Source organism: Giraffa tippelskirchi, chromosome 12, assembly GCF_054371585.1.
Source record: "Giraffa tippelskirchi isolate mGirTip1 chromosome 12, T2T-mGirTip1v1.2.pri, whole genome shotgun sequence".
NCBI lineage: Eukaryota > Metazoa > Chordata > Mammalia > Artiodactyla > Giraffidae > Giraffa > Giraffa tippelskirchi.
In genome coordinates this window covers 10,971,046-11,095,890 of record NC_137286.1, presented here as the reverse complement: position 1 = coordinate 11,095,890, position 124,845 = coordinate 10,971,046, and the positions used below count along the sequence as shown (strand labels likewise).

Genomic DNA, 124,845 nt, shown 5'->3' with positions numbered 1-124,845 from the left:
ACTACATGCAAATCCCTACCTGTCCCCTTTAGGCAAAGATGAACAAGACTCAGGCCCCAGTAAACACCAGGCAAAGCCCATGTATATGGGGCACTTACTAGATTTCAAGTGCAGTGTCAAGTACTTTTCATGATCATCTCATTTAGTCTTCCTGACTGCCCTTTGAGATGGGTATGGATACCCTCACTTTACAGATGAGGAAACAGAGGCATGCCTTCCTCAAGGAGTGATGCTGTGGCAGTCATGACACAAATATACTTGATGCCATTGCTCACACTTATAATTACCATGTCCTACTGTTCCCTCCGATCCACGGCTGGAAAGGATGAGAACATAGCAGGACAGAGGCGATGTGGTGGAAATTCAGAGGAATTCATGACCAGCCTGGAAATCTGGGAAGCCTTCGTGGAGAAAGAGCCAGAATCTGAAGGATGGAGGTGGGGATGGGGGACTGTGAGAGAGGGAGCCTGTGAAAAGGACGTCCCAGGAGGAGCAGAGGCTTAGAGGTGGGGGAAATGGGGAGGGTTGTGAGTACTTGAAACCAGCCTCTTAAGCTCATGTATTGAGGACGTGGGGAAGTGAGGGAGAGAGGCGATCAGGCAGAAGTGGAGAAAGTTCATTCCAGAAAGGACACAGGGCAGCCCCTAGAAGGACCGTTCACGATTTCAACTCAAACCCAGACTGAAAACTGGCTAGGGACTTCCCTGGTGGTCCAGTGGTTAAGACTCTACACTCTCAATGCGGGGAGCCCAGATTTAATCCCTGGTCGAAAAGTTGGCATGCCTCAACTGAAGATCCTGCAATTAACATCGAAGAATAAGTAAGTATATATTTGAAAAAAAAAGAAAGAAAATTGCTGAACTATTTGGAAGCTTTTTTTCCCCCTGCTTTTGACCACATTTTGTTGTCGTTGTTCAGTCGCTAAGTTGTGTCCGACTCTGCGACCCCATGGGCTGCAGCACAACAGGCTTCCCTGTCTATCACCAACTCCTGGAGCTTACTCAAACTCATGTCCATTGAGTCAGTGATGCCATCCAACCATCTCATTCTCTATCATCCCCTTCTCCTGCCTTCAATCTTTCCCAGCATCAGGGTCTTTTCCAATGAGTTGGTTCTTCGCATCAAGCGGTCCAAGTATTGGAGTTTCAGCTTCAGCATCAGTTCTTTCAATGAATATTCAAGGTTGATCTCCTTTAGGATCGACTGATTTGATCTCCTTGCTGTCCAAGGGACTCTTAAGAGAGAAGTCTGATTACTTACAGACTAAAGAGATTACATTTTCTCTGCTCATTCAAGACCCAGTTGAGGAAAGTTTCTATTATACATAGTACTGAGATTCTGTGTAAAATTGTATTTTTGTTTAAGAGCTTCACTATTAAAAATATTTTTTCATCTATTTCTAATGGGTTAAATTGTTCAACTCCTTCACCGAGTGAGGAGTCAGTGGCCTAGAGAGGCCCTGGAAGTAACCTGAGGCTACACAGGCGTGAGTGGCAGGGTCTAGAGCCAGCCTGGGCCAAGGGTTGCCTTGGGTGCTCCTTCCACAGGCCAGTGCCGGCTTGGTTTGGAGCTGCTGTGGTCTGGGGAGAGAAGGAGATGGGCCAAAGGCTCAGGGCTTATTATGACCCAGCATGAGGGCTCCTAGAAGCCCTTCTGGAAGCCCCAAATGATTCTGATGTGGGCTTGACCAGGGTTAAGCCTGAGACCAGGACCTAGGCAATACCCTCACAGACCCTTCCCCGCTCTTCTCAGCAAAGTCTCCTCTCCTACATCCCCAGGAGCCACACCTGGCTCAATCATTTCTCCACCAAGTGAAGCCTGCCTAACACAGTCTCCACTGAGCACTGGATATGGAGTCAGAATCTGGGCTTCATCCCAGTTGAGCATCTTCCTAGATGAGCAGCCCTGCACTGAGCCTGTCACCTCTCTGGCTTCCTTAGATGTAAAAAAAAAAAAAAGAGTGGAAACTCTCTACATGCAAGAAAAGGCATGGGAAGTACACAGCCCCTGCAAGCACGTGCGTTGCTCCTCAGAACAAATTTAAACCCAGCTCTGGAGTCAGGCTGCCCGGGATTGAATCCTTCCATGTGTTGGGTAAATTTGGGCAAGTAGCTTAATTTCTCTATGCCTCAGTTTCCTCACCTGTAAAACAGGGATAATAGAACCTACCACCGTAGGCTAGTTGTGAGAAAATTAAGATAATATAGGCTGAGAGTTTAGGATGGTGCTTAACACATAGTAAGTGCTCAATAAAAATTAGCTTTTATTGTTATTTCTCCTTTAGTCTTGATTGATCCCAAACTCCCCACAGAGTAAGTGATACACACTTGGAAGATATAGATGTTATCTACTTAAGAGCCTAGTCTGGTACCAAGGGGGCAGATGTGTAAGAGTGGGATGGTGGAATTAATACATGATCCAGGAAATATTAATGCTTATAAAAGGGGCACATACAATTCATTGGAGCCCCTTCCCCCCCACCCCCAAAGCACTGTCTTCCAGCAGTCAGGGACTGGTGAATGAATCTCTGAATGATACATATTCGTCTGTTTGATGTTCAACAATAATAAGCTTGTATACAGGGTGAGTCAATCAAGCCTGGTTCATGGTCTGTGCCTCATATATAGCTATACAATTCCAGAGGCACAGAATCAACGATCATAGAAATTCAGTCATTCAACAAACATTCATTGGGTGCCTGGCAACCTACTGATTCATGAGTTGGAAGTGGGTAAAATATTATTTAGAAGCTACACGTGCAGGCAGGTAACTTAATATTATTGAACACATGTTCCCTAAGCACCTGTCCTCTGACCTTAAGCAAACTACGCTTCTGTGACCTTATTATGAATTAACGAGGGCCAACAAAGAATCTGACTGCCAATGCAGGAGACCTGCGTTCGATCCCTGGGTCAGGAAGATCCCCTGGAGAAGGGAATGGCAACCCACTCCAATATTCTTGCCTGGAGAATCCCATGGACAGAGGAGCCTGGCGGGCTACAGTCCCATATGGTCGCAAAGAGTCAGACACGACTGAAGTGACTTGGCACATAGCACAGCTAATGTTTCAGAAGACTTCAATTTGCAGTTTTGGTCAAAAGTCCTTCAGCCTTCACAAACGAAGACTTACCGTTCTGGGTTGGGCTAACTCCTTTGCTAGTTAGGAGGTCTCTGTGTCTTTAAAAGGAGGCGGTACTCTGTCAAATGGACCCTAAAGCATAGGCTGAAGGCGCGTGAAGTCCCACCCACTTTCTGTGACGTCCTGTGGCCCAGCTTCTGATTGCTCGCTTCAGACGTCAATCGCTGGGCGTGTGTCTTGCTGGGACACAGTGGAGGTCCAACCTCTGGTTTGAGGAGCGGTCGGGTGTATTCTCCGCTCGTCCCGACGCCCTCGAGGCCCCCGCCGCCCGACCCAACGGCGGAGCCAGCCAGTGGCTCCCGCGGCGCCCTCCCGCACCGGATCGCTCCTCGCTGGGGCGGGACCTGGCCCGACGGCTCCGGTCACTATGGTCAGTGGTCTAAGGGGGAAGCGGGGAAGGAGGGGTGGGAAGGGGGCGCGGTAGGCGGGGTCGCCCCCCGGGGCTCAGGTGTACTCGCGGGACTGGGGATCGGGTGCGAGGCTCAGCCCCCAGTGTCAAATCCGCTGCGTTCGGGCCCCCCAGGAATACCGGGGGGTCCCGGTCCTTTCTTGGAAGGCTCCCGTGGACGGCCAGCGACGGGGATCCAACCCAGCCCCCAGGATCCCCGCCCTCGGCGCGTTCGTCCCTCGGGTCCCATGTGCAGCTTCGACGACGGCAGGGACAGGGAGGCTCCAGGGCTAAGGGTCGCCTCCTTTATGTTAAGTAGCCCCCCCAGTTCTCAGCTCATGGCCGCACCCACCCAAGGGCTCAGCCATTAGAAACCTCCCCACTCCCAAGCCCCGCGAGTGGACCGGGGGTTGCCACAAGTGGCCCAGCATCCTCTCCGTCCTGCTTGTTAACAGAAGGTCTTTGCAGTTAGGACCCACGTGGAGAGACTGTCTCAAGTTGTGAGGCACGTGAATTAGGGGTCAGAAAGGGCCCCGGAGACCTTCTGAGCCAGGCCAAACTCAGGGCTTGGGCAGCTGGGGACCCTGAGGCCCAGACAGGGAGGGGCTGGGACTGCTCATGGTGGACTTGGATTCCCAGTCCAGGGCTCTTTGTATTACTGTGTGTGTGTTAGTTGCTCAGTCGTGTCCGACTCTTTGCAACCCCATGGACTGCAGCACGCCAAGCTCCTCTGTTCATGGAATTCTCCCGGCAAGAATACTGGAGTGGGTTGCCATTCCCTTCTCCAGGGGATCTTCCCTGCCCAGGGATCGAATCTGGGTCTCCAGCATTGCAGGCAGATTCTTTACCATCTGAGCCACCAGGAATTATTCCTTTGTATTACTACATCAGTCCATCTTGCGGGTGAGGGGAGACGGGCACAGGCAATCTGCAGAGGACTAGGTGTGATGAATGCCTAAAACTGATCAACTCTGACCTCTCTGCTCCAGGGAGCCTGGAGAGTGTAAGGACTGGTGGCTTGGCTTGTGGTCACAGCCCTGAGGGGTGATCTCAACTTCACCCCCTGAAAACCCAAGAGGTGTTGGTTGGTTGCTCCCCTCCTCAGCACTATTTTGCACATCTGTATAATGGGCTGCTGTGAGGATCACATGAGGTGATGCGCATGGAGCGCTTGGTTCAGATAATTGGCCATGGCTTTCCCTCTGACAACACAATCCTGGAAATGGGTGTGCACAGGGGCCTAGTCCTTAGTGCTCAGCCTCCTCCCTCCTAGGTCTGAGTAAGGAAATGGGTCACCGATCGCTGTGGGCTGCCGCTGGCTTGGGGCACGGGTCAAAGCCTGGTCATGGTCTGACACGTTCCAAGTGTGGCGTGGGTGGCCCAGTCATCTGAGCCAGCCTGTCCTGGACAAACCAGCTGGGTGTGGATGAGGGCTTCTGGAGCACCTGGAAACACCCACTTCCTGTTTCCAGGCAGGGCCTAAGGGTTTACCTGGCTCTGCTACTCCTGGAAGGGCACTGAGGTGTTTCTGCATTACCCACAAGGAAGTGGCCAGAGCTGGGGGAATAATGGGTTTAACCACCTGGAGCCGAGGCTGGCTTGCCTTCCAGTCACCATTGGGCAGCTGAGAGCATGGTGGGGTGGTGGGGCTGGGGCCTGATCTTCTGGCCTTCGTGGTGCACAGTGAGGCCTCTGACTCCATCCTCCCGTCTGCCCTGGACTCAGGAGAACAGAAGTTAGAGGGCAGGTGGAGCCCGAGCACCAGCCCTCGCCCTGTGACAGGCAGCGTAAGTGCCTTGGAGAGGAATGAAGTGGTTAACTCACCAAACAAGACGTCTGTCTGGGAATCATGGGGAGGGGGTGGGGGCAGAGGCAGTGCAGGGTGTGTTCTCGTCTGTTCATTCAGCATTTAATGAGCACCTACTCTTTGCCAGGCACCGTGCTGGGCCCACTGGTGATGTTTTTGAGTCTGTGTGTTGTGGATGGTGGTGAGTGTGTGTGTGGTGGGCAGAGGAGAATGCCCTTGGAACATATAGTGTTTTCTTTCTGTATCCATTTCAAAGTCACTGAGCTAGGGAAGGGTCCCAGGCAGAAGACATAGAAGCCCTTGGGAAGGCAGTGGCCTGAGTGAGGACAAGGCTTTTGGGGGCTGCCACTGATGGAGGTTGTAGGTAGTGAGGGGTCTCATGCTCACTCAAAGGGCATTTAACATTCAGTGAAGAGTGAGGGTCAGATGTGAATAGCAAACCCACAGGGCTCTTCTGTGCTTTGTTCTTTGGTTTTTCAAACAAGCCCCCAGTAGGATCCCTAGTCCAGCCCCATGCTGGGCTGGGCATTGATGAGAACGACAAGGGCCTGCCCTCTTTCAGGAACTCACTGCCTGAGACAAGACAGAACTGGACACAAGCAATTCCTGAACTACCAGTCATGACCTAAGAGGCCTAAGGGCTTGGGGAGCACAGCAGGAACCTGTGCACTCTGAGGGAGCAGTGAGTGTCAAGGAAGGCTTCACAAAGGGGTTTTTTGAATGGGGTATTGAAGGATGTGTAGGAGTTTTCAGGAAGAATTTGGGGAAGAGTGTATTCCAGTCAGGGTGGGACAGGCCTGGAAATATGTGCTTACGTGCCTGGAAACATAGTTAAGAGTGGGATATTCTGGGGATGGTGAGTGGTCTGTATGGAGGGAGGAGAGATGAATCTAGAAAAGCTGGTGGGGTCAGAATGTACTGTAAAGGGCTTTACATGCTGTGCCATGGGATTGGGTTTTATTCTGCAAATGTGGTGGTGGTAGGGGGGACCATAACATATTTTTGACAAATAAGAGATGGTTGATTTGGATGGTCTCTCTAGCAGTGGAGTGGACAGAGGGCCAGAAGTGGCCAGGCTAGAGTCAGAAACCAGCTTATCCATCAATCACTCATCCACTCATTCTGCATTTTGCGGGCATTACTACGTGGCAGGCACTGGGGAATCTGGTCATGACAGGCAAGCAAAGTCCCTACCCTCATGCAGTTGACATTTTTGTGGAGGGAGATAGACAGAAAGCAAGTCAACAAGTGAACGTATATGTCAGAGAACCCACTGAAGACATAAAACAAGTTAAGGCAGTAGGGGTTGGGGGGAAGGCAAACTTTAGACAAGATGGTCAAGGAAGGTGGTTACACATGTGAAGAGGCAGAGAATCAGCCCATGCTCAGGAACAGCATGTGCAAAGGCCCTGGGGTAGAAATGGGTGTGTCTTGTTGGAGGAACACAAGGAGGGTCACCAGGGCTGGAGTTCAGTAGAGTGAGGGGAGCAAGGCTGGATGACGGTTGTCATCCAAAGGTTGAGTCTTTTCCCAAGTGAAGGAAGCCACTGGAGGGAACTGGGGAAGGGCACGCCCTCATCTGGTTTGCTTGGTGGGAGCCTGTGCTCGATGCTGTGGATGACGGTGGGGATGGGAGCGGTCCATTGGGCAGACTATGGTGCCACCTCCCTGGGGGCAGATGGTGGCAGCTCTGGCCAGACACAAGAGCAGAGCTGAAATGGGAAGAGAGGAGGGGAAGAGTCCTCCTGCATCTTTGGTGTTTCTGTCTGGATGGAGGGGCTTTCGAGGACCTGGTGACACCTGGAGGGGATGCAGGGATGGAAGGAGAAGGCAGTTAGGGGTGCAGAAATTTGGGGATCGTGGTCAGACATCCTGGTGGCTGGTGGTATTTGAGGCTGGATCTCTAGGGAGAGGTCGGGACGGGAGATGAAGATCTGAGTGTCGGTTAGGAGGATGCTGAGAGTCCAGGTGTCAGATGAGAGAGGACCAGCATCTGAATCCAGGCTGTCTGCAAGGCCAGCCAATAACTGTGACCTGAGGCAATAGGGTCTCAGCTGTAGGATCTTCCCTATTTCCTGCGCTGAACTGCAGAAATGGGGCATGTGAGTGGTAGGCTGAGTAATAGCACCCTGGAGACACCCACATCCTAATCCCAGAACCCATGAATAGGGTACCTCACATGGCAGCAAGGGCTTTGCAGGTATGGTGAATTAAGGGTCCTGAAATGGGGAGAGCACCCTGGGTTACCCAGGTAGGTCCAGTGATGTGATCACAAGGATCCTTATAAGGAAGAGGCAGGAAGCTCAGAGTGAGAAGGAGACGTAACAGTGGGCAGAAGGGATCATAAGCCAAGAAATGCAGGCAGCTTCTAGAAACTGACAAAGGTAAGGGAGTGGGTTCTCCCCTGAGCCTCCAGAAATGTAAGATATAAATCCTGTTGCTTTAAATCGCTGTGTTTATACTAACTGGTTACAGCAGCAGTAGGAAGCCACTTCAGAGCGCTAGGACTAGCATTCCCCTAAATCTTTGGCCTCCAAATGTTTTTGATCACTCATCAGTAAAAGTGTTTGATTATTCCACATGTTGGTACATTGTACATTATACCCTAAAGTCGACATTTAAAGCGGCATTCTCTGGAATATTACTCAGCCATAAAAAAGAATGAAATTGGGTCATTTGCAGTGATGTGAATAGACCTAGAGTCTGTCATACAGAGTGAAGTAAGTCAGAAAGAGGAAAACAAATATTGTGTATTAATGCATATATATGGAATCTAGAAAAATGGTACTGATGAACTACTTGCACGGCAGGGGTAGAAACACAGACATAGAAAATGAACATGTGGACATGGGGTGGGGTTGGGGGGGCATGGGAAGGTGGAGCAAATTGGGAGAATAGAAATGACATATATACACTACCATATGTAAAACAGCTAGCTAGTGGGAAGCTGCTCTTTAACACAGGGAGCTCCGCTTGGTGCTCTGTGATACTTGGGGGTGGGTGGGTGGATGGGGGGTGTAGGAGGGAGGCTCAAGAGGGAGGGGATATATGTATACATATGGCTGATTCACTTTGTTGTACAGCAGAAACTAACACAACATTGTAAAGCAACCATACTCCAATAAAAATCAAATTAAAAAGGCATTTCCTTCCAGCCCCTGCAAACAGCCCACTATGGAGACCACTGCCCTAGGCAGGCAAGGCCAGGTTTGGAGCCATGGGGAGCCTCTAGAAATGACAGAGACCTTTTGAGAGGGACAGCTGACTGCATTCTGGGTCCTGCCCCCCCCAGTGATGAGGCTGCAGGCGCTGGCCCCTGCTGTGGAGGAGTTGGTAGCTTGAGGTCAGACCACGCACTGAGTTCTGGCTTCTGGGAGGCTGGGCCTAGTTAACAAGGCTGACTCATGGCCCGGGGTCAGCCCTGCCAGCAGAGCAGCCTCAGAGGGAGGTCGGGCAGGCCAAGGGCTGGCCTTGCCCACCAGGCCTCAGGGTGGACCCAGGAGAGGCCCACCAGCACCTCCGAGCCTGGGCCGCGGGTGCCCACAGGGCACCGCGGGGTACATCATGGGGGCGGCGTTGTAGGTAGAGGCGTGAGCCTGAGGCCTGGATATTGAGGAGCCATCAGGAAGTGATGATAAGAGCACAGCGGAGGGCCAGGTGGGCTCTCTTCGTGGAGGGGAAGAGGGCCAGAAAGGCACCAGGTCTGTGGAACACCTTTAATGTGCTGGGGGACCAGGGTCCCTGTTTCTTCCTGGATCGCTTCACTGTGTGACTTGGGGCCAACAGCTTGACCTCTCTGGGCTTCGGTTTCCACATGTAAAACAGAGCTACTGTGAGGCTTAAATGAGATCATCCCCAGCACCTGGCATACGGTGACCTCCCAGCAAAGGTAACGCATCAACCAGCGGGTACTTCGTGCCTGCTGGGGACCAGCGGCTGTTCCAGGAGTATGGTGACAAAAGTGACAAAGGACCCCGTCCCAGTGGAGCTTCGTATGACCTCTCCTGAAAGCTCACCGGGGCTGGCTTCCAACCCTGAGCTGTACCTGTTCCAGGAGGGAACTCACCGAAGGGGCAGGGAGTGGGCGTGGGTCACACGTTAGTGTTGTGGGTCAGAGCCTTAAGGCCTACAGGACCGAGCTGCCAGAGTCCAGTCTTTTCAGCCTGGCCCCTCCCTGCCCTGTAGCTCCTTGTCACCCCATTATCTCCTGGGGGTCCCTGGAGGTGCTGGCACAGTACTGGGCGCATGGGGTTCCCATGGGCCGGGAGGGGGCAGGCAGCAGCTGTGGGGTGCGAGTTCCAACATCACCCTGGCAATGGGCCCTCCCTCGGGCCGTGGCGGGTCACATCTTTACCGGAAGCCTTTGGGACTTCAAATGCCGCCCCCGTGGGGCAGGATCCGTGGATGGGGGAAGAGGTGGAGGGCTGGGGTCAACCTGGTTTTTTGTTGGTCTCAGGCTGGTTGAGGAACTCCTGGGGCTATGGGGACAGGTTCTAGATGTATAGAGGCTTTGGTGACAAAACCAAGGGAAGTGGAGGGAACTTGCCTTCCCTCCATTTGGAGGTGGGCGGTGTCTGGACGTGGGGTGGGGATCAAGGGCAGGGTCAGCAGGACCCCAGTAGGTGGTGATGCGGTGGGTCTGTAGTCTCCGAAGGTAGAGGGAGAGAGGACCCCCACAAGGACTCAGATCTGGTCTGAACACCAAGCCCCTGTTCTAGTGCATCTGGTTAGTTCCGGGGGTCTCTGGGGAGGAGGCAGTGATTAGAGAAACATCCTTCTCCACTTTGAAATATATTTTTCCACTCGGCAGCTCAAAACTGTTTCAGAGTAGAGGTGCTATCTGCCTGAGCTAATTCATTAGCATCTGTTTGCAAACCAGCAGTTAAAGGCTAAAATCCTTTTAAGTGACCTGATGAGGTCTGACATGACATTGTCAGGCGAGGCCAGTCCCTGTTCCGTAACACCCCGGAAATTTTCGGCCATGATTTAAAAAACCACCAATTACAGTCAGCCAAGGTCAAATCCAGAGTATTGCACCTGGTTTATGCGCCAGTGAGCTGAGGCTGTTCTTCCAACCATGTGAGCAGGGCCATGCTTATGGGAAGTGGGGCAGGGGCCACCTGGGCTGACTTGAGTCACTCTGGACGTGCCAGGCGGGGACTCCAAAAGTGCCAAAGTAGAAACTCACTCACCCCTCCCAGTGGCCCTGTAATCACGCCTGTGACCACGAGGGGGCGCTGGAGCCAACTCAAGGCTCCACTGCTGGGCAGGGCAACCAACCTGAGAGCCATTTGTCAAAAAGGGTGGATCTTAACTTAAATAGTATTGAGTGAAGAGGAAAGGCCACGATATCTATAGAATAATTTGTCTGCACATTTAAAACGCATGCATACATAAAACAACTTGGCATTTTTAAAAAGACATACATTCCACTTCGGTGAGGTCCCTAGAATAGACACATTAATAGAGAAAAAGCAGAATGGGGGTTGCCAGGGTTTGGGGGTGGGGTGGAGGGAAGGAGATGGGGGGTTATGGTTTATGTGTGTGTGCTCAGTCTTGTCTGACTCTTTGCGACCCCGTGGACTGTAGCCCTCCAGGACCCTCTATCCATGGAATTTTCCAGGCAAGAATACTGGAGTGCCATTTCCTCCTCCAAGGGGTTTTCCCTACCCAGGGATCGAACCCAAGTCTCTTGTGTCTCCTGCACTGGCAGGTGAATTTTCTACCACTAGCACTACCTGGGTAGAGTTTGGCTTTGAGAAGATGTAACACCACTGAATTGCACGTTCAAAAATGGTTATAGTGGCATAGTTTGTGATATGTATGTTTTACTACAATTTTAAAAAGACATACATATTGAAAGACATAGGGAATACCTATAAAGGGTGGGGGATGGCAGGATGGGAACAGGGATGAGGGATAAAGGGGGAAAGTTGACAAAATACCTGGTGCTGATGGTGGGTCTCTTGAACCCCAAGTGTGAGCCCCTCCCCACCCCCAAGCTGCTGCTTAAAGTTTTCCTTTTAAATTGACTGTTTTAAATAGCCTAAGTAAATTTGCTATTTACTTTGCAAAAATGACACGACTGTGGCAAGTGGGAAACCTAGGTAGGCTTCCCTGGTGTGAGGCTTGTTTCCCCTTCCTGACGCACCTTTCACGTTCTCATTTTGACTGGTGCTGGCAGTTTTCTACCATCTGAAATACTGGGCTGGCCAAAAAGTTCGTTCAAGTGTTTCTATATGATGTTACAAAAACCTGAATGAAGTTTTTGGCCAGCCCAGTACTTGTCGCTCCATATTCAGGATTCATTCTTTATACTGCTTTCCACTCTGCCAGTGACTTCATCTCAGAAACTGCTCATCAAATAGAACTGAGTTTGTGCCTCTTCCCTCACCATTTGTTGGGTTGTATTTGGGGCAGTCCAAGTGCGAGCGGTGTTCAGTACAGCTGTGCTACTCTGTCATCATCCATCATTTAAGAAGACCCAAGCCATCATTTCAAGTCAGCTGTATGTAAAAACAAGACTTTTCTTTTTACTGAGGTAGGTAGGTAAATAATGGGACTTATTCTTTGGCAGTGCCAAAGAATGTCCAAGCTACTGTACAAGCTGTACTCATTTCACATGCTAGTAAGGTTATGCTCAAAATCCTTCAAGCTAGGCTTCAGCGGTACGTGAGCTTCCAGATGTACAAGCTGGGTTTAGAAAAGGCGGAGGAACCAGAGATCAAATTGTCAACTAACTGGGCCATGGAGAAAGCAAGGGAATTCCAGAAAAAAAACATCTACTTCTGTTTCATGAGTATACATATATTCCCCCACCCCCTTTTTAAAAAAATTTCCTTCCCTTTTAGGCCACCACAGATCATTGAGTAGAGTTCCCTGAGCCATACAGTAGGTTCTCATCAAGCCTACTTATTTTAACTACAAACTACAAGTGGCTTTCACATTATATTTTAACATTATTTTCCTGCTGAAATCAGAGCCTTTCCCGGGAGGGGGTGGTGGTGGGGGGTGGAGGCAGAGGTGCAGCTCCTACTGCCCTGAACCCTCGTCTGAGCAGGAAAAACACGAGGCAGAGACAAGCCTGTGGGAGATTAGCTGTTAGAACAGATGTGTCCCGCCCTTCCCCTGGCCCTGGGTCTTCCTTCGGCCGTTAGATGTCTTCTCCGCCCTCTAGAGGCCCTGATTTCTCTGTCTGGGTGGAAACTGACCTCAGAGCTGGGCTGCAATATGAACTTTAACCAGCAGGTGGCGCGAGATGGCCTACCCTCTGTGTTTCCAGCTCCCGCGCCACTGAGCCACTGAACAACACAGTGCTTGGTGCAGACGGGTTGGGTATTGTTGGATGAATCAAAGAAGGAATGAATGAGTGAGACAGGAAGGTCAGAAGAAGACAAAGGGATTATGGAGCCTCCTTACAGTATGGAGGCTCAGTAGACTTGAGTTATTGTATTCTTTTTTCTTCCAGTGTTACAGACATCCAGCACTGTGTAAGTTTAAGGTATACAGCATAGAGATTTGATTGATGTTTATCATGAAACGATTACAAGTTTAGTGAGCATCCATCTTTGTAAAGACACAAAATTTAAAAAATAGAAACGATTTTTCTTCTGATGAGAACGCTTAGGACTTACTCTCTTGTGTTAGTCGCTCAGTCCGTGTCTGACTCTGTGACCCCATGGACTGCAGGCTCCTCTGTCCATGGAGTTCTCTCGGCAAGAGTACTGGAGTGGGGTGCCATTATACTCTCTTAACAACGTTCATATACAACTGTTAATTATATTTATCATGTTGTACATTACGTCCCTAGTACTTATTTATCTTACAACTGGAAGTTTGTAACTGGAACCTTTTGACCACCTTCCTCCAGTTCCCTGTGACCTCACCTCTGCCTCAGGTAACCACAAATCTGCTCTCTGTTGCTATGAGTTTGTTTTTGGAGTATCATTGACCTACAGCTCTGTTACTTCCTGTTACCCTACACAGTGATTCACTAGTTCTCTCTACTTCAAGATGATCACCATGGTAAGTTTCGTTATTGTCACCAAAGATACTATATAATTATTGGGTATATTCCCCTCGCTGTACACTTCATACGCATGACTCATCTCTTCTGTTTTGTGCCTCTTAATCTCGCTCACCTGTTTCTCTCCTCCCCCCAGCCCCCTCCCCTCTGGCAACCACCTGTTTGTTCTCTTATCTGTGACCCTGTTTCTGTTTTGTTATGTTTGCTCATTTCTTTAGATTCCACGTTGCAAGTGATATCATGTAGTATTTGCCTTTCACTATTTTAACTTAGTATGATAATCTCTAGGTCCATCCAAGTTGGTGCAAAGGGCAATATTTCATTCTTTTTTACGACTGAATAATTTTCCATTGCCTCTTATACACCACATCTGTATCCATTCATCTATTGATGGAAACTTAGGTTGCTTCCGTATCTTGGCTATTGTAAATAGTGCTTCAATGAAACTAGTGATGCCTGTATCTTTTCTGATGAGTGCTTTTGTTTTCTTTGGATGCATACCCAGAAGTGGAATAACATGGTAGTTCTGTTTTAATTTGTTTGAGGAATCTCCACACTGTTTTCCTTAATGACTATACCAATTTATATTTCCATCAGCAGTACACCAGGGTTCCCTTTTCCCCACATTCTCACCAACCTTGTTAGAAAGTGAAAGTTGCTCAGTTGTGTCCAACTCTTTGCGACCCTATGGACTATACAGTCCATGGAATTCTCCAGGCCAGAATACTGGAGTGGGTAGCCATTCCCTTCTTCAGGGGATCTTCTCAACCCAGGGATCAAACTCAGGTCTCCTGCATTGCAGGCGGATTCTTTACCAGCTGAGCCACAAGGGAAGCCCTACTAACCTTGTCATTTGTTGTCTTTTTGATAACAGCCATTCTAACAGAGGTGAGGTGATATCTCATTGTGGTTTTGATTCTCATTTCCCTGATGGTTAACAGTGTTGAAAATCTTCTCATGGACCTGTTGGCCATCCGTATGTCTTCTTTGGAAAAATGTCTGTGCAGATCCTCTGCCCATTTTTTAATTGGGTTGTTTGTGTCTTTGATGTTGAGTTGTATGAATTCTTTATATATTTTGGATATTAACTCCTTATTCAGATATATCATTTGCAAATATCTTCTCTCCTTTAGTAAGTGGACTTTTCCTTTTGTTGAAAGTTTCTTTGCTGTGCAAAAGCTTTTTTTCTAAACAGGAATATCCATAGTAACTTTATTCATAATAGCCCCAAAGTAGAAACAACCCTAAAATCCATCAACTGACAAATGTAACAAAATATGGTATACTCATACAATAGAATATTATCTGACAACAAAAAGGAATAAAGTACTGATGTGTGCTACAACATGGATGCATCTTAAATACATTATGTTAAGTGAAAGAAATCTGTCATAAAAAACCAATCATATGATTCCATTTGTATGAAATGTTCAGAAGAGGCAAATTTACACAGACAGAAAATAGATTCCTGGATGAAAAGCTTTTTGTTTTAATGTAGTTCCATTTGTTTGTTTCTGTTTGTGTTTTCCTTGCCTGAGGAGACAGATCCAAAAAAAATGGTACTAAGACCAATGTCAAACAGCATACTGCCTATGTTTTCCTCTAGAAGTTTAATGGTTTGGGGTGTTACATTTAAGTCTTTAAACCATTTTGCATTTATTTTTGTGCACGGATGTATTACAGTCTATAAAATGGGTCAGTTCAGAAATTACAAGATGAGAGACTTCCCCAGTGGTCCAGGGGCTAAGACTCTGCACTGCCAACGCCAGGGTTCCAGGTTCGATCCCTGGTCAGGGACTAGAGCCCACATGCCACAGTTGAGAGTTCGCATGTTGCAACTAAGACCCGGCACAGCCACCTAAATAAATATTTCCAAAATATTTAAATAAAACAAGTTACAATGTGATACCCCTTTCACGATGGAGCTGACCCTGACTCCTGCCGGGGACCCTGGCATCTGAGCTGCTGGTCACATGCTCGCTGGTGCTTCTGTCTGGGGAAGATAACATTCACTGTGTCCTGCAACCAGCAGGCCGTGGGCTTTCTATTGGTGAAAGTCCTGTGCTGCTTTTGAAATTGTCACAGCTTTGCTCCTTTTTCTGTCTTTCAGAGTGAAACATCTTTCAACCTAATATCAGAAAAATGTGACATTCTATCAATTCTTCGGGATCATCCTGAAAACAGGATCTACCAGAGGAAAATCCAGGTAAGGCAGAGGGTCAGGAGGAGGGGAGCCTAGATGAAATGGGCTGGAGTTGGGAGCAGAGACAAAGGTACCACTTTGAAGGTAAAAAGGCTTTGCATTTGGACCAGGTTCCTGGACAAATTAAAGGGCTCCCAGAATATTGAACATCTTGGACATATTTACCCTTAGTGAGAAAGCCTTTAGTTGCAAAAAAAAAAAAAGCCAGCAGTTTTTGACCTCATTACAGCATTGCAAGGTCAGGACTTTTATTACCCACATTTCACAGCTGAGGGAACTGAGTTACAGAAATTAAATGGCTGGCCCACGATTCTGCGCGGGAGCTGGCATTTGGGCCGGGCAGCCTGACCTCATAAAAGTAGTATTTTTAACCACTCTGTGAGCAGCTCTCTGGTGAGAAGGCCCACTCCAGCCGGGCTCTGACAAAGGGGAAAATGACTGAAGGATGCAGGAATGGTCACGGGACTAGGAGGAACCTGGGTGTCCCCCTGCTGCCCTCTGGCCGCCTGCACTTGGGCAGGACTGTCTCCTGTGGCCGCCGGGAGCCCTTCCTGGGGCAGGAGTGAGAGCTGGGCCGCACATCTCATCCGTTGGGAGATGAGCTGGCTTTCCAGGGAGCACACCCTTCCCTACGGCCTGCCTCTGGGGGGCCGTCAGCTCCACTCTGGTGGGAGCAGGGACTCCCTCACACCTTGGAAACCATGCTGGGCCATCAGAATCCTGACTGTAGGCAGGCCCCAGAGGCAGCTGGGGCAGAAGCTGACAGCTAGGAGCAGAACTGGAGGGGGGTGCCATGGGGACGCCACACCTCTTACGAAACTCTTGGAGGACTGGCCAGACTGCTTGGTGATGTCCGAGGAGGCCTTTCCTACTGCCTGTGCAGCCTCCTGGCCCACCTCACAGCCACGTGCAGCCTCGCTGCCCCCACTAGGCACACCACTTCTCTCGGTGCCATTCCTCCGGGAAGTCTTCCTGGACTGCTGAAGTCTGGTGTAGATGCCACTGCTCCGTGGCACCCCAGTACGTCCCCTGTCCTCCTGTGACAGTCATCCAACTGTCCATCATCCCCCTAGCCTGTAGGCTCCTCAGAGCGGGGCACAGCTCCCCATTCACAGTGCCTCACGCAGGTCGCACGCCATGTATTTTTATTTTTGTGGGATGAGAGCTGGGACACCCGTGGAGGGCTTCCAGTCTGAGAGGAGCAAGCAGATGTTGCCCGGGGGAGGTGGGACCCCACCTCTGACAGGACTCGATGGGGGTGCTGTTGGTACAGATGGCCACATTTCCTCTGTCCCCCGCAGGAACTCAGCAAAAGGTTCACCGCCATCCGCAAGACCAAGGGGGATGGGAACTGCTTCTACCGGGCCTTGGGGTACTCCTACCTGGAGTCTCTGCTGGGGAAGAGCAGGGAGATTCTCAAGTGAGTGCCGCGTGAGGGATGCTGGGCGGGCTATATTTTCTGCTGCATCGATCGGCCCTGAACCTCCCTGAGGGTTTGCCCTCAGCGCTGCCTGCTTAACCCAGGGAGTGAGTGGCAGCGTTGACATTGAGGGGACGCCCAGTGGCCCTCGTGATGGAAAGGAGGGCAGTCAAGGGGCCAGCTAGGGATGGGACAAATGACCTAGTGGGCACTTTCAACTCTCTGATCTGAGTGTGCCTAGGTGAGGTGAGTTGCCTTGGGTGTGTTCTTGCAGCCTCACTCCAAGGAGAAAACAAAGAAGCATTGCCTGTTCTGGATTGCTTCAGCTGATCTTGGAAGTGAGTGTGTGTAACCCAGGTGTCTACCTGGTCAGCCTGGATCTGGAGTTGATGCCCTCCGAGGTCCCTCTGTCCTGCAGCTGGGACATGATCCTCCCTTCGACCCCCGGGGTTCGGCTTAGTTCGGGGCTTCTCAGACGTCATCATTTGTGCAGACCCTCTGGGATCTTCTTCAGATGCAGATTCCAGTTCTGTAGGGCCAGGGCTGGGGACTCAGCATTTCTCACAAGCTCCCAGAGAAGCTGGGACTGTTGCTAGGTAGCAAGGAGTAGTAGTGAGGTGCTGAGACCCACTTCCTTAACCTTGGAGGTCTCACAGCCCTTATAGGGTCAATGAAGATCCCAGGCTTCCTCATCAGACGCCCTCCCGCTCACACACCAGGGAAGAGTGCAGAGTGGCTGCGGGTCACAGAGCACATGGGGTTATCCATGGACTCTGGTGCCAGAACTCCTCTGCTGAGACAGGTTTCTACAATACCCTCCTTCTGGGGCACCCTTGCTCCTTGCAGCATCACTCAAGTGGGTGCCACATGCCGACTGTCGTGGGCCCTGGGGAGCAGCAGCAAAGAGGAGAGACAAAGGGCTCTGCCTGTTGAGCGTGCATCCTAACCAGGAAAGAGGAACAGTGGATATGGACGGTGCTTGATGTGTCAGATGGCGGGAAGTGTTGCAGGGGGAAAAAAATCAAGCAGGAAAGGCAGCCAGGTTGTCCAGGGCTAGGGGCTGCAGTTTTAAGTAGGGGTTGGAGACATAGTGGGGGCAGGTGGGGTAGGACCTCATGGGCCTTCAGAAGGACCTCGAATGTTGGCCTGAATGAGATAGAGCCACAGAGGGTTTGGCAGAGCAAAGGGCCTGACGTGCAGGCTGCTGTGTGCAGGAAAAACCAGGCACATGCAGAAATGATGGCGTCTGAGAGCAGCAGGGGGTGTGATCTCGGAGCGCCCAGAGGAGCCGTGGTAGAGGTGGCTAAGCAGGTGGAGGTGGCACCACAGGATCCACTTGTGGCTGGAGTGGGGCATGTGAGCGGAGAGTCGAGGCTGAGTGCTGGGAGTTTTGACTTGAGTTATCGGGACTGAGAAGCCCTTGCCGCATAGAGAGGCTGGGGGAGATCAGGAGCTCCACGTTGCCAAGTCCGAAATGCCTGGGAGCCATCCAGGTGGGGTCCAGTGGGAAGTACCAGGCTGGTGTCACCCCATTTTACAGATGAGTAAACCAAGCCTTGGATAGGTTACATAACTTGCACAAGGCAAGTGTGCAGTCAAGAGGGGGCCCTCGCTCCAAGTCCAGACACCGTCCTCCTGCCCGTCCCTCACCTCGTCGGGGCGGGAGTCCTGCCCTGAGTGTTTGTCCCCCACTAGACTGGGCCCATGTGTCTCTGTGACAACCAGGGCTGGCACTGTGAGGCCCGCAGCCACTGGTGAGGAATGAGCATGGGGATGCCATGGGAGCTTGGGCACATGGCCGGGGATGGGAGGGTGTGCGGGCAGGAGAGCAGGGAGCCGAGCTATGCACGTCAGCCTCATGGGGACAGTGGCCAGAGGCCCTCACAGCCCACCGTGGAGACCTGTCCCCATCACCCACACTGCCCAGAAGGGGAGCCTTAGAAAGCCAGAGAGCGACTTAGCTGCAGGGCTGCAGCCCCCGCACTGTGCGCCTTCCCACACCTGCCCTGGCCAAAATTGTCTCAGAGATGCCGGCCCAGCCTGGGGCAGGCTGCCTTTCAGCAAAAGTAAAAGTGCCTCACCTTCCAGATTACGAGAGGATTCCGCTTTAGACCGGCCTCTCCTCCCCGCGCCCTCCCACCAGGCACCTACACCTCCCAGGCCTTTCTCCTTGTGCCTGGAGTCCCTCATGGGGGCTGCGTCCTCACTGGAGCCTGGTCTCCCCTCCCAGAGGCTGGGCTGCAGTTAGGCCCGAGCCAGCTGGTCCCCCCGAGCCTCTCCACGCGGCCCTTCTTGTGTGGCAGGCGTCCCTCCTGTGGACCAGTCCCTTGGACTGTGTCTGTCTTTGCTGCTGAACTCCATGTCCTGAGGCAGCTCCTCACTGTCCCCAGGGGTCAGGACAGGTCCCAGACGGGGCTGTGCCAGCAGGCGGCCTGCAGTGGGAGCAGTGACAAGAGGGAGGGGTCCCTGGACCAGATCTTGAGGGGAAGTCAGTGCTGGCAAAGGTTTAATGGCCTTTTGACCGGGAGGCCTGATCTGTCGTGTGAGTTGATTTCTGTGGTCTAAATCCTCTTGTCATGATTTTTCTTTCAAGCTACCATCATGGGTTCACTCAACAGGGAATTAGGAAGAGATATGCAACATACAGTATAGTCCAGATCGTATTTCCACCATCCATACACCAGAGACAACGATAACCTCACGAGCATAGATTATACTCGTTTTTTTTAAAAAACAATATTTTCTACATTTAGCCCATCTCTGAGAAGAGGATGCCTGGCTGAGGAGACAGTGGATGTTAAGGGGTGAAGATGCGAAGGGGGAGTGGCTGTAGGGCATGAGGGAGGCTGGGGACTGGAGGTGCGGCTGGTGAGCTCGGCATGGGCCCTTCCGGGACCCCGGCGCTGAGAAGCTGTGACCTGAGGGAGAAGGCTGCGGCAGGTCACTCTTACAGTCCCTGTGGAGTGGGGACCCAGGAGGGAGGGAAGGCTGGGCGTCGCCAGGCCAGAGATGGTATCGATGCCCCAGGAACCATGGGATGGTCGAGACCTTTGGAAGATAAAATCAATACATTTTGGGATGGTTGGTACCTCAATTTCCTCATCTGCGAAATAGGTGTATGACCCACCTCCGGTGACTCTCAGTGTGTGGGGGCAGAGGGGGGAGTGAGATGACAGCTGACGGTCACAGCGGCGCCCCCTGCCTTTCCTTGTAAGCGCTGGCTTCCCCCTTCAGGTTCAAAGAGCGTGTACTGCAGACGCCCAACGACCTCCTGGTGGCTGGCTTTGAGGAGCACAAATTCCGAAACTTCTTCAACGCTGTGAGTTAACCCCGGAGATGATGGCTAAGGGGCCTGGCCTTCCTCAGGGCTGGCAGAGCAGACCAAAGACTGAGGGTTGCTTCCTGCTTGTGGGGACATCGAGGGGACAGGGAGCCCAGGGCCCTGCCCTTCCTCTGGGAGGAGGCACCTCCTTTGGAACGGAAGCTGTCAGGCTGCAAACTTTCCCCAGCCTCCTTCAGCCTTTTCCCTCCCCACCTCACCCCCCTGACCCCACGAGTGAGGGTGGTGTGGGGCTGGAGGACTCTCACGTCTGAATCTGTAAGAATCGCAATCACGGCAGTGAGGAGGGAGACTCCGGGCCAAGGGACTCACTACAGAGTATCTTTAACCCTGTCACTTAGCTTTGGCGGGATCTCTGATGGATTGATTCTGGTGCCTCAGCTTGAGGATTTCAAGGTGGAAATTTCAAGGAGGGAGGCTCATGGAGGGAGGGGCAGGGCCTGCCTGGCCCCCCACTGAGGGCCCTGGGGTGCAGTTTTACAGCGTGGTAGAACTGGTGGAGAAGGACGGCTCGGTGTCCAGCCTCCTGAAGGTGTTCAACGACCAGAGCTTCTCAGACCGAATCGTGCAGTTCCTGCGCCTGCTCACCTCCGCCTTCATCAGGAACCGTGCAGACTTCTTCCGACATTTCATCGACGAGGAGATGGACATCAAAGACTTCTGCACTCATGTAGGTCCTCGGGGCCCCGGCTTGGGATGTGGCCTCCAGCCCTGGGCTCTGCTCTCAGCCCTCTCTCCTTAGGAGACCTTAACACCGACATTCCCTAACCAGGGGGCTGGGGTGTCACGTCTACATTGCAATTCAGAGCATTAGATTAGACTAGCAAACTGAATAGGTCCTCCTTGAGCTGCCTGAGCTGTGTGGCTTTGGGCAAGTCACTTTCCCTCTCTGAGCCTTAGACTGTCTCATCAAAGGGTCTTTGGACTGGACTATTTACAAAATGACAGAGTAGCAACCCCAGAGTCATCTTTGCTCCAGGACATATTTTATGATGTGTGGTGTTTACCTGGAAGGACTGCCAACATTTAAACGTTGGGCAGTTTTTCTATGGATGTCTGGATTTCTCTGGAAAAATCAGAAGATCCGGCTCCCCAGGCCTTATTCTTGCCTGGCAACCATCAGCAGGAGCTAAGTGGCAGCTGCCTGAGTTACTGGGACTCACTAGCCAGCTTGTCACCATCTCTGCCTGTCTCCGCTGACTCACTCACTTGCTCGCCCAGCCCTCTGTAAGCACTTAAGCTTGAAATCCATTTACGATGGAGTCCCCTTCTGCTCTGAGGTTCCTTATGCATTAGAAAGCCCAAGCTGAAAAACTGCTCTCCCCTCAAGATTCTTCAAAGTAGTGTGTTCTTCTGACACACAACGAGGGAACCAGAATCAAAAATATCTAGGTTCAAGCCTTTTAATTCTGGTGATTTCTATCTGTTCCTTCCTCACTGAACCTGTTTCCTTCTCTAGAAAATGCGTTATGTCGACATCTGCCTCAAGGTGTGTTATGGAGACCATTGCCCAGTTGCAGAGGTTTTGAGCTCTGCAACTGGGCGTAAAGCCAGGATGGGACCTCTCACCTGTCCTCTGCTGGGCCTCCATCCTCAACTGGGTTGTTTTCTCCCTGTGGCTTTTGCAGGAAGTGGAGCCCATGGCCATGGAGTGTGACCACATCCAGATCACAGCCCTGTCCCAGGCCCTGAACATCGCCCTGCAGGTGGAGTACGTGGACGAGATGGACACGGCTCTGAACCACCACGTGTTCCCCGAGGCCGCCACCCCCTCCGTGTACCTGCTCTATAAAACATCCCACTACAACATCCTTTACGCAGCCGATAAACACTGATTAATTTTAGGCCATGCAGTGGAGCCTGTCACCTAACGGGACTGCATTCTGAATGGAACATTACGGCTTTTCAATTTTTTAAGCGATTTAGACTATAGTTAGAGAACGTTGCAGCCTTTGGAGCAAAGGCACTGGGAATAAGGCCTACTCACTATGGACTGTTGGTAACTTGGCGATATTTTTAATATTTATTTTCATGGAGGATCAAATGTTTTCTAACTCTGGGCAAGGACGCCAGAACCCCTGGCTCCGCCCCTAGTTCCGAGACCTTACATAGGTAACTGCCCCTCTCTGGGTCCAATTCTTCATCTGGAGGAGGTTCCTGCCAGTGTTGACATTCTGTTGTTGTTTAAAAAATGTCCTTTGGTTTATTTTCACTGGGGGCAGTGCCTCTCTGCAGGGGCGGAAAAGCTCAAGCTCAAGGTCTTACCAGTTCTATAAAAAATCAAGTCCAGTCAGCTGCTGGACTGGACTTGGGATGGTGATCTGAGGCCAACTTGAAAGGAAGATCTCCAGCATACTTCCAAACATTCACGATGGAGTGTTTTCTCACCCCAAACTTGAGGAACAAGACTTTAATGCCAAAGTCTAGAAAGGAGCCTGTAGCCATCAGCATGAAGCCCAAGTTGTCAAGCTCCTTACCTCCCTCAGGGCCAGGACTGCCTGCCTTCTAGGGGGCAGCCCTGGTTCTGCCACCAGCCCCACCTGGACGACAATGAGAAAGACGAAGGTCTGGGAGGACCAAGAAGCTGTCTCGTCATCCCTAACACACCCTAAAGTAGGATCTAGCGATGCAGCCAGGTGGAGACACTGACCAGCACATGCAACCAGACGCCAAAGCTGAGCAGAGCAGACAAGTGTTTTGAGGCTGTCTTTGGCTCCTTTCTCCCTTCCGTCTTATGGGCTAGCTAGAGGTTAGGTGGGAAAGACCAGAGATGAGCAAATGGTAGTGGGTGAGACCACCACTGTGGAAGCTGCCAGGTAGCCAAGAGCCCTGGCTCCTGCCAGCCTCCTCATCCATCCATCTGGATGTAGACCTTAATAACCTGCTCATCTTGCTGCCTCAGGATCTCAAGGAGCCCTGACTGGGCTGCGGCACTGCCAGCAAGCTATCTTCCCCTCTGGGAAGAGAGAGAGAATGCAGGGGTGTGGAACTGTCTTCCTTAATCGAAGGCCTTCAAAGGTTCCAATCTGCAGGGATTTATTCGACTCTACTGGTGCTTCAGCGTCAGACTGCGGTGTCTGCCGACAGCCAGACGGCACCAGGACTGGGTAACAGACTGCTCCCAGTCCCTATATACAAAGGGCACTCTTGGGTCCATTTTCTGCCTTTGTGAAGACCCATGTCAGGGTGCTTTTAATCTTAGGCAGGGACCCAGGTTCCCGTACTGCCCTGGGCTGGAATGTGGACCCATGGGCTCAAGCTAAGTGATGTCCCTTCTTCACAGGAATGTAAATCTGACCCTGATCCCTGAAGTGTTCACTGGTTCCCTCCCCCGGGCCCCCCACCTTGGCCTGGGGAGGAGTACTCTGTGACAAGTACACTATCAGGGTGGGGTAACACGTTACATGGTTTGTGAATAGTATGATCCGTTTCCAAACTGAAGGACACCGAGCTCAATCTCGGCCGCTCTGAGCCGTTGTGAGCGGCGTCCTGGGCCTCCGGCCAGGCTGTCAGGCACCGTATAATCGGCACTGGCTGCCCCCAACTGCATCTGTAGTTTGTGCAGCATTCACAAAAGCAAAACTTTGTCTTTGGCAGAAAGCTGGAGAAGTTCCCTCCGGGGTGTGCCTCTGCTGCCTTTCCAGGCCGGAGAACCTGCCAGGGCTCTTGGCGGGGAGGGGGGGGCCCTCTTCCCAGGAGAATCAGAACACCCCAGAGAGGCAGGCTGTTTTCATGACCTTGCCCTCCACTCTCCCATTTTTCCCAAAGCCACTGGCCAAACCCAAAGCCCTGCTCTCTTCCCTTCACATCCACCCTCAGATCTTGCTTCTGAAGGGAAAGCACCGTGGCGGAAAGCAGTGGCAGAATTCACAAGAACACTAAGTAACACAAAGTTAAAAAATCCAGTCATCCACGGACATTACCCTGCTCGTCTACTGCAGCCAGTCATGCCAGCAATCCCACTTCCTGGGTAATGCACCCACCCCACGATGCCTTCTCTTTGCAGACCAAAAGCTGGAAAGAAAGTTGCTTTGAGAGTTTGTCTTTACAACTGTGTGTTACTTTCCTTCCAAAGGGAACTTTATAAATCAGTGTGACTATTTAGCAACAGAAGAACTGTCCTTACTTTTGGTTCCCACTTTAAACACAAAGTGGCTCTGGAGCCAAATTGCCTGAGTTTGAAATCTCGACTTTGTCACTAACTAGTTATATGACCTTAGCCAAGTCACTTCACTCCCCGAGTTCCAATTCCCACACTAGTGAAATGAAGACAATTACCAACACATCATGGAATTATTGGTTCAAGTGCAACAAGATTATATGTGAAAATAACCACACGACCTGACGTGTAGTGAGTGCCCTACAAGTGGGTTGCTTCCCCTGCTGACCCTTCCCAATGGGACGTGGCAGAACACCCCGAGATGGGGAAAAGGCACCTTGGCGGTGGCTCTGCAGTTTCCAAGGGAGAGGGAAGAAATCAAAGGACCAAACACACTCCCATGCTGAGCAGGGGAACGGGCTGTGGCTCTCTGTGAATGGGTCCGCAGGGGCCCCTGGTCCTGTGGGAGGTAGGCCAGACCCCACAGCTTCCTCAGGCAATTGGTTAAAAACATTTTCCTAGTATTAAAATGGTTTCCATAACAACTTTTGGTCCTGGCTTCTTAATAGTCGGTACCTGGCCTGCACTAGAGATAACACTGCCATCCTATGGAGCTTGTCTGTGTGAGTGGATCAGCAGGGGCAGGAGTGTCTTCCTTTAGTGAAAGGTCCAGCCACTCAGGAAATTCTGTCCTTGGGCTGGGCTGGAAGTGCCAAAGGAACCACAGGCCTCGCCAGAGCTTCACCTCATTGGGTCAGAGAGCAAAACTACCTTGGAGGCCGGTCCTACCTTTTAAAACCCAGCTCTTCAACATGTTACCCCACCACAAAAGAATCTGCTGTTACGGGGCAAGGACAGGATGTTAACGGACATTAGGGGGTCTGTCTGGCCTGTGACAAGTGTCCTCAGGCTTCTCAAGGCTCAGGTGCTGCTGAGGGACCTTGAGTCTGCTTGTACGTCCACTGCTGTCATCAGGAAAATGGGAGAGCCCCTGCCATCCTCTGATAGCTGTCACTCAGAAGCTGACTTCACAGATGAGGGCTGTTTTCTTCGGCATTCTCCTCCACGTCACTGGTGATGCTGGGGAGACATCCTTTAAAGCAGGGGATTCCCGGTGGTTCAGTGGTGAAGAATCTGCCTGCCAATGCAGGAGACGTGGGTCCCATCCCCAGTCCAGGAAAATCTCACATGCCGCGGGGCAACCAAGCCCATGCCTGTGCTCCAGAGCCTGGGAACCACAACTACCAAAGCCCCTCGGCTTAGACCTGGGCTCTGCAACAAGAGAACAAGAGAAGCCACCACAAGAAGCCTGTGCACTGCAACTAGAGAGGAGACCCTGCTCACTGCAAACTAGAGAAAGCCTGCGCACAGCAATAAAACCCAGCACAGCCAAAAACAAACAAAACACTAAAGAAAAAGAAAAAAAGCATATAAAAAAAAATTTAAAAACCAAAGCAGTTTTCTAAACTTGCCTTTGACCTACAAGGAAATGCTCAGTGTTCTAATCCCAGCTCTGAGCAAGTCTCAACCACTCAGCATGAGCTTTCTCAACTACAACAAAGGGTACTAAGACTTAGGTCCCAGGGTCTTGACGGAAACTAAATGATAATTAAAGTAGATAAAAAGTACTGAAGCAACACCCAGTGATACCTGAATCTGAGTTCAGGCCAACACCCTGTTGCAGTTACCTACAGCGGCTGTGGGGATACAGCTGCCAACCACGAGGCCAAGGGAACACGTTTCGAAGCCCAGACTTAGCTGTGCAGAAATGTGTACTTCACCCATGCCTATGGCTACTCACCCAGACTGACCGGTGAAAGCTGTGGTGGTGCCAGGAGGTCACGTGTTCCCTCAGCTCCTATTTACACCAGGTCCAGATCTAAGCACAAGGGCTGCAAGGGGTAACAAAGCAGCTTCCGCTCTCAGGGAGCTCAGCAAGATACCCGATCCCAGTGTGGCCAGGGCTGTGGGAGTCCACAGGAGGAACACCTCACCTCCTGGGGCTCAGAGGCCAGCACTGCTCAGGGTTGGGAAAAGGCAAACAGGCCAAGGGAAATGCTGGGACAAAGGCTTGGGCAAAGGAATGGGGGTGTGAGAGCGTGGGCAGCAACCATTCTGTCATACAGAGGAGGGAAGCTGACAGACCAGGCTTGAGAGACTGGCCAGAGCCAGAGCCTGCACGCCTCACGGTCAGACTCCGCATACTGCTCCTGGCTTCCCCACGAGGGGCTCTGTGAGGTTAAGGAAGCTGTGTCCTCTAGGAACCTGAGAGCAGCAATCTCTTCCCTGCCCACCTCCCAGGGAGGCTCAGACAAGACAAGAGCTGTGAGGCAGAAAGAGCGAAGGAGCTGCTAGGATTCTGCTACGGAGAAAAGCAGGAACACATGTTGGGGACCCAGGCAGAAATGACTTCATCGTCATCGGCGAAACTCACCGCCTCTGCTCCATCCACACTGTGAGCAGGCTGCAGCCCAAGGACCGGACGGCGACCCTCCACTTTGGCAGAAACTCAAGGTGATGCATTGCTTCTGATTTTTTAATTGAGAAAATCAAGTTACACATACAAGAAGCCTGTAAGCACTGAAATGCAAAAATATATAAGCTGGTACACAGAATTCTTACTCTGAAACAACACAAATCTGCATGAGGTCCGTCCTGCTGTGAGGGGTGGTGTGGAAGAGAGGGAGATTTTTGGAACCAGAGCTGACAGTGGTGTGAGATCAAAGGCAGGAAGGTTTCCACACAACTGGAGAACACAGACACAGCACGGTCACCAGCGGACTCTGACCTGGGGGCGGTTAGTCGGCACTTGTGCTCGGCCGTGGCTGCTCCTGCGGCTGCTCCTTGGGCTGCTGCTGCTTCTTCTTCTTCTTCTTCTTCTGTTTGGAAAGGCAGCTCAGCGCGGACTCGCCCTTTCTTGGGGCAGACGTGAGCATGGGCAGCTTGCCTGACTGAGTCGGATACTTGGTTTTCAGGTCATCTTTAAACAGTGGCTGCGAGAGTAAATGGCGCAGCTCTTTCTTCAGGATCTTCATCCGCTTTTGTCTCCGACGCTCTTCCTGCTCGTCAACTTTTCCTCCTTGAAACGCAATTCAAAATAGATCGTATTTTACTATGACTGGTAGGAGCATTTTGTTTCCCTTGATGGATAATACTTGTGATGAAAAAAATGTTTTGGAAGTCTTGGGGAGACAGGGCTCCTAAGTTCTCCGCAGAGGCCAGTGCTGGCTAACTTCCAACACAGTTTAGGAGAACCACGCAGGGCCACCCTGCCCTTTACTCACCAAAGCCCCTTCCAATTATCTTTATTTTACAGTTGAGGAAACTCAGGTCACTTGCCAAAGGTCACAGAGCTAGCTGTCAAACTGAAATTAGTACCCCACTCTCCTGACCTAAAGATCAGTTTTCTTCCTACAACCTGCTGCCTGGAATTTGGCGACTGGACAGTTACACACACCACAGGTGACAGCGACACCCACCTATGGAGCCCGGCTCCTCACACCCCCCAGCGGCACTGTGGCTGCACCTGCAGAGGTGGACACGGCCAACGGGTCCCACACCAGGAAGTGAATCCAGGGTCTCGGCATCCCAGTCCAAGCCCGAGCCTGAGCTCCCAGGAGGAGCTGCCCATCATCAAGCCTTGTGATTTGGCTCCTGGCTTCCATGCTGAGCAGACAGCAGTGAGTATGCCTCTGAATTTGTTGGCTTTGGCACCGAGGTGCCAACCCCTCAGCTGAGTTGCCCATTTGTGGGGTGGAAAGAGCACTGGACCTAATTCTGATGTCAGTTATAGATGTGGTCCTATCACCTCTTAGAGATCAATGCTCTTCCAGAGCAAGGATCACACAGACTCATCCCTGAATCCTTAGTCTCCGGCCCAGGCTCAGAGCTTAGCCTGGTGCTGGAGCTGCTTTCCTGAACAACCAGTTCCCAAATGTACTAACAATTCCTGCTCCATTTACACCATGAGACTGGAGAAGATCAAATGAGATTATGACAGAAGTGCTTTGTCAGCTTGGGAGACAGGTGACAATAAGTAACCTGAAAGGTAGCGAGTACTTTCAGTTTGCCAGGGATTATCATAAGCACTTCAGACTCATGAACTCAAGCCATCTTCACAACCCCATGAGGAAGGTACTTTATGCCCCGGCTTTATAAGAGCCTGCTCTGACCTCCAACGTCTCTCCACACAAGGGACGGAACTACAGCCTCCAGATAGATGATGACAAGAGCTGAGGGCTTTAGGCTCATCTGAGATTAGGGCTTCTCACAAAGAAGGAGGAGGCATCCTGCTGGTTTTGAGGGGATCCACTGCAGTGGGGGAGGCTCCAACAGACAGAAGTTGAAGGGAAAAACCAAAGCCAAAAGTTGAATGAACTCTTCCTCAAGTCCATCCGGCTCCTTACCCTTGTACATTTCTTCTTCCAGCTCAATCTCAAGGGCAGCAGCGGCCTGCTCAATCCAAGAGTTGTGCAGACAAGCCTGGAAGTTCCGATACTCAGCTTTTTCAATCTGTCGAGCTAAACGGATTCGCTCCTAGGGGCAAGGTAGAGAAAGTAATCATCCGACAGAGGGTTCAGGCCTCTGGGGAAAAAAGTCTCATTTAAGTTGTGTTTTTAAAAAAGCTCTTGACATTAGTGCTCAGAGAGAGGCACCTCAGCTCCCATCAAAAAGCATTTGCTTTGGTACCTGGTTAAAGTAATCACTACTGGTGAGTGTGTACACACGAACCTCAAAAGCCGGCTTTCCAAGCCAACTTGAACAGCCCCTCTTCCTGGCAGCCCACCTTGGTCAGACTCCCAATCTACACATGTTCAAAGGGGAAACGTGTTCCCCAGACACCACAGCTAACCTCCACAGCTGAGCTGAGACCTGGAAACACCCCAACAGCCGAGTCAGGGCCCAGCTTTCACTTCATAGACCTGTCACAGGACTGCCTCCCCACTCTTGTCGTCCTCCTCCCAAAACACTTGACTCTCCTTCTTATGCATACTGGGTTCAGACCGCAGTGACAGGAAATACCAAAAAAAAAATGGGAAAGATTTTGTGAGGCGGGGAAAAGAGCCATGGGAAGCCTGGTGGCTCCTAAGCCTCTCTGCAATTTCCACCTGTCCGTCTCATCTCCCACCTCATTTTCCCACACAACTGACACTCCTTTTGAACCAGAGGAGCCAACTGAACTGGAACCATTCCTTGCTTTTTGCTCTCCCAATTCCTGGATCCATTCCTTCTTCATCTCTTCACATCTCTGCCTGCAGGAGGCTTGGAGGAAACTAAATCCCCTACCTGTGTTACTATACGCCCACCCGCCCACAGTGCTCCATCTGTACCTGAACTTCAACCTAGCTCACGAGCCGGTGGACTCCTATGGAAAAGAAGCCACCTTGGTTTGGTGCCTGACACGCTATAGCCCATAGTAAGTAGCACTCACTCAAGTGAATGTTTACTGAGTTAAGTAAAACCCCAAAGGTAAGAATTATAGGCATCTGCTTCAGGGATGTGACAGACCTTTAGTTTCTGCCTCAGCGAGACACACTGACCCCACTTCCCTACAAAAATCCATCCATCCGAGATGTCCAGACAGCTATGCTCACTGCACTGGCCAGTGGTGGTGGTGGTGGTGGGGCTCATGGTGAAAGTTTTGGGGGCACAGTAAAGGAAGGGCTCATGAAAGAAACTCCTCACTCTTTGGCCATTCACCCTTTCCTCCCTTCTTTGAGGAACGGTGCCCTCCATTGCTTTTTTTACACAAATCTCCCTCCTGAGCTACTGGCAGAACTACGAACTAGTTTCCAAGAGTGGTACTGCAAGTGGAATGGCGAGAATCCCACGGCAAAGTGAGGGAGCAGCACAAGCCCTCCCCTCGTCAGCACTGGGCTTCTAGTTTTCCTTTTTACCTTGACTGCATCCATGTACTTTGTCTGCACAGGGAACAGTGGGATGTCCTCATCTTTCTTGAGGGTTTTGTAAATCTTCTTAAAGTTGATCACATCCTCAGGCCCAACCAACATCAGGCTGAGGCCTTCACTGGTGGCACGGGCAGTCCGACCACTTCGGTGGACGTAAATCTCCGAGGTGCGAGGGACCTACCAAAGAAGGAACTGGGAGGTCAACACGTGGCTGTCACCAAACACCACTCGTCCCAAGGCCAACAACCCAAGGCAGGACCCTCCTCCCTCCCAGCCAGGCAGCTAGAAACCTCACCAGCCCTGTGGAGAGATTAAGCCCTTCTCCCCAAGTCCCACATCCAAACTGTCCCCAGGTTTAGCCCATTCATTGTGCAGGCCCTGCCCCCTGCCCTGGTTCAGGTTCTCATGACCACTCCAATAAAAAGCAGAAAAAGCGGATACATCATCCACAGCTAAAGTGGCACGGGAGCTGACGATCCCTCGATCCCTCGCTCCCCCACACCGTGGCACATGCCACTAATCAAGAACAGTCTTCTCCACTGAGCCCAGGGAATGCTCAGTGTCTCTGCCAAAGCAGTGCTCTATGCAGACCTAGTAGATGGTGGAGTGGAAGGATGTGTGCTCATCTTCTCCTGCGAGAACTCCAAAATTGCAACTAACCGCTGAAAAACCATCAACAGGAGAATGTTGGATCCCACCGAAAAAAGATACCCCACATCCAAGGGCAAAGGAAAAAGCCCCAACAAAATGGTAGGAGGGGGCAAAACTGTGTTTAGAATCAAATCCCATGCCCGCCAGAGATGCTCGGAGGGCTCAAACAAAACTGTGTGCACACCAGGACCCAGAGACCCCACAGAGACTGAGCCAGACCTGCCTTTGAGGGTTTGAGTGTCTCCTGCAGAGGCACGGCTCAGCAGTGGTCTGCCGCAGGGACAGGGGCTCTGGCTGCAGCAGACTTGGGAGGTGTGGCGTGTGGCCTAGGTCCTCTTAGAGGAGGTCACCATTAGCCCCACCACAGAGCCACTGAGCAGATGACCCACAGACTAGAGAACAATTACACCAAAGAAGTTCTCGCACTGTTGCAAAAGTTTTAGGGCCCACAACAGATTTCCCAACCTGGGGATCTGACAAAAGGACTGAAAACCCCCAGGGAATTTGACTTTGAAGGTCAGTGTAATTTGATTACGGAACTTCCACAGGACTGGGGAAACAGACTCTCAGAGGGCACAAACAAAACCTTGTGTGCCCCAGGACCCAGGAGAAAGGAGACGTGACCTCACAAGAGACTGAGCCAGACTTGCCTGTGAACGTCCAGGAGCCTCCGGTGGAGGCGTGGGTCAGCAGTGGCCTGCCGGGGGGTCAGGGGCACTGACTGCAATGGTCCTGGGAGCTGCAGCATGCTGGCATGAGTCCTTTTGAAGGAAGTCTCCATTACCCCTACCATATCTGGCCTCAGGCCAAACCACATGGAGAGAACACAGCCCCACCCATCAATAAAAAATTGGATTAATGATTTCCTGAGCTTGGTCCTGCCCTTCAGAGCAAGACCCAGATTTCCCATAGCCAGTCCCTCCCATCAGGAAGATTCCACAAGCCTTTTATCCTTATCCAACAGAGGGAAGAAAGAATGAAAACCATCATCACAGAAAACTAACCAAACTGATCACATGGATCACAGCCTTGTGTAACTCAATGAAACTATGAGCCGTGCCCAGTAGGGCCACCCAAGACAGATGGGTCATGGTAGAGAGTTCTGACAAAACGTGACCCACTGGAGAAAGAAATGGCAAACCACTTAAGCATTCTTGCCTTGAGAATCCCATGAACAGTATGAAAAAGCAGAAAGATATGACACTGAAAGATGAACTCCCCAGGTTGGTAAGTGCCTAATATGCTACTTGAGAAGAGTGGAGAAATAGCTCCAGAAAGAATGAAGATGCCGAGACGAGGCAAAAACAACACCCAGTTGTGGATGTGACTGGTGACGGAAGTAAAGTCCGATGCTGTCAAGAACAATATTGCACAGGAATGTGGAATGTTAGGTCCACGAATCAAGGCAAATGGAAGTGGTCAAACAGGAGACAGCAAGAGTGGACTTCACCATTTTAGAAATCAGTGAACTAAAATGGACCAGAATGGGCAAATTTAATTCAGTGCTCTGAGCACTGTTGCCCATGGTTCATGATGGTGCCAGAAGTGAAACATCAATCACTTCCTCTTTCAGCACACACCCCTTCTCACTCCCTGGCAACGGCCCATTACCACACGTTCTCTCCTCCTTCCTTCCCTACCTCTACATGCCCAAATCCTCTCCATCCCTAAATGCCAAGCATCTTTTAGAAAGCACTTTCCAACCTAACCTCCCACACCAGAAGTTATCTCTTTGTCCAACTTTATTTTGCCACTTTCTAGTATCTTCTGCCTTAAATTATGGCTGCAGGCATCTCACCTCCTCTAGTGTATTTGATATTTCTTAGGGGCTGGGAACTGTATTTTGTTCATCTGGATATTTCCCACAGACTGACTCAGACTCTTCCCCAAAAAGAGGAAGAATAAAGATTTGCTCAACTGAACTGTTAAAAGCATGAAAGATTTAAAGGAAAAAAAAAGCATGAAGGATTTAAACGGAGAAATAATTACAACAGTTACTGAGTACTTACACTGTGCTAGGTGACCCATCAGCATTAGCTCATTTAATTCTGGTGATAACCCCATGGAGTAGGTAGGTAGCAGCATCACCACTCCCAATTTACAGTGACATTGAAACCAAAGAAACTCAGTAACATGCCAAAAGCTAACCCACTGAGAAGCAGCCAATAAGCATTCAAATGCTGGAAGTGAGGTTCTAGAGCCCATGCTCCTAACTACCACTCTCTGCTAATTTTTTCTAGGTTCACGCACTACTATCAACGTCTGCATCAACAGCAGCTAACATTTAGGAAGTGCCACCTGGCTTTCTAGAAAACTCCTCACACATAATAACCTATTTCACCTTGTAGGACTTAACTACCACACTCTTTTCTCATTTTACATGCTAACCTTTACTACGCCCATTTCACGGAAGAAACTAAGACTCTAACCTGCCAGTATTACGTAGACTGCCCAAGTTGAAAAGAGAGGGGCTATTTGACATCAGACAATGTCAAGAGGTTTTGGAGAATAAATCTCACCATAGTAAGTGGAAGCAGCTAGTTGGGTCACTAGACGCCAGTGGTATTCTCTGTTGCATGAGGCCTTGGGACCAACAATTCTCCTTCTCCTTGTTCTCTCCCGCAACCTTTGCTTTAAAAATTCCCTGCTCAATGCTGGGAGATGCCCACATATTCTGTGATGTCCCTACCTGGTAATGGATGACATGCTGGACTTTTGGAATATCCAGGCCCCGAGCTGCTACGTCTGTCGCCAGGAGCACACAACTGTGATAGAGAGAGAAAGCTTATTAATAACAACTAACAGCTATCATTAATCAACTCCTTACCACCAATCGAGTCCTCTAAACACTACAACCCTGACTAACACTCTACAAGATAATACTAGTACGTACAAATCTCCCTTTGAGAGATGAAGAAACTGAGGCTCCAAGATACTAACCTCCCAAGATACACACATGGCTATTCGGCTGTGGAGCCAGGATCCAAACCTGGGTTTCACTGGCCACAATCAATAAGGCCACACTCTGCAATAACACAGACTACTTTAAGTGAATTAAACAGGGTCATATTCCAGGTCAGCGACCTCATCTCCTATCACCCTCCCACTTAATTCTCTCCTGTCACACACGTAGACATCCTTGCTTTTGCTCAAACACACCAGATCTGCTCTTGCCTCCAAGTCTTTGCTTGGTGCACTTCAGGCCAGAAAGGTTTTCCTTGGATAGTCACATTTCCTTACTTTCTTCCACTTTCTGCTCCAATCTCACCTTATGAGAAAAGCCTCCCAGACCACACACCCACAGTCTGCACAACTCCCTGTATAACTTTACTTCTTAGCACCTAGCACCCCTTGACATACTATATACTTACTTTTCCCTCCACATGGATGTGAACTCCCTGAGAGCAGGGACTCTGCATTACTATTCTATTACCAGGCCCTAGAACAGTAGCAGGTTCAAAACAAACACTCGATAATATGTACTGGATGATGTTTCTTAATGTATGTGTAGTCTGAGGAGAGTCAAAAACACCTGAGGTAGGTCTTAAAAATAAATGTACTAGATGAGAGCGAACCTGCCTCATGCTGTGCAGAATTTAAAAAAAAGGGTGGTGGGACTACCTTCTACTAATGAGGCTCCCAAGAGAGAAGGTAGCTTCCCACCCTCCTGGCAAGTGGACCCAATGGCCAGTCTGTGGACAGGCCTGACTTACTCCTCCAGATGGGCAAACTGCTCCAGGTTTCTCAGCCTCTGCTTCTGGTGCATGCAGGCATGCAGGGTCAGGGGCATGATATCCAGGACTTTGAGGAGTCCGGAGAGGCGCTTGATGCAGGAGATACTGTTGGCAAACACTAAGGTGCGGCCTGGATACTGCATCAGGAAGTAGTATAGATACAAGTCTTTCTCATCAGTCTCACAATGGATCTTGGTCTCTGTCAGTGTCTCTACCGTGGTCTCCTTTCTTGTGAGGTCGATGACCTTGGGCTTGCCCCTCATGCCAATCTTCTGCATGAGGAGGTCAAGTTTGGCAGTTTTGTCGATTTTCTTAGCGTGCTTCTTGTGAAGGATGCGGGCAGGAGCTTGATGGACCAGGGTCAGTGTGGCAGAAAAAACAAGGGTCTGTCTCTTTGGGTTGTACTGGGAATCACTGAGCATCTCTAGCAGCTGTGAGAGCTCAGCAAAGTGGCCTTTCTCAACCATCCGATCAGCCTCATCGATCACCAGGCACCTACAGGTCCAGACAGACGCGTGATCACTCGGTTAGTAGCAGGGAAAAGGATCACCACAGCATACTCTACCAGTGCTCCCCCCGCAAGACAAACACCACTTTCACCACCTCCACCAGGGCTGTCAACTAACCTCTCTCACACACGCTTGGTTTTCTAAAGGCCAAGTCTGGCTAGTAGCTAACGATGGCACTTTGTGACAGGGAGGAGGCACTGTGCCAGGTCACCTCAGGCCCACTTCAGAACAGGGGGTGGGGGAAAGGGGAGGTGCTCTCACCTGAGCTGCCGAAGGTTGCGCAAATGAGGGTGCTTTTCTTTAACTAGCTCCCACAGCCGGCCTGGAGTCGCGATCACAATCTCAGGCTGGCGGTTCAGCATCCTCTGCTGTTTCTGCGTGGACATTCCGCCAACCAGAATAGCGGTTTTAATGCCTACGGTTCACACAACACGAGGGACAGTGTTAGTCTGATTGCTTATTTCTTCCACCGCGGACACCGGCTCCCCCAGATTAGCAAAAGCTGCCAGTCAGCGGCACAGCTCCCCTCTCCAGGGGAGTGCTAAGAGCTGGCCTGGCTTGCTGATGCCGTTACTGGAGGGCTTATTGGGTCTGCTATGATCCAGGCCCGGCCTACTTCCCCAACCTCCTTTTTTTCTGCTCTTTCCCCTCACCCACACAGTAGGGCTGGATTTGAACCCAGGCAGGGTGCATCCAAGGCTCTGGAGAAACAGACCAGTGACATACTGCAGTGCTGGGAAAGACAGAACCAGCAGCCGTGACCCTTCTCCCGGGGGAGTTCCTGCCCGTCCCCCTCAACCCGCTTCACCTGCAGCTCCTCTAACGCCTAGTGTTCTCTTCTCCTGCCGGTGGAGGACTTCTCAAGGTATCCAGTGTGGGAGGAACAAAGAGGGTCATGCAGGCACAGTGCTTACAAGTGCCTCATACACATAGTAAGAGCTTGGTGAAGAATCGTTCCTTTTACTGTAAAATTGGAACCCCCACTATGCAGCCTTTCCCAAGGAATTCCCTGAGAAAATTAAGTGCTCATGCCCTAAGGCAGAAGTCAGCACACTTTTTTAACAGTCAACAGTTGTGGCCCTGTGGGCTAAATGGTCTCCGTCACAACTACTACCTCTAGTCCACTCTTCAGTGGTAGTGCATAAGTGGCCATAGACAATATGTAAATAGGTGTGGCAGCACTTTATTTACCAGAAAAAAAATACACAAACCACCCCCTAAACAGTGGTTTGCGAAACCCTGTCCCACGTATCCCCTGCATCCAGTGAGATAACCAACTGCTTATGCAGCTAGAACAGCTATGTGTTATCCTTGGGAGAATTAAGAATGTGTCACTCAAACAGTTTTCTGTTGGGCTTAATTCTCTGGCAAATCAAATTCCCCCTAGAACTTGGGAGGCATAGCTCATTCACCTCTGCCATCCCCACAACTGCAATCCTTTCAGGAAATATTTATTCAATGAATTAAATCTCACTTGTAAACTTGGCCACAGCATCGACGTGTTGTTTGACCTGAACGGCGAGCTCTCGAGTGGGAGTCAGAACCAGTCCAAGCAGAGGACGCTTCGGCGGTGCACTGCTGCCACCCAGTTCTTGTTTTAACTTTCCAGTCTGCTCTTCATCATGCTTTTCCACCTGGTCTTCTTCCTGTTTGGGGATGGGCTTCTCCCTGATCAGGGAAGAAGGTCCTTCACCAGCGTCAACATCATCATCACAGGAGGGCAGCCCTTGGTCTGGGAGGGCAGCTCCAGCCTTGGTTCTCGCCTGGCTGGATGGTGTTCCAGCCTTCGCTCCAACCTCACTGGGAAGTGCTTCACCCTCAATTCCAACCTCATCAGGCGAAGCTCCAGACGCAGTTTCAGCCTCATTACCCGTCTCCCCAGGTGGAGCTCCTGTGTTACTTAGAGCTGGGGTAGGCTTCTTCTTCACCTGCCACTGCAGCACTGCATGAATCATTGGAATGGCAAAGGCAAGAGTTTTCCCACTTCCTTAAAAGCAGAACAAGAAACAAACAAAAACAGTGTGAGTCAACAGAGGTACATACTCTTGCCTGAGGTTCTATTCTTTTTTTTTTTTTTTTAATTATTTGTTTATTTATTTGGCTGTGTCAGGTCTTAGTTGTGGCACGTGGCCTCCATAGTTGGGGCACTCACGCTCTCCGGTTGGGGCATGTAGGCCTAGTTGCTCAGTGGCATGTGGGATTTTAGTTTCCCCAACCAGGGATCGAACCCAAGCCCCTGCAGTGCAAGGCAGATTCTTAACCACTGGACCACTAGGGAAGTCCCATGAGGTTCTATTCTTTACTCGGAATAAGGGACCCTGAAATAGCCAAGTGCCACCCTGACCAATGCAAAGCTCCTTCCACCCTGCACAGGTATCCCAACTGCGCTGCACCGGAGGACACCCGTATAGTGAGGAACCTGAGGGAAAGTCTGACAGACCCCCCTGGGAGCTGAGGTCACCAGTAACTAACGACAAATGTCCAAACAACGAAACCTAAAGAGAGGCGAGTTGTGGGGTGTGTGTTTTGTTGCTGTTGTAGAGGAACATAAAACTGAAGGGTAAAAAACGGAAATCTGTATAATACGTTCCCAAAACGTTTCTTTGGTGAGGAAGGAGGGGGTGAAAGAAAGCCTTCTTAGTTTTCAAGGAAACTTTAAAGCTTTTGTCTATGCTTGAACATTTTCAAACTAGCCCTTGAACGTATACGGAGCCCATCTATGTGGTCAAAAACAAAATGAAACAAAATACCTCAGGCTGAGAATTTAAAGTGGTTCCAAAATTATAATGCCCCAAGCAGAAGCAAGTAAGTGATCTCTATATAAAGAAGTTTTTATCACAGGCCTCAAAAAACTCTCACAGATGATTTTTCAGAGTAAAATGAACTGCGTTCTTGCTTACAGTACCTTGCTCCTTAGAGCTGCCCATTTTCTGGGATGACTTCTACCACATATTTCAGGAAGAAAAATGTCAATTCTACACACACTCCTTCAGAAAACTGAAAAGAATACTTTCAGTCATTCTGAGGCCAATATTACTCTGATTTCAAAACCAAAGATATTACAAGAAAAGAAAACTATAAATATCCCATTAACAGAAATACAAAAATCATCAACAAAATTTTAGCAAATCAAATCCAACAAGGTATAAATGGAATAATATATTGCAACTAAATTCAGTTTATCACCAACAAATTGAAAATGAAAAAAGGATATATCTCAATATACGCAGAAAAGGCATTTAAAAAAAATACCACCACCATTCCTGGTAAGAATCTTTCTGCAAACTAGAAACCACGAGAATTTTCTCAACCTGATAGAAGCTAAATATGATAAACCTACTGCTAACATCATATTTAATGATGAAACACTGAACATTTTTCCCCAAATCAGGGACAAAGCAAAGGTGCCCACCATAACATTTCAATTCAAATTGTACTGGAGTTTTAGCCAGTGTGAGAAGAAAAAAGTGAACAAAAGGCATCCAGACCAGATGACATAATCATCTTTGTAGAAAATCCTATGTAAACTTCAGCAAACCAGTTAATCACACCAAGTTGCAGGATACAAGATCAATATAAATAAATGCGTATTTCTATTTACTAGCAACAGAAATAGGAAATTTTAAATTACTATTTACAAAAGCATCAAAAATATGAAATAGTTAAAGATAAAGCTAGTAGAAGTATATACACTGAAAACTACAAACACCCCTAAGAAAAAGTAAAGACCCAAAAAACATGGAGAGATATACTGCATTCATGGACTGGAAGATTCTAGACTGTTCAGAAGTCACATCCTCAGTTGGCTCAATAACCAATGCAATCCTAATCAGAATATTAGCTGGCTTTTTTGAAGAAACTGAAAAGCTGACTTTAAAATTCATATTGAAATGCAATGGGCCTCAGTTCAGTTCAGTTCAATCGCTCAGTAGTGTCCGACTCTTTACGACCCCGTGGACTGCAGCACAACAGGCTTCCCTGTCCATCACCAACTCCTGGAGCTTGCTCAAACTCATGTCCATTGAGTCAGTGATGCCATCCAACCATCTCATCCTCTGTCATCCCCTTCTCCTCCTGCCGTCAGTCTTTCCCAGTATCAGGGTCTTTTCCAGTGAGTCAGTTCTTCGCATCAGGTGGCCAAAGTATTGAAGTTTCAGCTTCAGCATCAGTCCTTCCAATGAATATTCAGGACTGGTTTCCTTTAGGATGGACTGGTTGGATCTCTGTGCGGTCCAAGGAACTCTCAAGAGTCTTCTCCAACACCACAGTTCAAAAGTATCAATTCTTTGGTGGTCAGCTTTCTTTATAGGCCAACTCTCACATCTATACATGACTACTGGGAAAACCACAGCTTTGACTAGATGGACCTTTGTTGGCAAAGTAATGTCTCTGCTTTTTAATATGCTATCTAGGTCGGTCATCATTTCCTTCCAAGGAGCAAGCGTTGCTTACTTTCATGGCTGCAGTCACCAGAACAGCCAAAATAACTTTCAAAAAGAACAAAGTTGGAGGACTCACACTACCTGACTTTAAGACTTAACTAAAGCTACACTATTCAACATTGTCAGGTGTTGGGAAAACAGTAAAGATAGACAAATGGGTCAATGGAAAAGAGAAGACTCCAGAAATAAACCCACACCTATATCGTCACAGATTTTCAAAAAAGATGTGAAGGCAATTTAGTGGAGAAAGAGTAGTTTTTCAACAAACAATGCTGGAGTAATTAGATATCCATACGCAAAACCAAATCTTTGATCCATATTTCTCACCACAAAACTACACAGGAAGGATCAGACCAAAACACAGAACCTAAAACTAGTAACACCTCCACAAGAAAATGTAGGAGAATATCTTTGTGATCTTGTGTTAGGCAAAAGATTCTCAGGAAAGCAAATCAGTAAAAGATCATTTAAACTTCACCAAAATAGTAACTCCTGCTCTTCAGAAGAGAACTAAAAGGTAAGGCACAAACTGGGGGAGAAAAATGCACATCATTTATCTGATAAAGGAGGTGTATCTAGAATATATAATGAATTCAGTAATAAAACCACAACCCAATTAAAACACAGGCAAAAGAACTAAGCAGGTTATCAGCAAAGATGATGACTTGGATGACAATTAGCACTCGAAAAGATGCTGCTTAACTAGTCACTTCAGAAATACCAATTAAAGCCACAAGGAAATAACACTAAAAATTTTAAAATCTAAATTAAATTAAAGACTGACCACACTAAGCATTGGCAAGGACATGGACCAATTCAAACTCATAAGTCGATGATTATGTAAAGTGGTACAATCACTTTGGAAAACTCCTAAAAAGTTACATTTACCAAGACCTAGCCATTCCACATCTAGGTATTCAGCCAACAAACCAAAGCATACATTCACACACAGACTGATATGCCAATATTTATGACAGTTTTACTTGTAAATGCCAAAAACTAGAAAGACCAGAACCATCCATCAACACAGATAAACAAACTGCACTATATCCATACAGTGGAATGCCACTTATCAATGCAGAGAAATGAACCACTGATTATTTGCAATAACATGGTTGAAACTCTAAGTATGCTGACTTAAAGCGCAGAGATTCTCCCTTCCCAAAATACATATCTGTAGGATCCATTTCAAAATTCCAGAAAATGCAAACTAATCTACAGTGATAAAAAGACTATCACATCATAGGTTACCTGGGGATGAACAAAGAGGGGACCAGGAAAGGCGGGATTATTAAGGGGCCTAAACATCTTTTGGGGGTGATGGATAAGTTCATTATCTGCATTGGCAGCAGTCTGTCTACAGCAGTTTGTCTCTGAGACTTGGACCTGTGGATCCACAGCACTCAAGAGACATAGCCTGAGAGGATCTGCGGTATAAACCCAAACGCCAATCTCCAGCCACAGTGGCTCATACCTGGCCTCTGCCTTCCAGGCCTCTCTGCACATACCCAAGTCCTGTAGCAGCACTGAATAGCACATAGATCTGGTCTAGAATCCAAGCACTACCGCTTTCGGGGGGCAGTTTTAGGGACACTATCTAGCCTCAGTGAGGCTGAGTTTCCTCTTCAGTAATATGGGAATAATAATGGCATCTATCTCCGAGTGGTTGTGAGAACTTCCATCAGTATGATGCATATAACACACTGCGTGATGTATTCTAAAGAAATGTTTTAATACTGTTACCTCCATTCCTCCTTCCTGGGGCTTCCTCCCTCTTCTATCTTTGTGATTTTTATATAGGACCTCACCTCGAGTTTCCTGACCACTCTTCCAGAAATCTAAGGCACAAAGTGTCTAGATGGTCTAGTTCTGAAACAGAGCAGGACCCAATAGTCCTTCCCCACCATATCCTCTGCCTGCCTTTTGTCTATGGAAAAACTTTAGCCAAACAATAAGTTTAACGAGAGAAGTGAGAAAATGCAGAAAAAAAGGAAAGCAGTCCAACCAGACTCAATAATAATAGTTTAGTCAATAAACATAGTTAAGATGGTTGGATGGCATCACTGACTCGATGGACATGGGTTTGGGTAGATTCCAGGAGTTGGCGATGGACAGAGAGGCCTGGCGTGCTGCAATTCATGGGGTCGCAAAGAGTCGGACACGACTGAGCGACTGAACTGAACTGAGGACCTTTAGTTCCTTCTCAAGGGCTATAGATAATATTCTGAGCCAGAGTCTGTGAGCTGTCTTGTAGATTCTGAAACCCCCACCAGGTGAAAGAAGCATGATGACCATACTGTAGCCATGACATTGTTGTTATTTAGTCACTAAGTTATGACCTACTTTTGCGACCCCATGGACTCTAGCCCCCCAGACTCCTCTGTCCATGGGATTTCCCAGGCAAAAATATTGGAAGTAGATTGCCATTTCCTTTTCCAGGGGATTTTCCCGACCCAGGGATCAAACCTGCATCTCCTGCACTGGTAGATGGAGTCTTTACACACTGAGCCACCAGGGAAGCCCATCAGTTCAGTTCAGTCGCTCAGTCGTATCCGACTCTTTGCGACCCCATGAATTGCAGCACGCCAGGCTTCCCTGTCCATCACCAACTCCCGGAGTTTACCCAAACCCATGTCCATCGAGTTAGTGATGCCATCCAACCATCTCATCCTCTGTCGTCCCCTTCTCCTCCTGCCCCCAATCCTTCCCAGCATTAGGGTCTTTTCCAATGAGTCAATTCTTCACATTAGGTGGCCAAAGTACTGGAGTTTCAGCTTCAACATCAGCCCTTCCAATGAACACCCAGGACTGATCTCCTTTAGGATGGACTGGTTGGATCTCCTTGCAGTCCAAGGGACTCTCAAGAGTCTTCTCCAACACCACAGTTCAAAAGCATCAATTCTTCGGCGCTCAGCTTTCTTCACCGTCCAACTCTCACATCCATACATGACCACTGGAAAAACCACAGCTTTGACTAGACGGACCTTTGTTGGCAAAGTAATGTCTCTGCTTTTAAATATGCTATCTAGGTTGGTCATAACCTTCCTTCCAAGGAGTAAGCGTCTTTTAATTTCATGGCTGCAATCACCATCAGCAGTGATTTTGGAGCCAAAAAAAATGAAGTCTGACACTGTTTCCCCATCTGTTTGCCATGAAGTGATGGGACCAGATGCCATGATCTTAGTTTTCTGAACGGTGAGCTTTAAGCCAGCTTTTTCACTCTCCTCTTTCACTTTCATCAAGAGGATCTTTAGTTCTTCTTTGCTTTCTGCCATAAGGGTGGTGTTATCTGCATATCTGAGGTTATTGATATTTCTCCCGGCAATCTTGATTCTACCTTGTGTTTCTTCCAGCCCAGCATTTCTCATGATGTACTCTGCATAGAAGTTAAATAAGCAGGGTGACAATATACAGCCTTGACTTACTCCTTTTCCTATTTGGAACCAGTCTGTTGTTCCATGTCCAGTTCTAACTGTTGCCTCCTGACCTGCATACAGGTTTCTCAAGAGGCAGGTCAGATGGTCTGGTATTCCCATCTCTTTCAGAATTTTCCACAGTTTATTGTGATCCACACAGTCAAAGGCTTTGGCATAGTCAATAAAGCAGAAATAGATGTTTTTCTGGAACTCTCTCGCTTTTTCGATGATCCAGCGGATATTGGCAATTTGATCTCTGGTTCCTCTGCCTTTTCTAAAACCAGCTTGAACATCGGGAAGTTCACGGTTAAACTGCCACATTTCTGAGAACTGGCCTCAAGAAAATGGAAACAGACAGACCTTGGAACTGAAATTAACTGTACTTAAAACAATCAAAATGAGGCTGGTCAGACCACCAATGACCAAGTTCAAGATGTCTGTCAGAGCTGACTGTGCTGTTTCTGCATGAAGCCCCCTCCCTCTGTCCATAAAAGTTCTTGCCCACTGGTTGTCATGGGGTCAAAATGAGGCTGGTCAGACCACCAACGACCAAGTTCAAGATGTCTGTCAGAGCTGACTGTGCTGCTTCTGCATGAAGCCCCCTCCCTCTGTCCATAGAAGTTCTTGCCCACTGGTTGTCATGGGGTGGCAGGGGGAGAGAGTGCCTTTGGACAGGAGTCTTCCCCCTCTCTCCATTGCTGGTATCCAAAATAAAGCCAACTTTCCTTTCCACCAACCTGGCCTCTTCACTGGCTTTTGAGGAGCGAGCAGCCACCCGTCTTTGGTTACAGTTCTATGCCATACAATACAGTAGCCACTAGCCACATACAACTACGAAGCACTTAAAATGCAGCTGCTCTAAACTGAGATGGGTGGCAAGCTCAAAATACACATCAGATTTTGAAAATAGTATAAAAATAACAACGTAAAATATCTAATCAATTTTACCTTAATTAATACTGAAATGTTATGTAATGGTTAAATATATTGTTAAATTTAATCCTCACTTTTTAAAAAAACCTTTTTTAATATGGCTCCTAGGGAATTTCAAATTACACTTGCGGCTTGCTTAACATATGTATTTCTAATGGTTACTGTTGGTCAAGCTGGACTAATAGTTTCAGGTCTGTTTGCTCCTTCCCGCCATCAGCAGTTTAGTCTCCCAGGGTGAGTCAACCTATCATTGCTTCACAAAGCCGTAGATGGCCCAGGGTATGAGGGATCTTTAAACAATGCCTAGTTTCAACAGTCGGAGAAGGCAATGGCACCCAACTCCAGTACTCTTGCCTGGAAAATCCCATGGATGGAGGAGCCTGGTAGGCTACAGTCCACGGGGTCGCTAAGAGTCGGACACGACTGAGCGACTTCACTTTCACTTTTCCCTTTCATGCACTGGAGAAGGAAATGGCAACCCACTCCAATATTCTTGCCTGGAGAATCCTAGGGACACCGGAGCCTGGTGAGCTGCCGTCCATGGCGTCGCACAGTCGGACACGACTGAAGCCACTTAGCAGGAGCAGCAGCAGCAGTTTCAACAGTGCCCAAATTTGCCTACAAAATCTACCCAATGGTTATCACACTAAAAACCTTCGAATGCCAATAAACCCACCAACTCCCAATGCAGCCCTTTTTATCTGTAGACAACTCTTGAGAATTAGGCACTTCTTTATACTAACGAAGATCTACCTCTCCAGAGGGCTGATCTTAGTCCCACTTTACCCCCCAGTCATACAGAAAAGGCTCAAGAATTGGAAAAAACTACCATTTACAGATCACTTGGGCTTCCCCGGTGGCTCAGCTGGTAAAGAATTTGCCTGCAATGAGGGAGACCTGGGTTTGATCCCTGGGTTGGGAAGATCCCTTGGAGAAGGGAAAGGCTACCCACTTCAGTACTCTGGCCTGGAGAATTCCATGGACTGTATATAGTCCATGGGGTTGCAAGGAGCAGGACACGACTGAGTGACTTTCACTTTCACAGATTACTTATAACGTACTGTGTAAATTTTAGTTTGCTATTGTTTTCTGTTAGCAGTTTACTATTGTGTAAATGTATAAATTTAGTAAGCATTTACACTTAACCCACATAGCAAAAAGGGCTTCCCTTGTGGCTCAGTGGTAAAGAATTCACCTGCAATATAGGAGATCCAGGTTCAATCCCTAGGTTGGGAAGATTCCCTGGAGAAGAGAATGGCTATGCGCTCTAGTATTTTTGCCTGAAGAATCCCATGTACAGAAAAGCCTGGAGGGCTACAGTCCATGGGGTTGCAGAGAGTCAGACAGAACTGAACAACTAAGCACAGCACACAGCAAAAAAGAGATGTAGCTACTGAAGTTATCTACCTCCATTTGATAATGCAGGGCTCAGAGAAATAAAGTGAGCTGCGTAGGGCACCAATCAGGAAGCGACCTATTTCAACCCAGAGCTAGCCGACTTCTTAAAGTCTTCATGCAGCAGTGCTTTTGTGGTCATGTTCCCAACACTCCCCAGCCTCCCAACCATCCAGCCTGTTAGTGGCCACAAGCTCAATCTAGAAGCAATCTCGCCCTGGCCAGATAAGAATGCCCTTACCTGTCTCAGCAGCCCCAAGGATGTCCAGTTTGTCACGAATGGCAGGTGCCAAGGTCAGCGCTTGGATTGGTGTGGGGGCAGAGAAGCCTAGAAAGCTGAGTGCTCGGAGAACCGGCTTGGGTACAAACAGATCCTTCCAAGCTGATATGTCTGCTTTATGATCACGCATTTCAGGCATCCACGTCTTTGCTTTTTTGGGCACCTTTGGAGAGGTACCCTGGGAAGGCCCTGATTTTTTTTTCCCTTTCTTTTTCTTCTTTTTTGGTACAGTCTGGGCTAGGCTTTCTGATGCCATCTCTGCTACCTCTGGATCAGGACAAATTGTGCCCTCTCCCTGGGGCGCTTGCTCAGAATCTTTGACCTCAAATGCTTTCTGGGCACTGGTTCCTTCAGTTACCACATCTTTACTCTTCTTCAACTTCATCTTTTTCTTTGAGGAGCTAGGCTCTCCTTCCTCTTCTCCTTCTAAAACAGCCTGTGCCTTTCTCTTCTTGGGCTCTTCCTTTGAGAAGAGACTGGAGGAACTCTTGGCAGGGGAGACCAACCGATAATCTGTCAGTTCCTCAAAACACACCAAGTCATCCATCTGTCCATCTGCAAACATATTTGGGTCTATCTTCACCTCTTTCCATTTTCCCACAACTTTGATTCCCTTCTTCTGAAATCTGCCACAGTTTGTTGGCTTCGGCTTCGATTTTTTCTCTTTCAACTTCATGGCTGCTGAAAAGGAGAGATATGTTTCATTAGATTGGCAACTGAGAAGCAGAGGGTTCTGAGGCAACAAATAATTTCTAAGCAGCTATCAGGTCTTACAAAAAAGTAAGGACACAAAGATGGCTCAAACGCCAATGCTGCCAGCTGGAGATCACAGAAGAGAAGAAATGTACCCAAGAGCATGCAGCTAGGCCTACAACAGAGAGGACACAGGAGGTGTAGCAAAGACAGACGAGCTATATCTAGTTTGGATTTCAGACTCAATACCTACTGCCTGGGTGCCCTCAGTAGGTCCTGCTCAATCCTCTCTGAACCTCAGAGTTTTCATATTTTAAAAAGGTGGGAGGGATTTACCTGCTAAATCACAAAATGTTCTATGCAACAAGTAAACTCACCTAAAGCGTGGAGGGTGAAGCCTACCACACCCAAGCCATTCTGAAGTCAGAATAAGAATCTAAGAGGGGGTCGCTGGAGGGTGCGTGAGGGGGTCGGCTCTACTGAGTGCACAGAGCTTTCTTCCCTCTCAAATCTTACCCCAAGGGGTCAAATGCCTGTGTCACCACTCTGGCTGTTGCCAAGTGACTTAAAACCCAGCCAGCTGTAATCATTACATTTTAACTAATTTAAAAAACACTGATGCACAACTCGTTTGACTGGAACTTGATCCACGTTCTCCCTTTTTCAGAAAGGCAGAGAAAAATCATAGCATCTGTGGAAAGAACAAAGGGAGACCTAGGTTCAAATTCTGACGCGCCACTGGTCAGCTCTGGGTCTGGGGTAGCCGTTATTAATCTCCACGAGCCTCAGTTCCTCGTCTGGAAAATGGGGATGAGAGAGCCTGCGGCTCCTTGGATGGTCACGCCAAGACGAAAAGGTGACGCACGTTCAGAACCGCTTCGCATCGCGCCCCGTGGGCAAAGCACCGCGCAGGGAAGGCCCACCCCCGCCCCGCATCCGCGACGCCGCGGTCACAGACAACCCTCACCAACGCGGGGGAGGCGTGAGGGGCAGGCACAAGCGGGGCGAGGACGCGGAATGTGACTCGCAGGGTAAGCGGGGGTGGGGGTGGGGGTCCCTCCTTATGGCGCCCAGCCCGGCGCCGGCGCTTCGCCTCAGGCTCGAACAGGCGCACCAAGCGGAGAAGCCGACCAGCCGAGCCCTGACGTCGGCTCGGCTGGTTCGGAGGCCCTAAAAGGGGCCGCCAGGGAAGGGTCGGCCAGGGCACTTGACAAGGCCGGCGGCCACCCACCTCTGGTCCCGAGAATCCTAGGGCCTGGAGAAGCCCGCGGTGAGAGCCCGCGCCCAGCCCCGCTCCGGCACTCACCGCGAGGCTAGCCTGCCGCAGCCACCTCAGACGCCCACTCAACGCCTACAAACACGCAGCACCGGCGTGCCCCGGCAGCGTCCGCCGCAGTTCCGGGGCGGGGCTTGCACCCAGGCACGCGTGCGCGCAGCGAAGGAAGTCCCGCCCCCATTCTAGACGCCGCACTTGATTCGCTGCGGCGCGGCTGACTGCGGGCGCGCGCGCGGGCGCGGGCGCGGGGACGCGAATTGGGCTGCGCTTGTAGGTCCTCCTCCAGGGCGTAGGGAGCAAGCGCGACAGGCGAGGTCGGCCGTGCTTCCTCCGGGAGGCTTCTGTGCTAGCTCATGCACGGGAATACAAGTTTTCTTGTCTTCTTCCTTTAGTTTTAGCGCACTGACTGTGTTACGTATTGGCTGTATGCCTGGAACCTCGCAAACGTTTTAGCATTTAACTGACCACTCAACCATTATAGTATTCTTGCCTGGAGAATTCCATGGATAGAGGAGCCCTGCGAGCTGTAGTCCGTAGGGTCGCACAGAGTCGGACAGGACTGAGAGACTAGCATTTTACAACTCAACCAGTCTGTACTGGAGGTTCAGTCTTCCCCAGATTTACATGCCTCCGCCTGTTGCTCACTGATGGTTGGGAAATGTGGGCCTGCTTCCAGTCATCAAGCTAAACTGGGTCTTTTGTTTTATGCAGAGAAATCAGCTCCACAGTAGGTAATCTTTTTTTCCATGTGGGGATCACCAGACCATCTGGGAAACTTTTCCCATAGACTGTCTCTATGTCTGGTGGCCTTGGGAAGTCCTAAAGATTCAACGAAGGAATTCACCAAGCTCAGGTCAAGTGAGCCTCCCCACCACCACAGCGCCACCATGGGACACAGCTTAACTCAATTCTTGGGGGCACTTGTCAATGTATCCCCAAGAGTCTAGGTGGCATAGTCTGTGTCCAAGTGGTGCCTGAGGAGGATGTGATGACAAGAGACTGCAGCTGTCCCTGATGGCAGAGTGAGGAGGAAGGCCTGCATGTCCCTCCATAGTAGGACAGTTTCCTGTCTCCTCTGGGCCAGCTACACACCTCGGGAGGGTTGCAGGGCTGTCTTGACAGAACCTTAACAAACCTTGGCCAGTTGGTGGGAAAAGGGACCTCACCAGAAAGAGGCTAGAAGTAGGGTCCCAGAAGTGGGACTTGGGGGCTGTCTTATGGGGTCCAAAAGATACATAGAGATTCTCAGTGGAGGCCTCCAAAAAACTAACAAAAGCATCTGTATTAGTAGGGTTCTCCCTGGTGGCTCAGATGGTAAAGAATCTGCCTGCCATGCTGGAGACCTGGATTTGATCCCTGGGTTTGGAAGAGGCCCTAGAGAAGGAAATGGCAACCCGCTCTAGTTTTCTTGCCTGGGAAATCCCATGGACAGAGGAGCCTAGTGGGCTACAGTCCATGGGGTTGCAAAGAGTCAGACATGACCAAGCAGCTAACACTTTGATTTTCACTTTCTCCAGAGAAACAGAATCGACAGAATACCATAGAATGAGAGGTTTGTTTTAAGGAATTAAGTCACAGTGATTGTGGAAACAGTGAATCCAAGATTTGGTGAGGTAGTCCAACAGGCTGAAGACTCAGGGAAAGCATCCTAAAGCAGTTAGCTCGAAGAATCCCTGCTTGCTCAGGGAAAGTCAGTTTTTGTTCTATTAAGACCTTCAACTGCTTGGATGGGGCCCACCCACACAGTGGAAGGGAATCTACTTTGCTCAAAGTCCACAGATTTAAATGTTAATCTCATCTGGGACTTCCCTGGTGGTCCAGTAGTTAAGAATCTGTCTTCCAAGGCAAGGGATGTGGGTTCAATCCCCAGTTGGGGAACTAACATACCACATGCCATGGAGCAACAACCAAGCCTGTGCACTGCAATGAAGACCCAGCACACCCCAAAATTTTAACAATAATAATGATAAAAATATTTTTTAGATGTTTGGTGGTGTTGTTCAGTCACTAAGTCGTGTCCAACACTTTGTGACCCAATGGACTGCAGCACACCAGGTTTCCCTGTCCTTCACTTATCTCCCAGAGTTTGCTCAAACTCATGTCCATTGAGTCAGTGATGACATCCAACCAGCTCATCCTCTGTCGTCCTCTTCTCCTCCTTCCCTCAATCTTTCCCAACTTCAAGGTCTTTTCCAATAAGCTCAGGTGGCCGAAGTATTGGAGTTTCAGCATCAGTCTTTCCAATGAATATTCAGGATTGATTTCCTTTAAGATCAGCTGTTTTGATCTCCTTGCTGTCCAAGGGACTCTCTAGAGTCTTATCCAGCACCACAGTTGGAAGGCATCAGTTCTTCAGCACTCAGCCTTTTTTATGGTCCAACTCTCACATCCATACATGACTACTGGAAAAACCATCACTTTGATTATACAGACCTTTATTGGCAAAGCGCTGTCTCTGCATTTTAATATGCTGTCGAGATATTAAATGTTAATCTCATCTAAAAAAAACCTTCACAAAAACGTGTAGAATAATGTGTGACAAAATATCTGGGCATGATGGCCCAGCCAAACTGATGCATAAAATTAACCATCAAAAAAATATCTTCGGGGAGAAAAGGGCAACTTTTGTTTGGATGTCTTCCATGACAGAGACAGCTCTATTGGACAATCAAGGGACATCTGCATACTGTACCATCTAAAGTAAAATAGGTTTTTGCACCTTTATCTCTCATGGCCCCATTCAGTTGACCCCAATGTTGCCAAAAGCAGTCATCTGGGGAGGAAGTAGAGGAAAAAGAGGTGAGGAGCAGATTCTATCTCCTTTCCCCTTCTGAAACCTCTCCACGTGGGAGCCTGAATCAGATCTAAGCTGGGGAAATGGGAGAAGTCATAAATGGCACATGAGATGGAAATTCTAACATCAGATTAAGTGTTGTTTTTATTTATGCATTATTTTTTCATAACAAAACTTTTCCTGACTATTATGGATACAGTGTTGAAATGGCATTCTTTCTGAGTTGGTTTCAAACTGAGAAGAAAACAATAGCTGTCAGATTTCCTCACTCTGCAAAGTAGGTTGCTTGGAGAGCCTTAGACCTGGCAAGGAAGTTGTCTCAAAACCAGCTTTGTGACCCTTAGCTCAATACCTAGTTCAAAGTAGGAAAACACTGAGATTGAATTGGCTTGAAATTTGAAATAATTTCCTTGCAGAATGTTGTTTCAAACATGTCACTGCAGTTGAATAAAGTATAATTCAGGCTAAGAATCTGTCTCAACCAACATCTCCTTCTTCAGGATTCCCAGAGCTTTTGCTGTGCTGAATAGCACTTGTAGCTCTGTATTAGAGAAAGAGATGTATTTTTCTTGTCTTATATTTCCTCCTAGATTGCAAACTCCTTGAAATTCCGTCAGATTTATCTTAGCATCCCCCCAAAATGTCTAATCAGTGCCTGACTGGCTTTGTGAGTCATAGATATTTGTTGAATGAATGAATGAATGAATGAGTAAGCCGTTGACTCTAGCTGAGAATAGGCTCTTCAACTCCACTTTTGTAGTTGAACCTGGTAGCAAAAGTTACAAAGAGTACTGACCTGGTCAGGTGCCATTTGTTGATAGTTCATAGCAGCTTTACTTCTAATAGTCAAAAACTGGAAACAACCAAGATAGGTGAATGGCTAAACAAACAGCAGTGTACAGTAATCTTTTTGCAATATGTACATGAACTAAATCATATTGCACACTATAACTTACACAATGGTATACCTCAATTATGTTTCAATAAAACTGGGGGAAAAACCCTGTGGATCTATATCATGGAATACAACATTAGAAAGGAACAAACTTGATACAACTTCAATGGATCTAAACTGCCTTATGTTGAATGAAAAAAGCCCATCATAAAACATCATATAACATTCTTAAAATGACATAATTATAGAGATATAAAACATATTAGTGGTTTCAAGGGATAAGAAAAGCTGGGCCAGGGAGATAGTTAGAGGTTCAGTGTGAGGGTTCAGTGGTGATGGAATAGTTCCGGATCTTGAGGCAATAGTGATTACACATGTAGTAAAACGACATAGCTCTATTAACACACTTGCTGCTAACGTTAGCTTCCTAGCTTTTCGCTTATACTATCATTACATAGTATATAAGCAATGGAGTTAACTGGGTGAAGGATCCCCAGAACCTCTCTGCATGCACTTGGCAACTTCCTTTAAATCTATCATGGTTTGAATGTTTAACGCGTAAAGAAGAAACTATATCACCCATATATTCTTATCACAAAGTATTTAACCTGTATCTAATTCTGATTACTAAAATAATTAATACTAATTCAGTTCAGAGAAGGCAAAGGCACCCCACTCCAGTACTCTTGCCTGGAAAATCCCATGGATGGAGGAGCCTGGTAGGCTACAGTCCATGGGGTCGCTAAGAGTCGGACACGACTGAGTGACTTCACTTTCACTTTTCCCTGTCATGCACTGGAGAAGGAAATGGCAACCCACTCCAGTATTCTTGCCTGGAGAATCCCAGGGACGACGGAGCCTGGTGGGCTGCGGTCTGTGGGGTCGCACAGAGTCGGACACTACTGAAGTGACTTAGCAGCAGCAGCAGCAGTTCAGTTCAGTTCAGTCCCTCAGTCGTGTCAGACTCTTTGTGACCCCATGAACCGCAGCATGCCAGGCCTCCCTATCTATCACCAACTCCCGGAGTTTACCCAAACTCATGTCCATTGAGTCGGTGATGCCATCCAGCCATCTCATCCTCTGTCATCCCCTTCTCCTCCTGCCCTCAATCTTTCCTAACATCAGGGTCTTTTCAAATGAGTCAGCTCTTCGCATCAGGTGGCCAAAGTATTGGAGTTTCAGCTTCAACATCAGTCCTTCCAATGAACACCCAGGGCTCATTTCCTTTAGGATGGACTAGTTGGATCTCCTTGCAGTCCAAGGGACTCTCAAGAGTCTTCTCCAACACTACAGTTCAAAAGCATCAATTCTTCGGCGCTCAGCTTTCTTTATAGTTCAACGGACCTTTGTTGGCAAAGTAATGTCTCTGCTTTTAAATATGCTATCTAGGTTAGTCATAACTTTCCTTCCAAGGAGTAAGCATATTTTAATTTCATGGCTGCAATCACCATTTGCGGTGATTTTGGAGCCCCCCAAAATAAAGTCAGCCACTGTTTCCACTGTTTCCCCATCTATTTGCCATGAAGTGATGAGACCAGATGCCATGATCTTAGTTTTCTGAATGTTGAGCTTTAAGCCAACTTTTTCACTCTCCTCTTTCACTTTCATCAAGAGGCTCTTTAGTTCTTCTTTGCTTTCTGCCATAAGGGTGGTGTCATCTGCATATGTGAGGTTATTGACATTTCTTCTGGTAATCTTGATTCTAGCTTGTGCTTCTTCCAGCCCAGTTTTTCTCATGATGTACTCTGCATATAAGTTAAATAAGCAGGGTGACAATATACAGCCTTGATGTACTCCTTTTCCTATTTGGAACCAGTCTATTGCTTCCTGACCTGCATACAGGTTTCTCAAGAGGCAGGTCAGATGGTCTGGTATTCCCATCTCTTTCAGAATTTTCCACAGGTTATTGTGATCCACACAATCAAAGGCTTTGGCATAGCCAATAAAGCAGAAATAGATTTTTTCTTGAACTCTCTTGCTTTTTCGATGATCCAGTGGATGTTGGCAATTTGATCTCTGGTTCCTCTGCCTTTTCTAAAACCAACTTGAACATCTGGAAGTTCACGGTTCACGTATTGCTGAAGCCTGGCTTGGAGAATTTTGAGCATTACTTTACTAGCGTGTGAGATGAGTGCAATTGTACGGTAGTTCAAGCATTCTTTGACATTGCCTTTCTTTGGGATTGGAATGAAAACTGACCTTTTCCAGTCCTGTGGCCACTGCTGAATTTTCCAAACTTGCTGACATATTGAGTGCAGCACTTTCACAGCATCCTCTTTAGGATTTGAAATAGCTCAACTGGAATTCCATCACCTCCACTAGCTTTGTTCATAGTGATGTTTCCTAAGGCCCATTTGACTTCACATTCCAGGATGTCTGTCAGAGGCAGGTCAGGTGGTCACACCGTCGTGATTATCTGGGTTGTGAAGATCTTTTTTATACAGTTCTTCTGTGTATTCTTGCCACCTCTTCTTAATATCTTCTGCTTCTGTTAGGTCCATACCATTTCTGTCTTTTATTGAGCCTATCTTTGCATGAAATACTCCCTTGGTATCTCTAACTTTCTTGAAGAGATCTCTAGTCTTTCCCATTCTATTGTTTTCCTCTATTGCTCTGCATTGGTCACTGAGGAAGGCTTTCTTATCTCTCCTTGCTATTCTTTGGAACTCTGCATTCAGATGAGTATATCTTTCATTTTCTCCTTTGCTTTTTGCATCCCTTCTTTTCACAGCTGTTTGTAAGGCCTCCTCAGACAGCCATTTTGCTTTTTTTGCATTTCTTTTTCTTGGCGGTGGTTTTGATCCCTGTCTCCTGTACAATGTCATGAACCTCCATCCATAGTTCATCAGACACTCTGTCTATCAGATCTAGTCCCTTAAATCTATTTCTCACTTCTACTGTATAATCGTAAGGGATTTGATTTAGGTCATACTTGAATGGTTTAGTGGTTTTCCCCACTTCCTTCAATTTATGTTTGAATCTGAAATAAGGAGTTCATGATCTGAGCCATAGTCAGCTCCAGGTCTTGTTTTTGCTGACTGTATAGAGCTTCTCCATCTTTGGCTGCAAAGAATATAATCAATCTGATTTCGGTGTTGGCCATCTGGTGATGTCCATGTGTAGAGTCTTCTCTTGTGTTGTTGGAAGAGGGTGTTTGCTATGACCAGTGCTTTCTCTTGGCAAAACTCTATTAGCCTTTGCCCTGCTTCATTCTGTACTCCAAGGCCAAATTTGCCTGTTACTCCAAGTGTGTCTTGACTTCCTACTTTTGCATTCCAGTCCCCTATAATGAAAAGGACATCTTTTTTGGGTGTTAGTTCTAAAAGGTCTTGTAGGTCTTCATAGAACCATTCAACTTCAGCTTCTTCAGCGTTACTGGTAGTAAAACAATTTGCTATTCTTTCTTAAAGGGAAATAATTTTGGCATTTTCTTTTAGCAGAAGGTGATGTGAAATAATAATGGAATATTGTGATGATGTGAAATAAAAATTAAAAAAAAAAAAATATATATATATATACATTGGTCTTTGACCCTAATTCCTAACACAGAATTCCTAAAACCTTTGTACTTTCCTAGTGATAGGTACATCTTACACAGAGTTCCTATATTCCTTGGAGTTTCCTGCATGACAGAAACATCCTTTGTTCTAATGGGATGATTCTAGCTGGGCTCCTGGATGGGGGCTGGTCACCAGAAAGACCAAGCCGTTACCGGCCCCATCCTCCAATCCTGCAGGGCTAGGAGAGGGATAAAGATGAAGTTAATATTCTATCACACCTACACGATGGAGCCTCCATAAACGTCCCTAAAATATGGAGTTCTGAGAACTTGCCAATTGGGAAACAATAACACATCTGCACTTTGGAAGGGTGATGCACCCCAGACTCCACAGGGACCGCAGCTCCTGTGCTCCAATCTCATCGTAGGTATCTTTCCATCTGGCTGTTGACTTGCATCCTTTAATACTCTTTGTAGTAGATCAGTAATAGTAAGGAAAGTGCTTTCCTGAGTTCTGTGAGCCTTTTGGCAAATTACAGAACCCAAGGAAGTGGTCGTGTAACCGAATGTATGTCCGTGTGCCCAGCAAACAGTGAGGCCAAACAATATCAAAACATCAGTTTGGAGCAGAGGACTGTTTCTTGCAGGGCCAGGAAGGAGACAGGTGGCTCATGCCTTAAAAATCCAGAAATCTGGAAGCTTTCAGTAAAGCCCCTTTCTAGGAAAAATGAGGGAGGGGTGTAGTTGATTATTGTAACCAAGACAAGCACCTAATCGGGGTCCTCCCACAGTGCCCAGACCTGGTGAGGAGGCAGATCTCAGCTGGTGGTGCCCTCAGGGCCTGGTCCCCAAGCCCTGTCCAGGTTTCATCATGAAGGAGCCAGGCATCCAGAACCCAGTCAGTTCTCAACTCCTCTGGCATCCCAGATGGGACCGGGTCCCAGACTGTGACCCAGGGCGACCACCACAGCCATTAGGTCAAAGAGACAGGGATGGATGGTGTTGTTTATGTCACCTGTGGTCGGATGATACCAGTCTTTTCTGTTTCATAGGTTGTCTTTCTAGCTATCTTCTAGTGACAGGAATTTCAGAGAAACCAATCGGCCTGCTTCTCCAGGTGGGGATGTGCCTCATGTCCTGAATTCTACCAGGAAAGTCAATACGAAGTGACACCAAGGAGGGGCTCTGCAGCCTCTCTGCTCTTGGCCCCACGGACAGCATCCCGCAGTGGCTCACCGAAACTGGGGCAGCTTTTGCTGAAGTGTTTGGGTTGGTCGTCCCAAAGCTTAAGCAGAGGTGGGGGTGGGGGAAGGACAGGGCCCTGGCTCTGGTCCCTCCTGTCCTCATCTTGCAGGAGGGACAAGGCCTCCATTCCCAGGACACTCAAGCCTGTCCCAAGCAGAGGCCTCTTGCAACACTGATTCTGCCCCTTCCCCCATTTTCTGCCCCTTGTTCCCTGACCCAGCTTCATGCTGACATTCTCACTTTCCTCTTCTTCTTTGTTCTACCATTCAAAACATATTTATTGAGCTCTAGACCCAGGAGAAGACAGACAAATCTATGCTTTTCCTAAGACTTGTTCCACCAGGGATAAGGGACAGAAGGGTTTCCCTGGTGCCTCAGGTAGTAAAGAATCTGCCTGCACTGCAGGAGACCTGGGTTCAATCCCTGGGTCGGAAAGATCCGCTGGAGGAGGGCACGACAACCCACTCTAGTAATCTTTTTTTTTTTTTTTTTTTTTTTTTATAAATTTATTTATTTTACTTGGGGGCTAATTACTTTACAATATTGTAATAGTTTTTGCCATACATTGACAAGAATCAGCCATGGGTTTACATGTGTTCCCCTTCCCGAACCCCCCACCCACCTCCCTCCCCCTCCCATCCCTCTGGATCATCCCACTGCCCCGGCCCCGAGCCCTTGTCACATGCATCGAACATGGAATGGTGCTCTGTTTCACATATGACAATACACATGTCTCAATGCCATTCTCCCAGAACGTCCCACCCTCACCTTCTCCCTCAGAGTCCATAAAATTGTTCCATGCATCTGTGTCTCTCATTCTGTCCCGCATATAGGGTTATCGTTACCATCTTTCAGATTCCATATATATGCATTAGTATACTGTATTGTTGTTTTTCTTTCTGGCTTACTTCACTCTGTATAATGGGCTCCAGTTTCATCCATCTCAGTAGAACCGGTTCAAATGTATTTTTTTTAATGGCTGAGTAATATTCCATTGTGTATATGTACCACAGCTTCCTTATCCATTCATCTGCTGATGGACATCTAGGTTGCTTCCATGTCCTGGCTATTGTAAACAGTGCTGCGATGAACATTGGGGTACACGCGTCTCTTTCAATTCTGGTTTCCTCGGTGTATATGCCCAGCAGTGGGATTGATCCTCCATGACCCACCTCCCAGAATATTGGAAATAAAAGCAAAAATAAACAAATGGGACCTAATTAAAATTAAAAGCTTTTGCACAACAAAGGAAACTATAAACAAGGTGAAAAGACAGCCTTCAGAATGGGAGAAAATAATAGCAAATGAAGCAACAGACAAACAATTAATCTCCAAAATATACAAGCAACTTCTGCAGCTGAATTCCCGAAAAATAAATGACCCAATCAAAAAATGGGCCAAAGAACTAAACAGACATTTCTCCAAAGAAGACATACAGATGGCTAACAAACACATGAAAAGATGCTCAACATCACTCATTATTAGAGAAATGCAAATCAAAACCACAATGAGGTATCATTTCACACCAGTCAGAATGGCTGCTATCCAAAAGTCTACAAGCAATAAATGCTGGAGAGGGTGTGGAGAAAAGGGAACCCTCTTACACTGTTGGTGGGAATGCAAACTAGTACAGCCACTATGGAGAACAGTGTGGAGATTCCTTAAAAAACTGGGAATAGAACTGCCACTCTAGTAATCTTGCCTGCAGAATCCCCAAGGACTGAGGAGCCTGGCAGGCTACAGTCTTGGGGTCACGAAGAGTTGGACATGACAGCGCGACTAACACTTCAAGGGACAAAAGAAGTAAATGTACTAATACCACCTATTCTGTGAATGCCAGGGTGTCAGCAAACTAAGGCATATCAAGGGTAATTCACTCCCTTAGTCACGACTACGGATTCCTCCTCCCCAGGCACTGGTCAGAGATGGTGCTCTTGACCATCAACCTGCACTGCCTCCTCAGTTATCACAGATATGAGATTAGGGCTCTGTGCCATTTGTCAGCCAAGGGAAAATGTTTTGTACTGTAAATTTGTCAATCGTGGAGGGCAGGGAAAATAAACTTCAGAAGCATTGCAGGTGAGTTTTATAAAAAGGAGGACTAGGGATTCCTCACATATCCAAGAAGGGGAATCTGAGTGGGAAAGCAATGCTCCTGCAGAAGCCGTGCCCCTCACCCTCCCATTAGCATGCAAAGGGAAGGTCTACCCAGCACCAAGCCTGGGATGAGGGTGACTCACTTCCTCCTTGTTCTTGGGGTCAGACGTCACCCAGGGAGGGACTATTTAGCCGGCTGGAGTTCTGAACAGCCTCACTACGCTCAGGGCTTCACACACTACTCTTCGATCCCCAACAATTACTAAGCAGGGTTACCGGGGGGGGGGGGGGGGGGGGGGCGGCTGGGAGGTGGGGAGGGGAGGGAGCAAAGGGACTCCACTCTCAGCCTCCCTCTCCGCTTCCATCAGGACTGCTGTCCCTGTGACCGGAGGTGAGTATGGGGAGGGGGCTTGAGCCCACCTTTACCATGAGACTTTGGGAACCTCTGGTCTTGTCTTGACCCAGGTTACTATGAAGCCCTGAGACTTAGACCAGGTGGGCAGTGAGCAGGGGACAGAGATGGAGCATTAGAGGTAGGCAGAATTCTGGAGATCAGGGAGCCAAGCAAAGCCATTATTAACTTCCAAACTGTGGTCTGAGCAGACTAGAGGGTGGGCTGGAAGTGGTCCATAAGCTGCAGTGCGACAGAGAGCAGGGCTGAAACAGCAGAGAGATACCCCCTGAAACCTTAATGCAGCCTAAATCAGGCAGTGAAAGTGAAAGTTGTTCAGTCACGTCTGAGTCTTTGCGACCCCATGAACTGTACAGTCCATGAAACTCTCCAGGTCAGAATACTGGAATGGGTAGCCTTTCCCTTCTCCAGGGGATCTTCCTAACCCAGGAATTGAACCCAGGTCTCCCACATTGTAGGTGGATTTTTTACCCACTGAGCCACAAGGGAAGCCCAAGAATACTGGAGTGGGTAGCCTATCCCTTCTCCAGCAGATCTTCCGAACCTAGGAATCAAACCAGGGTCTCTTGCATTGCAGGCAGATTCTTTACCAATGGAGCTATCAGGGAAGCCCTAAATCAGGCAGAGCAGTTTTAATTTCACACTCTGTTTCTCAGAAAGACAGTGGTGTCCTTGGCTCCACAACCAGTGTTCCCACACTGCCGCCAGGATGTCAGCTAAAGCCATAGAGAGCGGGGAAGGCGATGCCTTGGGCCCCGTCCTGCCAGAATTGCTGTCGGAAGGTGAGTGCCCTTGGGAAAGCTCCAGAAGGTGGGTTGGCCCAGAGCTTGGGGTTCCTGGACGTGGGCAGAGGGGGTCTGGGTTCTGGCCTGGTGCTGCCACCAGTTGCTCTGGGCCCCCACCAGTCTCTTCCCCTCGCTGGTCCTCAGCCTCCTGCTCTGTGCAGTCAGGAACCCCCAGCTCTCCACTGGTGCTGGGTCTCCCTCTCTCTGTCTTCTCCTTGGTTCACCTCCAAGCATCCTTTACACTTCTCAGCTCAGCTTCCTCTGAGGTCCTCTCCCTACATCAGAGATCCTGGGAGCTTCAGGAAAGAGGGGAGGGTGCTGTGTGGGGTCTGGTCCCACAGCTTCCCGCCCTGCTATGTGTTCCCCCGTTATTTCTTCCTTCCAGAGGAAGAAGAACCTTCCCAGTCAACCAACGAGGCCTCTGATGGCTCTTCTCCTGAGAAGCCACCACAGGAGACACATCAGGGACCAGATGACTCTGGCTCTGGCCCCAGAGACCCACCCAAGTCGGAAGGCAGCAATTTCTACCATTATGCAGGTAACGGATCTCTGAACACCAGTCCATGGATCCTCACCCCACACCCACTGCTCAGCTCAACCTGCTAAGTTGTCAATGTAAGGACAGTCTTCCTGATGGAATCTCTCCGACACACTGTCAGAAAAAAGCCACAGTGTACACAGGAGATGAAATAAATGATGCTCTAGAATCAGAGGGACCACACTTCAGGGTTTAGCTCTGTCTCTGACTTGCTGAGTGACCCAGAACCAGTCACTTGCCCTTTTTGGGCCTTCATAGGTTTGTTTTTAAGCATAGGGGTAGGATGAGGTCACTCTTACGGGTCTTTCAATGTCTTGTCATCTCCAATTAGGTGGGGTAGAGGTGCTGCTCAGGTTAGATGCCTGACAGCCGGCAGGCACGGTCTCAGGCATGGCTCTTTGCCAATGAGAGTCTACTGCCCATGTCTGCCCTGTTACCCCACAGCACCCAAGGCAGATAAGTTTCATTTCTCCGTTTGTTCTCCTCCCTTGATGCCCTAGGGCCTGATCACTAATGTCCTTCCAGAACACACCCTCCAAGAGCCGCGTCACCTCTAATGTGGGGCCAGCCTAGGGCCGAGGCACCAAAGGCGCATGTTTGTTTTTTCTTAAATCATGTGATAATGCACTATAGAATTTAATTTGCCAAGACGACAGTTTGTCAGCATAGGTTAAATAGTGTTAAGTACATTTGCATTGTTGTAACTTGATCTCTAGAGTTCTTTCCATTTCCTGAAACCAAAACCCTGTACAGGTTAAACATTAACTATCTGTCTCCTGCTCCCAGCTCCTGGCAACCACAATGCTTTCTGTTTCTAAAATTTGCGTAAGGTAATCTAATTTCCATGTCAGCCGAATCATACAGTATTTTTTATTATTCTGACTGGTTTATTTTACTTAGCATAAGGTTCCCTAGGTTCACTCGTATGTCATAGCTTCCTCTTTAATGCAGGAAGGTATTCTCTTGTGTGTCTCTACCAGGTGGTGATGACCCATTTATCCATCGATGGACACTTAGATTGCTTCCACTTCTTAACAACTGTGAAAAATGCTGCTATGAACATGCAGTGCAAATATCTCTTCAAGATCTTTTTTCAGTTTCTTTAAATCAATATCCAGAAATTGGATTGCTGCTGGGTCATATGATTTTTTGTTTTAATGTTTTCAGAAACTGCCATAGTGTTTTCCATAGCTCTTGCGCCATTTTATATTCCTACCAACAGTGCACAAGAGTGCCACCTCCTCCACATTTTAACCAAGACTTGTTATTTTATGTTTGTTGTTGTTTTTTTAAATAGTAACTATCCTGATGGATGTGAAGTGGTATCTCGTGATCTTGATTTACATTTCCCTAATGGTTACTGAATTCAATCATCTTTTCATATGCTTGTTAGCCGTTTGTATCTCTTTAGGGAATTGCCTCTTTGAATTTTTTGCCCAATCTTAAACCTAGTTCTTTGAGTTTTCTCTCATAGGAATTCTTTCTACCATACCTTCAATATTAGTCCCTTACTAGATGCATGATTTACCAAGTTTTTCTCCCATTCTGTAGGTTGCCTTTCCACTGTGTGGAACGTGTGTTGTTGTAGATCATTATGGCTGCTATAACAAAATGCCATAACCTAGGTGTCTTAAAAAGAACAGAAATTTATTTCTCACGTGTGTATAGCCTAGGAAGTCACAGATCAAGACACTGGTAGCCTCTGTGTTCTTTCAGACACCCTCTGCCCTTTCCAGGATATAGCTTGAGTGGAAGCTATATTCCCTACTTCCTAAACAGCCATCCCTGTGAGCTTCTATGGTAGAAGCAACAAAGGAACCGGCAGGGGGATGGGGTGGAGGGGTCTCTTTCATAAGGAGATTCATCTCAGTCAAGAGGGCTCTGCCCTCAAGACCGAATCACCTCCCAGAAGCTCACCTCCTAACACCATCACATGGGGGTATTAGGATTCAACATGTGAAAATACAGGAACACAAACATTCAGATCATAATGTGACTTTGCATGCACAAAGATACGCTTCATTCATACTTCTTTTTCTGAAATTCTCCTTCATAACGTGACTTTGCATGCACAAAGATACGCTTCATTCATACTTCTTTTTCTGAAATTCTCCTTCAGGGTCTCCTTGTTCCCAAGCCAGTACTTGGCATGCTGGGAGACTGCAGTGAAGGAGGATTTACACTTGACATTAAAACGGTCAAAAAGGAGAAATGATAGAGGATCATACTGCTTTGTGGAAAATTCTGTGGCAGCAGGAGCACAGTAGACTCACATTGAGTCTTCAGGTGGAGGTGGCTCGGGAACATTGGGAACGTGTGGCAGAGTCCTGGAAGATGTTCCTGGATTTGGCGGGCAAAAGATTGAGTGCTGAGGGTTCGGCATGGCTTCTATTCATTCCCCAGGGTAGAAACAGAAGCTAGACCGATGAGAGCCTCCTCATCCTCACTAAGGAGGTGAACATTCACCCGTGAGCAAAGGGGTCAAGGAGGGACCTCAACACCTTCACTCTTCTCTGTACCCAGCAGCCAACAGATGTGTCTCATTCTGTGTTGCCCCCATCTCTGATCCTGGACAAGCAGAGGTAATGCCCCCTAGGGTGGCAGTGGTGGAGTCAGAGAGATTGGAGCGAGGCAGCCACAAGCCAGGAGTTGTCAGCAAGCACTAGACAATGATGTTCAAAAAGGCAAGGAAAGATCCTCCCCTAGAGCCTTCAGAGAGAGCCTGGCTCTGCCTACACCTCTAACCTCCAGAACTGTGCGGACATGAGAGAATAAACACAGCTTGTGGTCATTGGTTATGCAGCCTCAATGTCGGCAAATCTCATTTTATTGGACTTTGCAGATACTCTGTTTTTTTGTTTGGTTTTGTTTTTTAACAAGTTGAAGGCTTGTAGCAACCAAGAGTTGGCAGAGTTGGTTCATATTTTTAGCAATGAAGTATTTTTAACTTGAGATATGTACATACATTATACATAAGGTCATTGCACACTTAGTAGACTCCAGTATATTATAAACATAACTTTTATATGCAATGGGAAACCAAAAAATCATCTGATAATTGCTTTATTGCAGTAACCTAGAACTGAACTCCTAGCATCTCTGAGGTGTGTCTGGACAGAGATTGAAAATCTCATTGAGGTTGAGGAACTGTTGAAGGCTATATTGGAGTCAGAATCTGTGAAAGAAGGAGGTGAGAGTATCAAGAGGAGTGCTGAAGTTGATCGCAGGGAGGAGGCAGTGTTTGTTAGTGACAAGGTCTAGGGCCCCACTGTCCAATAGAGCTTTCTGCAGTGCTGACCATGTTCTTTGTGTGATCCAAGATAGTAGCCACTAGCCATGTGTGACTAATGAGCACTGGGTCATGTGACCCAGAAACTGAGTTGTAACGTTTATTTCATTGTAATTCACTGAGGCTCAGGTGGTTAGGAATCTGCCTGCAATGGGGGAGACCTGGGTTCGATCCCTGGTTTGGGAAGATGCCCTGGAGAAGGGAAAGGCTACCCACTCCTGTATTTTGGCCTGGAGAATTCCATGGACTGTATAGTCCATGGGATCGCAAGGAGTCAGACAGGACTGAGTGACTTTCACTTTCACGATTTAAATAGCACACATGGCTGCTGCTGCTGCTGCTAAGTTGCTTCAGTCATGTCCGATTCTGTGCAACCCCATAGTTGGTAGCCCACCAGGCTCCTCTGTCCCTGGGATTATCCAGGCAAGAATACTGGAATGGGTTGCCATTTCCTTCTCCAGTGCATGAAAGTGAAAAGTGAAAGTGAAGTTGCTCAGTCATGTCAGACTCTTCTCAACCCCATGGATTGTAGCCTACCAGGCTCCTCTGTCCATGAGATTTTCCAGGCAAGAGTACTGGAGTGGGTTGCCATTGCCTTCTCCAAGCACACATGGCTAGTGGTTCCCATACTGGGCAGCACAGGTATAGGGTATGACCTTGGGTGTGTCTGACATAGAGTCTAAGATCCCTGGAAGTAGGGAGGTGAGAACTGAAAGACCAGGTTGTGAGAAATTTCATCTGTGCAGAAATGGAAGCCCTCAAGACAAGTCAGGGCTCCTGATGGAGAGAGAGGTGTTGGTGAGCCAGGAGCTACAACCTTCCAGAAATGACTGGGGGCCAGAAGCTGATTTTGCACCTTTTCCTCCTGGCCTGGTATCAAGGCTCCTCTTCCTGGGGAGCTGGTTGAGCTCACTCCCATGGCTCCTGAAATCTCCAGAACACCTGGTCCCTACTGCCCAAATATCCCAGTCCCTGCTGCTGTCAGGTGTCCCTGCCAGACCCAAGAGCAATTCAGTATGGTACAGGCATGCTGGAATCCAGGGTGGCCAGGGGCTCCAGCCACAAGGCAGCACACACATTTCCTGATGGGGGAATCAGGGATGCTTTGTGCAGAAAGACACAAGTAGGCTGAGCCCTGGAGGACAGGGTGCATCCACTCAAGCTATATCCTCGGAAGGGCATAGGGTGTCTGAAAGATGAACACACCAGAACAGTCAAATTTATTCGATTGCAAATAAAATCAGCATGCTTTTATGATTTCTTTTTCTTTCTTTTTTTGAGAAAATGATACTGAAGGTATTGAAGTTAAGGAGCAATATGAAACCGTTTCAAGGCAGGTTCCTCTCTATCCCTCTGGAGCATCACAGAGCTCTGGACTCTTGTCCATCCTTCTCTGATTCCCAGACTATCAGACTTCTCTGTAAAAGCAGAGAGAGCCACACAGGGCTGCTCTCTCCTGTGATCCCAACTCCAGGAACTCTTCCCACTGGGATAGCAGCAGAGACCCAGGGAAAGGCCAGCGCTGGGCTCTCACAAGGGTTCTTTCTTTCTCCAGGCAAGATCGGCACAGCCACGTTCTTCGGAGGTGAGTCTCTTTGTAAAGCAACTCAAGGCCCCATCTGCCCCTGTCCCTGGGCTCCTGGGAGAGTCTGGCCTTGACCGAGTCCAAGATTGCCTTGACCCCCAAGACCTGGGTGGGTAGCGGTGGGGTGGAAGGGGTCAGAGGTGGAATTCTTGAGGTAACAAGAACGTTGCCAAGAAGGAACCAAAGCAAAGCCATTCGCAGCACCCATGTCCAATCTCAGCTTCTCCCGAGTGCAAACTGTGGGATCCAGGCAAGTTGCTAGAGTTGTGTGAATCCATGATTTCTCCCCAGAAAGCTGGGGCATGGTTTCTTGCAAAGGCTTGTAGGAAATGTGTGAGCTGAGATGTGTGGATTCCTCAGAACTGCTCTGTAAGCGTTGGAGCTCATCCAGTGAGCCCAGTTAGGGTCATCCACTGGTGAGGAATGAAAGAAAATCAAACATTTCTGTCACACCAGCCAGTCTCAAGTGCTCAGTGGCCACATGTGTCCACCATGTGGACAGTGTAGACATAGAAGGTTCCTGGTCACTGAAGCTTCTGTGAATGCACCATCTGAGATGTAGGGACCCTAGAGGGATGCTTACCAGCGGCCTCTGGCCAGAGGTCAGAAGCTTCCACCCAGCACCTTTTCAGAAGAGCAGCTCTGTCCTCATACTGTGGGCCTGTGCTTGCATGAAAGACACCAGTTTCCCACCAAAAGGGGACATCTGAAGACCCCTGCTTGTTTCAACTTTATTTCCTAAAGGGCAAACTAAAACCCAGGGAGGACTGCTGAAGCTTCTAGGGTCACAGGCAAGCAGAGTCATGAACAGGCCTAGGTTCCAGGTTCTTGGAGGAGGACGGGGTGTGGGGGTGGGCGTCCACCCAGTTGTGTCCACACCTACAGCCTTCCCTTGCCTCTGGCCCTGTGGTCTGAGGAGAGCGAAGAGGACCCCTCACCTCAACCCCCAGGAAGGTGTCAGGGAGATCTAGGGAGTCAGTCCCATGCCCCCGACCCCAAAGCTCCTCTCTCCCTGCAGCCCTAGCTGTGGGGTCTGTTCCTGTGGTGCTGGGCGCCATGGGCTTCACCGGGGCTGGAATCGCCGCCTCCTCCATCGCGGCCAAGATGATGTCAGCGGCCGCTGTGGCCAATGGGGGCGGAGTTGCTGCTGGCAGCCTGGTGGCCACTCTCCAGTCTGTGGGTAAGTGTCCAGGTGGGAGGAGTGGGAGGAGGATGACAAACCAGGACAGGATTCAGGTTATAGGCCAAACCAAGGAGGGTCCCTCTGCTTCTTCCAGCTTCATGGTCATCAGTGTCCCTGGACCCTTATGTCCCCCTCACTGTCCCCACGTCTGGTTGGGGTTATGGGTGATGGGATGAGGGTTATGCATCCCAGGAGGCCCGCATTCCTCATCAACCCTATATAACCTGTGTAGTTCTCCTCCCCTCCTTGGGCCCAGCTGAGTGCAGTGGACGGAGGGGCAGCCTGTCATTTCTCAGAGGGTCTGTCCTGTCACTGATGGACTGGCCATCAGAGTTCATGTCTCCTCTTTGGGCAGCCATGGGCAGCCGCCCCTCTCCTAGCAGACATCCTGGGATTTCAGGAAGTAGAGCAGGCAACAAAGGTGGAATGTCTGTTTCTTGGGCCTCCAGATGGTCCTGGGATTTCTGACCCCCATAGCCTTGCTGGGGGCTGCTGGGCCTCCCTGTCCCCTTATGCTCTAAATGCCTCCTCTCCCCCAGGGGCAGCTGGACTTTCTGCATCATCCAACATCCTCCTGGGCTCTGCTGGGTCAGCAGTTGGGGCCTGGCTATGGGGTTCAAAAAAGAAGGCCCCTTCTCCACCAGGATCCAGTACTGAAGAAGAGAGTGGTTCCCATGCCGGAGATGACCCTCCAGGGCCTCAGGATGTCAGTCCCCCAAATGACAAGCCCTCTGCCTCCCAAAATTCTTCAAAGAATCATAAGAAATAAAACCAAGATGCTGTGACCTTTCATGAGTGTCCCTACTGGGTTCTTATTTATCAGACAGGGTGCAGGGCACCTGTAGAGCCACTGGTGAAAGGATACGGGGCAAGAACTCTGTAAGAATGGGCACCGATATCCATGACAGGAAGCAAGGTCTGTTTCCACTCTGTTGTGACCGAAAGTGAAAGTGTTATTTGATCCGTCTTGTCCAGCTATTTGTGGCCCCATGGACTGTAGCTGGCAAGGCTTCTCTGTCCATGCAATTCTCCAGGCAAGAATACTGGAGTAGGTTGCCATTCCTTTCTTCAGCGGATCTTCCCGACCCAGGGTCTCCCACATTGGGTCTCCCACATTGCAGGCAGATTCTTTATCATCTGAGCCACTAAGTGGGGGCAATCTGGTGGGTTTGAGCCCTTAACCCATGGGGTAAACTCTAGTTAATGTCAGAATCAAGTTAAATTGCAGGGCACCTCGCTGCTATCCATAGACAACTGGAGTTTCTTGTCAAGATATCCACACATCTGACGTCTGAAGTGGTCTGAGTGGCCATAGCAGTGAAAAACTCTGTTTTTTTCATTCAGATGGTAAAAGTAACTTATGTCTGCAACATCGTAAGTTACCTAGAGTTTTGCCCAGTCTTCCAAAGTTGCTCCAAGTACCATACATTAAAAACATAGGTACAGGGGCTCCCCGGTGGTCCAGTGTTTAAGAATCCACCTTCCAATGCAGGAGACACTGGTCAGGGAAGTGGTCAATTCCTAGTCAAGGAAATAAAATCCCACATGCCTGGGGTGACTGAGCCCATGAGCTTCACCTGCTGAGCCCATGCCCTAGAACCCATGGTCTGAGATAAGAGAAACCAGCACAGTGAGAAGCCTGAACAGCACAGCTAGAGAAAGCCTGCGCAGCAATGAAATCAGCACAGCCACAAATGAATAAGTAATACAAACAATATGTACATGCAGTTAAATGTATTTAAAATTGCATGTTTGACTTTATGTGACTCTTACCAGAAAAACAAACAAAAGAAAAGCATGTGTACATGTTAAAACACCAAACGTTGTCTTGCCTTACTACCGCATGGTCAAATTCCTTCTTAACAATACCTAAGAAACAATTCCCCATATTGACAAATATAAATCTATAACCAAGGACAGATCTAGGTTTTAGGGCTTGAGATTTAAGCAATTTGGGAGAGAAAACTCTAAAAAATATAATAGAGAATTACAATCTAAAATGCCAATAGCACCAAAATGTCATTCAGAAACAAGGGAAGGTGGTAGAAGAAAAACAATTAGGAAAGAGCCTGCAGTTTAATCAGTTACTCTTAGAATATCATACTTTTGCAAATAGTAATGATAGCAACGCCAGCACACCGCAGAATTGTTCTCAGGAATTCTCCTGGACAGAACCGGTCCAGGAGAGGATGAGGATGAGGATCCCTGAGCTCTGGCTTCTTTTAGTTCAGTTCAGTTCAGTCGCTCAGTCGTGTCCAACACTTTGCGACCCCATGGACTGCAGCACGCCAGGTCTCCTTGTCCATCACCAGCTCCTGGAGTTTACCCAAACTCATGTCCATCAAGTCAGTGATGCCACCCAACCATCTCATCCTCTGTCATTTCCTTCTGCTCCTGCCTTCAATCTTTCCCAGCATCGGGGTCTTTTCAAATGAGTCAGTGCTTCACATCAAGTGGCCAAAGTATTGGAGTTTCAGCTTCATCATCAGTCCTTCCAATGAATATTCAGGACTGATTTCCTTTAGGATGGACTGGTTGGATCTCCTTGCAGTCCAAGGGACTCTCAAGACTCGTCTCCAACATCACAGGGCAAAAGCATCAATTCTTTGGCGCTCAGCTTTCTTTATTGTCCAACTCTCACAGGATTCTTTCACTGAATGGTAAACTGGTCTTTGACTCTATCATCAGTGGCCACATAGATGTCTGTTATATAGGGGCATAAAATTATGTGTCCTTGATTTCCTGTTGTTTTAAATATTTGCTGTCCTGCATAACACCATGATAATCAATCACATACAGATATTTTTGTGCAGATATCTGATTCTTTTCTTACAATGAATTCCCAGAAATAGAATTTCTGAATCAAGTGGAGTGAAAGCTGTTATTACATATTTCTGTATTGCCAGCTGTGACCTATATATTAGAGCACATCCCACCCAGCAAGGCGTGAGCATTCGCCTTTTCTTATGCCGTGCAAACACTGGGTGTTTTTATTTACTTTCTGGAGCAGCTGTGGAGGTTGTCCTCACTCAGTTCTGCTTATCCCCTGCTGTGAACCCCCACAGGACAGAGAGTAATGACCATATTACCCAGATTCTCTGGCAATACCAGTTCTGCTAAGATACTGGATCTTGTGTCAGGCAGGGAGACGGGACTGCTGCTTTGCTGCCAAGCACAGTAGTGAGGACTAGGTCTTCTGCAGCAGCAGTAGAGTTGGGATCCAGCTCTCACCTGACTGAGATGCATCGTTTTATCTGCAGACATGACATACTAGGCAGTTTGGTCCCAGAGTGGCTTCCCAGTATCTCTGGTTCCTGATCAAGGCAGCAGTCCCAGCATCCTTGGTGGCCCAGTCCTTCAATGTTCTTCTAGAGGGTGGGGTGTTGATTCCTGAGCCTCAACCTTGAACCTTCTCCTCCAATCCTGGAGAGATTTTATAGGCAAGGAATTCCTTGTGTAAAAACCCATTCTGCTTCAGTTAGCTGGAGTGACCCTGATATCCGCAGCCAAACCCTAACTGACCGATACATAGAACACACACACACTCACACACACACACACACACACACACACACAGACTCACACAAACACACACAAAAAAGTTACCTTTTTAAAATATTACTTTTACTATTAGCAAGACTGAATGTCGTTTCAAATATTCACTGGTAATAAATAATTCTCTTTTTAATAATCACTGCTTCTAGTCTGCCTTTTTTTGGCCACATCTCAGCATGCTGAATCTTTGTTCCCGGACAAGGAATGGAGCCCATGCCCCCTACAGTGAAAGGACAGAGTCCTAATCACTGGATCACCAGGAATTCCCAAGGCTGATTTCCTTTTTTAAACAATATTTATTCATTTATTTGGCAGCATTGGGTCTTCGCTGTGGTACTCAGGTCTTTGTTGTGTCATGTGGTTATTTCCTTGATGCACACAGACTCTCTGGTTGAAGCCCGAGAGCTCAGTAGTTGTGGCCCTTGGACTTAGTTGCTCCTCGACATGTGGGATTTTAGTTGCCTGACCAGGATCAAACCTGTGTTCCTTGCGCTGGAAGGCAGATTCTTAACCACTGGACTACCAGGGAAATCCCCTGAGTTCCCTTTTAAAGACAATACCTCTTAAAATATTATTCCTTAAGAACTGTCTTTACTTTGGGAATTCTAATATGCAAAGGTTTTGTTTTCCTTGCCAGCCTGCCCTGTTGCTCCCCAGCACCCAAGGAAGGTAAGTTTCATTTCTTCATTTGTGCTCCTCCCTTGATGCCAGGGCCTGGTCACTAATGTCCTCCAAAGACACACCCTCTGAGAGCAGTGTCACCTCTAAGACAGGGCCAGCCCAGGGCCAGAGCACCAAAGGTACATGCCTTAAAAATAAATCGTGGCAGTATACACATAGGGTTAAGTACCGACATGACCTTTTGTCAGTGTGCATTGAACAGTGTTAACTATATTCACATTCTTGTGCACCCGATCCCCAGAACTCCCTTCCCCACCCCACAACCTGAAATTCTATACGCATTAGACATTAAGTACCCATTTCCTCCTGACCCCAGCTCCTTGCAGCCACAGTCCTTTCTGTCTCTACCAATCTGACCAATTTACACTAATTTCCGTGTAAATGGAATCATGATGTATTTTTCTCTTTCTGACTGATTTATTTCAGTTAGCATAAGTTTCCCAAGGTTACAGAAATAAAAACAAAAGTAAACAAGTGGAAGCTGATTACACCTAAAAGCTTTTGCACAGCAAAGGAAACTAGATGGAAGGTGAAAAGACAACCCTCAGAATGGGAGAAAATAATAGGAAATCAAACAACTGACAAAGGATTAATTTCCAAAATATACAAGCAGCTCATACAACTCAATACCAGAAAAACAAACAACTCAATCAAAAAGTGGGAGAAGGCCTAAACAGACATTTCTCCAAAGAAGACACACCGATGGCTAACAAACACATGAAAAGATGCTCAACATCACTCATTATTAGAGCAATACAAATCAAAACTACAATGAGATATCACCTCACACCAGTCAGAATGGCCATCATCAAAAAGTCTACAAACAGTAAAGGCTGAAGAGGGTGTGGAGAAAAGGGAACGCTCTTGCAGTGTTGGTGGCAATGTAAATTGATACAGCCACTATGGAAGATGGTATGGAGATTCTTTAAAAAACTAGGAATAAAACCACCATGTGACCCAGCAATCCCACTCCTAGGCATATACCCTGAGGAAACCAAAACTGAAAAAGACACCTGTATCCCATTGTTCACTGCAGCACTATTTACAATAGCTAGGACATGGAAGCAACCTAGATGCCCATCAACAGATGAATGGATAAAGAACTGGTGGTACATATACGCAATGGAACATTACTCAGCCACAGAAAGGAATGCGTTTGAGTCAGTTCTAATGAGCTGGATGAACCTAGGACCTATTACACAGAGTAAAGTAAGTCAGAAAGAGAAAGATAAATAACATATTCTAATGCGTATATATGGAATCTAGAAAAATAGTACTGAAGAATTTATTTACAGGGCAGCAGTGGAGAAAGAGACATAGAGAATAGACTTATGGACATGGGGAAGGGGAAGAGAGGGTAAGATGTATGGAAAGAGTAACATGGAAACTTACATTATCATACGTAAAATAGACATCCAATGGGAATTTGCTGTATGGCTCAGGAAACTCAAACAGGGGCTCTGTATCAACCTAGAGGGGTGGGATGGGGAGGGAGATGGAAGGGAGGTTCAAAAGGGAGGGGATAGATGTATACCTATGGCTGATTCATATTGAGGCTTGACAGAAAACAACAAAATTCTGTAAAGCAATTATCCTTCAATTAAAAAATAAATTTACAAAGTTGCAGAAAAGAGAATAACATTTGTGTAACTGGATGTTTATACCTGGGAAATCCCATGGACAGAGGAGCCTGCCAGGCTACAGTCCATGGAGTCACAAAGAGTCGGACACAACTCAGCAACCAAACAAGAACATTGGAACCTTGTGACCAGACCTACCTGGATAGCTGCAAGAAGAAAGGCATCAAGAAGATTCCAGTAACCAGCTACACCATTCTTTCATTGTAAGAGAAGACTGAATTCCAGCCCTGCGAAGAGAGTTCTTGGGAATACTGGCCTACCATCTTCTCAGTCTCCTGGCGTTTTGAATAAAGTCTCTATTCATTGCCCAAACAATTTTTCTCTCAATTTCTTGCCCTGTCATGTGGCAAGCAATAAGAGCTTAGACTCTGTAACAGGTGTAGAGTTCGTGGTGGTAGGGGATAGGGGAGGAAGGCACACACACAGATAATGTCATTAAGGGTCATTTACCATACCACCTCAATTATCATGATGACCATATTCTCCATGTGCTTTCAATGTATCTGTAGAGCTCCTGGATGTCACCTTGCTAATTTAACTTATACGCTGAGTACCCCATGTGAAATGCCAGCCTAGATGAAACACAAGCTGGAATCAAGATTTCTGGGAGAAATACCAATAACCTCAGATATGCAGATGACACCACTCTTCTGAAAGAAATTGAGGAGGAACTAAAGAGCCTCTTGATGAAAATGAAAGAGGAGAGTGAAAAAGCTGGCTTAGGACTCAACATTCAAAAATCTAAGATCATGGCATCCGTTCCCATCTCCTCTTGGCAAATAGGTGGGGAAACAATGGAAACAGTAACAGACTGTATTTTCTTAGGCTCCAAAATCATTGCAGATGGTGACTGCTGCCATGAAATTCAAAGACGCTTGCTCCTTGGAAGAAAAGCTATGACCAACCTAGACAGCATATTAAAAAGCAGAGACATTACTTTGCTGACAATGGTCGGTCTAGTCAAACTAAGGTTTTTCCACTAGTCATGTATGAATGTGAGAGCTGGACTATAAAGGAAGCTGAACGCCGAAGATTTGATGCTTTTGAACTGTGGTGTTGGAGAAGATTCTTAAGAGTCCCTTGGACTACAAGGATATCCAACCAGTCCATCCTAAAGGAAATCAGTCCTGAAATATCCATTGGAAGGACTGATGCTAAAGCTGAAACTGCAAAATGTTGGCCACTTGATGAGAAGAACTGACTCTTATCAGTTTTTAATCACCCACCTGTTGCTGTGCACTAGGACTCTGGGAGGCAATAAGCCTAGTCTGTACCAGGGTGACCCTCAAGTCTCAAGGCCGGGTGGGCGTGAGATGGGCAGGGGAAGAGACAAGCATTAGGAGGTAGCAAATAAGAGACATTCTAAGACCTCGCTTTGGAAGCAGCTGGACCTGCATTGGGTCCTGCTTTGCATAGCAAAAATAGTAAAAAAAAAAAAAAAAATTAAGGGTAAAAACAACTAATTCGCTATTCTTTCTTGAAGGGAAATAATTTGGTCATTTCCTTTTAGCAGATAATGTAAAATAAGTAAAATATATATACATATAATAATATATAATATTTACATATGTCATATAATAATAATATGTATATATATGTGTGTGTATATATATATAAGTCTTAGGGAGCTTCCCTGGTATCTCAGCTGGTAAAGAATCTGCCTGTAATGCAGGAAATACCGGTTCAATTCCTGTGTCGGGCCGATCCCCTGAAATAGGGTACCTTCTCCAGTACTCTTACCTGGGGACTTTCATGGACAGAGGAGCCTGGCGGGGTACAGTCTTGGGGTCACAAAGAGTTTGACACAATGGAGCAACTAACACTTCCCCACATCAAGGGACAAAAAGGAGTAACGGTAGTAATACTACCAATTCTGTGAATGCCAGTGTGTCAGCAAACTAAGGCATATCAAGGGTAATTCACTCCCTTAGTCACGACTACGGATTCCTCCCCAGGCACTGGTCAGAGATGGTGCTCTTGACCATCAACTCGCACTGCCTCCTCAGTTATTACAGATATGAGATTAAGACTCTGTGCCATTTGTTAGCCAAGGGAAAACATTTTGTACCATAAACCAGCAAGTCATGGAGAGCAAGGAAAATAAAGTTCACAAGAATTGCAGGTGAGTTTTATAAAACGGAGAACTAGGGATTCCTCACATATCCAAGAAGGGGAATCTGAGTGGGAAAGCAATGCTCCTGCAGAAGCCGTGCCCCTCACCCTCCCATTAGCATGCAAAGGGAAGGTCTACCCAGCACCAAGCCTGGGATGAGGGTGACTCACTTCCTCCTTGTTCTTGGGGTCAGACGTCACCCAGGGAGGGACTATTTAGCCGGCTGGAGTTCTGAACAGCCTCACTACGCTCAGGGCTTCACACACTACTCTTCGATCCCCAACAATTACTAAGCAGGGTAAGCGGGGGGGGGGGGGGGGGGGGCTGGGAGGTGGGGAGGGGAGGGAGCAAAGGGACTCCACTCTCAGCCTCCCTCTCCGCTTCCATCAAGACTGCTGTCCCTGTGACCGGAGGTGAGTATGGGGAGGGGGCTTGAGCCCACCTTTACCATGAGACTTTGGGAACCTCTGGTCTTGTCTTGACCCAGGTTACTATGAAGCCCTGAGACTTAGACCAGGTGGGCAGTGAGCAGGGGGCAGAGATGGGGTGTTAGAGGTGGACAGGATTCTGGAGATCAGGGAGCCAAGCAAAGCCATTATTAACTTCCAAACTGTGGTCTGAGCAGATTAGGGGGTGGGCTGGAAGTGGTCCATAGTTTGCAATGGGACAGAGGGCACGGCTGGAACGGCAGACAGATGCTTCCCTGAAAGTCGCTCAGTTATGTCCGACTCCTTGTGACCCCAAGGACTATATAGTCCATGGAATTCTCCAGGCCAACATACTGGAGTGGCTAGCCTTTCTCTTCTCCAGGGGATCTTCCTAACCCAGGAATCGAACCCAGGTCTCCCGCATTGTGGGCGGATTCTTTACCAACGGAGCTATCAGGGAAGCCCTAAATCAGGCAGAGCCGTTTTAATTTCACACTCTGTTTCTCAGAAAGATAGTAGTGTCCTTGGCTCCACAACTGGTGTTCCCACACTGCCGCCAGGATGTCAGCTAAAGCCATAGAAAGCGGGGAAGGCGATGCCTTAGGCCCCCGCCTTAGAGAATTGCTGTTGGATGGTGAGTGCCCTTGGGAAAGCTCCAGAGGGTGGGGTGGCCCAGAGCTTGGGGTGCCTGGACGTGGGCAGAGGAGGTCTGGGTTCTGGCCTGGTGCTGCCACCAGGTGCACTGGGCCCATCAAGTCTCTTCCCCGCTGGTCCTCAGCCTCCTGCTCTGTGCAGTCAGGACCTCCCAGCTCTCCACTGGTGCTGGGTCTCCCTCTCTCTGTCTTCTCCTTGGTTCACCTCCAAGCACCCTTGACACCTCTCAGCTCAGGTTCCTCTGAGGTCCCCTCCCTACATCAGAGATCCTGGGAGCTTCAGGAAAGGGGGGAGGGTGCTGTGTAGGGTCTAGTCCCACAGCTGCTTGCCACACTGTGTGCCCCCCCAATATTTCTTCCTTCCAGAAGAAGAAGAACCTTCCCAGTCAAGCAATCAGGCCTCTGATGGCTCTTCTCCTGGGAAGCCACCACAGGGGCCACATCAGGGACCAGATGGCTCTGGCTCTGACCCCAGAGACCCACCCAAGTCGGAAGGCAGCAATTTCTACCATTATGCAGGTAACGGATCTCTGAGCACCAATCCACGGATCCTTACCCCACACCCACTGCTCAGCTCAACCTGCTAAGTTGTCAGTGTAAGGACAGTCTTCCTGATGGAATCTCTCCGACACACTGTCAGAAAAAAGCCACAGTGTACACAGGAGATGAAATAAATGATGCTCTAGAATCAGAGGGACCACACTTCAGGGTTTAGCTCTGTCTCTGACTTGCTGAGTGACCCAGAGCCAGTCACTTGCCCTCTCTGGGCCTTCATAGGTTTGTTTTTAAGCATAGGGTTAGGATGAGGTCACTCTTAGGGGTCTCTCAGAACCAGGTCACCTTCAAATTGGTGGAGCAGAGGTGCTGCTCAGGTTAGATGCCTGACAGCTGGCAGGCACAGTCTCAGGCAGGGCTCTTTGCCAGTTAAAGTTCACTGCCCATGCCTGCCCTGTTACCCCACAGCACCCAAGGCAGGTAAGTTTCATTTCTCCGTTTGTGCTCCTCCCTTGATGCCCCAAGGCCTGGTCACTAATGTTCTTCCACAACACATCCTCCAAGAGCAGCGTCACCTCTAAAATGTGGGGCCAGCCTAGGGCCACGGCAGCAAAAGTCACAGAATTTTTTTAAAAGTCATTTCAGAATACACATAGCATGAAATTTACCAAAACAACTGGGCTCCCTGGTTGCTCATATGTTAAAGAATCTGTCTGCAATGCGGGAGACCTGGGTTCGATCCATGGGTTGGGAAGATCCCCTTAAGAATTGAGTGGCTGCCCACTCCAGTATTCCTGCTGGAGAATTCCATGGGCAGAGGAGCCTGGAGGGCTACAGTTCATGCAGTCAGAAAGAGTGGACTGGACTGAGTGACTAACAAACACAACCATTTGTTAGCATACACTGAATTGTTTTTTTGTTGTTCAGTCAATAAGTCGTGTCTGACTCTGCAATCCCATGGAGTGCAGCATGCCAGTCTTCACTGTCCTTCACTATCTCCCGGAGTTTGCTCAAACTCATGTCCATTGAGTCCGTAATGCCAGCCAACCATCGCATCCTCTGTCACCCCCTTCTCCTCCTGCCCTCAATCTTTCACAGCATCAGGGTCTTTTCCAGTGAGTCGGCTCTTGAACAGTGTTAACCATATTCCTGTTACTGTACCCCCAATCTTCAGAACTCTTTTCATCTCCTCATACTGAAACTCAATTAAACATTAACTATCATTTTCCTCCTGCCACCTGCTCCTGGCAACCACATTTCCTTCTGTCTCTTTGCTCAACTAATCTAATCTAATTTCCATGTGAGTGGAATCATACAGCATCTGTCATTTTCTGACAGGTTTATTTTAGTTAGCAGAAGGTTCCCAAGGTTCCTCATATGTCAGAAGTTCCTATTTAAAGTTGAATGATAGCCTCTCGGGTGTCTATGCCACGTGGTAATGATCCATTCATCCACTGATCGACGCTTAGTTTGCTTCCTCTTGGCAACTGTGATTACTGCTGCTATGAACGTGGGGTGCAAATATCTCTTCAAGACCCTGTTTTAAATTTCTCTGGATCTATATCCAGAAACGAGATTGCTAGATTATATGGTTTTCTATTTTTAATTTTTTCAGGAACTGTCACACTGTTTCCCATGTTTGCTGCACCATTTTATATTCCTACCAACAGTGCACAAATGTTCTAGTTTCTCCACATCCTAACCAACACTTGTTATTTTCCATTTTTGTTTTTTTTATGTAGTGGCTTTCCTGATGGGTGTGGAGTGATATCTCGTTGCAGTTTTGATTTGCATTTCCTAACAGTTACTGATATTAAGTATATTTTTCTATTCTTGTTGACCATTTGTATATCTTTAGGGAAATGTCTATTCTGATTCTTTGCCCATATTTTTCTTTATTTTTTTGTCTGCGCTGGGTCTTCATTGCTGCCTGTGGGCTTTCTCCAGTTGCACTGCACATTTGCCCATTTTTAAATCAAATTATTTTAAATCAAGTTTTCTGTTGTTGGAGGAATTCTTTATACTATATCCTGAATATGAACCTCTAAACAGATACGTGTTTTGCCAATATTTTCTACCATTCTGTACGTTTCTTTTTCACTCTGTTGATTGTGCCCTATCTTAGTGAATTAGGGCTGCTATAACAAAATGCCATAAACTGAAAGACTTAAAAAAAAAAACAACACTTATTTACCACAGTTGGGAAAATCACGATCTAGGCACCAGGGGACTCTGTGTGTGATGAGAGCTCACATCCTAGAACAACCATCTTTTTGCATTAACCTCCCATGTTGGGAGGAAAAGAGGAACTCTCTTGAATCTCTTTTATAAGGAAATTGATCTCAATCAGGAGGGCTCTGCCTGCAAGTTTTAATCAGCTCCCATAGGGCCACCTCCTAACATCATCACATTGGGCATTAGGTTCTAGAATATCAATTTTGGGGGACACAAACGTTCAGACCATAGCATGACTTAGGATGCCCAAAGGTGCACTCTGGATTAATACTCCTTTCTCTGAACTCCTTTGGTGCCTGCTTGATCCCAAGCCTGTGCCTGCACAGGGGAAGGCAGCAGTGAATGAGGCTTGGCCCTTGACCTGAAAGAGCTCAAAATCCAGCAGAGATTTCAGAGAACCATATTGCCTTGTGGGAAATTCTGTGGCAGCAGGAGCACAACTGATTCACACTTGAGAGTCTATAGGAGGAGGTGGCCGAGGAAGACTGGGAACATGTGCTCAGGGCAGGTTCTGGAAGATGTGTTGGACGGCAGAGTCCTTAAAAATGTGCCTGGATTTGGCAGGCAAAAGATCGAATGTCAGGAGGCAGGAAGGTGGCTTCTATTCATTCCCTAGGATAGAAGCAGAAGCCTGATCATACAGGGACCCCCTCATGCTCATGGAACAGGTGGACTTTAACTTATGGGCCACAGGGGACAAGGGGGGAATTTAACACCTTCATTCTTTTTCCCTGCACCCAGCAGCCAACATCCTCTGTATTGTCCCCATCCCTGATCTTGGACAACAAGAGGTGATGGTGACTAGGATGGCAGTGGTAGAGCCAGAAACTGATTGGAGAGATGCAGCCACAAGCCAGAGATTGTCACCAACAGCTAGACAACGATGCTAGAGAGATAAGGAAGGATCCTCCCCTAGAGCCTTCAGAGAAAGCCTAGCTCTGTTTACACCTTGATCTTGGATCTCTGAGTGGGAGAAAACATGAGAGAATTAGCACAGTTCGTGGTAATTCCTTACTGCAGCCTCAGGAAACTAACATGGGCATGCGCTTTTATAAATTGAAGATTTGTAGCAACTTAGGGTTGGCAGGTGGGGGTTCACATTTTTAGCAATGAAGTATTTTTAAATTAAGGTATGCACATTGTCTTTTTAGACATAAGGCTATCGCACCCTTAGCAGACTAGGGTATAGTCAGTCTAGTTATACATAAATATAACATATATAGACATAACTTTTATATGCACTGAAAACCAAAGTGTTCACATGATATTCACTTTACTTTGGTGATCTGTAACCCGATCGACAGTATCGCCGAGGTGTGCTTGGACAGAGATTGAAAATCCCATTGTGTTTGATGAAATGTTGAAGGCTGTGTTAGAGTCAGAATCTGTATAAGGAGGAGGTGAGAGTCTCCACGGGAGCACTGGTCACTGATCATAGAGAGAGGGATTTTTCACTGATGACCGGGTCTAGGGCAGCACTGTCTGGTAGCGCTTTCTATGATGGTAAGCGTGTTCCCTCCGTGATCCAGTATGGTAGATCTCCACTAGCCAGATGCAACTATTGAGCACTTGAGAAGTGGTCCATGCAATTCAGGAACTGAGTTTTAAGTTTTATTTCGTTTGAATTAACTGAAATTTAACTAGCACACATGGGTAGTTGTTCCTATAGTGGTGAGCATGGGCTAGGGCACTAGTCCCCAACCTTTTTGCCACCAGGACCAGTTTCAGGGAAGATACTTTTTCCACGGGCAGGGAGGGGGAGGATGGTTTGGGGATGATTCAAGCACATTATGTTTATCGAGCACTTTATTTATAGTATTATTGGATTGTGATATATAATGAAATAATTATACAACTCACCATACAGAATCAATGGGAGCCCTGAGCATGTTTTCCTGCAACTAGATGGTCCCATCTGAGGGTGACAGGAGACAATGACACCCGAAGTGTCTTACTTATGTCCAGTCTACCCTATCATTTCCTTTTGGTTACTGTTACTGCAGAAAACCCTGCTTCACAAAGATAGGATGTTGGAAACAGAAGCAGGCTTTTCAGTGCTTTTGGGGCAACCTCAAGCTATTCTGCCTTGATTTTAATCTAGAATATATGGAGATTTGCTGCTGCTGCTAAGTCGCTTCAGTTGTGTCCGACTCAGTGCGACCCCATGGAGTGCAGCCTACCAGGCTCCTCCGTCCATGGGATTTTCCAGGCAAGAGTACTGGAGTGGGTTGCCATTGCCATCTCCATGGAGATTTGAAGTCATCTCAAACATACTTTCAAGGCCACTGTTATTTGTGATCTCAAGTGGTTGATCCTCTTCTAGCAGGCACAAAGTCAATTCACCTGTCTTATTTACAAATAGGTCAGGAATCTATTCCTGCCCAGTTCAGGGGTCTTTTGTGGTTGAGAAGTAATGCTCAAACTCTTTTGAAAGCTGAAATAAGTGGATCATGCACCAGTTGTGAGAAAGACGACCCTGACTCAGTCTCTTTCCAAATCTCTGCCAATATTTGAAACATGTCAAAATTCCCAGTGTTCATTCATCACCTGCATAATTCCAGTTTGGCTCTAAATGCAGCCACTTTACCCAGTGACTTGAACAGTTGTCATTCTCCCCTGAAGTGTCAGACCGAGTTCATTGAGCAAGTTGACTATGTCACACAAGTAAGGATGTTTTTCAACACCTTTTGTGTCACTGAAATATGCTGCCAGTGGTGACTGTTTTTCTAAAAGAAATCCCTGGAAGCAGCTCTCACAGCTCAAAACCACTGGCCAGTGATCTACCTTTAGACAGCTGTCTCATTTCTGTGTATAAGAGAAGATGTTTGTGCTCTGCATCCATTTCCTGACAGAGCTGCATGAACAGACGTGAGTTAAGACTGGAGAAGGACGTACGTACTTTAATGTGGTTGACAATTTTCATCACTCCCTGGAAAACATTAAGTTCAGGTGACATTTTTCAGCTGGCCAGCATTTCTCTGTCGATGACACAGTGTGTAGACTCACATTCAGAGGTGACCGCTTTGACCAGTATAGTGAAAACCAGAATACCATCCAGTCATGGCAGCCACTCCGTCCGTGCACGTACCAACACAAAATGACCAGTTCAGGTTTCCTGATATGTGGCCATTTAGAGACTTGAATAGTTTTGCAGCTGTGGTGTTGGTTGGCAAGAAAAGTGCACATAACATAGCCCCGTGCACATCCTCCTGAAAAAATATATTGCATAAAAACAAGTAAACTTGCCTTGTGGTCAACATCAGTAGATTCACCAACCTGGATTGCATACCACGGTGACTCATTAATCCTTTCTAACAATTGGCCTCAATATGTCTGCTGTTTCGTCAGTTTGTCTAGTTACATTGCTAGCAGAAAGAGGAACACATGCCAGCTTTTGAACTTCAGACTCTCCTAAAAATTCATGACAAATGACCTTAGCAGCAGGCAGGATCAGCTCTTCACCAACAGTAAACAGTATCTTGCGTTTAGCAATGTGGTTAACCACTAAGAATGATGCTCTCATTGCAGATATATTTGATAAAGTGAGGGCCTTCGATAATTGCTTCTGTCCTTCATGTTCACATTTGTTTTTCTGAAAAACCCCAAAGGTGTGTCTTTTAATGCGGGGTGCTTGGTCTCCATGTGGCAAAGCAGTTTTAAAGGTTTCAAGTCTTCGCTGGGTAGCTGGTCACCACATATTATACAAAGCAGGCTTGGAGCATGTGATTCACCTGCTGCAATGAACTTGTACTTTAAGTAGCACTCTTGGTATTTTCTTTTAAATGTAGCTTTCTCTTCATTGGCCATCTTAGAGTCTTCTACAGCCTCATCATTGGGTCTTTCTCCTTTTCAGAGAAACCCTTCAGCAACATTTGCTTTTTTTTAAACTTTTTTACTTATTTTGTCAAGGGTTAGCTTGTGGGCTTACCAAAACCATGACTAAGACAAGTGCACAGTGCAGGAAAGAGGCAAGGATGGAAGCGATAAATGAAATAGTGAGTGGGACACGTGAGGACTAAAATAAGTGTTGGATTCTGACTTAAAGCCTGCCACCAGATGCAGCTTAACTGTCACTTGCCACTCACTAGTAGGGTTTTGATATGAGTCTACAAGGTATTCATTTATCATGGTCCCTGTGCAGTCGAACCTTTCTGTTAGTGATCATCTGTATTGGCAGCCGCTCCCCAGTCCTACCATCACCACCTCAGCTGCAACTCAGAGCATCAGGCATTAGACTCTCATAAGGAGTAGGCAACATCAATCCATCACAAGCACAGTTCACAGTAGGGTTCGAGCTCCTATGAGAATCTAATGCTGCCCGCTGATCTGACAGGAGGTGGAGCTCATGTGTTAATATAAGTGAGGGGGAGCTGCTGTAAATACAGATGAATTTTCGGTGGCTCACCGGCCACTCAACTCCTGCTGTGTGACTGGGTTCCTAACAGGCCAGGGACCAGTATCGGGGTTGGGAACCCCTGGCCTAGGGAATGACCTTGGGTATGTGTGGCATAGGATCCAAGATTCTTGGAAGTGAGGAGGTGAGAACTGTAAGATCAGTTTGTTGAAAACATCATCTGTGCAGAAATGGAAACCCTCAAGACAGGTCAGGGGTCCTGATGGAGAGAGATGTTGCTGAGCCAGGAGCTACAACCTTCCAGAAATGGCTGGAGGATGGAGACTGCTTTTGCAACTTCTCTCCCTTGCCTGGGACCAAGACTCTTTTTCATGGGGAGCTATCTGAGCTCACTCTTGCAGATCCTGAAATCTCTGGAACTGTCCCAGCTGTCCAAAATCCCTAGTCCCTGCCAGACCCAAGCGCTCTGAGCAACTCAGTATGGTCCAGGCGTGCTCTGCCAGTGTGGCCAGGGGCTCCAGTCACAAGGCAGGACATGGAGGGGAAGCATGGTGCCTTCTGATGGGGGAATAAGGGGTGCTTCCTGCAGAAAGTCACAAGTAGGCTGAGCCCTGGAGAATGGGTGGCTTCCACTCCAGCTGTAGCTTGGGATAGGCATAGGGTGTCTGGAAGATGAACAGACAGAACAGTCAAATTTACTCCATTGCAAAAAAGTAGCATGCTTTTCTTGATTTTTTTTAAATGATACCAAAATGTGTTAAGTTCAAAGAGCAGCATGAAACCTTTTCAAGGCAGGTTCCTCTCCCCGTCTGGAGCATCACAGAGCTCTGGACTCTTGTCCATCCTCCTCTGATTCCTGGAAAATCAGACTTCTCTGTAAAAGCAGAGAGAGCCACACAGCGCTGCTCTCTCCTGTGATCCCAACTCCAGGGAACCCTTCCCACTGGGACAGCAGTAGAGACCCAGGGGAAGGCCAGTGCCGGACACTCACAAGGGTTCTTTCTGTCTCCAGGCATGACTGCAGCTGCTGTGATTGGAGGAAGTAAGTCTCTTGGAGAAGAAGCTCAAGGCCCCATCTGCCCCTGTCCCTGGGCTCCTGGGAGCACCCGTCCTTGACCAAGTCCAAGATTGCTTTGAGCCCCATAGACCTGGGTGGGTAGGGGTGGGGTGGACAGGGAGCAGAGGTGGAATTCTTGAGGTAACAAGAATCTAGCTAAGAAAGAACAGAAGGAAACCCATTCATAACACCCACTTCCAATCTCAGCTTCTCCCAAGTGCAAACTGTGGGATGCAGGCGAGTTGTTAGATCTGTCTGAACCCATGATTCCTCCCCAGACAGCAGTGCCAGGGGTCTTTCCAAATAACTGTAAGGAATGTGTGAGCTGAGTTGTGTGGATTCCTCAGAACTGCTCTACATACAACTCTCTAGTCATCCAGCGAGTCTACCAGTTTCCTGCTGGGCCTCTGGCCCGGGTCCTCCCACACGGTGGCCAAAATTAAAGACAATGAAACATTTCTGTCACACCAGCCACAGTCTCAAGCGCTCAGTGGACACATGGGTCCACCATGTGGACAGTGCAGACACAGAAGGTTCCTGGTTGCAGAAGTTTCTATGCCTGCATCGTCTAGAGATGTAGGGATCCTGGGGGGATGCTCACCGGTGGCCTCAGGGCAGAGGACAGAAGCTTCCACCCAGCACCTTTTCAGAAGAGCAGCTCTGTTCTCATACTGTGGGCCTTTGCGTGTGTGAAAGACACCAGTTTCCCACCAAAAGGGGACATCGGAAGACCCCTACTTGTTTCAACTTTATTTCCTAAAGGGCAAACTAAAGCCCAGGAAGGACTGCTGAAGCTTCCAGGGTCACAGGCAAGCAGAGTCATGAACAGGCCTAGGTTCCAGGTTCTTGGAGGAGGACGGGGTGCGGGGGTGGGCATTCACCCAGTTGTGTCCACACCTACAGCCTTCCCTTGCCTCTGGCCCTGTGGTCTGAGGAGAGCGAAGAGGACCCCTCACCTCAACCCCCAGGAAGGTGTCAGGGAGGTCTGGGGAGCCTGTCCCTCGCGATTAGCCCTGAAGTGTCTCTGCTCTTATAGTTATGGCCGTGAGGGCTGTGCCTGAGTTGCTGGACACCGCGGGCTTCACCAGAACAGGAATCTCCCGCTCCTCCTTTGCAGCCAATATGATGTCGTCAACTGCCAGAGCCAATGGGGGCGGAGTTCCCTCTGGCAGCCTAGTCTCCAATCTCCAGTCCAAGGGTAAGTGTCTCCCCAGGAGGAGGTGGGGGAGGGGTAACAAATGAGCACAAGATTGATCCAGAGGCTAAAGAAGCAGACAGGCTTCTTCCAGCTTCGTGGTCCTCAGTGTCCCCCTGGTGCTTTGTGACCCGGTCACTGCTCCCTCTTCTGGTTGGGTGTGGGGTGGAGGGATGAGGGGTGTGTCGCTCAGGAGGCCTGCATTCCTCATCAACCCTACAAAACCTGGTTAGGTGCCCACTCCTCCCTGAGCCCAGCCTGGTGCTGTGAAGGGGAAGGGCAGCCTGTCATTTCTCAGAAGGTCTTGTCCTGTTGCTGATGGACTGATCATCGGAGTTCATGTCTCCTCTTTGGGCAGCCACGGGCAGCCGCCCCTCCCCGAGCATATATCCTGGGGTCTCAGAAGTAGAGGAGGAAACAGGGGTGGGATGTCGGTGTCTAAGGCCTGCGGTCAGTCCTGGGGTCTCTGACACCCACAGTCTTGCCGGGGGCTGCTGGGCCTGCGTGTCCTCTTGTGCTCTAACCTCCTCCTCTCCCCCAGGGGCAACTGGACTTTCCACACAATCCAACGTCCTCCTGGGATCTGCTGGGGCAGTTTTGGGGGCCTTGCTGTGGAATTCCTACAGCTCCTCCAGGAAGACCCAGTACTGAAGCAGAAAGGGGCTCCCATGCTGGAGATGACCCTCCAGGACATCAGGATGTCAGTCCCCCAAATGACAAGTCCTCTGCCTCCCAAAATTCTTCAAAGAATCATAAGAAATAAAGATGAGATCTAGTGACCTTCAATAAGTGTCCATGCTGTGTTCTTGTTCACCAGGCAGGGTGTAGGGCACCTACAGAACCCTGTAGGTGTTGGGTGTAGGGCAGGAACTCTAAGAATGAGCACCGATCCAGAACAGGAAGCTATGTCTTTTCCCAGTCCTACCACTCAGCTTTGACCCTGCGAAGATTGTGTCTCCTCTTTGAGCCTCAGTTTGTTGCTTTTCAGATGGGCACTTGGACCACATGTCTTCAAAGACCTCAGCCAGAGGAGCTAACGGCTTGGTCCTGGGGTCAGTTTGAGCCACTGATCCTCAGTTACCAAGCCCTTTATCCTCAGGCAGTATTGATCCTCTCCCCTCTCCACCCAAGACCCTGGGTCTGGCCGTTCCATGACTCATCAGTAACACTGTCTGCCTGGCCTGGTGGCCTTTGGAGCGCTTCAGGTGGGAAGAGAATCTGCATTTCTCCAGAGAGCTCTGTCTCTGCTGTCTAGAGCTCAGGTCACTGGTCCCAAGTGAGACCGTGCAGAACCTGCAAGGACAGACAGGTCTCCCCACCACGGGGCTCCCAAGAGGCTGGTCAATGCAGAACACTCACTTCCTAAGACCCACTGGGTGCCTGGCCCTGGATCCAATTCCAGGCTCCGTGTGTGTTAACTTGGCACCTGCAACCTGCCTACCCATGTGGATAACCCACATCAGGTTCAAGAAGCCCTGCTTCCACTTAAACATGAGTCTCTGATCCCAACCTATTGGCTCTAGGACTCCAGCCCAGGTCCCCAGTCTGGCCTTCACAGCTGTCTTCCCTCCAGCTCCTTCTCCACCTGGCTGTCTCCTTACGGTGCTGCCTCAGCTCGCTCCTGCAGCTTCCAGGTGGCCTCAAGGGCTCCATCCCAGTCTCCTATGGCTGCAGTATATTGGCGGGGTCCATCTCTGCCCAGCGTGTGTAACATTGAACAAACCTGACTCCACATTGGGTGTATCCCTTTAGCTCTAACTTTTGTATTCTGTTGCCTGTGCTTAGTCATGCTGGCTTGCACCTTTGTAAAAGAACGTTTCCTGTAGCCTGAAACACACAGGACAGCCCATTGTCAAGGTTCTGACTGGATGGTAGAAGACTTCTTCATTAAAAAGTTGCAGAACAGAGAATAACACTTGTTTAGTTGGAGGTTTATAGGAACATTGTGACCAGACCTACGGGAATAGTGCCAAGAACAAAGGCACCAAGGAGACTCCAACGATCAGCCACATCCCCTCCCCTCTCAGTATAAAAGAAGCCTGAATTCTAACTGTGGGAAGATGATTTTTTGGGACACTTGACTGCCGTCTTCTCAGTCTGTTGGTTTTCTGAATAAAGTCTCTTTTCATTGCCCCAACAACCTGTCTCTCAATTTATTGACCCTTCATGTGGCAAGTAATATGAGCTTAGATTCCATACAGGTGCAGTGTTGGTGGGCAGTTTGAGGAAAGCACAGATATAATGGCATTAAGGGACCTGTGGTCAGTGACAGAAATGACCATGTTTCAGTGCTCTTTCAATGTACCTGTATAGCTCATCTCACCGAGAGCTGGAATTTATTATCCCTCTCTGAACCCGGGCTGGCCTTCTGGAGGAAAACAAACACAGAGACCTAACGGAGGAGTCAGTTCTTTTCTTCCAGACAAGGTTCAGGAATGAGCCCAGCTAAGGTCCACAAAGCCAGCCCACTGCTGACTGCAGGTGTAGGAGGGAGCCCAGCTGAGACCAGGAAAACCACATGCCTAAACTACTGACCCAGTGAATCAGGAGCTAAATAAATACTTGGGCGGGGGAGCGTTTGTTACCCACCAATAGCTAACCGATAGCATGAAACAATGTGTGTAATCCATTGAGAGATCAAGCTTTATGACATGGAGGACAGAGAAGGCAGACGTTAATTGTAATTGTAGTTATCTGGGAAGACTGCTTGGAGTAGGTGTTGCTTTATTTAAGGCTTATGTAGTTATAAGTAATAGAATCTTGGTTATCACTGGCTCAAAGTTCAAGAGACTTTACTGGCTTGCCAAACTGAATGATAAAAAGGTCATTTGGCTTCAGGCAAAGAGTGATTTAGCAGCTCAACACTGAATCCAAGGGGCTGTTTTTTCCTATCCCTCCTCTCTGTGTTACCCAATGCAGGATCGTGTGCCCAAGGCACAATGAGCTTAAACAAACCAAAATGGAGTTTGGGGATTATGGCAGGGCCATGCAAAGGGAATGGGTGGCTCCGGCCCAAAAAAACCCCAAAAGGTTTCAGTTTTAAAAGCCAGGTGAGGGAAGGCATCCCTGAGCGTGTGATTAGCTCTTGTACAGTTCTCTGATTGGTTTATAGTGAGCTAATAGGGCAGTTAACATTATCAGTTCTTAGGTGCCAGTAGGTCTATGGGCTACATGCTCATGGTCATCAAGCAATTAATCTCTTCCATTTGGTGGTGGATTTTAGCAGCTGAAAACCTCAGGAAATATGCATGAGATACTATTGTGTATTTCAGAGAGGAACTTTTGTTGTTGTTTAGTCACTAAATCACATCCAATGCTTTGGACATGAACTGTGGCCCACCAGTCTCCTCTGTCCATGGGATTTCCCAGGCAAGAATACTGGAGGGGTTGACACTTCCTTCTTCAGGGGATCTTCTCAACTCAGGGGTCGAACCAGCATCTCCTGCATTGGGAGGTGGATTATTTGTCACTGAGCCACCAGGGAAGCACTCAGAGAGGAGCTACGGTAGAGGCTATGGGGGTGGGGTCTGCCCCGGGGAGGCCCCATAGAGTCCTGCTGGGTTACATCTGCTTTCTGAGGTATCAGCTCCATCCTATGGCTGCCACACATAGTTGAGTAGAGGCCTGTTTGCATGCTCTGGAGGTTACCTGTTTCTTTCTTCTGGTCTTCCCCCTAAAAAGTATCATTTCATGAACCTTCTGCTGATAAGTAAGGAAACTTCCTTCCCAAATATCTCTGATAAATGTTCCTATAAGTATCCTAAACGGAGTCATCTATTTATTCCTAAACCGGTTACTTTAGCCCAAAGGATGGGATATGATGATTGGTTTCACTCATTCTGGGATCACGTTTGGAGGCTGGCAGGAGCTCTCAGGCCTCTGACAAGCCCAGGGTCAAGGCAGGGACTTCAGCACCCAAAAGAGAAGTAAGTTCCTGTTTCAAAGAGAACAGGGACACAGGACACTTGTGTGGCCAAAGACAGTGACTGTGCCCTACAGACAAGACGAGGTTTGTCCTCTGATAAAGGACCGGTCCTTGTGGGAAAACTGGAGCAGCCTCCTAGCCAGGCTTGTTGTGTCTTTCTCTGCCTTTTTAAATACTCCCTACTTCTTCAGTGAATAGGGAAGAGCCTTATGGATTGAAAGGTAGGCCATCAGCAGGGTTTGTTTTTTTTTTTAATAAATTTATTTATTTTAGTTGGGGGCTAATTACTTTACAATATTGTAGTAGTTTTTGCCATACATTGACATGAATCAGCCATGGGTTTACATGTGTTCCCCTTCCTGGACCCCCCTCCCACCTCCCTCCCCATCCCATCCCTCTGGGTCTTCCCATTGCCCCAGCCCTGAGCATTTGTCTCATGCATCGAACATGGAATGGTGTTCTGTTTCACATATGATAATATACATGTTTCAATGCTATCGTCCCAGAACGTCCCACCCTCACCTTCTCCCTCAGAGTCCATAAGACTGTTCTATGTATCTGTGTCTCTTATTCTGTCTCGCATATAGGGTTATCGTTACCATCTTTTAAATTCCATATATATGCATTAGTATACTGTATTGGTGTTTTTCTTTCTGGCTTACTTCACTCTGTATAATGGGCTCCAGATTCATCCATCTCAATAGGACCGATTCAAACGTATTTTTTTTAATGGCTGAGTAGTATTCCACTGTGTATATGTACCACAGCTTCCTTATCCATTTGTCTGCTGATGGACATCTAGGTTGTTTCCATGTCCTGGCTATTGTAAACAGTGCTGCGATGAACACTGGGGTACACGCGTCTCTTTCAATTCTGGTTTCCTCGGTGTATATGCCCAGCAGTGGGATTGCTGGGTCATATGGCAGTTCTATTCCCAGTTTTTTAAGGAATCTCCACACTGTTCTCCATAGTGGCTGTACTAGTTTGCATTCCCACCAACAGTGTAAGAGGGTTCCCTTTTCTCCACACCCTCTCCAGTATTTATTGCTTGTAGACTTTTGGATAGCAGCCATTCTGACTGGTGTGTAATGATACCTCATAGTGGTTTTGATTTGCATTTCTCTAATAATGAGTGATGTTGAGCATCTTTTCATGTGTTTGTTAGCCATCTGTATGTCTTCTTTGGAGAAATGTCTGTTTAGTTCTTTGGCCCATTTTTTGATTGGGTCGTTTATTTTTCTGGAATTCAGCTGCAGAAGTTGCTTGTATATTTTTGAGATTAATTGTTTGTCTGTTGCTTCGTTTGCTATTATTTTCTCCCATTCTGAAGGCTGTCTTTTCACCTTGCTTATAGTTTGCTTTGTTGTGCAAAAGCTTTTAATTTTAATTAGGTCCCATTTGTTTATTTTTGCTTTTATTTCCAATATTCTGGGAGGTGGGTCATGGAGGATCCTGCTGTGATTTATGTTGGAGAGTGTTTTGCCTATGTTTTCCTCTAGGAGTTTTATAGTTTCTGGTCTTACGTTTAGATCTTTAACCCATTTTGAGTTTATTTTTGTGTATGGTGTTAGGAAGTGTTCTAGTTTCATTCTTTTACAAGTGGTTGACCAGTTTTCCCAGCACCACTTGTTAAAGAGATTGTCTTTTCTCCATTGTATATTCTTGCCTCCTTTGTCGAAGATAAGGTGTCCATAGGTGCGTGGGTTTATTTCTGGGCTTTCTATTTTGTTCCATTGATCTGTATTTCTATCTTTGTGCCAGTACCATACTGTCTTGATGACTGTGGCTTTGTAGTAGAGCCTGAAGTCAGGCATGTTGATTCCTCCAGTTCCATTCTTCTTTCTCAAGATTGCTTTGGCTATTCGAGGTTTCTTATATTTCCATACAAATTGTGAAATGATTTGTTCTAGTTCTGTGAAAAATACCATTGGTAGCTTGATAGGGATTGCATTGAATCTATAGATTGCTTTGGGTAGTATACTCATTTTCACTATATTAATTCTTCCAATCCATGAACACGGTGTATTTCTCCATCTGTTTGTGTCCTCTTTGATTTCTTTCATCAGTGTTTTATAGTTTTCTATATATAAGTCTTTTGTTTCTTTAGGTAGATATATTCCTAAGTATTTTATTCTTTTTGTTGCAATGGTGAGTGGTATTGTTTCCTTAATTTCTCTTTCTGTTTTCTCATTATTGGAGTATAGGAATGCAAGGGATTTCTGTGTGTTAATTTTATATCCTGCAACTTTACTATATTCATTGATTAGCTCTAGTAATTTTCTGGTAGAATCTTTAGGGTTTTCTATGTAGAGGATCATGTCATCTGCAAACAGTGAGAGTTTTACTTCTTCTTTTCCTATCTGTATTCCTTTTATTTCTTTTTCCACTCTGATTGCTGTGGCCAAAACTTCCAGAACTATGTTGAACAGTAGTGGTGAAAGTGGGCATCCTTGCCTTGTTCCTGACTTTAGGGGAAATGCTTTCAATTTTTCACCATTGAGGCATCAGCAGAGTTTTGTCTTTTTATGTTTATTTTTTATTTTTAATCAATCTTTATTGGAGTGCAGTTGCTTTACAATATTGCGTTAGTTTCTCAGTTCAGTGTCTCAGTTGTGTCTGACTCTTTGCGACCCCATGGACTGCAGCATGCCAGGCTTCCCTGTCCATCACCAACTCCTGGAGCTTGCTCCAATTCATGTCCATTGAGTTGGTGACAGTTTCCACTGTACAGCAAAATGAATCAGCCATACATATACATATATCTCCTTCCTTTCAGACTTCCTTCCCATTTAGGTCACCAAAGAGCATTAAGTAGACTTCCCTGTGCTATACAGTCGGTTTTCATTAGTTATCTATTTTATACATAGTATCAGCATTACTGAGTCCAAGCTTGCTTTGCTCACCCAGGACAGGCAAATAAACTGGAGATGAGGTGTTGAGGCAAGGAATACGATTTTATTCTGAAAGCTAGCAGACCGAGAAAATGGCAGACTAATGTCTCAAAATAATCATCAAATGGGTCGGGATGCCAGTTTCTTTTACAGAACATAGAGGAGGAGGACACGGTGAGGATGTAAAATAAAAAGGCCATTAATCTTGCAAATATCTCCTGGAATGATCAGTTTGGGGGAGGGTATATGTTAATTTCTTCTTTCTTGCAGCCATTCATTCACAGGTGGACAGGGTCATGTTGTCATCCTGATCAAAGGCACTTAGTTAGGTTTTACGTTCAGGCAGAAGAACAGGGTTCTCCGCGGCAGGACATTGAGTATGCACACTATCCTTTCAGTGAACAGAAGCAATGGGAAGTAAAAATTAAAGAAACAGATACAACAAACACAAGATTTTATTCTTCCCTGTAACATCAATAGTGTATATGTATCAATCTCAACGTCCCAATGCCTCCCACCACCCCCTTGTCTTTTTACTTTTAATTTTACAAAATGGGGTTGTATTACTTGCTAATGAAAACTGACATTTTACTGCAAATGAATTATCAAAGTTGCAGCATGTTGATAATGGGGGAGGCTGTGCATGTGGCCGGGGCAGGGGATATAGGAGAAACCTCTGCTATGAACCTCAGTTTTGTTCAGAAACTAAAACTACTCTAGGAAATAAGGTCTATTAAAAATTACCTAGTAAAAATTCACCTAATAATATATTCATTCTAATAACAAATTCACACCTGAGAAATATTAATCATTGATAAATGCATTCTGCTCTTAACAATCTAAATGACTCCAGACTAGGCTAAAGTTGATTTGGATCCAACAACCATCCTCTCGCATTATCACTGTCTCTGACTCCCATTTCCAGAAATAAGTGCTGCTGCAATTGTTAAGTACTTTCAACGCCCTTTTAAAGTGACTTCTGGGACTTCCCTGGTGGTCCAGGGGTTAATTCTCCGTTCTTCCACTGCAGAGGGAGCAGGTTCATTCCCTGGTTGGGGAACAGATCCTGCTTGTAGCAAGGTGTGGCCAAAAGAAAAAATTTGTTAAGTAAATATAAAGCAACTTCTCTTGATGGATGATAGATAGATAAGTAGATGGACGTGAGATAGAGCTATAGAGATAGATAACTTCAGAGAAAACATTTAATGTAATCCTCTTATATGCCTTTTTACCGATAGAGTTTTGTTTTGACTCACACATATTGTTGTGCAGCTGGCCTTTTCCTGTTCTACAGGTCTTTCCTGTTATTTTTATTTTTTTTGTTTTTGTTTTTTTTTGGTACTGAAACCCGGGAACGAACCTGTTATTTCTAGTTACTGTTTGGCATTCCATGATAATCATATACCATATAATATTTATCTATTTTACTAATACTTGTGTAGCTGGATCTTAAAAAAAAAAACTTCCCTACTTCAGAAGAATCTCAACGGAAACTTCAAAGCTGAACACAGTGGGAGATAGGGACCCCCACTTCTAAGAGAGCTGCTGGCCCTGCCCCTTTGGGCTAACAATTCTGTGACTATTAGCCCTTAAGTTCCCATATCCTGTCTGTCTATGGGAGGGCTTGGGATTCATTGGAAACGATGCTTTAAAAGGAATTCCTTCAACCAATGTGTGCTGAGTGCCCACTCGTGCTGAGTGCTGTGACACGTGGCCTAACGAGACAGAGACATCCATCCTTGTGGAGCTTTGATGGGGGCCTGGAGCTGTCTAAGCTTTTTTTGGTCCTGTTCTTGGAGCCCCTGGGACAGGCAGCGTAAGAACTTTTGAGACCTGTGATTGTTGGGTCCAGGGCTGATCGTCCACAGCGAGTGGGCAGTGGAGGAGAGACTGGCCTGTTGGAGTTAGGTGGTATGAGGAAACCGTGTTCCTGAGGGTCATACAGGGGCTTGGAGAGGCGATGGGGCACGAGCTGTCTTCAAAAGACTCAGCCAAGAGGGTGCTCACCTAGGTGTGGAGACCCAGGAAGAAATGGATGCAGCAGGGGCAGAAGCAGGGAAAGAAAAAGGGTCCAGAGAACTCAGGTAAAGAACAAAATGAGAGGGCCCCATGCAAAGTCAGCAAAGACTCATCAGCTCATCTGTGAAATGGGGACAGTAGTATCTCTTCACGGGGTGGTTGTGAGGATTAAAATGCTTAACACCTGAGATCACAGTGCTTGGCCCAGAATAAGAGTCTGGCCCAGAAATATCCCTATGTAGGAGCACTCTGCTGATGTTATGTCAATCTGTCTTTGGCACCCTCTGGTGGGAGACATTCAAACTCCCAGCTCTTTGTAGGCTCTTGGACCCAGCTGTCAGCTGGGTTCACTTACCCACAAGGTCCTTGACAAGGGGAAGCTTCCCCAGGCTGGACACCCCCACCTCTGCTCTCCACCACTGCCCTCCAGCAATGTGCCCATCCTGGGTTCCCCTCCACCTCTGGGCAGTGCTGATGACAGTTCTCTTCCAGCTCTGCCTGCCTGGTTCCACATTTGGTCCATGGGAAATTGTCAGGAGCTCTAAAGGGGCAGCTCCCCCCACCCACCCTCCCACCCACCCTCAGAGCAGTCCCCTTCCTTTCTCAGGAAGGCCTGCCCCCCAGTGTCCTGCCTTAAGCCTTTGTAGACCCAAGTGAGACAAATGTCGTTGCTTCCCTCAAATTCCAAGGGATTCTCGTCAAGCTTTCCAAGAGGGTCCCACTGAAGTCCAGCCAGGGAACCACTTGCCCTCCCGTCACCCTTGGGACTTGGAGGAAAGCACTAGCCACCAAGCCTCTCTAGTTCTCTCTTACTCCTTCTCCCTTTCCTCTCCAATCTCAACTCACTAATTCATTGTTCTACTTCTTTGAAAACTAGTTTTCTCATTTCTTATCATAGTGTTCCAGCAGAGGTTACAAAGTCAAGGTTCTTGGCACAAGATTGACACGTTCCCTGTCTTTGAACCCCAGTTGAAACAGCAATGAACGTTCAATCAATCCCAAGTAAATTATGCATTTAATATTTATATGTGTTAAAAATATAAATCCATGCCTGGGAATCCATGTGTGTGTGCTCAGTGTCCAACTCTCTGACCCTATGGACCGTAGCCCCCCAGGTTCCTCTGTCCATGGAATCTTCCAGGCAAGAATACTAGAGCAGGTTGCCATTTCCTCCTCCAGGGGATCTTCCCAACCCAGGAATCAAACCTGTGTCTCTTGCATCTCTTGCATTGGCAGTCAGATTCTTTACCACTAGTGCCACCTGGGAAGTCTCATGCCTGGGACTAATCAACCCTCAATTCTGAAGGGTGACTACCTGTGAGGAGGCAGAGAAAGGAGGGACATGAGAAGGGATTCTCAGGTCACGTAAATTGTATCTGTAACATTGGAAGTACTGAGCTAAGGGGTGGATGAAGAAGTGTTTGTTTTTACTATCTGTAGCTTTTTGGATCCCTGAAAAGATGTCATGTTCTGTATTTCATGTTCTATAATATTTCATATTATATATTTATATTTTAAGAGTAAGGTAAAAAAGAGGAGAGCAATTGTCTACAACTCTTTTAACAATTTGCAGTAAAGGCAGCAGAGAAATTAAATGGCACTTGGTAAGCTCTTGGGAGCAGGAAGTGGTTAGAAAGTTGATCTCTGTAATAACAGTTGGTCCTTTGCGGAAGCGTTCTCAAATGCAAGTTCATGTGCCCCAGGCAGAGGGAGGCCAAACAAACCCAAACTTTGGAGTTTGAAGCAGAGAAAGGTATATGGCAGAGCAGCGCAAGGAGAGCAAGTGGCTTCTGCCCCCCAAAACTTAAACTCCGTGAACGGTTCAGTGAAGTATTTTTAAAGGCCAGGTGAGGGAGGGGTGGCCAGGGTATATGATCAGCTCCTGCACAATTCTCTGATTCATTGATGGGGGTCAACCCTTAGGCACCAGTAAGTGTGGGGGCTACGAGCTCAGGATCATCCAGTAGTTAATTTCTTCCATTTGGTGGTGGTTTTCGCATTTGAAAAATTCAGGAAATTAGCATCAGCTACTGTTATCTTGGAACTTCGGAGAAGAGGTAAAGCAGAGGACATGGGGGAGGGGTGTCCTGGAAGCATCCAAAGGGTTCTGTGGGGTTACCAAGAGAGGAGAAAACTGGGTGTGGCTTTCGTTTTCCCGAGAAAATGAAAGCTATCTCATTGGCTACCTACATTTCATGAGAAGCTGCTGTAAACATCCTGCTTCAGATCTTCCCTGAACACAGCCAAGCTCGAGATAATCAGGGCAGGTCCACGTCTTCAGAAAGTCTGCTCCGTTGGGTAAGACAGGGAGGGGTGGGCAGGGGCTGCTCCTTCCTGTGGCCCCCACCCTCGGGGAGCTGGTGGGCTCGGTGACTGAAGGGGAGACCCCTGTGGATCCACTGGGAGAACTGTCTCATGTTTCTCATCTGGGCAGCTGCAGTCAGAGAAGCTGGATCTCCAGAGGGAAGGGACTTAAACCTCCACGTGTCCCTGGGCTCTCGGACTCTGGGAGCAGTGAGCCTTGTCCATGCCCGAGTGACCTCAAGTCTTGAGGCTGGGTAGGGGTGAGATGGGCAGGCGAAGAGACAAGCAATAGGAGGAAGCAAATCAGAGGCATTCCAAGCCCATGCTTTGGAAGCCCCTAGACCCGTATCAGTTCCTGTGCACTTTGCCAAGCAAAGCTGTGTGACCTTGGATGAGTCACTTACCCTTTCTGTGCCAAGGTTTTCTCATCATAAAATGGGGATGATAATCTCATTCTTCTCGTTGAGTTAGTGAGGAGAGGGCATGAGAACAAGAACTTGACCAACTTGACCCGTGGCATATGCCTTTAAAACGTGATTGGTTCTGATTTCCTAATTCTGGCACCTTTTAAATGGCTCCATGGAGGTTTAAGGGCATTCTAGAAACATGAGTTTTGGGAGGAGGGAAGCAGACCACCTCAGGAAGTAAAATCTCCTTCCACCTCCCCCATCTGTCTTCCCTTCACTCTGTCACCCCAACACCGTATCTTTGGGCCCTTCCTAAGCCCGCCTTCTCCACAAGCTCAGAGCAGCCTCTCTACCCGCTGGAGCCCCTTGAGATTTTTCAGGGCAGTGGGTATGTCCCCAGTTCTGGTTTCCCTATCCCCCATCCAGGCTCCACTCCTTCGGCAGGTTTGGTGCTGGTCAGTTTCCGTGCCATGGAATTCACCAAGGCTGCCCTCTTAGCCTCTAACCTGGCTTCCAAGATACTGTCTGCAGGGAGCCTGGCCAAAGTGGGTGGGGCAGCTTCCAGCAGCATCTTGGCAGGACTTCCTTCCCTGGGTGAGTGTTCCTGGTAGGGACTGGTTGGGGGTCGGGTGTGGGGGTGCTAGGGAGTGCATGGGGTCCTGCCCTAGGAGGCTTGGGTGGGGAGAGTGGCATCACCCTCAGTCCATCTCCCTCCCCTGTCCTTCCCCTTGGGTATCTGCCCTGGCTTTCTGTCTGAGAAGGGCCAGAGGGACGCAGGACTCTGACATGGGGGACATAGGGGAGGTGGAGTGGTAGTACAGGGGATCTGGGTCCCTTGCCTCTCCCGTCTAGACTAAGGGACCCTGCGGCTGGGACCCATTCTCTGGCTCTCATTTCCCCAGGGATACACCCCTAGAATTCAACTCCTTTATGTTTTTACCCCAGTGACCAGCCAGCCTTTTGTAAGTTTGTCCTGCTAGATTTCAAATCCAGACCATTGATTTGAACACAATTCTTCAATTCAGGTCCATTTCCTTCTTGCAAGCCCCATCTTTGGTTTTATTTAATTAGTGTCGCTTTGTATCTTGCCTTTTGCCTGCAATTCCCCCTCCCCAAGTCAATCTTTCTAATATGTTGAACGTGCATCAGTTTTTCATCTACATTTTTGCAAAATAGGTGTTGTCTTTTGTTTGCATGTGTTTTAATTTACATATAGAAGAGTGTGTGGAATATCTCATTTTATTGCTATTCCCCCCTACCCTGCCCTGAGAACTTTGTTTTTGAGATCCATCAGGGTCGATAGGTGAGCCTGTGTCCCTTGCTTCCAATTGCTGCACAAAGTGCTCCCGTGTGCACCCGCCATTATTCACCTTTCTGTGCCCTGGGGTGGACCCCCGGGACCCCTCTACTTCTGCCAATGCAAATAGTACAAGATGGAATTGGGGGTGGGACAGGGCTGCCTGACCTCTGACGTCTGACTCCTGTGCATTCACCCTCTGTTCTCAGGGCTCACTCTGCCATCCAGCACTGCCCTGGCGGGGGCCACGTCTACCCTGGGATCCTTGGTGGGGTCACTGAAAGGCTCCTTCCTGCTTGGATCCCCTGCTGTGGCCCTGAGCACTTTGCCAGTAGGAGGTAACTAGCCCTGGATGATACATACTCCTCCTTGGACTCCCACTCAGCACGGGAGTGGGGCAAGAAAGTTAGGACCTTGGCCACAGCTGGTAATTCTTCCTTTTGATCAGAAATGAGAGGACTCCTCAGCGTGTGAGAAGCAATTCATAAGATGAAATAATCAGAACAGCTACATTTTATCAAATGCTGTGCGATATCCTAAGCTTAGCATTTGACATTTGGCAATTCATTTAATTCCCATAACAACCCCAGAGAAAGATGATATGGCCTCTTATTTATAAGTGAAGGAACCGTTGTCCAAGGGCCCTGGCCTGGGACGTGGGGTGGGAGGCTGCATCTGAGCCTGGGACAGGAAGTAGAACAGAAATGCAGGGGCCCAGGCCTGGGAGGAAGCCTCGGGGCAGGGTAGGTTCTGAAAAGCCCAGAAGGGCCAGGCCCCTCTCCCCGAGGGTGATCACTGGGTGAGCCCAGCAGACAGGCCATCAGACACACAGCACCCTCTCCCCTGGACTGTCTGTGCTTCGGGGCCCAGGTACGCCAAGCTGCCGGCCAGCCTGTCATCCTCTCTCCTCCCAAACAGTAACACTGAGCCTCAGACACTCTAATTGGCTCTTGATTCTTGAGTCTCCGGTTCCATACCCCAGCCAGGGGGCTTACTGGTCACTTTATTGTTGTTGTTTAATCACTCAGTCATGTCTGACTCTTTTGCAACCCATGGCCTGGAGCCCACCAAGCTCCTCTGTCCATGGGATTTTCCAGGCAAGCATATGGAAGTGGGTTGCCATTTCCTTCTCCAAGGTATCTTCCCAACCCAGGGATTGAACCCACATCTCCTGCATTGGCAGGCAGATTCCTTACCACTAAGCCACCAGGGAAGCTCTACTGGTCACTTAGGGTTTGATTTTCATACCCTCTTATTTCTTTACTTCCTAAACTGCCACCCCAAAGCTCTCTTCTTGGGAGGCTGGTTGAGCCCACTCCTGCACACCTTGCTGTTTTTAGAACTCCTGGTCTCCACTGGCCCCAGAGATTGCAGTCTTGGCTTCTGTGGCTGCCACAGACTAAGATCTCTCAGGGAGTGCCAGGAACTCTCAATTTCAGGGAACCATGGTCCTGTGCTGTGAGTGGTTCCAGCCACAGGGAAGCAAGGATGGTTCTGATTGGGAGAGTCTGGGGCAGCCTTCCAGAGGAGGAGGCAACAGGTGTGGCCTTGAAGAACAGGAGCATTCAAGGTGTTCCAGCACTGTTCTCAAGTAGCACCCAAGCATTCAACAGTATTTGCCCAGACTTCAGTCGAGTCCTGCAAAATGAAACAGGTCTCTCTATGTGAGGATTTACTGCTGTCTGAAGAGCTTTTCCTGGATGATAAGAGAAGATCATATAATGCCCCCCACTTCCACCCTCATGGACTTCCCTGGTGGCTCAGATGGTAAAGAATCTGCCTGTAATGCAGGAGACCTGGGTTCAAGCCCTGAGTCAGAAAATACCCTGGAGAAGGGAATGGCTTCCCACTCCAGTATTCTTGCCTGGAGATTTCCATGGACAGAGGAGCCTGGTGGGCTATAGTCCAAGGGGTTGCAAAGAGTCGGACACAACTGAGTGACTAACGTTTTCACTCCACACTCATAAAATACTCACCCTCTTTCAGATGAACTAACATCAGGGCCCACTTCTCTGTGTGAAGCAGGCAGGCTCCTTCCTTCCTGTGTTTCCCAGCCTGGGGCAGCCCCCTCCCTATAGGTGGACTGTGGGCTCATGGAGTGGAGGGATGGTGGCCAGTGTGGGTCCACTCACAGAATGTTCTTTTGGTTTCCAGTCAAGGCTGCTGCAGCTGTGGTGGGCGGAGGTGAGTCTCTGCAGGGCCAGGCTTGCCCTTGTCTGTCCCCAGGCCCTGGGACTTGGGGAGCAACTGACCTTGTACCTGCCCCAGCCTGCCCCAGGCCTCCTGTCCGTGGTGGGGGAGGAGGTGCTGGAATGAGAAATGAGGAGTTTCCATGGAAGCTCATGTGAAGGCAGCCCCAACAGGGACCCAGGTTTCTTGCAGACCCTTCACCGTGTGACCCTGGATGTGGCTTTGAAATCCTCTGAGCTCAGCTTTCCTCGTGAAAAACAGGCCAACACTGCTCTTTGAGGGTTACCGTGAGGATTATGTAGGATGACACGTGCACGGTTTGGACCCATGAGATGCACTGAGGAGAAGCCCAGTGGCTCTGGCTTCCCAGGGCTCTGCAGTGATGCCGTGGAGGCCCAGAGTTGGGATTCAAGCGGGGCTCAGAATGTGTTCCTTGCTTTATGCTGGGCCCTTGGTAAGAGTTGCTTAAAGATTTCCTCAGCAAAGACAGGAAGCTTGCAAATGTCCCCCTCCCCCTCCCCAGTTCCAGCGTCTTACTAAGGCAGAAACTGAGGCCTTTCCAGAGGAAGGTCCTGCTGAGAGCTAGCACCGTGTCCCCGTGTCCCCGGAGACCCCCAGCCCTTCCCTCCACTTTCCCCATCAGCTGGGGCTTCCCTGGACTCCTGACTGCTGGCCATGCTGCCTGGAGTCTCTCCCAAGCCCAGACAACCTTCTCCAAACCTCCCAAAGCCTCCTAAGCTTGATGTCATGTGTGCATTTGGAGGGAGGTATCCACTACCCCCTCATCCTAGCTCTTCTCCCTGTACAGCTTCCGCCGTGGGGGCTGTGCCCATGGTGCTGGGCGCGGTGGGCTTCACCAGTGCAGGAATCACCGCCTCCTCCTTAGCGGCTAAGATGATGTCAATATCTGCCATTGCCAATGGGGGCGGAGTTGCTGCTGGCAGCCTGGTGGCCACGCTCCAGTCCGTGGGTAAGTGTCCTCCAGCTTGCTTGTAGCGCTGAGGGAGAAGGGCAGGAGCCTCAGCACCTCTGGCCCTGACCTCAGCCCCAGTGAGCCCCAGTCTGCCTGTCCCTTGGTATTGCTTCCATGGTCCCTCTCTCTCTCTGGGTTTCTCTGAAGCAGATATAGGAAGAAGGGAAGATGCTCTGGCCTGCAGCTGTGTTGGGATCAGGCTGACTCTGCCCAAAGCAGATTTTCTGGGTTAGCTGGGGCATCTCTGTCCCACCTGGGGTTCAGCTTTCTTCCCTGGAGAGGGAGGCAGCTCCTGGCTCTTGATTTATCACTGGAGTTCATGCCTTTGAGTACCTGCCTGCAGCAGCACTCCCACAAACAGAGATCCTTGGGGGCTGGGAAAACAGAAGAGGGTTCTGGGTGGTATCTCTGGGCCTGATGCCCCCCAGCCTGCCCACCCTACTCTACTCACCCTCTGCTTCTCCCCCAGGCGCAAGCGGACTCTGCCTGTCATCCAAACTCCTGCTGGGCTTGGCTGGGTCCACCTTCGTGTCCAAACTGGTGGGCCTGTAACAGTTCCCTGTCGCTCCCTCGGCAGAGAAGAGGACCAGGTGGGGCCCTGCCCGCCAGCCTGATGCAGTGAGGGACGCAGTCCTGGGGTGACAAGTGCCAAACGCTGCACCCCCAGAGGAAAATGAGAAATAAAAACGAGTTGATGTCACGCGTCTGGGTCCCTTCCTTCTTGCTGGCCTGAAGTCAGGTGGGGGGAAGGCTCACCACTCTTAGAGTGACATGGTGTTTGGGTGCCCAGAGCTGGACTGAGTCTAAACATGAAGACTGGAGGCTCCCCTTGCCTGGCTTAGGGCTGTGTGTGACCCCAGGGGAGTCACCTCCACTCTGGGTCTGCATTTACCCTTCTCTATATGGGGAGTTCATTTAAATAAACTCAAAGGTCTCAGCTAGGGTGGGTGTTAGGCACAGTTCCCATGCAAAGTCAGGAATTGAATGGAAGGGAGCTTCCTCTTTGGAGCTTCATTTGCAGGCACCCTACCCATGGCTGTTTCCTAAGTGGCCTGCCTCAGGCTCAGAAAGCGAGGGTCTCAGGATGTCACCGCTTCCTTCCGAAGTCAAAGTCCAGTGTCTTGGCTTTTTTTTCCCCCAACAGCTAGAAAGGAAACCTGGTTTGTCGGCGGGGGGGGGGGGGGGGGGGGGGGGCCGGGGCCTGGGGGGGGGGGGCCCGGGGCCTGACTTCCCAGCTAGTGGCGCTGGTGGTAAAGAACCTGCCTGGCAATACAGGAGACGTAAGAGATGCGGGTTCAATTCCTGGCTTGGGAAGATACCCCTGGAGGAGGAAATGGCAAACCACTCCAGGATTCTTGCTGGGAAATCCCATGGACAGAGAAGCCTGGCAGGCTACAGTCCATAGGGTTACAAAGAGTTATTTTCAACTGAAGTGACTTAGCACGCCCACATTGATCTTTCTGCTTCAGGGCCTTGGTCCCTAATTCCCCTTCTAACCCCAGTATAAGGCCTTTTAGAAACTCCTTATCAGCAGGATGGGTTCCATTCCAAAACATCAGGAAATTCACTTAGGGGTTGATTCAGTCCTCCTTTCCACAAAATCTTTGAGCATGTGCTGTAGGAGAGGCACTGGGCTTGGTGCTAGGGAATTTGGCCTTCCCGGGGCAGCACTCCTAGTTGGCTGGGTGGATGGACCACCAGGCATTGGTCCATTGATGTTGGCTTCTGGTGACACCAGACGCCAGCCCAGGGATCTGGGCATGCCCAGAAGGAAGGCACAGAACAGTACCATCTTAGTCCTTCCAGGCTGCTGTAACAAAAATACTATAAAATGGGCAGCTTATAAACAACAGAAATTTATCTCTCATAGTGCTAGAGGCTGGGAAATCAGAGATCTAGGCTACAGCAGATTTAGGTTCCTAGGTGACTGACTTTTCCCTGGGTCCTCACATGATGAAAGGGGCAGAAGAGCGCTCTGTGGCCTCTTTTATAAGGACATTGTCAGCTTAAAAAAGTCACAACCTAAAAGTTGAGAGTTGTGTTTTACTTGGTGGGAATTTTTAGGACTTCAAGCCCAGAAGACAGCATCTCAAGTAACCCTGAGAGAACTTCCCTGAGAAGGTGAGGGGCTGCTGCTGCTGCTAAGTCGCTTCAGTCGTGTCCGACTCTGTGCGACCCCATGGACTGCAGCCTACCAGGCTCCTCCGTCCATGGGATTTTCCAGGCAAGAGTACTGGAGTGGGTTGCCATTGCCTTCTCCGGGAGAGAAGATGACAGTAACATAATTTAGGAGGCGAAAATCACAGAGACCTGGGGCTCCACTTTGCAGTTCCAAGAAAGTTGAATCTTAAGGTGTCAGTGAATAGAGGGAAAAGGAGGCAACTTTGCCCTGAGGACCCCCAGAGCCTTGGACATTGGAGTGCTGTGTGCTACTGCAGGTTGGCGATAAGGTGGACTGGCAGCAAGAAGGCTGGCTGGAAGTCTGTTTAGGAAGCAGCAGGCCCCCAGGTAGTCCCCTCTGGCAGACTCCCGGAAGTTTCGTTTTGGTGAGGTGGGGTCTCTGGGCCAGGAGGCACTGGGAGCTTCAAACTGAGAGTGAGAGTCTCCAGACAAGGGTTGAGACACTCAGTCTTCCTCACTGACAGGAACTGAGAATGCTGTAGCTAGCCTACAACATCCAGAACAGAGAGGGGAAGATTCTTCTTGGGAATCTGACCAGCCCAAGAAAAGAAATTGCTCATGTTCTGATATCTGGAAGGAGACGCCTGTTGAAAGGTTCACCCAGACCTCATACGGTCTCCAAGTTGACAAGAGCCACTCCTGTGGCAAAGCCTGTCATGGTGTTGCCAAATTCCTGACTCCTTGTCCACTGGTGCTGAATAGACAGAAAAACATGATCCAAAAGGATACATTCACCTCAATGTTCATTGCAGCATGGCTTAAAGGCCAAGACATGGAAGCAACCTAAGTGTCCATTGACAGAGGAATGGATAAAGAAGATGTGGTACATATATACTCAGCCACTAAAAATTATGAAATAATGTCATTTGCAGCAACACAGATGGACCTAGAGATTGTCATACTGAGTGAAGTAAGCTAGAGAAGGAGAAATATCGTATGACATCTCTTATACGTGGAAACTGAAAAGAAATTATACAAATGAACTTATTTACAAAACAGAAAGAGACTCACAGAGAACAAACTTATGGTTGCCAGTGGGAAAGGTTGAGGGAAAGGGATAGTTAGGGAGTCTGGGATGGACATGTACACACTGCTATATTTAAAATGGATAACCAACAAGGATCTACCGTATAGCACATGGAACTCTGCTCAAGGTTATACGGCAGCCTGGATAGGGAGGGAGTTTGGGGGAGAATAGATACATGTATATGTAAGGCTGAGTCCCTTCACTGTTCACCTGAAACTATCACAACATGGCTAATCAGCTATATCGCAATTTTTAAAAAAGGAAATACAAAGATAGAGTTTGGAGGAAATCAAAAGATGGCTTTATTCCTCTACCTGTCAAGGGGAGAACACAGCAGGCTATTGCCTCAAGAACTGTGCCCTCCTCCTAGGGGAATTTAAAGAAGTTATGTAAAATTTAAATTTAAAGAAGTTATGTATAAAGAAAGCTGAGTGCCGAAGAATTGATACTTTTGAACTGTGGTGTTGGATAAGATTCTTGAGAGTCCCTTTGGCTGCAAGGAGATCCAACCTGTCCATCCTAAAGGAGATCAGTCCTGAATATTCATTGGAAGGACTGATGTTGAAGGACTGATGTTGATGTCCAATACTTTGGCCACCTGATGTGAAGAGCTGACTCATTTGAAAAGACCCTGATGCTGGGAAAGATTGAAGGCGGGAAGAGAAGGGGACAACAGAGGATAAGATGGTTAGATGGCATCACTGACTCAACGGACATGAATTTGAGTCAACTCCAGGAGTTGGTGATGGACAGGGGGGCCTGGCATGCTGCAGTGCATGGGGTCGCAAAGAGTCAGACACGACTGAGCGACTGAAATGAACCGAACTGATGTAGCTTGGGTCTTGTGGTTTTAGGGTAAACGATTGGCTCAAAGTAATGAATGTCTTGCATAGTTCTTCCTGAATTATTTCAAAACAGTCACAGCTGGTATCAGGCAGCCTAGTAATTGGATCCATTTATCTCTGGGCTATTGATCTTCAATCTTCTTTCTGAAATGCAAACAGCTATAAGGGGTGATTTGCTATAAGAGAGTGCAAAGAGAGCAAATACCAAGTACAGGATATAATGTACATCAGTGGTTCCCAACTTTTATGGCACCAGGGACTGTTTACACGGAAGACAATTTTTCCATGAGCCAGTGGGGTGGGCGATGGTTTGGGGATGATTCAAGTGCATTACATTTATTGTGCACTTTATTTCTATTATTATTACATCAGCTCCACCTCATATCATCAGGCATTAGATCCCAGAGATTTGGGGACACTGGGTTTACATAGTATCAGGGTGATAGGTTAGCTTTCTGAAGGACAGATTGAGTCAGACACTACAGATTAGTAACTGTTAAAAGTGGGGCTGATTAACTCTTTCAGGCCTGTTTACGTTTCTCCTCTAGCCTGCTCCCTGTTCTCCCTACTTCCCTTGTTCTCAGGAGAGAAAAGAAACTTCATTTCTATTGTTATTGGAATGATGCAACGTCTGTGAAGGCTCAGACATGAAAGGGTTTGTGCTCAGCCGCTCAGTCTTCCAACTCTTTGTGCCCCTATGGACTGTAGCCCCACAGGCTTCTCTGTCCATGGGATTCTCCAGGCAAGAATACTGGAGTGGATTGCCATGCCCTCCTCCACGGGATCTTCCCAACCCAGGGATCAAACCCGTGTCTCTTATGTCTCCTGCATTGCAGACAGATTCTTTACCACTGAGACACCTGGGAAATCTGACATGAAAGGGAAGTAGGCATAAATCCCTCCACCAACCCTGGCGTTTCTGGCCCTCTCTCCTCTTTCCCCTCAGCCCTGGAGCGCTCATCCTCTGATAGAATCACAGCTTCACCGTTGGCTCACCCACCCCCTGAGAGACGAGGGACCAAAGGGGCCCCATGGATGGTCTGAGACTGTGGAAAAGGGAGGTGGGGGGAGGGTAGCGGACCCAGGAGGAATACTGACTGGAGTGCCAAGATGTCCATGGGATCTGCACTGGGGGAGGAAGGAAAGGGCTTCTGTTTCCTTGGAGCCCCACCCTCTGTCCTCCTGAGTCCCCACAGCAACTTCCGAGACACCTCTGGGGCACCCTGACCAGCCCCGTGTTCATGCATGCATGCTAAGTCATATCTGACTCTTTGAGACCCTATGGACTGTAACCCCTCAGGCTCCTCTGATCATGGGATTCTCCAGGCAAGAATACTGGAGTGGGTTGCCATTTCCTCCTCCAGGGGATCTTCCTGACTCAGAGATCAAACTTGGTGTCTCTTACCCCCAGAGCAATTCTAAAAGCACTGGGACAAGAGCAGCAGCAAAGTAAACAACAGTAAAAATATATTAACTCTGGTTAAGACACTGCGCATGATGCATCACATAAAATCCACACACTATTCCAAGAAAGGTCACACTGCCACCCCTGTTTTTATAGACATTGTTGAAAGAACCTGTGAGACACGACCCGAAGTCCTGACTCCAGCTGCTATTGAAGACGGGCTTCTTCCCATAACTCACATTTTCTTGGTGTGTTATTTCCAGGAGATCTGGAGCCTTTATCTGGCTCGCTGCCCATCAGCTCTGTCCCAGCTGCCTGCTCAAACAATCAGCTTGTGTTCAGGGAGATAAAATAGCTTTCATAATGACACAAATAATTTCAAATTGATGAAGAGACCTGAGGTTGAGGAGGGATACACTTAAACAATTACAACCCTTGTCCAGCCAGCCTCCGCCAGACTCTCTTGAGTGACTTTGGAAACAGGGATTTTCCAGCAGAAAAGGAAGCTGAAAAGGAAAGGGGAACTGAAATTGTGCCAGGCTTTCCCCGACAAACTACAGAATTAGGGACTGTCCGCTGGTTTGCATGATCGCCCTCAAGGGCCTTGACCCGTGTCTTTGTGCAGGGTAGTATCTCCCTGGTCTTGGCTCCCTGTCTACTGATGCGGAATGGAAATATGGAGATAGAGTTTGGAGAAGAAAAGAAAAGAGCAGCTTTATTTATTTATTTTTGAGGAGCTAAAGGGAAACACAGTTGGCTACGGCCTCAAGAACTGTGCACCCCCTCCCTGGCAATAGGGAGAGGTTTTCTGTCCTCATTCTTTTTCCTTTTGCAAGGTTTCGAAATGGCCACAGCATTTAGGCAATTGAGGAACTGGGTCTGGTGTCCCTAAAATTACTGTCTCCTGACCTTTTTTTTTTCCCTCTTGAAATGCAGAATGCTGCAAGAGAGTGTAGGGAGAGAAGACTGCCAGGTGCAGAATACAACTTATATGAAGTCAGAGAGTAATTAGCTCTGTTTAACTTTGTGAAGGACAGTCTAGCTACAAGTATTTGTTAGAATTAATAGTAACAGCTAAAGAATAACCAAGATTGTTTAACTCTTGCAGATCTGTTTAGCTGGTATGTGCTGGTATGTGACCTCTGGAGGTGGGGAGTTATCCCCCAAAGCTAAAACCCATCTCTGGCCGGGGGCTATTCTGGGGGTGGGGAGACAAACATCTGACACCTTCAGCCTGCCTTGTAGCCCCCAGGGGCAGGGCCTGGCAGTGGGGAGCAGCAGGCAGGCACTGGGAGCCCGCAGACCTGGGCAAAGCTCCCACAGGATATGTTGTCTAGCCCAGTGGAGACAGAAGTGAATGGGGATGTACACCAAGCTCTGCAGGAGGTGGCGGGCGGGCAAGAGGGCGGGGCAAGGAGGGGGCTTCCCAGGTGGCTCAGTGATAAAGAATCCACCTGCCAATGCAGAAGACACAGATTCGACCCCTGCGCCGGGCAGAGCCCCCGCACAGAGTCTGGCACAACTGAGCACGCGTGCACTGCGCGCGGGAAGTCGATCTGATCAGGAGTTCAGCTGGGGGTTTGGAGTTTGTTGCTCCTATGGCTGCCGTCTGTGATCCAGCAACTTCACATCTGGGTTCCCTGGCCTTCCCGCAGCATTGCTGGTCCTTTGCTAGCCTGGCGGCCAGGGCCGTGGGGTTCTCTGTGGCCCCAGCGGGTCTCAGTCTTCGCAGGCGCTGGGGCCCTGGACTTGGGGGCGCTGTTTTCTGGATACGGCTCCCCTCCCCCTGCTCCTCCATTGGGGAGCGGAGCCTTACTATCCGAGTCTGGGAAAATTTAGCACCCCAACTTCAGGGGAAAGTTTTTTTTTTTTTTCTCTTTTTCTTTCCCGTCTACAATCATCTTCACCTGTGCTCTGCGGACTACGGTTACCCTCCTTGTCCTAGCAGAATAAGGCTTTTGTTCCCTAGGGGGTGGGGCTGCAGCTCCCCTCCGCCAGTCTTGCCTCAATGAGGGATGTTTTCCCTGGATTTCCTCCTGCCTCCAGTTTTTCTTGGGAGCACCCAGTAGGTCGTTGGGAGAAGAACCTTCAGGCTGGCCTGAAGCATCCATCCTTGTGACTGTAGCTCCCCAGGGGCCCCTGCACTCACGCTGGCCTATCCTTGCCCTTGAGCGATCAGTTAAGGCTTTCAGCTGAACTTACAACCCCGGGCACCGGCCCCAGCTCCCTCCTGTGCTCTGCCCCGGGTGGTCTCCAGGGCTCTCCTTGGAGCGTCCTGACCTCCCTGAGAATTCAGGCCCATCTGGTGGCCCTGCCTCTTCAACTCTTTCAGGGGTTCAAAGTTATGCCTTTGTAGGTTTTCTGGCTTTTTCTTATTGCGGGGAGGTGGGAGGGGTGGGGTGGGGGGAGGGGCGGGGAGTAACACTCTCTCCAGCTTCCGGTGTTCTAAGCAGCCCGTCCTTCTTCGTAGGGTCAGGAGCAGCAGTTTTAGAATGGATTGTCTCTTCCTTTAAAAAGACTCCAGAGAATGAGGCCTCTCTGGAAGGAAGTGAGAGCTCACTCTGGATGGGAACGGAGTCTCAGGGGAGACCAGGAACTCTTGTAGCCAGGGGAGGAACTGGTAAACGCCAGTTCCCTTTCAATTTTCCAGACACATCTCTTCCTCTCGAGGAACACTTGGCACACTGCACTGTCCTTGTCCTGGTGGTCTGCTTGTCAGCCTCCCCACAGCATTCTGAGGAAGGCCGGTGTCCTGATCACCTGATCACCTCTGGATGTCCAGTGTCCATTAATGAGGAAGGGCAGTAGGATCTGGGGTCAGTGGCTCTATATGCATCCTGGATACCCCTCATTTCTGCCTCCCTAGGAACCTCTGTCAACCCCAGCATTGAGTGTGGCCTCCTAGATGGCTCAGTGGTAAAGAATCCATCTACCAATTCAGGAGACACGGGTTTGATCCCTGGGTGGGGGAGATCCCCTGGAAGAGGAAATGGCAACCCACTCCAGTATTCTTGCCTGGAGAATCCCATAGACAGAGAGGCCTGGTGGGCTTTAGTCCAGGCAATCGCGAAGAGTTGGACACGATTGAGCAACTAAGCACTCAAGCATCATTGAGTGAGTGGTAAACTAAGACCCACTGATGGCCCACAAATGGCCCTGGGTTATACAGCCCATCCTCTGTAAGATGGGGACCAACCAGAGCCTCCTGCCAAGTAATACTGTGCTTGATCAGCCGGCCCGCCCCCCGCCCCCCACCAGAAGACAGGTTGGGAGTGTGGTGGTTCAGTCGCTAAGTCATGTGTGACTCTTTGCGACCCCATGGACTGTAGCCCACCAGGCTCCTCTGTCCATGGGATTTCCCAGGCAAGAATACTGGAGTGGGTTGCCGTCTCCTTTTTCCTGGGGGTTTTCCTAATCCAGGGATTGCACTCACGTCTCCTGCATTGGCAGGTGGATTCTTTACCATGAGTCACCTGAGAAGCCCATCAGGTTGGGAGAATGGGGAGAAATTGAAACTTGCAGTTCACAACTCACAACCCCCCGGGGCTGCAAGGAGCCAAGACAAGGAGGTACATCTGCAGATAGTCTTTATTTCTCACGCTTCTCTGGCCCAAGCGGGGGTTTTGGAGGCTCGACTTGGGGTACATTTTCTCCTGGCTGCTCCCCTTCAGGTCTGGGTCCACCTGGAGGAGGCGAAGGAGGTGCTCTTTTTGCCCCTCCAAGCAAAGCCCCAAAAGCTGATCCAACAGAGCCCAGGAGGATGTTGGATGATGTGGAGAGTCCAGCTGCCCCTGTGGGAGAGACAGAGGGTGAGCGCAGGGAATGGTGCAGTGGGGAGTGGCTGGGACACCCCCAGACGCCCTGAGGCCCAGAGATCCCACAAGGATGCCTCCTCTAGGTCCTGAATCCCCCAAGGCTATACTTTGGGCAGAGGGAGCTGAAAGAGAGAGAGAAGGGGGTGAAGAGAGAGAGTCAGCCACAGACCCCAAGAGCGACAGGTCCCACTGAGGCCCAGAGAGGGACCTGCCGAGGCCACTCGGGTGTCAGAGTTGGGCAGGGCTAGACCCAGAGCCCACGCCTCCCTGGTGGCTCCATGGTAAAGAACCTGCCAGTGCAGGAGACACAGGTTTGATTCCTGGATTGGGAAGATCCACTGGAGAAGGAGATGGCAACCCACTCTGGTATTCTTGCCTGAGAAATCCCATGGACAGAGAGGAGCCTGGGGGGCTACAGTCCATGGGGTCTGAAAAGAGTCCACACGACTTAGCGACTAAACAACAAAGACCCAGAGCCCAGCTGTCACATACCCTGGGCTCCTTCCCTTCTCTTTCCCAAGACCCCCTCAGCCCCCCACTCCTCTCCTGCCTGCAAGCCTCCCAGGACTCCGGGAGAACAGTGAGGGAGAGATGAAGAACCAGGGACATTGAGGACCACGAAACTGGAGAGGACAGATCAGCCCTCCCTCAGGCTTAGCCTCCGGCTGACTCCTGTGCTGGTCGGACCCTCCTCCCCTCTGTTCCCCCAGCCCCTCATCCCGCCCGGACCCTTACCCACGGACTGGAGAGTGGCCACCAGGCTGCCGGCGGCAACTCCGCCCCCATTGGTCACGGCGGCCGCTGACATCATCTTGGCCGCTAAGGAGGAGGCGGCGATTCCAGCCCCGGTGAAGCCCATGGCGCCCAGCACCGCGGGCACAGCCGCCACGGCCAGGGCTGCAGGGAGAGAGGAGCTTTGGGGTCGAGGCATGGGCTCAGGGAAGTGAGCCCCCCACCTTAGGAATCCTTGACAGTTTCTGGGGACTGTTTGCTCGGAGCAGACGGGAGACAGCCGCTTGGAGAAGGGTCCCAAAGTAAAGAAAAAGGTATGGGAGGGGGGCTGTGGAGCTAGCTAGGGACAGTAGTGTAGGGAAGGCACCTATTTGAGTCTCTAACTTGCTGTGTGACAACGGGGAAGTCACTACCCCTCCCTGGGCTTCAGGTCTGTGCGTGTGTGTGTGTGTGTGTGTGTGTGTGTCAGTGTGGGGGTGAAATAAACCAATAAACCACTGCTGTTTTTAGCAGCAAATACCCTTTCAAATGAAATCTTCTCTACATGCTTTTTACATCTAAGGACTAGAGGAGCAGCTACGTGGGGGGTCGAGGAGGTCCTCTTCCTAGGGAGTACCGCTCTCGGTCCCTAAGAGTCACCCCGGCGGCCCCGGGAGTGGACGGGGGTGCCCCCTCTCTAAGGCCTCCCGCTCATCCCTGGACCGGGGCCAGGTGAAGGCCTGGCGATGCAGGGATGCAAGGATGCAGGGAAGTCACCTCCTCCGATCGCAGCGGCCGCCGCTCGTTCTTGAGAGAGAGAGAGAGAGAGAGAGAGAGAGAGAGTTGGTTGAAGTATTGAGGGAAAGAAGCGAGTCCTCTGACCCTTGGTGGGCTGGGGTCTGGGAGGACCGCCCCTTGCCCAGGACGCCCGCCTGATGGGAAGGAGAAACTCACTTATCATGGTGACGCCCTCTTCACGGCAGCTGAGCTCAGGAAATGACTAAGCTCCAGGAGGTGCTGCGATTGTCCGAAGAACCAATGGGGACGCGGCCAGCCCTCGCAGCATCTCTGCCCCAACCAGACGCAGGAACTCACATTCTGCACGCCTGCTCGCCCGCCCCCACCCGCTTCCGATCCCTACGCCGGGGTCTTACTCTCCCGCCCCCCACCTTCGCCCCGCTGGTCCTTCTCTTCACCCGCCCCTCTCCTCCGGCTCTCTTCTACACACTGGTGGTTGCCCCCGCCCCGCGCCCGAATGGGTTTCTCGCTTGTTGGTGGCTCCAGCAGAGGGCTAAGAACCTTAAAGCACCCTGCGCTGCAAGTGGACCGGGGTTCCAAGTGTAACATTTTGCCCCCTGATAAAAGAAGAGTTGTTCGAGACAAAAAAAAAAAAAAAAAAACCCACACAGAACACAAGGAGAAAAATTAATTTCACTTCCAGACGGAGATACTGGTAGATCTTAGTGCATTTCCTTCCAGTCTGTCTCGCCAAGACCTCTCCATCTCCATCACTCTCAGAACGTGTAACGTCACTTCCAAGTTCCAATCACACTTGCATGCTACTTTGCAAATTATTTATTTAATCTACCGTTTATACTTCCCCAAGCTGTTTAATGTGCTTCCCTGGCAGCTCAGCTAGTAAAGAATCCGCCTGCAATGCAGGAGACCCCGGATCCATTCCTGGGTAGGGAAGATCCCCTGGAGAAGGGATAGGCTACCCACTCCAGTGTTCATGGGCTTCCCTGGTAGTTCAGAGGGTAAAGAATCTGCCAGCAATGCGGGAGACCGAAGTTCCATCCCTGGGTTGGGAAGATCCCCTGGAGGAGGGCATAGCAACCCACTCCGGTATCCTTGCCTGGAGAATCCCCATGGACAGAGGAGCCTGGCAGGCTACAGCTCCTGGGGGTCACAAAAAGACACGACTGAAGGACTAAACACAAGTTGTTTGATATTCTTCCACTGGATTTTTTCTAAGTTACATAATTTACACGGAGTAAAACTCAATTGGGTTGGGGGTGGGTGGGCAGTGTGTTACATGAGACATGCTAGGATTAAGATTCCTGACCAGGGATGGAGCCGGAGACTCCGGCAGTGGAAGGGCGGTGTCTTAACCACTAAACTGCCAGGGAAACCCCCAGACTCAACTTTTGAGTGTATATTTTTATGAATTTGGACAAACCTTTACAGTTGTGCAACCACCAGCTCAGATACAGAACGTTTTCATCACCAGTCCCCCTAGTCCGCAATTCTCTCATGGTCATTTGTAATCAACTTTTCCCTGACCCCAGCCCCTGGCCACTTCTGATATGTTTTCTGTCCCTACCCTTTTGGCTTTTTTCAGAATTTCAATGTGATTTTTCACTTGTCATCAGACATCCTGTCCTGGGGGTAAACTATAGTTGGATGCATCTGCTCTACCCCCCCCCACCTTTAAGGGTGTACATTTTTGCTTTATGGCTTATCCTGGCTTGAAGTGCCTGTGTCATGGTGCTCAAGTATTGTTTGACAATATAGTCCTGGAGGAGGAATTGCTGGGTCAGAAACTATACATTTCTTGTGGCACTTGATACTTTCTTGTTAGGTTATATTCCAAAAGTATTGCTTCAGTTTATACTCCTTCTAAAAGTATGGGAGGGGATCTGTTTTTCTCTACTCCTAACCAACAATTAGCTTTGTCATTAAAACAAAAAAACCTTTTCTGATGAAAGATTTAAAAAAATGACGACATTTTAATTTAAATTTCTTCTTTACTGCTAATCAAGCTAAACTATTTTTAAAAATTAATTAATTAGCTTATTTTTGGCTGCTCTGGTCTTCCTTGCTGCCCAGGGCTTTCTCTAGTTGCAAGGGACAGGCTTCTCACTGGAGTGGCCTCTGCCTTTGTCGAGCACAGGCTTTAGGGCATGTGGGCTCAGTCGTTGTGGCCCATGGGCTTAGCTGCTTTGTGGTATGTGGGATCTTCCAGGATCAGGGATCAAACCCGTGTCCCCTACATTGGCAGGAGGATTCTTAACCATTAAACCATCAGGGAAACCCCAGGCTAAACTATTTTTAAGTTACTTAGGCTTATGCAGTCTTATTTGCGAATAAGGTCTGGTATTCTCAGATGTTTCTTCCATGGACATGTTACATTTTTTCCTTACAGATATAGGAATTTATTTATATTTAACTATCTTAATTCTTTCTTATAGATGTTGCAAAGTTTTCTTTCCATTTCATCACTGTCTTTTTTTTTCAAGGGGGTAGGAGGACTTTTTTTTTAACACAGAAAAGTTTTTAATATTTATGCAAATATGCCAATACTTTATTCTTCTTTTCTTTGTATGTCTAAAAAAAAGCTGTTCCTGATATCAGATACATCATCACCTGTATTTTCAGGGAGTGGGGGTGGGGGTTCTTCTGTGGCTTCATTTTTTAATCCATCTGGAATTTTGTTTGTAAATATAGGGTGTTTTATGTATCTGTGTATGTCTTAGCCAATGAGCTCAGATATAAACACCATTTATTAAATTCCAACATCATTTATTAAATCATCTTCCATTTCCTCTTTGATTTGAAATTCTAACCTTATATTCAAAATACATATACTTGTGTATAAACCAATGTACCTGTTTTGGAATATTCTATTCTGTCCTAATGAGGATCTCTTCTCGCAACAATATAACACCATTTTAATGTTTAGAAATTTAATATTTGATTTCATATCTGTGATCATTTTCATTTAGGTTTAAAAAGCTTCTAATTCTTCCTATTTATTAGTTCTTCAGATGAAATTTACAATTTCTTTTTCAATTTCAGAAATTTTTTTTTGCTATTTTGATGTAAATTGAGCTAATTTTTAAAATAAATATTCAGGCGCCCCCGGCATGACTTTCCGGCGCAGCCGCAGTGCGGGGTTCGGGGCTCAGGGCGCGCAGGCGCCGCGGGCGTGGGGCTGCGCAGGCGCGGACGGCGTTGGTCCGAAGAAGACCTTCAGCGGTGCCCTGGCGGAGCGGACGGGCCCTCCGGTCGGAGATGTGTGTAACACACCGACTTACTGTGACCTAGGAAAGGCCACCAAAGATGTCTTCAACAAAGGATATGGATTTGGCATGGTCAAAATAGATCTGAGAACCAAGTCATGTAGTGGAGTGGAATTTTCTACTTCTGGTCATGCTTACACGGATACAGGGAAAGCATCAGGCCGCCTAGAGACCAAATACGAGATTTGTAACTATGGACTGACCTTCACCCAGAAGTGGAACACAGACAGTACTCTTGGGACAGAAATCTCTTGGGAGAATAAGCTGGCTGAAGGGTTGAAACTGACTCTTTTTTTTTTTTTTTTTTGGAGCATAGCTAGCACCTGTTTTTTTTTTTTATAAATTTATTTATTTTAGTTGGGGGCTAATTACTTTACAATATTGTAATAGTTTTTGCCATACATTGACATGAATCAGCCATGGGTTTACATGTGTTCCCCTTCCTGGACCCCCCACTCACCTCCCTCCCCATCCCATCCCTCTGGGTCATCCCATTGCCCCGGCCCTGAGCCCTTGTCTCATGCATCGAACATGGAATGGTGTTCTGTTTCACATATGATAATATACATGTTTCAATGCTATCGTCCCAGAACGTCCCACCCTCACCTTCTCCCTCAGAGTCCATAAAATTGTTCTATGCATCTGTGTCTCTTATTCTGTCTCGCATATAGGGTTATCGTTACCATCTTTCAAATTCCATATATATGCATTAGTATACTGTATTGTTTTTCTTTCTGGCTTACTTCACTCTTGATACCATATTTGTACCGAACACAGGAAAGAAGAGTGGGAAATTGAAGGCCTCATTTAAAAGGGATTGTTTCAGTCTTGGCAGTAATGTTGATATAGATTTTTCAGGACCAACCATCTATAGCTGGGCTGTGTTGGCCTTTGAAGGTTGGCTTGCTGGCTATCAGATGAGTTTTAACACGGCCAAATCCAAACTGTCACAGAATAATTTCGCCCTGGGTTACAAGGCCGCAGACTTCCAGCTGCACACTCATGTGAATGACGGCACTGAGTTTGGAGGGTCCATCTACCAGAAGGTGAATGGGAAGATTGAAACATCGATAAACCTCGCGTGGACAGCCGGCAGTAACAACACCCGCTTCGGCATCGCTGCTAAGTACAAGCTGGTCTGTAGAACTCCTCTCTCTGCTAAAGTAAACAGTGCCAGCCTGATTGGACTAGGTTACACTCAGACCCTTCGACCAGGAGTGAAACTGACCCTGTTGGCTCCAATTGATGGAAAGAACTTCAATGCAGGAGGGCACAAGGTCGGTCTGGGATTTGAACTAGAAGCTTAATGTGGTTTTGAATAAAGCATCAGCTTTGTCCCTGGAGGTGAAGAGAAAGAACCCACTATGTTTTGGCCTTAAAATTCTTCTGTGAAATTTCAAAAGTGTGAACTTTTTATTCTTCCAAAGAATTGTACTCCTCCCCACACTGAAGCGTAGGTACCGAGTCCATCCGAAGGGAGGTGCTTGAAGGCATGCCCGGAATTGTCAGGTTCGTGCCACATTTCAGTTCAGTTCTGCAGTGGTATTTTCAATGTGTTCCTCAGCGACGGCGTAGTGTCATGTTCAAAGGAGACGACCCGACCCTGTTGTCAACTACTGAGCCTGTGAGCTGCAACTACTGAAGTCCGCGCTCTGCAACCAGAGAAGCCACCAGAAGAAGAAGCCTTCACACTGTAACGAAGAGCAGCCCCCACTTGCTGCACCAGAGAAAGTCCATAGAACAGTGAATATCCAGTGCAACCAAAATAAAAAATAAATAAATGATTTTCAGAAAGAAGCATTAATCCAGCGCTATGTATCTTTTGTAAACATTTAAAAATCCTTTGTAATGATCTCTACTGTCTTGAAATGAAATTCATAGGTAACGCCCTCTAGCTGCACACAAAAACATGACAACAATTTCCCAAGATGTCCCCCTAGGTGGCAATACCATCCCAGTTAAAAACTAACATTTACGCGTTAAAAAACCTGGGATGCTTATAGCTATTTAAAAATGAAATAAAATTAATAAAACTAATGATATGCATATTTTAGGCATTCATTTAAGAATAATTTGTGCATATTGAACATTTAACTTATGCATAAGAATATGGTATATGTGCCATTTTAGAGTTATGATCGCAATTTTGATGGTATACTTTGGCAAGAGATTTCATCTTGTGATTATGAAGACGAAAAGTGTTCTATTTTAAACCGATTTTATAAGGAAAACTAAAAGTTCAAAATTGTATAAGACAGACCATATGCTGGGCCATAAAGCAAATCAATAAATTTCAAAAGACTGTGAAACATACAGAGTACATGATCTGGCCACAAAAGTGTCAAATTAGTACTCAGTAACAATAAGATATTTAGAAATTTCTCAAATATATGGAAAAGAACAGCATAATTCTAAGTAATTCATGAGACAGATTAAAAAGTTACAAGTAAAATTAGAAAATATTTTTAGTTGATTAAAGATAAAACACTAAAATTTGTGGGATGCAATTAATTAGTACACAAATATTTTTTGTACAGTTTTAAATGTTCATATTAGCAAAAAAAGATTTAAAATAAATTATCTAAGTTTCCAAATTAAGAGGAGCAAATTAAACCCAAAGTAAGTAGAAGGAAAGACATATAACAGAAACTAATGAAATAGAAAGCAAACAATAGGGAAAAAATGCACAAACCCAACCTTTTTATAGTAAAACATTAAAAAAAAATCTATCTAGAGTTTTTCTTGATCAAGAAAAGAATGAGAGAAAACAAAAACTACCATCATAAAGAATGAAACGATAGTTATCACAGTGAAAGGATAAGAAGGAACTATAAGCAACTTTATGTCTGTATACTTGATAATATAAATAAATGGACGCCTTCCTTGAGAAATTAACAAACTGACCCAAGAAGAGGTAGAAAACCTGAAAGACTCTGTGTGTGTACGTGTGTGTGTGTGTGTGTGTTAGTCGCTCAGTTGTGTCTGGCTCATTGCAACCCCAAAGACTGGAGCCCGATAGGCTCCTCTGTCCATGGGATTCTCCAGGCAAGAATACTGGAGTGGCTTGCCATTTGCTTCTCCAGAGGATTTTCCCGACCCAGGGATCGAACCCTGGTCTCCTGCATTGCAGGCAAATTCTTTACCGTTTGAGCTCTAGGGATAGGGGGAAAGACTCTCTATACTGAATTAATTTAATATGTAATTTAAATTATTCCCAGAAAAAATTCCAAGCCCAGATAGCTTCACTGATGAAGTCTATCAGATATTTAAAGGGAGAAGAGCTACCAAGTTTATACAAACTTTTTCAGAAAATGGAAAAGAGAATATTTCTAACTCACTTTATGAGGTCAATATAGCCTCATTATCAAAATTTAACAAAAGCATTGCAGAAAAAGAAAACTATAGACCAATATCCCTTAAAAACTTAGATGCAAGTAACTTGAACAAAATATTAGCTAATTAAATCTACCAATATATAAAAGAGACAATGTCATGAAGTAGTGAAGTTTATCCTGGCAAATAAGGCTAGCCCAGTATTTGAAAATGAGTTAAGTAACTTCCCACTTGTACAGAAATAGAGGAAAAAATAATCATATTCTTATCTAGTAGATGCTTTGATTAAAAATTCTAAACAATTTAGAAATAAAAAGAAACTTTTGCAATCTTACAAATGTTTTCTAAGGAAAAAAATCAGCAAAAAGCATCATTCTTAATCTTGCTATATTGGGTGCATTCCCGTTTCTGTAGGGAGGAGGCAGAATGCCCACTCTCACCTCCTCTGCTTGGTATTTCCCTGGACATCCTAACCAGTGGAGTGAAGAAATCAGGGAGGGGCAGGAGGAAGTAAGGCATGAAGATTGGAAAGGAAAAAGTGAAAACCTTTTTCATGTACAACGTGATTGTTTATGTAGCGAGTCCTAAGGAATCCGCAAAAAACTGCTAGAACTAACAAGTGAACTTAAGATATTGCAAAAATCAATTGTATTTATAAATACTACCAACTAAAGTAAAAGTGACACAGTAGCAAAACATCTTCCAAATGACACATGCAATATCATCAAAACTGTAAAATACTTAGGAATATATTATCAAAATATATGCATGATGTGTACAGTGAAACTAGAAAACATTGCTGAGAGAAATGAAAGGGAACCTGAAAAATGGAAAGGTAAACCATATTCCTGGATTGGAAGACTGGATTTAAGCTGTCGATACTCTACAAATTGACCTGTAGATTCAGTGTGATCCATTAATTCCTCTCCCAGTTTTTTGCTCAAGAGAAATGACGATATATGTCACACTTCTGGACTTGGACACAGAGGCCAAAACAACTTTATTCAGAATACCCCCATGTGAAAAGAATCCAAGATGTACAGTAACAAGTGAATTATACGAGCAGTCCATGTTCATTGAACTTTTAAACATTATTAGATATGCAAAGTGGAAAAAAATCAAAGCCCTCTGTTTCCTGTCACCAACCTCTGTTGATGCTTTCAGAGCTTTGCTACTTTGCCTGCCTGGTATGTAGTTGTTGGCTTCCCTGGTGGCTCAGCAGTAAAAAAAATCTGCTTGACAGTGCTGGAGATGTGAGTTCGATCCCTGGTTCAGGAAGTTCCTTTGGAAAAGGAAATGGCGCCCCACTCCACTATCCTTGCCTGGAGAATTAGGTAGACAGAGGAGCCTGGTGGGCTACAGTCCACGGGGTCACAAAGAGTCTGACACGACTGAGCAACTAAATGACAATAGATAGTCCTTAGGGCTGCCTCTAGCTGAGGCCTCCTGCCACAGCTCTTCTGGAAATTCTATTGAGGTTGAGCCAATCCTCCAAGTCATAATAAAGTGACTAAATTTGCCTGGGATGTGTCATGCTTCAGGAGACGTGGCAGCGCCGGGCACTAGGCCAAGAATTCCAAGTCCCTGCCAGCCTTGCAGATTGACTATCTACAGCTAACCAGTTTGGCTCTGCTGCGGTGGAGTTCCAAGGACCAGCCTTGGGGAGAATTAGATTCCCTGCTTTGTGCGCCCTCTTGTGGCAGCACCTTAAACCAAAGCATAGTTGCCGGTGAGCTGGGTACCACACATATAGCATCCAACTTGAGATGGAGATTCATTTCGTGGGCTGGATCAAACTTGTCATGAATCATAAACTGGAAAAGCTGCAAGGCTAGTTCCCTTTCTTGGAGCAAATTTTGTATTCGTCAAGGAGAGATCTCTCTATGCAAGAGGTTTTCCAGTGCCTTCTTGTTTTGGACGTCTCCCCGACTGTCACTCACGGCATTAAATGTTGTTTCTTTCCCATTCACAGTGTGGGCTCCTGGGATGCATGTTCGTGAACATGACCTCACTTTCCAGACCACATTGATCGGATCAGGGCTGGGCACTTGGCAAATGTGGACCAACCAGGGATCTTACCCTGGAAATTTACAAAGAAAGTGACCCAGAAACACTAACTGAGTAACTAGGTGTATAATAAAGGACATGAGAGTTGTAGGGTAGCTGCTTCCTTGGTTCTTCTTTGCCATCTCCATGTGGACTGAGTAGGAGAGAAAGCTGATCCATTGATAAGGAGAAACAGGGCAAATGTACAGAAAGAAGCCAGAGTGAGGATAGAGAGAGGCCCCTCTGTGTTCGCAACTTTAGACCCCACTGGCTGCATCCAGCTTTCAGGCTCTAAGATGCTCCTAGACCTTTTTATTTATGCTTCCCTAGATCTAAAGCTATCTATAGTCCTACCACATCCCTCCAGGTGCTGGCTTCTACTGCTACACAATCATTCTCTCATTTGTTTAGTCATTCAGCAAATAACGACTGACCATTTGTATGCATCAAGTATTGCTATAGAACTTGGGGGGAAAACATGAACAAAAAGAAAAATGTGCTCTTATCTCTCTCATAGAAGAGTAAGTGCAAAGGTCCTGAGGCACGAGGTGTTTGAAGAGCAGCAAGGAAGCAAGTATGACAAGAGGCGTGAGTGAGGACGGAGATGAGGTCAGAGTCGTGGAGGGAGCCTGGTGTGGGGGAGGCTGTGTGCCTATGTGTGTGGAGGTGGCCCAGTGCCTTGTGGGCATTTGAAAGGACTTTGACTCTTGCTCTGAGTTAGATACGAAACAATCAGAGGGGCTTCTAAGTATGGAAGACTAGGATTCGATCCCTGGATTGGGAAGATCCCCTGGAGGAGAAAGTGGCAATCCACTCCAGTATTCTTGACTGGGAAATCCCATGGACAGAGGAGCCTGGAAGGCTACACTCCATGGGGTCGTAAAGAGTCGGACATGACTTAGCAACTGAGCACATGATTCTAGTACACTTTTTAAAGATTATGTGTAATCAAACATTGGTGTTCATTTCAGAACCCGGGAAGATCCATTCGAGATGCTGAAACTGCAAAAGCATCCCAGGGCAGGTGGCAAACACTCCCTGGAGGGTGCAGGTCTGGGTCCTTGGCAGCAATTGGGATGCATTTGTAGGAAGAATGGGGGCTCAGACAGGCTGGGCTTGGGTTGTGGCTTCTTGACATCCTCAGGTCTTTGCCTATTTGATTTATTCTCTTGTAAGAATTTCCATCTCTTTTCTCCCAAGAGACTGGGAACTGAAAGGTGGGCGGGGTCTGGTCTCCTCCTGCTTGGGAGAAAGGACCCATCACCCTGCCCAGATCTCTCTCAACAGACAAAGAAAACTGTGGGGGCAAGGGGGAGGGGAGGCCTGCAGTGAGCAAGACAAATCAGGGACCCCCCCCCCCCCCGCCCAGGTCTTTGCGTTTTAAACAATTGGGAATCTTCCTCAAATTCACAGTATAAACCCTTTCTCCTATTTCATCGACACAAAGGGTCTTGCCAGTGGTTATTTCTTTGTCCCACTTTTGATAGGCATCTGTACCGAGAAGCAGCCTCTTTTTTAATATAATTTTATTTGTTTATTTATTTTTGGCCGTGCTGGTTCTTTATTGCCATGAGGACTTCTCTCTAGTTTTTTGGGGGGGTCTACTCTTCATTTTGGTGCACGAGCTTCTCAGTGAGGTGGCTTCTCCCATTGGGGACATGGGCTCTGCAGTGTGCAAGCTGAAGTTCCCAGCCTCTAGAGCTCGGGCTCAGTAGTTGGGCCACACGGGCTTAGTTGCTCTGAGGCATGTGGAATCTTTCTAGACCAGGGATTGAACTCATGTCTCCTGCATTGGCAGGTGGATTCTCCACCGTTGAGCCACCAAGGAAGCCTGAAACAGTGTTTTAATGCAAGAAAAACCGCAGTCCAAGTGCCATGATAAAGGACAACAGAGGCTGGAGCGGACAGGGCTGCCCAGAAAGCTGCCATCCTGTGCAAAGGGAGGGTCAGATTCGAGCTGCTGCCCTGTGGGATGGGGGTCCAAGAAGGCCAGATCTTCTGAATTTTGAAGACAAGTGAAGTCTCCAGAGAGTCTTCCACTGAGCTTGCATCAGCATCCAGAACAACAGCCACATCCTGGTCATCCCAGCCTTGAGCAGATGCAGCCTGCAGGTCACCAGACCTGGGCCCCAGGCCTCTGGAGAAGGACTTTCCTCCCCCAGTGTTAGTCTTGCCCCTTGATGCTCAGTGAGGCCATATCTGTGTCCCCCCTGGAATGACTCACCTCTGTCTCTTATGCATGGGAGGGGACTAGCTTATTTTAGAGTTGCCTTGGTCTGTTTCTTGCCATCCTAGAGAAACAGTCAAGAGTGCCTGCTGGTCTATGGGACAACCTCTCATGGCCTCAAAGTGAAGTTAATGGAGTCTGTATCAAGGTGGGGTTATTTATTCACTCAGCGAATATTTATTTACATTTCCTACATGTCAAACATTGTTTATCCTCAAAGAGACGTTAACAGAGCCTCTGTCAAGAGCCTGTCCCTGAGGAGCAGGTACAAAACCATGCAGGTGATGCTGAATATTCAGTGATGCCCCCTTTTCCCACTTTTTCAATCTATTAAAGATGCTGTTGCTGGAAAATTAATCCCAAGCCACAAGTCCTTGTTTGCACAACAATGGAACTGTTCTCCTTCAAGTGTCTGTAATCTCACTACATAACAACTTCAGTTCAGTTGCTCAGTCATTTAGAAAGGAGTTTCATAATTTTTTTTTTAAGTCAAATCAATTCTTCCAACTCTTTGCGACCCCATGGACTATACAGTCCATGGAATTCTCCAGGCCAGAATACTGGAGTAGATAGCCTTTCCCTTCTCCAGGGGATCTTCCCAACCCAGAGGTCGAACCCAGGTCTCCCGCATTGCAGGAGAATTCTTTACCAGCTGAGCTATCAGGGAAGTCCACATAACAACTTACTGTGGTGCTTTAAAAGTCTTGTTACTGGATGTCCAGCACTTGCACAGTGAGACCACGCTCTCTAGAAAAAATTATGAAACTCCTTTCTACCAGTTCTACCAGGTGATCTTTATAGGCATCCGGAACTAGCTTTGACTGAAGGAGTCCCACATTGCTCTGTCGTACAAAATAAAACAGAGGCCACTCCTTAGGGTGAGACACTTTTTAATTTTATTTAAAAAAGTGACACTGGTTTATAACATTATATATGTTTCATGTGAGCAATATTGTATTTCTACTTCTGTATGTCTTACAGCATGCTCACCACCAAAACTCAGTTTTCATCCATCACTATACAGTTGATCACCCTCCTCTCCCTCCCTTCTAAGAACCACTATCTGATCTCTGGACATATGTATCTGTTTTTCTTTGATTTGGTTTGTTCGCTTGGTTGGTTGGTTGGCTTTTTTATCATTCACATGAGTAAAATCATATGGTATTACTCCTTCTCAGTTTGACTTATTTCACTTAGCATAATACCCTCAAGATCCATCCACATTGTTGCAAATGGCAAGATTTCATCTTTTTTATACCTGAGTAATATTCTATTGTATATATACACACCATGTCTTCTTTGGCTTCCCAGGTGGTGCTAGTGGTAAAGAACCCGCCTGCCAATGTAGGAGATGCAGGAGACACAGTTTAGATCAGGAAGATCCCCTGGAGGAGAAAGGGGCAACCCACTCCAGTATTCTTGCCTGGGAAATACTACAGACAGAGAAGCCTGGTGGGCTACAGTCCCGGGGGCTCGCAAAGAGGTGGACATGATTGAGCGACTGAACCACACATGAACACACATGTCTTTTTCAACCGTTCATCCCTTAATGGGCACTTAGGTTACTTCCATATCTTTGTTACTGTAAATAGTGCTGCAGTGGACACAGCGGTGCATGTATTACTTCAAATTAGAGTTTTTGTATTTGGGTAAATACCCAGAAGTGCGATAGCTGGATCATATGGTTCTACTCTGGATTTTTGAGGAATTTTCGCACTTTTACAGAATGACTACACCAATTTATATTCTAATCAACAGTGCACATGGGATCCCTCTTCTCCGCATCCTTGCCAAAACTTGTTATTTCTTGTCATTTGTTTGCTTTTTGGCCATGCCACATGCATGCAGGACACCAGTTACCCAGCCAGGGACTGAACCCGTGCCCCTGCACTGGGAGCACAGAGTCCTAACCACTGGACCACCAGGGAAGTCCCTCTTGTCTTTTTAGTAATAGCCATTCTGACAGGCGTGAGATGGTATCAGGAAGAGACACTTTACACGTGCTCATGTATGAAGAGACTCTAGTCTGTGGGATATATTTTAGGGGGAACTCTCCCCTCAGTACGTGAACCGAGACCTTCCAGATGTACAAGCTGTATTTAGAAAAGAAAGAGGAACCACAGGTCAAATTGCCAACATCCATTGGATCATAGGAAAAGCAAGCGAATTCCAGAAAAACATCTGCTTCTGCTTCATTGACTACAGCAAAGTATTTGACTGTGTGGATCACAACAAACTGTGGAAAATTCTTCAAGAGGTGGGAATACCAGATCACCTGACCTGCCTCCTGAGAAATCTGTATGCAGGTCAAGAAGCAACAATTAGAACTGGACATGGAACAACAGACTGGTTCCAAATTGGGAAAGGAGTATGTCAAGGTTGTATATTGTCACTCTGCTTATTTAACTTCTATGCAGAGTACATCATGTGAAATGCCAGATTGGATGAAGCACGAGCAGAAATCGATTGCCGGAAGAAATATCAATAACTTCAGATATGCAGATGACACCACCTCCTTGGGAGAAAAGTTATGACAAACTTAGATAGTGTATTAAAAAGTATAGATGTTACTTTGCCAACAAAGGTATGTATAGTCAAAGCTATGGTTTTTCCAGTTCAGTTTAGTTCAGTTGCTTAGTCATGTTCGATTCCTTGTGACCCCACGGACTGCAGCATGCCAGGCTTCCCTGTCCATCATCAACTCCTGGAGCCTACTGAAACTCATGTCCATCACGTCAGCGATGCCATCCAACCATCTCATCCTCTGTCATCCCCTTCTCCTCCTGCCTTTTATTTTTCCCAGTATCAGGGTCTTTTCTAATGAGTCAGTTCTTTGCAT

At 47.8% G+C, this 124,845-nt stretch overlaps 7 protein-coding genes across 26 annotated transcripts; 5 read left to right on the top strand and 2 right to left on the bottom strand.

Annotated features, from left to right (window-relative positions):
• Nucleotides 1-3,305: 3,305 nt before the first annotated feature.
• OTUB2 (OTU deubiquitinase, ubiquitin aldehyde binding 2) lies at nt 3,306-24,967 on the top strand. Its single transcript, XM_081552195.1, has 6 exons — nt 3,306-3,509; nt 15,471-15,566; nt 16,865-16,983; nt 20,218-20,302; nt 20,799-20,993; nt 21,952-24,967. The coding sequence occupies exons 1-6, from the start codon at nt 3,507-3,509 to the stop codon at nt 22,156-22,158; spliced, it is 705 nt and encodes a 234-aa protein (XP_081408321.1). The 5' UTR covers nt 3,306-3,506; the 3' UTR covers nt 22,159-24,967.
• Nucleotides 24,620-47,773, bottom strand: DDX24 (DEAD-box helicase 24). Of its 2 annotated transcripts, XM_081552173.1 has the most exons (10): nt 47,691-47,773; nt 45,653-46,369; nt 36,700-37,212; nt 35,487-35,640; nt 34,696-35,211; nt 33,672-33,747; nt 30,320-30,508; nt 28,829-28,958; nt 27,045-27,501; nt 24,620-26,950 (listed from the first exon to the last, which is right to left on the bottom strand). In XM_081552173.1, the coding sequence occupies exons 2-9, from the start codon at nt 46,365-46,367 to the stop codon at nt 27,221-27,223; spliced, it is 2,574 nt and encodes an 857-aa protein (XP_081408299.1). In that variant the 5' UTR covers nt 46,368-46,369; nt 47,691-47,773; the 3' UTR covers nt 24,620-26,950; nt 27,045-27,220. The 2 variants fall into 2 exon arrangements, with proteins under 2 accessions (XP_081408299.1, XP_081408298.1); XM_081552172.1 differs by having other exon boundaries at nt 26,941-27,501; nt 45,653-46,372.
• On the top strand, nt 35,890-66,772 carry LOC145530608 (uncharacterized). 18 transcript variants are annotated; one of them, XM_081552174.1, is made up of 8 exons: nt 36,718-37,260; nt 37,599-37,730; nt 47,052-47,240; nt 59,259-59,384; nt 59,773-59,925; nt 64,770-64,799; nt 65,818-65,979; nt 66,522-66,772. In XM_081552174.1, the coding sequence occupies exons 2-8, from the start codon at nt 37,703-37,705 to the stop codon at nt 66,749-66,751; spliced, it is 918 nt and encodes a 305-aa protein (XP_081408300.1). In that variant the 5' UTR covers nt 36,718-37,260; nt 37,599-37,702; the 3' UTR covers nt 66,752-66,772. The 18 variants fall into 18 exon arrangements, with proteins under 18 accessions (XP_081408301.1, XP_081408300.1, XP_081408302.1 ...); XM_081552183.1 differs by lacking the exon at nt 36,718-37,260 and adding an exon at nt 55,901-55,965 and having other exon boundaries at nt 47,052-47,415; XM_081552175.1 differs by lacking the exons at nt 36,718-37,260; nt 47,052-47,240 and adding an exon at nt 35,890-36,090.
• A 7,455-nt stretch (nt 66,773-74,227) lies between these two features.
• Nucleotides 74,228-85,092, top strand: LOC145530610 (interferon alpha-inducible protein 27-like protein 2A). Its single transcript, XM_081552196.1, has 6 exons — nt 74,228-74,269; nt 74,908-75,033; nt 75,419-75,571; nt 83,149-83,178; nt 84,230-84,391; nt 84,930-85,092. The coding sequence occupies exons 2-6, from the start codon at nt 74,961-74,963 to the stop codon at nt 85,037-85,039; spliced, it is 528 nt and encodes a 175-aa protein (XP_081408322.1). The 5' UTR covers nt 74,228-74,269; nt 74,908-74,960; the 3' UTR covers nt 85,040-85,092.
• A 10,355-nt stretch (nt 85,093-95,447) lies between these two features.
• LOC145530606 (uncharacterized) lies at nt 95,448-101,094 on the top strand. Of its 2 annotated transcripts, none has more exons than XM_081552169.1 (6): nt 95,448-95,521; nt 96,379-96,528; nt 97,441-97,569; nt 99,386-99,415; nt 100,230-100,391; nt 100,864-101,094. In XM_081552169.1, exons 2-6 carry the CDS (start codon nt 96,405-96,407, stop codon nt 100,944-100,946), a joined length of 528 nt encoding a protein of 175 aa, XP_081408295.1. In that variant the 5' UTR covers nt 95,448-95,521; nt 96,379-96,404; the 3' UTR covers nt 100,947-101,094. The 2 variants fall into 2 exon arrangements, with proteins under 2 accessions (XP_081408295.1, XP_081408297.1); XM_081552171.1 differs by having other exon boundaries at nt 96,361-96,528.
• An 8,328-nt stretch (nt 101,095-109,422) lies between these two features.
• Nucleotides 109,423-111,369, bottom strand: IFI27L2 (interferon alpha inducible protein 27 like 2). The gene is made up of 4 exons (XM_081548853.1): nt 111,333-111,369; nt 111,156-111,185; nt 110,403-110,564; nt 109,423-109,643 (listed from the first exon to the last, which is right to left on the bottom strand). Exons 1-4 carry the CDS (start codon nt 111,337-111,339, stop codon nt 109,441-109,443), a joined length of 402 nt encoding a protein of 133 aa, XP_081404979.1. The 5' UTR covers nt 111,340-111,369; the 3' UTR covers nt 109,423-109,440.
• Nucleotides 111,370-114,366: 2,997 nt separating this feature from the next.
• LOC145529118 (non-selective voltage-gated ion channel VDAC3-like) lies at nt 114,367-115,802 on the top strand. Its single transcript, XM_081548852.1, has 2 exons — nt 114,367-114,682; nt 115,144-115,802. The coding sequence occupies exons 1-2, from the start codon at nt 114,470-114,472 to the stop codon at nt 115,705-115,707; spliced, it is 777 nt and encodes a 258-aa protein (XP_081404978.1). The 5' UTR covers nt 114,367-114,469; the 3' UTR covers nt 115,708-115,802.
• The last annotated feature ends 9,043 nt before the right edge of the window (nt 115,803-124,845 follow it).

Bases quoted from the DNA above. Each gene is read 5' to 3' on its own strand.
- OTUB2 (XM_081552195.1), top strand. The intron at 15,567-16,864 runs GTAAGGCAGAGG...TGTCCCCCGCAG, and splicing joins TCTACCAGAGGAAAATCCAG to GAACTCAGCAAAAGGTTCAC. The intron at 20,303-20,798 runs GTGAGTTAACCC...CCTGGGGTGCAG, and splicing joins TCCGAAACTTCTTCAACGCT to TTTTACAGCGTGGTAGAACT.
- DDX24 (XM_081552173.1), bottom strand. From the start codon at position 46,367: ATGAAGTTGAAAGAGAAAAAATCGAAGCCGAAGCCAACAAACTGTGGC. The intron at 33,748-34,695 runs GTAAGTCAGGCC...TCTCTATCACAG, and splicing joins CAGTTTGCCCATCTGGAGGA to TTGTGTGCTCCTGGCGACAG. The intron at 27,502-28,828 runs GTAAGGAGCCGG...TTGCGTTTCAAG, and splicing joins GGAAGAAGAAATGTACAAGG to GAGGAAAAGTTGACGAGCAG.
- LOC145530608 (XM_081552177.1), top strand. From the start codon at position 47,003: ATGCACAACTCGTTTGACTGGAACTTGATCCACGTTCTCCCTTTTTCA. The intron at 64,800-65,817 runs GTGAGTCTCTTT...CTCTCCCTGCAG, and splicing joins CACAGCCACGTTCTTCGGAG to CCCTAGCTGTGGGGTCTGTT. The intron at 65,980-66,521 runs GTAAGTGTCCAG...CCTCTCCCCCAG, and splicing joins GGCCACTCTCCAGTCTGTGG to GGGCAGCTGGACTTTCTGCA.
- LOC145530610 (XM_081552196.1), top strand. From the start codon at position 74,961: ATGTCAGCTAAAGCCATAGAAAGCGGGGAAGGCGATGCCTTAGGCCCC. The intron at 75,572-83,148 runs GTAACGGATCTC...TTCTGTCTCCAG, and splicing joins CAATTTCTACCATTATGCAG to GCATGACTGCAGCTGCTGTG. The intron at 84,392-84,929 runs GTAAGTGTCTCC...CCTCTCCCCCAG, and splicing joins CTCCAATCTCCAGTCCAAGG to GGGCAACTGGACTTTCCACA.
- LOC145530606 (XM_081552169.1), top strand. From the start codon at position 96,405: ATGGAATTCACCAAGGCTGCCCTCTTAGCCTCTAACCTGGCTTCCAAG. The intron at 97,570-99,385 runs GTAACTAGCCCT...TTTGGTTTCCAG, and splicing joins GAGCACTTTGCCAGTAGGAG to TCAAGGCTGCTGCAGCTGTG. The intron at 100,392-100,863 runs GTAAGTGTCCTC...CTTCTCCCCCAG, and splicing joins GGCCACGCTCCAGTCCGTGG to GCGCAAGCGGACTCTGCCTG.
- IFI27L2 (XM_081548853.1), bottom strand. The intron at 110,565-111,155 runs GTGACTTCCCTG...CTCTCCCTGCAG, and splicing joins GGCCGCTGCGATCGGAGGAG to CCCTGGCCGTGGCGGCTGTG. The intron at 109,644-110,402 runs GTAAGGGTCCGG...TCTCTCCCACAG, and splicing joins GGCCACTCTCCAGTCCGTGG to GGGCAGCTGGACTCTCCACA.
- LOC145529118 (XM_081548852.1), top strand. From the start codon at position 114,470: ATGGTCAAAATAGATCTGAGAACCAAGTCATGTAGTGGAGTGGAATTT. The intron at 114,683-115,143 runs CTGACTCTTTTT...TTTCTGGCTTAC, and splicing joins AGCTGGCTGAAGGGTTGAAA to TTCACTCTTGATACCATATT.